This window comes from Psittacula echo, assembly GCF_963264785.1.
Source record: "Psittacula echo genome assembly, chromosome: 4".
Taxonomy (NCBI): domain Eukaryota; kingdom Metazoa; phylum Chordata; class Aves; order Psittaciformes; family Psittacidae; genus Psittacula; species Psittacula echo.
In genome coordinates this window covers 92,957,848-93,101,330 of record NC_137738.1, presented here as the reverse complement: position 1 = coordinate 93,101,330, position 143,483 = coordinate 92,957,848, and the positions used below count along the sequence as shown (strand labels likewise).

Here is a 143,483-nt window from a genome sequence, read left to right as displayed (position 1 = left end):
AACAAGTTACAGCAGCGTGCAAAAGGTAAGACTAACAAAGAGGAAACCGTTGCTCTTCTACATCGTGACACACATCCATGACACACTGGTTTAAATTCCATATTCTCCAGCCCATCATCTGGATGCTACAAGCTAACATTACTGAATTACGACACAAGCTTCCAAACTGTTTTGCTCAGGGGAACACCTTAAGTGGTTAGCCTGTAAAAGGAAATTAAGTACATTGGCCACTGGATTGAGACAGGACACTCTTCCCTTGGTTACGAGCATGCTAAAATAGCATCCAAAAGTCAGACTTCTTGTTTTCAGGGTCTTCTGAAGGAAAAAGAGCAGCAATGCCTCTTTCTTCACCACATGAATTTGGAAAACTGGGACTCAACAGAGAGCAGCAACACTACAAGCACCCAGGTTACCAGCAGAGAAGTTTCAGCCACAGCATGCTCACACTCACCAGCATGCACCCTGCTGTGAGTGGGAGTACAGCACATGTTGAGTGAACAGGTGTGGGCATTTTAAAGGTCAGACAAAAATCTTTCAGCATGTTTAGCACAATACTCCAATATGGTGCAGTGCAAACACTTACTACTGTTATCATTCTTCACTATGAGGGTGGTGAGGCACTGGCACAGGTTGCTCCGAGAAGTGGCTGCCCCATCCCTGGCAGTGTTCAAGGCCAGGTGGACGGGGATTGGAGCAACCTGATCTAGTGGAAGGTGTCCCTGCCCATGGCAGGGGGGTTGGAACTGTGTGAGCTTTAATATTCCTTCCAACCTAAGCCAGCCTGTGATCCTATAAACTACAGCTATAACTGTAAAAAATAATGACATATTCTGCTTTCAACTGAAACAGGTCTCTACCCATTTCAGGGGAGTGCTAGCTGAGATCAGCAAGTCTGCACTTACACAGATGACAACTGTGCTTTGCCCACATTGGGAAGTAACACTGTTGTTCTGAAATCCCAAAGCAGAGCAAGAGATAGTGCACTCCTAGTTATCCACATCTTACACATCCAGGAAAAAGGCCCTCAGAACTCAACTGAGCTTCAGTGCAGGAGTGACTGGAAGGAGAAAGTCCAGAAGGCACTACAGAAATATTTCATTCAGTGGGTGAGGCATCTCCCAGCAAACCACCACCTGGTGCTTCAGAGCACAACAGCTCTACCATCAGCTCTGCTACAACACTACACTTGCACGTCCTTCCACACCATGGAAACCCAGCAGTCCAGTTGTGCTACGGGCATTTTGTTTTATTACTCATACCATGCCACTAAAACACAGCATTCCTGCAGCCAGCAATTCCACTTCTTAGCCATATTTACACTGGGTGTAAAGAAAATGCATTCAACAGGGAAAATATCTCATTTAATAGAAAAGGGTGACTTCATACAAAGTACTGTGGAGAAGTAGAAGGCCACATGCAAAGTGTCATCAAGTTGACATGGGGGCTGTTTCTTAAGACATGGTTAGTACTTCCTCTGGTGCTTTGATACAGATAAATGAAAGCCTTGAACAATTTCCTATAAGGTGCACAAAAGCATCCACAATACATAAAAATTATTAATTTTCTATTTCTCTTGTATGCAAAAAAAAATATATATATAAACAGAGACCCAGCCAATTATCCCCGTGTTATCTTGCCATTTTTGCACTTTCCAGTAGACTTTGATATGCTGGTTTAGTAGGACTGAAAGTAAAGCATAATTCTTAGTGTCAAAGTTTCTAAACAGTGTTTGTGCTTCTAGCTCCATCAGAGCAGCATGGCTCCTCCAAACTTTGCTCCGCTGGAGTGTGGACTCAGGAATGCCCAGTATGTCAAACTTCTACCAAACATCACAACAGCATCCACTTGCAAAGGGTATGAATTTATAAAATGTTGAGGATTTCATCACTTGTCCTCTGGAAGTCTTTCTGGTTTGGCTTGTTTTAAAATGATGACACACTTCAATCTCAAACCTCCAATATGACCTGTGACAGGAGGGTGTAACAGCACCAGCCCATCACAGGATAAGGATCTGCAAGTGTGAAAATCCCAATCACTGTGAGTTATCAAATATTCTGTTTACAAAATGCTCTGAATGCAATTGTTTTGGTTTACTGAAAAAGAGTTTCCAAAACTCTGGGTCTCATCCTGCACACCCCTACTAATGCAGGTCAAGAAATTTGCCTGTATATCAAGATCAAAATGAATAAATACAAAATATATTTGGTATAGAAAATACTAGTATAAAAATTAAAAATCACCCTGTTTTACTGTCCATCAAAATTCTAACAGCAAGCATTACAAGTGACTTCTTTAACCTATTGCCAAAATAATTTCCAAAGAGTTCTGCTTTTCTGAAGTGCTGGTGATTGCATTTGCCCAAGTATTGGAAAAAAAACAAACAAAAAAACAAATAGGGAAGGAACGAGAAAATACATGATAGATTTCTCACATAGCATTATTAACAGAGGACCTAAACTGAAGGAAACTAAAGTATGCACAAACACAGCGGAAAAAAAGCTATTGTCAGTTCTGCTCTATCCATCAGAGCTCTTCCTGATTTTCAGACAGTTTGTAGAGAAGGTGCTCCCTTCACACTAGCCCTGACAGACAGATGATGGCATGGGGATGAGCATACTCAGAGCACTGCTGCTTTTTGGTTTCTCTGCCGTGGCAATCCTGCTGAGTTTGCCAACCTCTGTCTGCCAGCTGGGGATCTTCTTCGTGGTCACATGGCGGCGGGTATGCTTCGTCAAGTGATCGCTGCGCATGAAGCGACGCTCACACACAGGACAAGCAAACTTCTTTTCTCCTGTGTGAGTTCTGCGGTGGCGTGACAGTTCATCTGAGCGGGCAAACTTCTTGTCACAGCCTTCCCAGCTGCAGTTGAAAGGCTTTTCTCCTGCAGAGCATAAAAGAAACAATTTAGTTTTGAAAAGTTGTGTTACAATTTTATCAAAGAACTAAATTAAATCCTGCCTTGAAAAAACCAATGAATTTCACAGAGCTGTTCATGTGTGTAGTCAATATTAGCTTAAGCTCAAGTTATGTTCTGGACAAAAATTGTAGGTATCACTTCTATGTATTCCCTCACATCACTGTAAATGTTCTTTAATCAAGCCTACTTTTTTTTTTCAGTTGTCCCAGTTTAAAGAGGATTCTTCATAAAGGTACCTTACCCGATGACTGAAATAGAAGCAAGCCTCTATCCCATTCCTATGTGACCACAGCTCTACAGCTGGTGCATGTCACCCTCAAATACTGCAAGCAAATGGGAAGCCTGGAATCAAGCCTCCCAAGTTCTGCTGCTCCAGTGATCCAGTCCTACACACAAATATACTGCCCCAGCGAGTACTACTGAGGAAAAGCCTGTCCTGCAATTCCCAACAGACAGCTAGGGGAATTCTGCACACCCAGGAATGACAGCAAGCAGAAAAGCTGTTCACATCAGCTTCTGCTCATCCTGGGCAACTGTTTAACATCAGACCTACCCTAAACAACATGATCCACTGACTACAACCCTTGTAAGGCTCAAGATAAGCATCTACCACATGACGCAAATTTATTGATAACACTTTGGAGCAGGACACAAGTGTCTAGCAGAAAGTAAGCCCCACAGAAGTGTTGCTCTTATTTCAGATATTGAGAGTAAGTGCTGTGTTTGTTGTATTTGGTATCACCTAGCTTCTCAGTGCACAAAGAAAAGAAAGATGAACTACTCTGCCTCCCGTTCCTGTAACATGTACTAGCTAGCAAGGGCTCAGCATGCTTCACTTCCCACAGATGTCCTAGTCTTAATCACAATACAAGGATACACACACCTTCCCCATGGATCATCAGCAGCATGTGAGACGCTTGTTGCTAGTCTATGTTTACCGTGTAGTGCCAGGTTAATTCAGCAGCCTGCAGCACTTACTTTCAAGCTCAGAAGCAGAAACATCATTCCATCTCTGAGCTCTGGTTTACACGGATTATCAGCTTCATACAAGGCTTAAGCACTTTCCCCAAAGGAACTGTAAAGACAAGCTGCCAAACTAATGCAATCCTGCCACAGAAGCTGACATCCCATAAACCACAGTGTCTAGGGGGCAAGGGAGGGTAGTGGAAAAAAAACCAAGGAAAACCAAAATTAAACAGACTTTTGAATGAGCTATTCTGTACCAATTTCTCACTATGCCTATCCCTCAACATCAAAAATAGTCCCTGAGAACTCAAAGTTAGTTTGAACTTAACAGGATCTTGAGGCCAGAAAAATGGTAAGTAAATCACATGTATACTGTCTCCACGCTGATCAGATTTTACGGAGCAAATCAGCTCATATTAATTACAACTAATTTTCATTTACCTTTAAAATTCCCTTTCTGTAACTGAATAAACTGCTACATTCCTGGAGCAGCTCTACTTACTAACACAGTAGCCCAAAATCTCAGTGTTTTCCCATTTAGCCTAAACAAAGCTCTGGAAAAATGAGTAGTTTCCAAATTTCTCTTATTCTCCTCATGCAAGAATTAAGACCAAGCACCTGTACTATGGGTTGCTTACACCAGACCTCTCCATGCACCGTCTGTCCCCCCCCCCCCCAAAAAAAAAAAAAAAAGGACTGCACAATTAATTTCCATCTAGGCGAGATGACAGGATGCCACTCTAAACACACACACAGACTGCAAAGCTTTGCTCCAACTGAAGCATGTGAAATTCAACTAGAAGTATGGGGTCAGCTGAGGTCTCAGCACAAAGTCTGTCTTGTTTTGCTTGCCCATGAAGAATGAACATTCCTCCCGTCTCTGAGATGAACAGAAGTTTCCCTGTCACCTGCTTCACCCCTTTCCCAACCCCTCCCCTAAAAACCCATGCATTTCAGCACCCCAGTGCAAACCAGTGCCAGAGTGACAAAGGCCTCACCCTGTTGTACGTACCAGTGTGGGTGCGAAGGTGGGCTTTGAGGTGGGAACTTTTGAAATAGGTTTTCTTGCACCCAGGGAAGTTGCAAACATAATTCCTCCGCCTAGAAAAGTCCACCTGGGGAGCACAGCTTTGACCAGAAGCAATGAATACAGGAGCAGGTGCAAGGGGCAGTAACTTGGTGTTCCCAACAGTCATTACTGTTTGCGGGCACTGCGGTGTCGGTGTGACAGCAGTCTGCGGGAGAACCAACATGACGGTCCCCTGGGGCACAGAAGGTCCCATGAGTACAGGCTGAGAGAGCGGGGCTGTCTGCGGTAAAATAGGTTTCATGGGAGTTGAGACTGTTGGAGTTGAAGGTTTGACATAGGCATTGATCATACTGCTTTGTGCATTTAAAGGAATCATTTGACAGAGAACCTGGGGGCTTGAAACAGGGGCAGGTGTCACTGGGGTAGCTCTTTTTTGCAAGTCGTTCTCACAATTCTTTGGCAAGTGGGTCTGTGGTGAAAGAGGCCGGACTGGTAGTTGTCCTTTATTGGTCACAATATCACTGGAGTCCTGTGCATAAGGCTGATGTACCGGAGAGGTTTTGTTAACTAAATCATCGGCAGCACATAGGTCCTGTGGCAGTCTGGAATGTTTTCGGTCATCCACTCCACACCAGTCTCTGGAAGTACTGTAGCCTGAAGTTACCTTTGTTTTTTCTTGCACAGCAGGAATGTGATGGTAAGCAGAGCTATCTCCTGTGTGACGTATGACACTTGTTGCCATGGCCCTGCAGGGCTGAGGGGCAAAGGATTCAGCTATCACTGGCTTCTGGCTGCATGGAGACACATTGGTAACAGATGGCTTGGTTATGGGAGAGGCACCGGTCACTGATGTTACTGAGCAGGCAGCTGTATTTGCCATGACAGTCCTTGGTTTGGAGTAAGTGACTTGTGAGGAGAGGACTGTAGCAGCCGATATCTCAACAAAGTCAGGGCTGTGTGGAGGGGTCATGCACTGCAAGAAAGAAAACACCATTATACATTAAATTACATCCCATCTCCAGGACAAACTGCTTAAAGCATACTGTCATGCTTTAACCTAGCCAGCAACTGAGTACCACACACTGCTTGGTCACTCTCACTTCCCCTTACCTCCCCGGTGGGATGGGGAGGAGAACTGGAAGAAGGTAAAACCCACGGGTTGAAATAAGAAGAGTTTAATAATTGAATTAAAAAAACAAATAATAATAATAAAAAGAATATAATGGAAATAACAAAAAGAAAGAAAGTAATAAAAATCCACAAACAACAAGTGATGCACAATACAATTGCTCACCACTGACTGATGCTCAGCCTGACCTAAGCAGTGATCAGCCTCTTCCAGGTAACTCCCCCAGCTTATATACTGGACACAGGCATTACATACTCTGGTATGGAATACCCGTTTGGCTAGTTTGGGTAAGGTGTCCTTGCTGTGCTCCCTCCTGGCTACTTCTCCTCACTGGCAGAGCATGGGAAACTGAAAAGTCCTTGAATTAGGGTAAACACTACTGAGCAACAGCTAAACCATGTGTGTTATCAGCATTGTTCTCAGACTAAATCCAAAACACAGCACTGCACCAGCTACTAGGAAGAAAATTAACTCTATCCTGGCCAAAGACAGGATAATATCCACCCCTTATTCCATACCATTTAAGTCACTCCAGGTCCCACACTTCAATTCATCCTATCTTTTGATATAGACACACAGACATCATTCCCTTAGTCTATGGACCATCCCTCCAAAATATCTGCTGAGTTCATTTAGCCCATAACTTCGGGCTCCATCTGTCACAACAGCCCTTCAGGGCAGGACAGATGCTGTGTGGTGTTGCACTGCTGCATGCTGAAGCCAGTTCTGATTCCACAACCACTGCACTTGTCCAGTTTCATCAAATCATTCATTAATCTAGGTGATTTTTACGGCAATAGCCTTGATATGGCACACAGCCATCACAGAAGTGATAACATACAGTATTATGTAGCAATTAACATCATACAGTTTAGTTCATTGGCTATTTTCACCAGATCAAATCCCCTCGAGATACATGCCAGAATTCCCCATCCTTCCACATTACCTGTCAAGTACACTCAGGTCCATAAACGGGTTTGCCTCTGTCTGAAGCGGGAATAACCCAGACTGTCTTCCCCAGCTATTTCTTGTTATGTGCACCACAAGTACTTCATCCCTCTCTACAGTACGTAAAAGTTCTGACTGCGCTGGGCCAGCCCTGTTGGCAGATCCCCTCATGTTGAACAACCAGGTGGCTTTTGCTAAATGCGTATCCCAACATTTGAAAGTCCCACCATCCACTGCTCTCAGTGTAGTTTTTAAACAGTCCATTGTACTTTCCCAGCACTGGCAACCGGGGTGCCAGGAGGAGCTGTGCTTCAGTGCCAATCACTTCCGAAGCAGCTCGAACCCCTTCACAGGCTGCCAGTATCTCTTTCTCAGTTGGGGTATAGCTGCCCTCAGATCCTTTGTATCCCCGACTCCAAAAGCCGAGGGGTCGACCTCGAGTCTCCCCTGGAGCTTTCTGCCAGAGGCTCCAGGTAGGACCATTCTCCCCGGCTGCGGTGTACAGTACATTTTTTACATCTGGCCCAGTCTGAACTGGTCCAAGGGCCACTGCATGAACTATCTCTCATTTCATTTGCTCAAAGGCTTGTTGTTGCTCAGGGCCCCATTTTAAATCATTCTTCTTCCAGGTTCCATGATAGAGAGGGCTTACAATCGAACTGTAATTTGGGATGTGCATTCTCCAGAACCCCACAGCACCCAAGAAAGCTTGTGTTTCTTTCTTATTAGCTGGTGGAGACATTGCTGTTATTTTGTTGATCACATCTGTGGGAATCTGGCGATGTCCATCTTGCCATTTTATTCCCAAAAATTGAATCTCCTGTGCAGGTCCCTTGACCTTACTCCGTTTTATGGCAAAACCAGCTTTCAGCAGGATTTCGATTATTTGCCTCCCTTTCTCAAAAACTTCTTTCGTTGTATCACCCCACAAGATGCTCACTCCCCCCCTCTTCCTTTCCCTGCTCCCGCAGGGATGGGGAGGAGAATCGAAGGAATGTTAACTCCCACAGGTTGAGATAAGAACAGTCCAGTAACTCAGGTATAACACAAATCACTGCTGCTACCAATAATAATAATGATAAGGGAAATAACAAGAGAAGAGAATACGACTGCTCGCCACCCGCCGACCGATACCCAGCCTGACCTGAGCAGTGATCTAGCCCTTCCAGGTAACTGCTCCCAGTTTATATACTGGGCATGTCGTGCTGTGGTATGGAATACCTCTTTGGGTAGTTTGGGTCAGGTGTCCTGTCTCTGTTTCCTCCTGGCTTCCCCTCCTCCCTGGCAGAGCATGAGACTCAGAAAGTCCTTGGTCAGACTAAACATTACTTAGCAACAACTAAAAACATCGGTGTTATCAGCGTTGTTCTCAGGCTGAAAGTCAAAAACACAGCACTGTACCAGCTACCAAGAAGGAGAAAAATGACTGCTACTGCTGAACCCAGGACAGTACTGTTGGATTCTCCCAGAGGCTGGTACATGCTAGGGGATGTGATATACCCACTCAGTGCCATGCTCTTTGGCCCAAATGTCTATAAGGTTACTCTGAAAATGAGTCCCATTGTCTGACTCAAATTCTCTCTGGGGTGCCATGTCGCCACAAAATCTGTTTCTCAAGGCCCAGGATAGTGTTCCGGGCAGTGGCATGGGGCACAGCGTATGTTTCCAGCCATCTGGTGGTTGCTTCCACCACGGTAAGCACATGGCGCTTGCCTTGGAGGGTTGGTGGGGGTGAGATATAGTCTATCTGCCAGGCCTCCCCATGTTTGTACTTCAGCCATGGTCCTTCATACCAGAGAGGCTTTAACCGCTTGGCTTGCTTGATTGCAGCACAGGTTTCACATCTGTGAATAACCTCAGCGATCGTGTCCATTGTTATGTCCACCTGTCGATCATGAGCCTATCTGTATGTTGCACCTCTGCCCTGATGGCCTGAAGTGTCATGGGTCCATTGGGCTAAAAATAACTCACCCTTATGTTGCCAATCTAAATCCATCTGAGCCACTTCAATTGTAGCAGCCTGATCCGCTTGTTGGTTGTTCTGGTGTCCCTCAGTGGCCATACTCTTGGGTACATGGGCGTCTACATGGCGTACCTTCACCACCAAGTTCTGCACCCGGGCAGCGGTATCTTGTCAAAGTGCAGCAGCCCAGATGGGTTTACCTCTATGTTGCCAGCTGCTCTGCTTCCATTGCTGCAACCACCCCCACAGGGCATTTGACACAATCTATGAGAAAGTATAAAGTATTGGCCATTTTTCTTCTTCAGCAACGTCCAAGACCAGCTGGATGGCTTTCACCTCTACAAATTGACTCGATTCGCCTTCTCCATCAGCAGTTCCTGCAACTTGTTGTAGGAAACTCCATACAACCGCCTTAAGTCCCCCACAATAGGGCATTGTACTGACAAACTACTTCATCCACCATCCTCTTCACTTCTCCAGCTCATTACTGCCTATGAGTTAGCATACAATGATGGTGCATTCCATACAAATTTCCACCACACAAATCGTGTGCACTGGACTTTGCCTGGACCTGTGGGTGACTGTGCATTGTTCAAGTCATAATAAATCACCTCCAGTACAGCTAATTCCCTCAGGTACTGGACACCTCTCTCTTCACAGTAGCTCACTTGCTTGGGTGACATATAACATCTTCCTTGAAAGGACATCTTTCCTGCAGTGCTGACAGGAGTCACCTCCAGAGGCTGATGGCTTGAGCCCATTTCCCAATCACTTTGTTAATGCTCCCTTCCCTAGAGGGATCCCAACTGTTTGGCTTCCCTACCCTCTAATTTTGAGGCTACTGGCCCCATCATCCCAGCCTCACAGCAGCCAGGTGACATTACCTGAGTGATGGCTGAAATCTTTTGTATATCCCACAGCTCACTCAGGGATGGTGAACAAGTGGATACCTCTGGTTCTGCCTCTTGCTCCTATTCCTGTGATGTCCCTGTTTTGTCCTTCTTTACCAAACAAGCTGACTTTCATATCCATTTCTTCTTGTGTACAGGGTCAGGGTAACTGATACCAGCATGGGCTGGTCCTCTGCTTCAGCTGTACCACCCTTCACTGATGCCTGGGAAGCTGCACTGCCTGTCACTGGTGCCCGAGTAGCTGCAAGTATTTGCTTAACCCTAAACAACATGTGAACCACATTCATGGTTCCCAGCAATAGGACCATGGTTTCAGCATCCCAAGGATATTCAAATTTTCAAAGTTCTCAAATGCTAATTAGGAAGAGAAGGGAAAGATGTGGGAAGGTGACTCCTCCATAGGTTGGCTCTCCAAGGAGAAGAGGTAAAAGGTGTAATTATTAATAGCTTCCAACAGATAGTTCCCAAAGTACAGAGGTGATGGCAGTGCTGAGTACAAATACTAGATTAGTTTCATGGTCAGCAAAGCTATAATATCATAAGTGAGAGTTACAAAGTACAGTGAAATGATAACCTCAGCCCAGCCCCTAAAGGAGATGAACATCACCACAGGGAACACATACAGCAGGTGAGGAGTTACATGATGCAATGCTGAGAACAAGCGCAACAACCCTGAGAGCAAATACTGAAAAATGAGAGCAAACTGTGACCAGCGACTATTAAACCAAAACAATGAATGCTTCTAACAAACTTATATAACCCACAATGGGATGGAGAGAAGAATCTGAAAAAGGTAAAGCCCATGGGTTAAGATAACAACAGTTTAATAATTGAAATGAATTATAATATTTGTAAAGAAAGGGGGAAAAAACAAAAACAGAAAGAGGAATAACCCTCAAGACAGGCAAGTGATGCACAGTACAACTGTTCACCACCCGCTGACCGATGCTCAGCCCACCCCGAAGCAGTGATTGTCTGCTCCTAGCCAAGTTTATATACTGGGTATGACATGCTGTGGTATGGAACACCCCTTTGGCTAGTTTGGGTCAGCTGTTCTGTCTCTGCTCTCCTCCAGCTTCCTGTGCCTCTCCTCACTTGCAGACTGAAATGAGAGACTGAAAAGTCCTTGACTTAGGGTAAATGCTACTAAGCGACAACTAAAACATTGGTGTTATCAACATTATTCTCAGACTAAATCCAAAACACTGCACTACACCAGCCAGTAGGAAGAAAACACACTGTACTACAAAAAAAACCTCATTATTTTCTCCTCCGCCAGTGGGTGCAGCTGTAAGAGGCTATGAGCACTCTGCTGTTCACAGAAAACAGACTAGCAACAGAGAGCAATACCATACCCTTTCAATTTCAAGCTTCCAGCAAGCCTTTGATCTTTTCTCAATGATTACCCCATTAGATGGTGGCTACTTCTGAGATAAAGACAAATGGAACTGCTCTTACCCTTCTTATTCACCCATTTCTCTCTTGCTGCCACCTCCTCTCCTTCTTTTACCACTGAAAACTCATGCCTATCTCCAAGTGCTGCTCAACAGACAGTGCCAACACTGAACAGCAGTAGCATGAGACAAGTCTGTCAAGCAGACTGCCATACTCTCTCAATCTCTTTCCACTGTTATTCCCTCTTTTTCCTGATGTAACTGCATACTAGAAGCCTACTGGCTGAAATGAGCCTTAATCATCTGGAACCTGAACACCACCAATCCTTTTTTTAATACATACTTTTGTTGCAACATAAATGGCAACCAAAAAATAAATAAAAATTGTGATTCAACCAACATTAGTCAGCTGGAGCAGACCAATGTTCTGGAGAAATAACAGACTACATGTACAAACACATAGCATAGAAACTAATTAAACTGTCTATTTCATAATGGTAGCTGTACTTTCCTTTGTAACTACCAGAGTGAAGCCAAATGTTGTCAAGAACCTTTTTCATACAGTGCTTGCAGATAAGCTGGTGCTGAACCACTGAGGCTCACTCTGCCACTCTTACTGAAAATGCTCCAAGAAACCTACAACAACCAGCATGCAGCATCCTCAGCATGCCTGACAATTTAAATCACCGGTCAGCAAGGGTTTTCACATCCAGCTTTAACAAGGGATCAAACCCTACATTTGCCATTCCAGAGACAGCAGAAAAGCCCTACCTCAGCATGGCCACCTCACCATTCTGGCACACACACAGAGCCCTGGCTGCTCTGTAGCTATTCTACAAGGACACATGGGCCAGCCAAGTTAAGACATTGCAGAGGTGTAACACCCAGATGTCAGCCATAGTTATTTCACATCCATGTTTTTCTTACCAGTGTAGATAAATAGTCCTTTGGCAATTCAGATGTCGCCTCGGTGTGCATTGTGAAATCACCAGAATCTGAGAAGGGCGTAAGTGGCCTTATCTTTAATATGTCACCTTTCTGCGATCTTTGACCCCAGGAGCTCATACAAACAAGCGCTTCAACAGCTTCAATGTCGTTCTGCTCCAAGGTGCTGCAGGTAGACCTTTCGCTATCATGACGCTGCCTTTCACGGATAGACTCATAGATGTCCACGATGTCAGCCTAAAGGTAATTAGATTAGTGGCTGTTAGGACAAGTCAGAATACAAAGCTGACACCACCCACATTCTGTCTGCTCACGATGAAGGTCATCTGAAACAGATCCCATGCCTGCAGCCAGACTTCTACCAACCAGCTCAACTCCTGCCCTCCCCCACCAGCTCATCTCCCTATGCCTGGTACTCTAAAAAAAATAATAAAAAGTAAGTGTGATTTGCAGCAAAGGAACAGATATGTGTGTAGCTCACATTTCTAGAGTTACTTTCCTGGATTACACTGCTCTGAATAAATACATCCCATGTTTGTAAACAAGCAAAAAGAGGGAAAGAAAAAAAAATCCTGGCTTCCAACCTTGTTTAGGCAAGGCTGTTTGAGTCCTGGACCCACACTACAACTGCTATTCAGGACTGATCTCATTCTGGTAACATTTAGACAATAAATTTCTGCTGATAGCAAGGTGCTGTAAGGTATGATCACAGATTTAGAGTTCCACACCTTATGAAAACAATTTTACTCTTATTACCAGTAGGGAAGCCAGGATGGGCAAAAGTGGTCAAAAACCATGTAGAGACACCCTTAGTGACAGGATTTAGTGGCGGACTTGGCAGCTCTGGGGTAACACTTGGACTTCATGATCTTAAAGGTCTTTTTCAACCTAGCTTATTCTATATAGCCAAACAGCCTTCAAAGTGCAGTGGGAATTGTCTGCATTGTCTTTTAAAAGGCATGACACTACATGGATGTTAGGTATCTCAAAACACACTACAAGTAACATGAAGACAAATGACATCGTATTGATTTGTTTCCAATTGCAAGTATCACAGAAAATGTGCATATGTGTGTGTGTGTGTATACATGCAAGCAAAACACTTGACTTCCTGTGCAAGGATTCACAAACTTTACAAAGCTCTCACAGTGGTGCTTGGCAGTGACTCCAAAACCTACGCTGTGCTGCTGGTTTACTGCTCATGTGCCTGCTCAGTCTCAACTAGGCATCCAAACTCTTCCAGTTTTCAGCCACAGCAACTTAACTGTGAAGGCTGGGATTCAGCAGCATACACCAAGATTCTTAAACCTACTGCTCTTATATAGTATGCCTATATACCACAGCAAAAAGGCTTTAAATAGAAAGGCACCACCACAACGTCAGCACAGCCTAAAGCCCTACAGGGAACTAGGCTGTGGTGACATCACTTATACACCTACGTCAAGGAGTTTTGTTACTGACTTAAGCAATGTAGAACGATCCTGGCTCAGTGCTATCACAAAGATGCAAAGCCCTGTAGTGAAAACACAGGGATACACACGGCAATAACATTAAAACATAATGAATCAAAAATGTCAGTACTGCACTCAGAGGACTTTTGCCTAAAACATAAGATACCAGACATAGAGATGTCAAGACTGTGAGGCAGGAAGCGGTTAAAAGGACTCGAGAGATTAACTGCTCTGAGGGAGACTTCTAAGAACTTCCACTGAGAGCAATGAGAATGGGAAGGAGGGCAAAACTCCATGTGCCTGCAAGCCTAGACCTAGACTGCCTGTCCCACAGGAGCCACACCAGGCAAGGCTCCGCACCAAGTAGCCAGGAAACCTGCGAGTCCTCCTCAAAGTATGACTGCAGGCAATCAAGCAGCAGACTGATTTTTTTTCCAACCCTGCGTTTCAGAAGAGCAGTGTTCCCTAAAGAAACATGAAAAAACACACCCCGCTTCAAAAATACAACAAATCTAAAAAAGCCCTTTCTGAAGGCGAGCGCTACAGCCCAGGCTCTGCGGCTGCCAGGGGAATGGCTAACCGCGCCTGCCCGCCTGTCCTCACCTCACCCCGCCGGCTGCCGGGGCCAGAGGTGCGCGGGCAGCAGGGGAGCGCCTCCTCCTGCCCGCAGGGGCCGCGCCCACACTGCCCGCTCCCCGCATCACGGCGGGTGCCCCGGGCCGGGCGGCGCCGCCGAAGGGCGGATGGCGGGAAGGGAAAGGAAGGGAAGCAGCTCCCGCCCTGCCGCCGCCGCCCCCACATGGCCCCTGAGAGCAGGCAGTACCCCCCCAGGTGACTGGGCAACACCCGCCCCGAGAGCTCTGCCCCGGCACAACCGGTGGCAACAGCACCGACCGACTTCCCCCTCGCGGCGCGTAACAGTCCCGACCCACCAGCACCCCCCCGCCCCCAGGGGCGAGCAACGGTCCCAACCGACCACTCCCAGCGTGAGCAACGGTCCCGAGGGTCCGCCACTGAGTCAGCCTGTAACGGTCCCTGCCCGCCACCACGTGCCCGAGCCTAACCGGCACCGACTGTGCCCGGCTCAGAGTCATCCACTACTACCGCCGTCCCTTCCTCCCTCCGCCCGCTGCTTACCGCGGACGCATCTCCCATCTCCGAGCAGGGCGAGCCGTGCATGGCGCGGCGGCGGCGGTGTGACCAGGCAGCAGGAGGAGGAACAGCAGCAGCAAGAGGAGGAGGAGGAGGAGGAGGAACAACACACACAGCAGCAGCCGGCACCGCCTCCTCCCCTTCACCCGCCCACTGGGAACCCGCGGCCCGCGCGCCGACGAAAGCGCCCCAGAGCGCTCCCTTGCAGCAGCCAGCGCAGGCGGGGCGAGGGGGGGAGCAAAGAGGGGAGGCCGGCTCCTCCGCCAATCACCGCCCGCCGCGGCCCCGTTCCCAGCCAATGACAGGCGGCGGCCGGCGTGATCGCAGCGTGCCGGCGGGAAGGGCGGCGCGTGGGCACGCTGGGCGGGAAGGGAAGGCGGGGAGCAGGCGGGGGAGCGCGCGCTGGAAACTAGGGGAAAGGTCGGGCGGGAATGCCCGTGCGCGCGGGGGTGTGGCGGGGCGCGGCGCGGGGGCGCGGCTCACCCCCCTCTGCCCCCCCCCTGCGCGGTGCGTGCGGCGCGGCACGCAGCAGGCGCTGCCCCCCCCCCCCCCCCCCCGGCCCCCGCCCCGCTCCTCGCGCTCCCTCAGGGCAGCGGCGGGAGGCTGTGGGAACGTCCCTTCTCGTGGTGGATTTGCCGGGCAACGCCGAGTCCCGGTGGTGGCGGCGGCGGCGATGCCCGCTGCCCCGGGCGCCTGGGAAGGGGCAGCTCCTGTCCCTCCCCGCCTCAGATGGCCCCTGGCTGCGCCAGCGCTTTCTCAGCCCGGTTTCACTGGGGGCCTTCCTGCCGCTGGAACAAAACGCAGACAGTAATAAGCATTTTTCCCCCGCTTGATTATCTCTATTTGTTCCTTCCTCCGTTTCTCAAGACGTGACATCCTCCCTGTTCATGCGGAGGGCAGGGGAGGGATCAGCTTCAATGTTTCATCTCCTTTTGCTGTTAGCACTGGGGCTCATGTTTTGCGTTAACAGCTCTTCCAAACCCTGGTCCTTCCCTGCCGTCCGTGTAGTTTCTGAAGCTTCACTGTACTGTGCTCACCTCCGGTCTCCATTACCACACATTTCATGTGCTCCAGCTTCCCCAGCGCTACTTCCAGCCCATGAAACACCAAATTCATAGAATTGTAGAATCACGGGATGGCTTAGGTTGGAAGGGACATTAAAGCTCACACGGTTCCAACCCCCTGCCACGGGCAGGGACACCCTCCACTAGAGCAGGGTGCTCCAAGCCCTGTCCAACCTGTCCTTGAACACTGCCAGGGATGGGGCAGCCACAGCTTCTCCGGGCAACCTGTGCCAGTGTCTCACCACCCTCACAGGGAAGAACTTCTGCCTAAGCTCTCATCTCAATCTCCCCTGTATCACTTTAAATTCATTCCCCCTGTCCTGTCGCTAAAGGCCATTGTAAAAAGCCCCTCTCCGGATTTCTTGCAGATCCTCTTTAGGCACTGGAAGCTGCTGTAAAATCTCCCCAGAGCCTTCTCTCCTCCAGGCTGAACAACCCCAGCTCTTCTCAGCCTGTCTCCATAGGAGAGGTGCTCCAGCCCTGATCGTCTTCATGGCTTCATCTGGGCTCACTCAGGCAGATCCATGTCCTTCTTATGCTGGGGGTAGGAAACCAGTTGTGTGACAGAGAATGAAACAGTGACTAAAAAGCATGATGAGGGGTGGCACAGTGGGGGCACAGAGTATGTGCCTCTCCATTGATCACTGGCTGTCTCCTTTAAGACCAGAACCACTTGCACAGTCTTGTTTTGAGGGAAATCCTTAGGGAATTGTAAAACTAGGAAAACACTGTGTTGTTCTATTTTGCATTTTCTCCAGTTCTTGCAGTTGAGAAATGATTGTATTTGTCTCTTTGCTGCTTGTTGGAACACATGCAGTTTCTGCTGAAAGCGCTTACACACACAGCCTTAGTCATTTACAGCGCACATTTTTAATTGAATAATAGCATTTGAAGGCAGCACAGCAGCCTCGACAGTGAAGAAGCAGTCACAGAGAAGCAGAGTGGATCACTTCTCCTCCCAACTCCAGCGGGATGTTTCCCCATGTCACGTACCACAGACTTTGCCTACATGTTCTGAGTCCCCAGGTGGAAGTCACTGGTCCGGGGGTCCTCGCTACACTGCATGGATACGATACCAAGTAGAAGTGATGTTACATGTCTGTACTCCAGCTTGCACCATAGGGGAAATGTGATTGTGTTCCCTTTGCTGAGCTAAAAATGGCAACTAAGCTTTTTAATATAAATCCTCAGAGCTCTTACGAAGATCACCTGGTCTGCCTTGTTCTGCTGCTGCCAGCTGAGGCAGTGTTAGATGAGGAAGAGCATCTTTCTCCTCTCATCAGATGTCCATGGCAGAGCACGTCTGGACCCCTGGAGCTTGAGCCCACAGCCCCAGCAGCCTAGAGCTTCTCTTTCTCTCCCCCCTCTTGCTTCCCCCCTTTCCCTTTCCCAAGGCTGCACAAAACGGAATATTAATGTAGCTAATATTATCTTGCTTCTTTGTACTTCTGCCTACACCCACCAACTTCCCTGTGGGTTTCAACCAGCAGCACAGCTTCCCGATGAGCATGCTCATCAGGACAACCCATGCTGGCTGTGGTTCCCTCCTGAAGCTACCAACCTGGAACAGGGCCTAAGTATCTCCAATACTCCTTTCCAAAGGGCTTGGAGGAGCCTGCCCGTGTCGGCAGCTACAGGATACTGGTGCCCTGCACTGCCTGGCCATGGCGGTGCTCTGCAGAGTCATCCTCCACCACCCTGCCCCTGCAGTGCCGCTGCTGCTTAACTATCCTCGGATCTGCCTTTCCGAGCACCGTTTGGTTTTATAGAGGCCTATTTGACTCAGACTGCTGGCAAACACTTCAGAGAAAAGCTTTCTTTGTCAAAGAAATATTGTCAAATGAAAAAATGTCAAAAGATAGACAATGTCTTTGTTCCAATGTAGGAAGGAGCAGATGTAAGTTGCTTCAGCAGAGGGTTGGAAAGGCTCCGCTTGGGATATCTTATCCTTTTGGCTGGGAAGAGAAGAAAAGAATCAAACATTGCGTGTGAGCAGGAGGGAAAATATTTAATGTTGTAGACTGAAAACAACAAAAGGGCACACAGGAAACTCTCCCTCATTCCTTTTTTGCAGATAATTATGCAATAAATGATTCAAATAAGACCAGAGAAAGAATATTATGGGCTCAGACAGTTTTCCTAATGTTTACCAGCAGTTAAAAATAGACCAAAGCAGTTGTCTGGGGTGCAGCTTTAGAGTTAGTGCAATTTGGCAGCGGCGTCTGGTCTGGCTGAGTACAGCAGCAGGCTACTGTAGCAAACATAGAGCCTAGCAAACGGAGTAGGATTAAATAAATACAGAGAATTACATTCACAGCTCCCATGCAGGAGACATGAGAAGATACTTCCAAAAAAATGAGAGACTGATGTTCATGTAGGATGCGTCTCTCTGTTCCCTTTTGCCCTCTCTGTCGCGCATTTGAAGGATGGGGCAGTTGGAGCTGCCACAGCCACATGTTGCCCAAAAACGGGCTTGCTAGGCTAACAGCAGCAGCCAGAGGAGAAACTCCCCACCATGCAGCAAATGCAGCGGTTCAGATGGAAAGAGCTGCAGCAGCCCTGGCCAAGGGCAGGACCAGGACTGGGGAAATTTACCCATGGGGTGAACACACCATCCTCAGTGGGAATAGCAGAGTTGTACAAAGGATTTATAATCAGAGAGTTATGTACAGGATATCTGTGAAAAACAAGGGGAAAGGGATAACCACGAAGAATAGAGGGGGGAAAAGGAAGAAAAAGAAAAGAAAAAAAAGCAGACAGAACAGCAAGGAATATTTCTTGCTGGAATAATTTCTAAGTGCAAAAGCCATGATAAATCCAGGGGCTCTTACGCAGACTTTGACTGATAGTGCAGGTCTGTGTGAGTGATGTTTGAATGGATTGCCTCTTTCCTAGTAAAACTCCTAATTTTCCTAATTCCTTTTCGTTTCTATCCTAGTTAGTGGGTGCCACCACACAGACCATTCAGTCTCTGGCTGTCCCTGCTTGCGTGCCTGTCGCTGTGCCCAGCTGAAAGGACATGCTCCCAGTGTGACAACAGAGGCGAGTGCACTGCTAGGGAAGGGAGAGCAAACGTGCAGTCCTTCCATGCTGTCATGCCGCATGTGGGCCAGCTGCTGAAGGGGAGATCTCATTTATTGCTGTGGGCTATCAAATAGCACAGCAAATCCCCTCGCTGCTGGGCAAGGAGCCCTAGCCCTCCCCAGCAAACTGCCTACGTGTCTGCCTGCAGGGACGGGCTGTGACACAGCAGGCTTTGCCCAAAGGGAGGACATAAACACACAGTCCTGGCATGCCATCCTCAAGTGGGGTGAGTTAAAAGGCAACTTCTGCCTCGCCTGCATCTTTCATATTCACTTTCTGAAATAGATTGAGCTTTCAGTAGGTGGATAAGCATCCAAGGAGCAGGTAAGCAGCTAGCACAGCAGAAGGAAACATAGCCAGGTTACAGCAAAAGGCGTGGGTTTAAGGGAAGAGCCATAGAGATTGTTTCCCACTTTATTTTAGACCTGGGGTGCTTATAGAATAAACACTCTACCAGCTATTATTTTTTTTCTCCACTCCTAAATACATGTTTCTACCTGAAAAAATACCAACTGCATCAATCACTTGCTGCGACCTGGAAGTACTACAGAGAGAAAATCAGTGCTCAACCAGATTTCTTCTGAGTATGTGAAACACGATGTTTGCTGAATTAAGAAAATCCAATCCACAAGTATTGATTACAGGTAAGGACCATCCAGAGACCCACCGCAATAGAAATAATAAAGTAAGTGACAGTAATAAGCATGACACACTAATGCACCATCTGCTTACTTGAGTGAACCATCTGGTTTTTCTGCTGCTGCTATTCATGCCCTGATCTTATTTTGGTGGCACCAGCAGATGGATTCAAATGCCAGCAAAAATAAAAATGGCATGTTATTTATTTATTGTTCTGCTTAACTGGATGTCTTCATCGTTTCCACCATTCTCTTGACCTCAATATTACTGTTAGCTAAACCCACGCGTGCTTTCTGATACACAGTATATTAAAGCATTAGCAATGTTGACAGATGTTCCTCTGTTTTGATCATTTCACAACTTGCTTGGGCAGGTATCAAGCCTATGTGCAAACTTGTGTTTCATCCTGAATCATCTTTGACATTTTATTAATGCCAAAGTGTTTTCATGCAGCACTCGGATGCTGGGAAGATGTCCTGTGTGACCAGAGACTAACTGCCAGACCAGCAGCATCATCCACGCTCAGAGCTATGTGTGACTGGTACCACAGACCTCCACCAGGCAGGGGTGGTCTTGCACACAGAGTTAGCAGTGGTGTCCTCACAGCTGGAGAGAAGATCCTCCAGTACCAACACTGACATCTTCTCTAGGTTTCTAGGTTGCTGTCCATACACACCTGAGTACTTGTGCAGCACCCAGCACAGTGCAGTACCAAGCCCAAGGGAAGTCTGCAGGAAGGAGAATTTGCCTGGTTTAGGTGTCCAGCTGTCTCATCATATATGTTTAGTTATCTCTTCCCTGGTTCCTGGCCACATGTGGTCAGAAGAGACAGTTGATGCAGTCTTCCTATGTGGCCACTGTGGCAGCTCTCTAAGAGTCATCTGTTTTGACCTCTCCCCCTACCTTGTTGGCCATCTCCTGGAGAAATATCAAGAATAAGGAATATCCACGTAAGAAAAAAAATCTTGGGTTGCTGTTAATGACCATCACTGAAAATGAGACAGATGAGGGCGCTGAGGAAAGGCAGGAGGAGGGGCTGAAGAGTGTGGTTGTGGGGCCACCAGCATGGCAGGAGCATGGTCCTCCCCACCTCACTGCTCGTGGATGGATGGGATCTGCAGGAGCAGATGAGCAAGAAACAAAAGCTGAGTTACCCTGCTCTGCATGCTCAGCTTTGCTTGCTGCTTCCTATAACAACATAAATGCCTGAAATAATGTCTGAATGAGTGCCACCCTGGACTTTTTGCTGGATAAAATCCTCCCCGTGACAGCTAGCTGTCACACTGCACTGACATCCACACTGAAACGCGATCACTAACCCATTATATTTATAAACTCCTCACCAACCAGTGCTACTCAATCCCACTGTCCATGTCACTGACAGAGATGTTGAACAAGACTGGTCCCAACACCGATCCCTGAGGGACACCACTTGTTACTGGTCTCCAGCTGGACATTGAGACAATAACAAACATTGAGACAAATAATATTTGTCATTTTGTAACACAAACCAATCAATTACGGTACTTGACCTCATTTGTGTCTTAATTTCACTCTTGGGATCACGAATGAAATGGGTCCAGCACTGGGGTTTTCTCCAGTCAGACACATCTTCTTCTCCCAGTTTCCTTGGACTGTGCTGTGCTCACTCCTGTCTTTGCTCCTTGTCACGGGTTCTCCATCTGAACTTGTCTGACACCTCCATTCACCTCCCCAAAGGCTATCTGGCAGACAAGCCAAGTGCCGCTTGACACATTTAAACCCCTGTTGTCTCCAGCTGAGTCAGCCCGTGCTCCCTCATGATGAGGGGGTTTCTGTGTCCCTCTTCAGTGCCACTCTCCTGCTGGGGAGCTGAGCACAGATGCATGCAGCAGGATGGGTAGCAAGCACAGGGCCAAGGATGCATCCCTACCTAACAGCAGCCAAAGCAAAAGAAGGCACGAGCTGAGGATGAGCTTGCTTGTAAAGGTAATATCCCTCCCAATACTTGCACTTGTACAACTAATGGTTATATGCCCTGAGTGCCTTCATATAATGCTTAATTAACACTGTGCTTTACAACTAGCTGTATATATTAAACGGGTACAATCAAGTATATTCAAGGCCAGGCTGGACACAGCTTTGAGCAACCTGGTCAGTCTAGTGGAAGGTGTCCCTGCCCCTGACAGGGGGTTGGAACTGAATGATCTATAAGGTCCCTTCTAATCCAAACCATTCTGTGATTCTATGATTCTAAGTATATGAATTTTTACTACTGACATACATTTTCCAGTAAGAACTGAATAAATAAAAGCTACCTATGTTCTTCTGAGGCTCTGGGGTTTTGGGGGGAAAGACAGGAGCAGCTGAGCCTCTTTAAATCCCTGTTCTAACATCTAAGGGGGGTGTCTCCCCCCAGCATTATCTGCATCCCATCCCTTCCCTGGCTAAGGAGCTGGAAAACTGAAATTCCTGCTCTTGTGCTACTTTCCCAGCAGTTTTGCTGGTCACAGATGACTCAGCCTCCTCTACCCGCTTGCTCAGAAGCAGAACATACCTTGCTTGCTGCTTGGTTAAAGTATCCCACCTGCTGGGCTGCTGAGTATGACCTCATGCTTTTTCTCATAACTGGTGCTTACTTGGATTTCTTTGATGTTAATTCCCTTTGCACAGCGGAGATCCTAATGCCCCCCTTTCCACTTAGTTTTATGCTGTTTACATAAAAGGGAGAAGGAATCCCCATTTTTGTCACAGCATGGGTAAATCCTTATGTCAGCCTTGGATGTGCACTTTCCTTCACTACTCCAGTGCTTCAGGATGTTAAGAAGGTGCAACAAGACAACTAATGTGAAATAAACCCGGGCTCTAATTCTAGGCTGTGGCTCTTCTGGTTCGAGGCTGTGCTGTTTCCCCTTCCTGAGTACAGACCACACTGTTTATATTGGATTTCTTTCCCCTTGGCCCTCCTCCCATGGTGCCAGCAGAGCAGAGCAATGAGCTAGTGCCGCGCATTGCAGAGTTTTGCCAGGCTGTGGGTGTTGTCCAGGGATGCCCCCTCTGCACGCCCTGATCGGGCTGCTGTGGGGAGCGAAGGGCAGCAGCCAGGCACATGCTGCAGGTATCAGGCTTCTTCCCTGATGAGCAGGTGAAACACTTGGTGCTTTCGCACTCTGCTGGACTACTGCAGGGTTTTGGCAGTCAGCATTTTCCCAGGGCTTTCAAGCTTGAGGAGCTCAGCCACCCTCTTCTCATGACAGATTTTCACATAGTATCTGTCCTTGCCTGTAAAACCTGATTGCACTTTCCAGTAGAAATAACCTACTGCTCCTGGGCACATCAAGACCCCCTCTCTGCTCATGAGCATCCCGTGCTGATGGGGCACTGCCCAGAGGGAACCACACTGGCTTTGATTGAGTTCCTTGCAATGAAACAAGCTGTTTAACATCTGATGTTGAACACTCAGAACATTTGCTTTGGCTGTTTCAACTACAGGATAGTCTCTTTCCCGCACAGTGTTTTAGCCTAGGAAACAGAAAGCTGGAGAGAGGAAAGTAGCATAGAAGACATGCCCACAGCAAAACCTCAAGATTCAGGATCTTCTCACCTCCAGGAGAGCTTGATCTTGTGATCTGTGATGCCTGTGACATGGATCTCATTTCTAGTTAAGCTCCAGGCTGTCAGCAAGGGAATGCCTGGCACGCAGCTACACCTTGGTAAAGATGTACAGATGGGCTGCACAGGACTTAAGGACATCAATAACTAGCATCACCATCAGGCTGTTTATCCTCTCCTTGCATCCCACATTCAAGCCTCCCCTATAAGCCATGAGGAATGGTGCACCCCTTCATCATCTCACCTGCTGTGGCTCAATCCTCAGTCTTAGCTGCTCTCACCATCCCATTCTCTGAGTCTCCACCGTCCTCACTGAGACACCCAGTACCACTAGGTACCATTTTATTTTCGTATTTATAACACAATCACCACTTCGTCTCTCTGATCTCTTGGTACTGTTTCCTCCAGGACACCCACCACAGACTTTCACAGACCAAAATACAGGGGGAGTTTCTGAACATCAGGAAACACTTTTTCACTGTGAGAGTGACCCAGCACTGGCACAGGCTGCCCAGGGAGGCTGTGGTCTCCACCTTGGACATACACAAAAGCCATCTGGACACAGTTCTGGGCAACCTGCTCTTGGTGACCCTGCTTGAGCAGAGGGGTTGGACCAGATGATGTCTAGAGGTCCCTTCCAACCTCAGCCATGCAGTGACCCTGTGAAGAGCTGCCTGAGGATGAACATTCACAGTTCTCCTGGATATGAAAGGCCACAGGCTGGGGAGAAACCTTCCCATCCACCTGGGGTGTAATTCCCAACCTCATGGTCAAACTGAGCCCTGGCCACAACTCTTCCTCCTCCACAAACACTACCCCTCCTTTTCTCCCATGCAAAGTGACCAAAAGCTGAGCTGTGAACACCTTGTCTGAACAACTTCACCTGAAGGTTTGTGCTTCCATTGCAGTGCCAAAGACAGACTTGCCCACATTATTATTTTCCTCAGCTCTGGCAGTCTCAGGCCAGGTCCTTTTTTCCCCTTTATTTGGGTATGAAATCTCCTTGCCACTGCAACCAGCCACGTCCTCTCTTACTGGGCAGATCTCCACCTGCTATCTCTGCACTTTGTGGCATTCACACAGGCTGTCACTCTGAATTACATCCACCTGAGTACTGTCATCAGGGAGCTCAAATATGCTTCGTAGAAGCCTCAAGATGTGCCTTTGGAGCTAAATAACAGCAGGGTAATGGATAGATGTAATGCAGTTGTGAAGAAACCTTGGGGAGCAGAGAGAGGGTTTTCAAAGCAGTGCAACAGGCTGAAATTCTGCCAAGAAAGTAAATATTGCAAAATTTGATGCTGTTGAAGAGCATCATTCACCCCAAGCACTTAGGAACTGGAAGATGGACATGAAGTAAAAAGAAAAGTATGGTCACAATCATCTTCAGTTATTTTCCTCTTGAGGCGCTTCCAAACACCCTCTGCAGTCCTGGAGGAGGGCTCAGAATTTTCCTTTGAGAAATTAATGAAAGTCAGCATGAGGTCCTGGGGCCCGCACCACATACAGATGATCTGGGACAAGCTGTTCCACCGCAGAGATGCAGCAGATGTGGGCCTCTACCACTGAAACCATCACCCCTGCTGAGCTTGGGAAGCCCAGAGGCATGCAGCATCCCCTCCGGCATGGCTCAGCCCCCTTCCCAGGCCAGGCAGGGTGTCACTCACAGGTGAAGCTGTGAGGTGCCAGCTCATCTGGGGACAGCCATGTGGCACAGCAAGGGGTGATTTAAGCAGCAACAGATGCTTTTTGCCACTGCTGACTTTATAACTGTCTCCTTCTGTCTCACCCATTATCCTGACCTCGGGCTTTGCAAAGAGCAGGTCTTGACCTGCAGCCTGGGCTCTTTCTTAAGCACGTAGAGCAGAAACAAGCAGGAGAACAAGAGCAGGTTTAGGGCCCAACACCCATAGGGTGGGTGACCTGAGAGTGCTACCTCTGAGAGCCCTTGGCCAGTGCTGACAGGCTCAAAGCAAAGTATTTCAAGAGAGAAGTCAAGGAGCAGACTGTGGAGAGGCAACCTGCAGAGCTGACCACTGAGCTATCCTTTCCACTTAATGACTTATTGATGTTTGCAGACCTCAGGTAATTATTTACTTTAAAAACACTCAAACAAACAAACCCAAGCAATCCTTATCGTGCCAGAGTTAAAAGCAGTATCAAGCCAACTGCTGGCAACAGCCCCAGTGCCACTGGTACAGCTGCCAGCAGAGCTGGTGGTGATCCCTGTGCTCCTGAGCCCTTGTCTTCACACACACATCACCCCTCTGAGCAGGACTGAGCACCCCTGTGGATGCAGCCGCTCCAGTCAATGTGCCTCTCCTGGCAGGGGACCAGGCTCTGCCCAAGCACGTGCTGATGGCTGGGACAGGCGCTTGTTCAAGCCACACTGCCAGGCAGTGGCAGCAGTACTGTGCCCAAGACATCGAGCCCAGAAACTGACAGGGCAAATGCTGCCTGGTCAGAGCTCCATCCAGCTCCTCGTGCCTGCTGGGCAGTGAGGAACCATGGAATTTGATTTCCATGGTGCCAGGGAAACACAAGACTTGGTTCACCTGCCTTTTCCATCGTCACTTCTCCTACCTGTGGTGGGCTGACCCTGGCTGGATGCCATGTGCCCACCAAGCTGCTCTATCACACTCCTACTCAGCAGGATCAGGGCAGAAAATAAAATACAAAAACTTCATGGATCAAGATAAAGGCAGTTCAATAAAGCAAAAGCAAAGGTCACTCACAGAAGCAGAGGAAAACAAAAGATTTCATTCTGTACTTCCCATCAGCAGGAGATCCCCAGCCACTTCCCAAGAAGCAGGGCTTCACTATGCATACTGGTTGCTCCCGAAGACAAATGTTGTAAGTAAAGAATGCACCTTTCCTCTGCCCAGGGTGTGCTTCCCACCCGTCACACTTCAGCAGAGGTGACCCACCTGCACTCCAGCACCAGGCCTGGGGTGCCATCCAAGACAACCAGCGCTGCAGTGGGAGCACCTCAGTTCAACAGTGTTGACACTGGTCACCAGCTGGTATTTGCTCATGCATCTACAGCCTGCAGGGTGGCCGTGCTGGAGAGACGGCAAACAGTGCTTCAGGCAGCAGGCATCCCCATCCACAGGCTGCGTGTGCAGGCAAAATCAGTGATGGGTAATGGAGCATTGCCCTGTGCAAACACAAAACTGCAAGATGCACTGAAAACCCCACAATCACCCCAGCCATGGCAGCTACTGAAAGCAGCCAAGAAGAGGAGAAAAGCCAAAATATCCCTTCTATGGTATTGGGAGCTATGCAGAGGTATCTGCATATATATCCACCAAAGAGCAGTGTGGCATTATAGTCCAAGGACAAACAGCAAAACAAGTTGTAAGAGCTCCTATTTTTTTCATTAGACCAATTCATCTAGTTGAGGTGTCATCTCAGTATTATGTAATTATTTAATTAATAAATGAGGGAACTGGGTTTGTTTAGTCTGGAGAAGAGAAGGCTCAGGGGAGACACCCTATTGCTCTCTGCAACCACTTGAAAGGAGGGTGTTGGTCTCTCCTCCCAAGTAACAAGTGACAGGACAAGAGGTAACAGCCTCAAGCTGCACCAGGAGAGGTTTAGATTGAATATTAGGAACAATTTTTTCACAGGGAGGATGGTCAGGCACTGGAACAGGCTGCCTAAGGCAGTGGTGGAATCACCATTCCTGCATGGAACTGTTCAAGGACCTCATCAGGCCCTCAGTGACATGGTTTAGTGGTGGCTTTGGTAGTCCTGGGTTAATGGTTGGACTTCATGATCTTAAAGGTCTTCTCCAACCTAGTTGATTCTGTGATTCTATGAAATCAAATGATCTAAGTATCAGACAAACCAAACAGAGTAGCAGGTAAGCTCCATGCTCTTGCAAAACCTCAAGAAAATGCTCATGCAATTAATAGACGAGTAATAGTGCTCCAGACACTACAGCAACAGCAGCATTAGGATTTCTCTGGAGAATCAGAACAGTTTTGGTTGGAAGGGACCTTAAAGCTCATCCAGTTCCATTCCCTTGCATGGAGGGAGATGGTTCTACCCCTAGACCAGGTTGCTCAAAGCTCTGTCCAACCTGGTCTTGGTAATAATCCAGCCACAAAGATTCCCATGGAATTAGCATGGGGTTTAACTGAGTGTTTTTATCTCAGGGACATCAATGCCTGCAGCTTTACCACTGATCCCCCAAGCTGCCTGGCAACTGCCAGTTACCAGCAGTGGTGGGGAAGACCCAATGCTCCCCACAGCCATTGTGGGCTGAAAATTACATGAAGCACCTTGAAACTGGCACCTGGGGCAGCCACTGGCACCACCACAACCCCACAACTCCCCCTCCTTGCCCACAGTGATGGGGATCCCATCCCTGCTGCATTGGCAGTGGAGGCAGCAATGCCCTTATACTGGTGACCCTCCAGCTGAGAGCATCAGGCATCACCATCAGCCCACTATACATTTGAGCTCATGCACGGCTGTTCTCTTCTGTTTTACTGCCAAAGGAAAGGGTCCTACAGAAACAAAATGCTTCAGAGCTTCCCTGCACTTAGAAGTGAATGAGGTCAGTTGAAAACAAGCAGGGAACGAGAACGGGACTAACCATCCTTACATGGGAATTACAGCAGGTCTGGCATTAGGATTATTTTCTGCTCTAAAGAAAAGAGCAATTAGAAAATGATCACTGACTGGGGTTTTGTTTTATAGATCCCAAGTCAAAGGAAAAATAAAGGGGTAAGAGCAGATGGGTTTAATACATAAGCAAATTCTCATTAGAAATGAACATATAAAATTTAATAGCTTGGTTTAAAATACAATTTCAATTAAAAAACAGCAGGCAAAACAACAAAAAAAAATCAGTTTCATAACACATACATAACATTGCTGCTACTGTTACAAGACCCGTGTCCCAGAGTATCTTAGAGTGGAAAACAATCGTCAGATTTAGTTCACATACTTCATAAAGCAGTAAGAAGAAATAACATTCATATCAATCTTACCTCTATAGACTCTAAATCTACTTCCCTGACCCTAGACTGAGTTTCTGTAATAAAACTTCCATTTTCAATAAAAATGTGTAAATACATATATATGTATTCTATATATCAGGTTTAAAAAAATTCCCTTGCCATAGTAACAGTGTTCCCGTGGCTGATGAAGGGGAGCCCAGGCGGTGGAGTTGGTGTTGGCGGGGTGCGAGTCCCGTGGCTGCTCTGCTTGGCTGGTGATGGATTCCTGTATGGGGTGGCATCTGTTGGCCAGTCAGTCTCTTCAGTGCCAGCTTCTCTGCTTCAGCTTCAAGCCCACAGTCATGGATGCATCCATGTGGAGCCTGCTCAACTCCAGCCACAGAGCAAAGAATGGAGCACACGGTGCCCAGAGTGTTGGCAAGCCTCCGTGGGGCCCCTCAGCAGAGGAGGAGGGGGAATGGAGTGGTCTGAACGCAAATCCCAAAATACTGTATTTCATAGAAAGCATTAAAAAAACATGCTGGGGAGGAACTTCAATGGTCACCTGGTCTCAGCACCAAGGGAGGATCAAATATACTGTGACAGTGCAGAGAGCTTTGCCCAGCCTGGCTGTGAAGACCTCTGATGCCTCCCTGGGCACCCCGCACTGCTCACCAGAGAAAACTGCTGTGACACCTACCCTGAACCTCTGCAGTTTACACCCAATACTTCTCATTGTGCTTGCGATGGAACCAGGAAAATGCTTCCACGTGTTGGGAGGCCACTCCTCTCACCTGCATCCTTGCTCACAGAGATGACCCCTCTCCAGGTGACTCACCCAGCCTGTCCTCCTTGGAACGATGTGCTCTGGCTTCCCTAAGACACCTGATAGGAAGCTGCCCTGCTGGAAGGGAACAGCGCTCCAGTGGAGGCCTCGGCAATGCCAAGTAGAGCAAAAGGCGGGTCTCCAATTTCCTGCAGGCCATGCTCCCATTTATCAGCTCAACCTGGCATTTGCCTCCCTCTTCCAAATAGCAACACGATGCAGCTGAACAACATTCAGTCACAATATACATTAAGTAGAATCGTTAACCATTAAGTAGAATCATATCCCACTTTTCAGGACTATTTCTCCAGCCTATCTAGGTTGACCTTCAGGTGAGGCACATGCAGCTTTTTGCTGCCTGAAGATGTTATAAACCCTTCTTTTATTATCTGGATCCCTAACAAAAGCACTGACACTGAACCTGGTACTCATGGCTCATCTGCTTGCCCTGTAATGCAGGTTCTTCCTTACAGCCAAGTACTGCTGTTTAAATTGAGCTAACTTTAAGTTGCTGCTAACCAGAGGGTGCCTTTCTTCATAAGCACACGCACATTATGAGTAAATACTGTATACTCTAATGCTGAGCAGTATCTGGGGCTATGCTCAGATTGCCTGCTACTAGCTGCCTTTTTGATCTCTCCACCTCAGCAGTGGGTCAATGCATCAGGAAGCAGTTACAAGCCCCTATTCCTTGCTAAAGCTTGGCCTGATGAGCTGGGATGCCACCCTCCTCTCTCAAAAGCCTTGCCTGAGAACTTCCAGCTGTTGACATCCTAGGCCTTGCAAGTTGGCTCCAACCCATGAGTTCATCCAGCCCAAGCTGCTGCGGACAGTACACTGCTGCTGAAAAAAGCATCCACCCTCCAGGAGACCTTCTTCCTGCCCCCAAGATTTGGAGATTTCCAGGAAACTGCATCTGCTCAGCTCTTCTTGGAACCCAGCTCTCAAGACTCAGCCCAAATGACCTCCCAGGGCAGCAGTACGCAGCAGTTCCAGGGCTAAAGGTCCCACGAGGAGGACTGCCATCGCCTGGCTGTGCAGAAGCACTTGGGAGAGAACCAGTACCTTTTCCTTCCACACAGGGAGATCTATGTTGAACAAGCAGGTCTCTTGTGCCTTCTATGAACATACAAACATGTGCTCACCTTTGGTGCACTTTAAGGGTTTGTCCATTTTTAAATAGCTACGTTAAATATCTGTTTTCTCTGTATATGGCATCCTTTTAGATGGGCTTCATTGCATATATTCACGGTATATACAGAACACCATATTTTATATATATTATATATCAGTTGTATGTACACATTTACAGACCTTCAAAAATATATTGCACTTATATACAATATAGCTTCATCTGATGAGAGTTCACACAGTTACTAAGGTGAGTTCTTCATAAGCAAGGCAGTTTTACATTCCCCCCCCAGTGACACAAGTGATTTCAACAGCCTGCCCTGTTCACAAGTAAACATTAGAAAGACTTTTCTCCAACCTGCACACAACTCCTACTACTATCAGTGAGTAGTTTTGCAGTTCTACCTAGCAGAAAACAGTCCAATAAAATGGTATTAGCTGATAACGGGCTCAAACATGGCTACCAAATAGATAAATAAGATATCACCACTCTAAAAGGCCACCTTCCAGGAGTTTTCCCCTCCTGTATTTACTAGTGTTTTATACATGCTTTCTTATTTAATTGCTGATTAAGGTCATGATAAGGTCATGAGCACTACAATGTTCTTTGGAAAGAACAAAAACACACTATATTAAGCAAAACCACTGCTCTGCTCCCCAGAACAAGTCAATACCTGGCTTTCTTCTGGAGAAGGTGATTAGTGTTTTGCTCAACATACTGAATTATGGGAAAATGTTCACTTGAGACCTTTGTTTAAAATCCACAGAGGATCTGTGATCTTAGATCTCAGTCAGAGTGAGCTTGTAAGATCCTCCAACTTCTTCAATCTGCAACTGGAAGGTATCTTCATTAGAATAGTGTTTCACAATGTTATCGTCCATATTGACCAGAATCCTGGAAAAACAAAATAGGTCAGGGATATATTATAGATCTAAATGTGAAAGACAGCAAAGGTGCCCTGAAACCTCACAAAGCCCGGACTGTCCTGGGGTAACACAAGATCCCTGCTAACCTCTCTCTGCCTCATTGCTTCCTACAGTAGATCTAGCTGACTTTTCCCAAACCTGCCATCAATGCTTACAGCCCCTCTTCTAGGATTCAAACAAAAGGGTTAAATCTGGCTCCCGGACGAGGGAGAGACATCATGGAGCTGGCAGAAACCCTTCTGAACTGCAGACTTGGGCACAAAACACTACAGAGCTTGCTGGGAAGAAACCTCTGATGTTTGACCACCTTATTCATGTGCCAGAAGGACAAATACCTGTGTGTTTGTGTGCACGCACACATGTGAGTGTGCATGCACACACAAAGCTGTCCTTTGCAGTGGTTTACCCACCATCAATTCAAAACGTTTGCAGTTATTCTGCTATGAAAACACAACCCTTGAAACTACATTCCTAGGGTGATTAAAGGCCGTAATTTTCTGGCCAGAGAGGCACTGGGGAAGGGGTGAGACACACAACTGACTTTAGAGAAAAAGAAAACCAAGAAAATTACTGAAAGATTAAAAGGAAAACCAAAAGTGGACAATGTTCAGGAAATCAACTATTCACACTAAAAAATACAGACGGTGGAGTGTGGCCTCTGTGGGGAATGGGCACTTCACAATAAAGTTCTCATCAATTTAGCCCACAAAAAGACAACCAGGCTTAGCAATTGTAGCCAAATGCAGACATAGCAAGTCCAGTTAACCACTGGAACACATTAGCATCGGTTGAAGTAGGTTCTTCACCACTGGGAGTCTTCAAACAAATGGAACTCTTCTTCCTCTGACATGATCACTCTGGTTCAAATAGCAATAAACTCAGAGAGATTCTATGACTTGTATTTACCCAGGAAGTCAAACTGCTTGTTGCTATGGGACCCTTCCGGTGTTCAGCTCTATGAATGAGGTTGGAATGTGGGTACATGGCACGCACACACACATACCACAACCAGCATTTGCATACGTGCAGTGCATGGAGGAGTTTTGAAGCAGCTTTGCCTACAGGTTTGAAAGAGAGGAGTTCATGTTCTCAGACAGCTGCTGTGTAGGAACATACTCACCCTTTTTTACATTTTTTGAAGATCTTCCCTATTTTATCAAAGGGCACGTCATACTTGTCAGAGATCTGGAACAAAAGAAAGCGAGCACTGGTGAAGCAAGCAGGCTGCTGGCATTGTCTTCCACTTCCTATTTTACAGAAAGGAACAAAAAAAACCCCACAGGTCTGCAGATGAAAGCAACTGCTCTGCCCTATAAAGGCAATACTAAATGCTGAACTATAGGATAAGCCTATAGATGAGAACCCCTCCCCTGCAGTTTGCCAAATTCTGTGCAAAAAAATTAACCATGTTCTAAACCTGGCCACTGACCCCTCATCCAGCAACCTGCCCCACACCAAAAAGCCCACACACTAAACACCCCACATGCTGGTTCTCCTTCTCTCTTGGTTCTGTTCTCTTAGCACACCAAAACCCATTTGTAATTCAGTGCCAGAGGGATCAAATGAAAACTAGTCATCACAGCGGCTGGCGCAGGAAGAAAACAGCACCAGAGTGAAGACCTGTGCAGCTAAGGACACAAGCTGGTCAGAAACTCCTCCTTACCCAACAGGATAATCTTTGAATGAGAAACCACAGCCACTCACCATGGCACTTCACCATACAAACCTCCAGAACTCAGGAGGTCAGTATTACTTTGCCAAATGGCTCTGTCGAACCAACACAGCAAGAACCAAACCAAAACACTTTCAGGATGTAAAAGCACAGGGGGTTTCCTCCAAGCTACAGTTGTGAGCTCTTGGTTCCCTGCTTTAAGAAGTCCCAAGTGAAACAATTCACCCTTCAGGACCACGAGGTAAAGGAGGACTTCATAGCCTTTAATCCCCCTACCTCCAGCCTGCCTGCGCTCCCACAGCCAGGAAAGAGACAGCCTCAGGTTACAGACACATCTCTGGGTCCCAAAGCTACTGGCAAAACCTGGCCGTACAGCTTCAAAGCCTCCATCCTCTGAGCATCAACAAGGCATTAGTCACAGAAAGAGACAGCCAGACACGTCAGCCTTGAGCTCGCGCCAAACATTACAGCATTCCTCGGCATTAAGCTCTCTGTTTCCTCTGCAGCACTGCAGCAGCAGGGACAGTGGAAGGCTATTTTGGAAGCCAAGTAACAGACAGTGATTTCACACACATGTGCACTGATATATAAAAGTCTTCAGGCGCTCTCAGAAGCTGGGACAGCACCTTTTCATAAGCAGGTTATGAAAGGGGAGGGGAGCCCCCCGAGACAACCCACACCACTGAACACATTCTGGATATCACTCTGTCTTCTTATGAAAATACCCTCTGACATGAGGGACATCCACAGTGGGAATCTGTTGACAGTTTTTAGATGCAGCTAGGAAAAGACCTACACAGCTGCTTCTGCAGCTTGACCAAAGCAGAGCCTGCATAAGAAGCAAGCCTGGAAGACTCTCTCTCCAGCAGCTCCTGTCATTTTGGGACTATCTCATGTACCAAGTCAACAAGCTTGACACACTTGGATTTTCAGGAAGGCTGAGAAACACCTTCTTACACCCAGATCCCACAGATGTAGGATAAAGTACTTAAAAGGGAAGCTTCCTCAAGTCCTTTAATAATGAAGTAAAGTATTATTTACATTAACGTTCATGTTATTGAAAGGAAATCAGCCTTATGCTTCTTAACCAGAAGAGCAGGAATACATGGACAGAAGCTGCAACTGAAAGTCTACCTCCTATGACTGCCCAGTATATGAGGACTAGATAGCAAGGGATTATACTTGCTTTTTCTCAAACTGAAGGCAAAGGCCGTAAACCAGCTTTGTTACTTACCGCTTCCATTAGACCTTTCAGAGAAGGTGTCTTTAACATCAGTGCATCGAAGACTTCCTCTGACTCTTTTCGCACATAAAGCAACACTGAAAAGCAAATTGGAGAGAGGAGTTAACGGCATAACTGCTCCTCAGAAAAGATGTGTATATGATAGTGGCTAAGCACACATGAACATACACTGAGGATCTTATGAAGAGATACACATAAGTACATTCAGCATACATTGAAGATCATATCACAAACATGCATAGCTAGGTTAGCTCAAAACATGCTTTTGCACACAGAAATACTGCATGCTCAAGCATCTTTATTGTCAAAACAACTTTAAATCTCTATTTGATATTTTCTCTATTATTTGGGAAAAAAAGGTGTTATTTGAAATACAGAAAGGAGAAATACAAAACACAGCTTTGAGAGTCTCCTGTCACTCCTTATCTTACAGGTCACTTGCCATAAGGCTTTTTATATCCTAATGTGTGGGTTGTATTTTTAAAGGGCAAGCATTCAGAACCCTTGTTATGTTTTCCAAACTAGTATTTGTCTTAACATTTTTCTGCACTTTGAAGCAAGAAAATATGATTATAGCATATAAGCATTATAAGCAAAATGATTTGACAGATGCTGCCACAGCAGGTGAAGCCATCCTGGCCACCTCCTCATTTTTAAATAACTTATTTGTACAATCCTCTGCTGCTCCTGTGCTGTCTCATCTCCCTTCCTCCCCCTTGCCATGTTTCAGCAATACTCATACCGCCACTGCTGACATGCAGTGCAGACTTAGCCTCCTGCTAGGAGGGGAATGACAGTGTAAAGAGCCCAATGAGGTAAGCATCCCTAGCGTTCTCAAGCTAGCAGAGTCATTGTATGTAACATCTGTCTCATTAAAAACTGCATTAAGGCTGAGGAATAAGCCATGAGAGCAAGAAAGCTTCGACTTAAACAGCTTTGCTGTCTTTAATCCATCTTCTAATGACTAGGTATTACAGCCTGGATTGTTTACAAGGTTCACCAGCCACAGCTTTGACACACCTGCAACATGGAACAATTGCTGGCATTTCTAATTGACCAAAGTGAACTCAGGGCAGCACAGCACCTCGATGGATTTCCTCTGCTACAGGAAGGTTTAAAAAAAGGACTGTAGGTGTAAAAAAGGCAGGCAGCACACACACAGCACACACACTCAGATACAGCACAGGTCAGACGACACACCAGCCAAAGGTGACAGAATCCCATAGGTCTCATTTTGTGGCATACAGCAACAAGAAAAATGAGGAAGTAATTTCCTTTTATAAAACAGAATTTCCTTTTATAAAATCAATCCTTCCTTACTAGTTTATCCAGACTACAGAACTGCAGCCCCATTAAGATCACTCATAAGATTTAACCTTTTCCACATCACAAGTTTAATCCTCCTGGTTCTTTGTACTGGTCCTTCTACACATAATCATCATCAGGCAAGTAATCCTCTGTACCAACTCCAAAGGGACCTCTCACCTCCTTCCACACCACCACAGCAACATCCAATCCCACAACAAATTGCAAAGATCAACAACAGGTTAAAAATAAGCAGAATGTTCTCTCAGTTGGGCTCTCAGCAGCCAGCAGCCCATTTCCCAGTACTGGTTTTGCAGGTTTTATACCCAGAACAATTCTTGGCGTTCATTGCTGGAAGTCCTAGAGAAGGTTTCCAAAGAATTTTGTAGAGGATTATGCGATGAATTCTCTCACCCAATCCACCAAGGAGATTGGTAAACTGCTCACTCTCCTCCAAGCCTCTCTGTTACAGGTTCAGAGCCAATTAGTGTCTGAATTGGCAGAAAACCCCAGAAATTCTGACACTGTAGAAGATTTGTGGAGCTGAGCTACATCCTGATGTACAAACCCTATCACTAGTCAAAGCCAGAATAATCAGGCTGAAATAGACTCCAAAATAAACTAAAAAAATTCTTCAACCTCAGATGCATCTCTATCATGATGGACAAATATTCCAATAATTCAGTCTCTGAAAGAAGAAAATAATACCTCTTTTTGGTTCTTCTATTCTGGCCATCTTATTTGGAGTAGCGATAAAGTCCTCTTCACCAATATAGGCTCCTCTCTTCAGGTTGGAGCTGTCATTGACAGGGAAAAAAAGTTACTGGTACAATTACAGGGACTTATCCCACTGTCTGAGAGCAAGACATCAGTAGGCTGAAGTAGCAAAGCTCTTACCTTTCACCCTCCAGTTCTTCTGAAGCAACAGGTAGGACCTTTTAAAACAAAGGGGAGATGTTTATTGACATATGCAGAGAAACACATGGTGAAATTGCTAGCGAGTACCTGATGTGGTACCCAGTCCTCAGAAAACACAATAGGCTTTGAATGCTACAGAACAAAGTTGCCTAAGGACAGACCCATTAGCTGGTGTAACACGGTCTTGTCAGCAATGCTCTCCCCATCCCTGTAAGTGCTACCTGTTAATATAGCAACATAGCATTAGCTTTGTTTGCACTGAAAAGTCATTGGCATAAAACCACCATGCTGCATCCAGCATGAGAAGAGGTTTAACAGCACTGAGTTAAAGGACAGGGAATCCCTGATCCCACAGCAGGGACAGGCAGATGGCTCAGTCACCCAACCCTCTTGTAAGCACATCAGTACAGGACTTAGGGGAAACCAAGGGTGTCAAGTAGGGAACCAGTCACAACCACACTACTAGAAGTAAGAAGCTCTGGTCCAAGCAATAAACATTGGCCTTCATTGTAATACACAAATAATACTTGCAGTTAGGGTAGTAAAAATTTTATCCAGAACTAGATTTCATTTCTTACTATCTTTCAACCCTGTAAAAAATGACACTTTGGCTCAATCTTTCAAAAGCCAGTAAGCATCTTCTTTATCTTTTTTGATAAAGGCACATTAAAGGATCTCAAATGAGAGACACAGGAACACACAAGAGCTAACCAGCTTTCTATCTGGACTGGCGCAGTCTTCTGACAGACCTCAGTGCTAGAGCCTTTGTAGGACACATGCAGGAAAGTCAGCCTCATGGGCACAAGTTTATTCTCCATTCCTGCTAAGACTTTAGGCAATACTCTTAAAAGGTGAGGGCTGGATTATGTTAGAGGGTGCCAGAACTCCCAGCACAGCAAAGTCCAAGATTTTGAAACTTGGTTGCAGTCTCATTTTTTCCCTTCCAGTTTCCTGTCAGCTGGGACTTTCCAGGAATGCTGAGGCAGGGCACTCTGGCAGCGGATCACAGAGCCACACACACCCTTGCCAGTTTCGCAGAAGGGATTTTCACCCTGCAGCAGGAGGCTGGAGGAGCCCACTGTCTGCAGCAGCGCACCAGGAACCAAATGGCCTCCACAACAGGAAACCGGCCTGCAGCTCATTCAATGAACTCTCAGTTGGAGATGCTGTGATAAAACCCTTTCAGGTTCATGGAAACAGGAGTTCATAGAAAGATGATTTAATCAGGAAACATCCCCAGTTAACCCCAGCTAACATGTCTAGGAGCAACATCTCTTGCTCACATGAGACTCACCCTGTGTTTACAGCATCGATGCAAACAGTCTGGCATTTCACACGTGTGTATGTACACACAGCATCCCAGGCTTTTTCCAAATATATCCCATACCCTCCTTATCCCCGCACTCATGAGCCTTACTTACATGAGCCCCACGCTGAAGATTTGCAAAGTGAACGTCAGGAATGAAAAGGACAGGCTGAGTGTCTAGATCCATGAAGGGCTTGAAGATAGTGATGTCCGTGCGTTTGTGTGAGGGAAGCATGGGCACTTTGACATCAGAAACTGCAGAGACCAAAGATTGAAACAGAGGATAGTAAAGGCACTGACAGGGCTGTGGCTTTCCTACATCATTTAAAAGTCACATACACTCTTGGACAAGGGTACTCTGTAGTCAGGGTCAAAGGGAGAAGCTCCTGTGATAGAGGAGTCTGAATCTCGGTTGTCTACCTCTCCGATGAGGGCCTGGATCCTGAGGAAACAGCTTGTTTCACAGAGTAGGACAAGTTTTCTCCAGTGAGCTGCTTTGCTTCGTTCTGATATCAAACTGTGCTGGAGAAAGGTCTGACCACTCACCCCAAGAGAGGAACCTAGGGTTTCCAGGTACTAAGTAAACCACCCAAACAGAGGGCAAAAGCTAGTCCAAGCCCCTGCTTCTCCCTCATCCTTATCGATTCCCTCAAAATGTTTGCTGGATTTCCTCTAATGGGAAGGCAGAAAGACAACAGAGATAACTTGCAACCCATGTGGTTCCAGCGGGAAGCCTCTCAAAAAGTCAGCACCACAGAAGCACTGTCATACCAGAGTTAGCACAAGTATTGTTTCTTGCAAGACGATACATTTAGAGTTACATTTTGATTCCACATTTCCAAGTTTACATTGTTGTTCATCGCATTGTTCATCCTCATAAGCTGCCAGACCCTAGTTCATCCTCCCTTAGACTCTAGTTCCGTCTCTCACAGAGCACTTGGGCTCTCACAATGGACCAACTGATGTAAACAAGTCACCAAGTGGACAGGCTTCACCCAGAAAGGATGGGTGAGAGTGAGGCAGGAGGTGCCTTAAACTGCACTTCAGATGCACTGATGTCAAACTGACCCCGAAGTGAAGACTTGGTTTTACCAAGTGGAAACATCTCAATTTTGGATCAAGCTACCTGTAAACACGCCACTTCTTATGTCCCCAGTGCAAAATACACTTCTTTTTTTCCCTAAAAAACTTAACTCTAACTCAATCCCTGTAAAAATAACTTTGACCAAAAGCCACAAACTATTTCCGCTGTTGACGAGTCCATGTGCACGTGGCATTTGTGATCCTGGAGCTGGGTACAACAGCTTATGGCTTAAAGCAACCAAAAACTTCCCACACAAGAACTGAACAGCAACGGATTGTACTTTCCAGGAAAATAAAGGTCATATCAGGCTAAGCCCAAGCCCAGGGAATTCAGTTTGGAAAGCAGCTTTTGTAAAATCAGACAGTCCTGGAAGTCTGCATTGAAGCTGTTTGCAATTTTCCTGCCATGACGCAAGGGCTGCATGCTGTAATCTGCTGAGAGCCGCTGGGGCTGCTCCACGTGTGACATACTAACAGTGTGCTAAACCTACCTTTCTTTGAGGAAAAACAAACTGAAAACCCAGCCCTTGCTGCAACTGCCCTTAAGCAAATGGGTTCTCTTACAGCATTTATCTTCTTCTGAAGCTGCTCCAGCAGCCTGTACCTGCTGCGTCAGGAAAATCCTGCCCAGCAAGCTGTGAGGTGCATGCTTGTTGAACCAGTTGGACTGTTAATAGCACAGCTCTGACCAGAACACTGAGCAGAGCAAGTGAGAGCATGCATCTGCCCGGTGCACAGCAGGAACAGGGAGATGCATTAGCCTCTATGCAGCTCTGCTGGTGAATAACTAAGTGATCCAAACACAGGATCTGTTGCAGTCACCTTCAGCAGTTAAAGGAAGGATGCTCAGCAGGAAGAGCCTCCACAGCCTTTACATACTATGCTGCTGAGGCTTTCACATGTGCAGAAACAACTTCTGCTGGAATTACTTACTAAGGACCACTCTGCTCTCTACAAGTGTGTGTGTGCAGGGCTGGGAGGCTGAAAGCTCAGTCCCAAGGCTGCCACTGCCTGGGCAGAGAGTTGTAAACACATCTTTAACTTCAGTTAAACCTAAGTTTAGGATCAAGCTGGAAACATTCGTAACAGCTCCAGTTCTCTCTGCCACTTGGAGCTGCAGGGGGTTCTCAAGTGCCCAAAAATCCCACTCTCACCCTGTCACTTCCACTGCTAAAACACATTCCTGATTGAATATGCAGAAGGACCTTGTCTTAGACAGGAAGGCTATGTAGAAGTGAAGTCCTAACTGACTCAGTATGTTGCAAAACACAATTAATGACTCCATAAGACACTGCTTAAAACAAGCCCTGTTCCATAGGCAATACAAATTCACTTAAGACGAGTTCTACTGCAGAAGTTATTTGTAGCCAAAATGACATCTAATATTCAAAACACTAATGGAACAATTTCTACTTACAGGCATTCAACTGAGAGCTGGGGTCAGTGCACTTGCCTTTTCTTTTGCTTTGCTTTCGCTCTTCATCCCTGATCTTCCTCTCTGCTCCCTGCCAAATGAGATTAAAGGAAGGAGAAAGAAGGTCTTTTTAGGCTTTTTTGTCTTTTTCAGCTGCGGAGGCAGGAGCACCGATTCTTCAGAGCTGCGTTTGCGGAGGTCAGCTCCACGGTACCCAAGCTGCAGGTTTGCCAGAGAGTGCCAACTCTGGGGATGTTTTTACTTTTGAGTCCTGTCATCTAATGAAATCTCCCACCATATCCAAGACGCAAACGCTTTTCTTTCACGTCAGATAAGGATAGGATGACAAAAGATACCTACAGCTATAACAACTTTATAAAGTGTTACATAGATATATATATTTGAAGTATTTAAAACAAAAAATTACAAGTCCCCTCAGTTTAAGAGTTCACTAGATCATCATTAAATCACGATCCCTAAAAGTCACGCCACACCTGGATCACCAAGTGCAAGATACCTTCCTGCACGCCACACATGGAGCTGGTAGCAGTTGTACCACCCTTCACTGCTCCGAAGCTGCAGGCATGCATCATTTTAAGAAGCAGGCATTATTTCTTCTCTTTGTATCGGAGACAGACTATGGTGGAACCCACAGATACCTAACTGGGTTCATGCCTGCATGGTTCCCGGCTCTTCAAACCAAGCAGCAGTGGGGAGAGAGACATATTTTCTGCAAGGCACAGACAGCTGTGACAGAGAAGGGACATGGTTTGTATTGGAATCGTGTTCACTCCTCCAGCTCTGCCCAGACCTCACACATGACTGTGGGTCAAGTCAGGTATGTCATGTTGTTGGTTGCACGAGGCAATAAGCCCAAGTAGATCCCCAAGCATTCAATCCTGGTGCCACCACCAGATCACTGCCCAAACTGATATACACAAGTTCTACCTGTCTCCCAACACCCTCCTGCATAGCAGAGTAAAAGGTAACAGTTATCTGGCCACAGGAAGCCATTATTTCTCATTCCCACCCCTGCAAAGCTGCCAAAACACACCCGCATCCTTGCATGGTGCTTGGGAAGACAAGGTTAGCTATGGCAAAGAAGATGTTAAAGAAGCATGTAGCGATGGGGTGGGAAACAGTGTCTAATGCTGTGCAGCACTGGAGAAGGGCAACAGCCCTCCTAAACTCCCAGTAAATCAACACCCTGTAGGTGACAGGATGTCTATGCCTAGTAGGTAGCAGAGGGCACATCTGCACCAGCATCAAAAAGGAAAATTAGCCTAGATATTTGATATGCATTAACATATATCACCTTTTCTCCCTCACAGCAGAAGGGACACAAGCAGCTTCAGGCAGCTGCTGTGGAAAAGAGAAAAAAATCAGTAATGAAGACAGGCATCGCTAGCTTTGATTGACCCCATAGAGCCGATACAGCCCACTACAGTGACGACATCCCACTTGAACCTCAGCACAGCTGGACCCACACCCCGCTGCAACTTCCCTTACCAGAAGAGTCACAACATCTCAGCTTGACAGCTTTTCTTTTACTATGAGAGTAGGGAGACACTGGCACAGGTTGCCCAGAGAAGCTGGACACTGCCAGGGATGGGCAGCCACAAGGCCAGGCTGGATGGGGCTTTGAGCAATTTGGTCTATTGAACATGTCCCTGCCCATGGCAGGGGGTTGGAAGTGGATGATCTTTCAGGTCCTTTGCAACCCAAACCAGTCTATGATCATGCAACAGAAGGAACACTCTTAGTGTTGCTGTCCATCCACATCAATGCTGCCTCCACCTGCCTTGCACCCTCTGTCCTTCCAACAGCATCTCGCTTGTAACTACCATCTCACAAAAACCTTCTCACAGCACTGCCCATCACTACATGAGAAACAGCAGGTCCCAGAGGACAACACTAACTCTGGTGGGCACCTGGTGTCCAGCCATGGTCAATCCAGCACCATGAGTCAGTACCTGCAGCTGTAAGGACCCAGGTCTGCTCACAGAAGCAAACAAGTGCCTCAAACAAGCATCAGAGTACAGAGTTTGATTCAGTGTGGTGACAAATAGTACTCTGCTTGTTGACCTCTGTCCCCAGCTCCCACTGCCAGACCTGAACAGGATCTGAAAGGCAGCAAACTCCAACACCATTTCTATAAATGCAAATTGCAGAATCTTCAGGCACCAACCTCACACTGGTTGCATGCTCACAGAACAAACAACGGTCAGATTAAGTACAGAAAAATAATCTTTTCTCCTTCCCTCCCTCTTTCAATTCAACTTGCAAAGTATCTGGAGGAATAAAGAGAAAGGGTCAAAATCTCAAATAAAAATCAAAGACAAACTGACATTACTGTATTAATAATACTGTATTATAGTATTACTGTACACAGTATTTCTGTATTACTAGATTTGCTGAAATTTACGGTAGACTGAAATGGTTTCCTTTAAGCTATGTCCTGACTACACATCTGCTCTTTCATTAACCGATTTCTCTTACTAGCAGTGGCACAAGCTTGTCAGTAATTTTAGCACAGCATCAGTAACTGATCAGACAACTTATGGTTAAAAGATCCTCCCCTTCCCTGCACCAAGCCTATACTCACTGGCATTGTACAGAACCCAGGCTGATAACACACCAGACTCCCAGATAATGAAAGAGCTTCAGATAGCACTCTTGTCTCAGTTTCATTTTAGAGGAGAAAAAGAAAAGAAAAATAGAAGAGGCAGGTGGAAAGGCCTGAAAAAGCCCATAAGACCCAAGCTGACCAGGCTCACTGGCAAGTCTTTAAGATAGCTCTGGAGAGCATTCATTAACTCCCTAGAAAATTCTTTGCAGAGATCATCACAACAGAAGCCATCTCAGGAGGCGCTTGAAGGAAGACACGCAAATAGCAGAGTTTGATTCAATGAGGTGGCTACAGGCAGCTTCTCCCAACCATGCAGAAAAGCAGAGGGACCTTGTTGTGGTTTGAGCCCAGCCAGCAACCCAGAACCACACAGCCGCTCACTCACTCCCCTCTCCTTCCTTCCCCTGCTCCCGCAGGGATGGGGAGGAGAATCAAAGGAATGTTAACTCCCACGGGTTGAGATAAGAACAGTCCAGTAACTAAGGTATAACACAAACCACTGCTGCTACCACCAATAATAATAATGATAAGGGAAATAACAAGGGAAGAGAATGCAACTGCTCACCACCCGCTGACCGATACCCAGCCTGACCTGAGCAGTGATCTAGCCCTTCCAGGTAACTGCCCCCAGTTTTTATACTGGGCATGACGTGCTGTGGTATGGAATACCTTTTTGGTTAGTTTGGGTCAGGTGTCCTGTCTCTGCTTCCTCCCAGCTTCCCCTCCTCCCTGGCAGAGCATGAGACTCACAAAGTCCTTGGTCAGACTAAACACTACTTAGCAGCAACTAAAAACATCGGTGTTATCAGCGTTGCTCTCAGGCTAAGAGTCAAAAACACAGCACTGTACCAGCTACTAAGAAGGAAAAAAATGACTGCTACTGCTGAACCCAGGACAGACCTATTTAAAAGCATATAGATGGACAATAAAACATGGGAGAATGAGTCAATAGGATGCTACAGTAGAGGTAGATGATAGAGACTCCCATCTATTTTGGGAGGGAAGTGGTAACAGCATGTGAGACAAGTCTTCGCGGCAGTGTCCTGGGGGATGACAAGGCGAGACCGCACAGTATGGGACCTGAGCAAAGGTAGCACAGGACTCAAGAGTAGGGGTTATGAGCCCATCTCAGACCTGCAGCTGCACAGAGATAGATCTGAGATGTCACTCACAAGGAGTCTGTACTCTGAAAACAATCTGGATGTAAAGAACCAGAGGCCCTAATCAAGTAGGATGCCAGCAAAATAGGAAACTGGTGTGATTCTCAGCAACCAGAAGGACTAGGGAAGTCCAGGCAGCATTTATCCCAGCCTAGAAAGATCTTGGTCACTCTGGAAATACATTGCACATTACTTGCTCTGATCCTTCAAAAGACTCTTCAGGTAGGAACAGGTTACAAAGATTGGGAAATATCCTTTCTTTTGCAAACTCACTTAAGCTTTTACAACTGCTTTCAGCTCAGCTCCTGCTATGTCTCTTTCACAGCTTCTGGTGAACAGGGGCTTTGGGAAAGGTTATTAATTCTCTGTGTGCTAAATCCATTTGACAGAGCAATCAAACTACAGCACCCACCCAACTTGTAAATGGGCTTCATTATACTGCTGTATCCCAGAGACATATGTACAAATTAGTGGGCTTTTCTTACAACAAGTGCACTAAGAATGCACAAAGACATGTAAAAGGAAAAACACTACACAGCTTCAGCAAAAAGACAAGCCTCCACTTGCCCTAATCAATTGCAATGACTTCTCCTACTTGAGAACACTCTGCAGAACTTCCCAGGACTATCGACAGTCTTCTGCCACTGACTGGCCTTTCTCCAAAGTCAATGCTCAAGGACACTTCTCAGCACTCCAGCATATTGAAAACAGCAAATTCATCTGAGGTTACCAAAACACCATGGCATAACCTGAGTCAAGTAGAAGAGGTTGAGCTTTTTTCCTTGCCAAGGCTGAACACAGATGAGAGTTTTCAGGAAGCCAAAACAGCAAGCGGCAGAATTAGGGGAAGAAAAGTAAAATCAAGGAAAAAACGCTGCTAAGCTGTTGACCAACCTCTCCCAAAGGGTCATTGGCACACTGACCCAATCTTACCTTGTCACAGAAGACTTTAATCTGGCAGTAGGCTCTATGGACAGGTTTGTTACTCCTGTTATTGTAGCTATAGGTGTCAATCTGAAGATTCAGAGGCAGGCCTTTAACTCCCTTCTGAGAGGAGAAATCCGTGCTGAGGCAGTTCACAGAAATGAAAACCTGCAGAAGAGGAGAGCAGCACCCATCAGTAGTGACACACAGAGTCCTGGCTGGCTGCTGAGCAAGAGACTACTCAGGGAGTGCTGAGATCTAACTATTCGTCCTTGCACTGCAAGCAGGACCTTCTTTAGAATCACAGAATAGTTAGGGTTGGAAAGGACCTTAAGATTATCTAGTTTCAACCCCTCTGCCATGGGCAGGGACACCTCACGCTAAACCATGTCACCCAAGGCTCTGTCCAACCTGGCCTTGAACACCGCCAGGGATGGAGCATCTTTCTTCTGAGAGATCAAGTAAAATCCCTGAGCAGCAGTACAACATCCTTAATTCTTTATATAAAGCCACTGCAGGGGATAAAGCCACTTTTTCCGGAAGGAATTTCAATGAACTCTTCAAACTTCGTGCAGAGTCCTCCCATCTTTCCCAGAATATTCTGCCCATGAACTCTCCAATTAAACTTTTAGCAACAGGAATCCTCTTACACCCAATTCCCACTGCCCAGTGTCTTACCATAAGAACACAACCATGCTTCAAAAGAATTATGTTACTTTGGGCAAGTTATAGCAAAGCTTTCCACAAGTTTTACATAAGCTGCTGTGAGCACAGCTTATGCGTGAAACTACTTGGGTGGTTTTTGTTGGGTGTTGCTTGTAAGTAATATTAAAACCTTTAAAAAATGTATTAGGCAACACGTTACCTTTAAACACAAGAATAACACCATTATCGCAGTAAGAGTGTTTCAGGGCTTTACGCCTAGAAAGATGAACACTATTTCAAATATTCCTCAATAAGACCTACAATATCCTGTTAATGTTCATATCAAAAGGGAAAGAGAAAAATTTTCATTATTCTTATAAAAATTGAATTGTGGGGAAAATTGAGTGATTTTGAATATAACTAATTTCATTTCATAACTGCTTAAAAAAAAAACCCCAAACACAACCACAGAACAAGGCCAATGCTGCTTAAAAGAACGAAAAAATATCCCTGTGCAGATATGGACAGACCAGTGTACTTTGCATCCACATGAGCTTGCTGAGTGCCAGGCTTTTCTCCCCAGACAGAGTCCTCATTACTGGCACACCTCAGAGGCAGCTACAATGATTAATTACCAGGAATTTATGACCTACCAAGACCTGCAACGGCTCCTCTCCGCCTCATGAATAAAGGCTGGGAACCCAGCCTTCAAAGAATAATCAAAAGCCTTGGGAGCCAGAAGCACCTTGCCAGAGATTTCGCAGGATCACTGCCTGATCACTTACTGTGCTGCTACCACTAAGCACCCATTTGAGTCTCCACAGTGAGTTAGTGCCACCTCCCGGCGCAATCCCGGTGTTGCAAAGACTCAACGTAGGTTTTGAAAAGCTTCTGGGTTTGTGGTTTTGCAAAGTGCTTATCATGGGCTTCTTCACACAGGTTCTGCAACATCCTTTATTAGTTTTAACAAAAGAGGGGAAATGGAAGTGTAATAACTTCCCCCATAGACAGTAGTATGAAAAGCTTGGTGGGGATGGTGAAGAACAGTAGAGGTGCCTTCTCTTGTAATAACATGTCTGAACATCCAAGATTCACATGCAATTTCTGGCAGGCCCTGAGAGCACCGGCTCCTCTCACACCAGCTCAGCAAACAGTCTCACAGCACTGGCAATGCCCCTGCCAAGTCCTGCTTGTGCAAAGGGACAGGGAGATGTGTGAAGAAACAGCTAACTCATGCCCACATGGCATCTGGGCAGAACCCCATCCCCAGCCATCCTGACCTGTGCTACTTATCCTGCAGCGGCCCAAGCCAAGGACACCTTGCAGGGACACCTTGCTGGGTCGGAGGAATCCCAGGCACAGCTACAGGTTGGGCAGAGAAGAGATTCAGAGCAGCCCTGCAGAGAAGGACTTGGGGGTGTTGCTCAATTTGAAAATGAACATGAGCTGGCTTCAGTGTGCGCTCGCAGCCCAGAAAGCCAACCGTATCCTGGGCTGCATCAAAAGGAAGCGTGACCAGCAGGTCGAAGGAGGTGATCCTGCCCCTCGACTCGTGAGACCTCACTCGGAGTATTGTGTGCAGTTCTGGTGTCCTCAACATAAAAAGGACATGGAACTGTTGGAACAAGTCCAGAGGAGGGCCACGAGGACGATCAGGGGACTGGAGCACCTCCCGTATGGAGACAGGCTGAGAAAGTTGGGGCTGTTCAGCCTGGAGAAGAGAAGGCTGTGTGGAGACCTCATAGCAGCCTTCCAGTATCTGAAGGGGGCCTACAAGGATGCTGGGGAGGGACCCTTCTTTAAGGACCGTAGTGGTAGGACAAGGGGTAACAGGTTAAAACTTAAACAGGGGAAGTTTAGATTGGATATAAGGAAGAAATTCTTTACTGAGAGGGTGGTGAGGCACTGGAATGGGTTGCCCAAGGAAGTTGTGAATGCTCCACCCTGGCAGTGTTCAAGGCCAGGCTGGATGAGGCCTTGGGTAGCATGGTTTAGGGAGAGGTGTCCCTGCCCATGGCAGGGGGGTTGGAACTAGATGATCTTAAGGTCCTTTCCAACCCTAACTATTCTATGATCCTATGACATCAGTGCCAAAGGTGAGCCCTTGCTCAATGCCTGTATCCCAGCATCCCAAACCCATGCTGTGCCAAGATGGCATTTCTGAAAACATTAAGTACATCACAAATCATAACCAGGAAAATGATTTTCAAATAAGCTCTTCTCAACCTTGCCCAGACTAACCCCAACAATGGCTTTGCTAGCTTTTATCCACCCCCTTCACTTTCTGCTGCCTTCAGCTTTACAAGGGCATTTTGCTTGCAGCGCTGGAACACACCAGGTGGAAAGCTTCATGGAGTTTGAGGAGCTGCTTCCAGGTGCTTAGAAGCTAGGTAATCAGATGTATGCACAGCCTGAAGAACTGTGTTCCCTAAGCAGGGGGTTTGTTTCTTAAAAGAGCATCAACTCTGGTGTTTGCATATTTTTACATATTACATTTTAAATTTATTTGCCCATCCTGAATATTCACACCCAGCCCTCACTTCTGCATGAAGAAATTACCTTGTTCTTTGAGAAAACCTGCCTGAGCAGCCATGCCAGCAGGTCCACCACACCCTCCCAACTTCTGTGAAATCCCCCATCTGCGTTTCACACCACTGGACACCAGCGGACTCAATGTGCAGCATCAACTACCTCGCAGTTCCCTTGCAAGCAGTGCCACTTTTCTTCTGGGAATGCAGGTTTTCAGTTTTCATGGCTTAGGAGCCTTGCAAAGCCCATGCAGCACACTGGGCTGAAGGTAGAATGGTTGGTCTCAGCATGACAAGACACATGCTGCTACAGTGGAGCTGCACGGGCATCCCATGGGAATTTGGGATTGCCTGTCAGATAACATAGATTAATTATCCTCCTACTTTAGAGTCTCCTCATTTGATTAGCTTTGGCTTTACACAGCTGACTTCATTTTCATGCCATTTAAGTCTTCAGGACTCCAGGCAGGAGATGACAACTAAAACCTAATCACCTCTCTGAAGCAACAGAGAGCCAGCTTGTCTTCTCCTGTCCGTAACAAAGCCATTTCAGTTCAAAAGGATCACCTACTTCTCCCCACCCATCCTGTAACTCCTACTTTTAAGCAGCTTCAGGTTGCCTCAAGTGCCACAAAAACAGAGTTTAAGTGAACAGCTTCTCCAGCCGGGGCTACAACAGTTTCAGCCAGGTGTGGTTTTTGTTCAGGAAGATTTGACTTGTGCTCAAAAAGAAGTGTAAGGCCTAGTGACTGCGGCAGCTACATCCCCACCCCAAAATTGCCAGAAGAAAGAAAAACGTAACCGCAGAAGTTGCTCTGCGTCTTCAGCCTGCTGAGCAAGATTCCTTTTCATGTGTCCAACCTATTTTTCTGAGGGCAGTTCCGCATTCTCAGCTATATTAAGATTTGTTGTTACTTTTAAAAAAAATTTCATCTCACCTCCCAAGATTCGACATGAAGACAGCACTTAAAATAGAGCCTGTCAAACCCTCAAAAGTTACACAGATTTTCTTTAAAACTGAGATCTCTAAAAGGATTAGAAACCTGTTCTCAAGTTACTTTGCTTGTTTGGCACTTAAGCCTTTAGTCTGTATTTGAATCCTATTTCCAGGCTTTTCTCTCCAACCAAAGCCAAGCTTTATTTTCCTTTTCTTTTTTGTTGATTTTTTTCATGCCGTTTTAATTGTTATTATTATTATTATTATTGAAAGCTGAGATTCTCATTGAGACAAATGGCTCCACAGTGGCGAGGTTTCACATAAAACACCAAACAGCATGAAACCTGTGAGCTGGTACCAGCTGCTAACGTCGTCCCCCCCCCCGATATGACATTCACCCCAACAGGCTAGAGAGCCTCCTCCACCCCACGCCAGGTTGGGTTTCCTGCAGCCTTTGGGGCAGACAAGCAACAGCCCAGCAGCACACACCAAAAGACCAAAGGCAGAAGGATTAAAGCACCTCCTTTGGGATCACACTGGATGTCAGTGTGAGAAGAAGCCAGACCTCATGATTTTTTGGTCTGCTTTAACCACCAGACCACTTGTGCCTCTCCTTGCCTGACTGGGGAAGAACACACCACGCTATGTCCACACTACGAGAAACAACCTTTCATTTTAATAATGCAGGAAAAAAGAATTAATCCAGCAGCTCTCCTGCGTGCCCTCAAGGAAGGGCAGCAGAGACAGCCAAGTTCTTTCCACACAGCACCTTTTTCTAACAAGATCTGCCTTTCAAACAAACCAGGAAAAACAGACATAATTAAAGGACAATCAAAGTGCTGCAGGAACCTCGCTGTCAGCGAGATGAAAGATGCCTTTTCTAAATGAAGGCTTGCATACCCAGATCTCTTCTTAGTTTATCTTGGACACTGTGCTCTGTCACACAAAAAGCACCAGCAATTTTGATTATGCCAAAGGCTACATATGCAGCAGCATATGAAATGTCACCTTGTACAGCCCCTTCAGACTCACTGCGAAGCGAAGTTGAAGAGGAACGATAGCTAGGTACACATCAGCAATGTCTGGAGTTCCCACAGCTAATGGCAAGCAACTCAGGTAGCTATTAGCACACCATAAGCCAGTCCTCAGCAAATACAGGTATGGGTAAGACCACAATGGCCATGTAACAGATCTCCCTATCATGCAGTCTTGTACATCCTCCTGGATAAGACCCTGTATGGATGGACTTGGAACTATTGCAGTCTGATCACCTTGCTCCACGTAGTTTTCATTTCAACAGAAGACAGTTAAATTGAATTCACTTCCTATTTATGCTCCATTATATTTTCGTACCCAGAGGATGAAGACATCACTCAATAATCCAAGTCTACTGGGTATTTCTTTCTCTATTGAGCATTCAGATAAAGAACTTTAGCTTTTTTCTAGCACTAGTAGGCAAAATTCTCTTATTTTAATGTTACATTAAACTTAAAACTATCTTTTAAGTTCAATATAGGATGCTTTTGATTTTGGATTACCGTGTTTGTATAGAATACAGAGTTTGGAGCCTACAATACAGCAACCAGGGAAAAGGGAATGCAGCTGGATGCAGTTTTCCCCAGTTGGATATGTTTTCTTCCTGACCTTGGTCAAATAATTTCAATATTCTACCCAGGACACAGTAGGCAAAGGGATTCCAGTGGGTCCTGGGACCATTTTCCCCACACAAAAGATGGATCATCAGACATCCTACGCAATGATCAGCCTGAGGTTATGTGCAGCCCTTGCACAACTGGACTCACTGGACCTATACTGCCTTTTATATTTTGCTTTTCTTTGGAGCAACAAGGAAACCATTTCTGTGGTCTCTGGCCAGGAGGGCAGAAGTCACTGCACAGCTGACTTGATCTACAAGTTATCTTCACTTTTTGCAAGACAAGGGATCATAGAAACCCTCAACCAACCTGATGTGAAGAGGAGCCTCTGAGGCTACAAGCGCAGATTAAAAACCAGAGGAACGAGTAAAGGACCCATCAGGCCTAAATAAAAGGACTTGGGTATAGACCTGAAGACACAAACCAACTCCCTCCTCCTCTTGCCTGCACAGAGTTCCTCAGAGAACTAAGGCATGCACCAACACTAGGGAGCAGCCCAACCTGGCTACCAGCAGGAATTCTGTGAATGTCAATGCAAAGCCCAGCAGCCACCAGGTTGCTTGGTCTCCTGCAGATGCCTGTGCAGTTCAGGGGTATGTAGCCATGTGGTCATAGCACTCTTTGCTGGCTAGCTGAAGGAACGGCCCTAGGACCATATTCCACAAACAATTCATCTATCAGCCCTCAGCTAAAGAAAAAATACCCAGAAGTTCAAAGGCTGTTATTTCAATGCCAATGGCTGAAAGCATAGTTTCTCTAAAGACTTGAGCAAATACAGCCATAAAAGCGAAAAACTAAGGGTCTTTATTCGTGTCCACGTGTGCTTCATCCATGCTGTGAGCTGCCTGGATACAAACCACCTCCAGCCCAAAAGCCTTATAAATCACACCAGCACAGCTCTAGGCCCTTCTGAGAGGCAGAGCTGTCAGCCTGGGCACTGTGCTGTGCTAATGCAGCTACATGGCTTCCAGGATCTGCCCTGGGTCAGGGCCAGGCAGCTTGGAGTGTAGGCAGGGCAAGCACAGGTCTGCCTGCACACATCCGCAAAGGTATGTCCTAAGAAAGCAGTGCTGGGAAGACAGCTCTGTCTTGAAAAGGAGGAGGAAGAAAAACCCCACACTTCGGTGCAGATCACCTGAGAGGTGGCTGATCTTACTGCTCTCACATTCATTTCTTCACCTCCCACATGCACCACAGGTTTTGCATCAGCAGGAGGCGAGCCAGGAAACAGATGATAAAAATTGGGCAACTCATGCACCTGTGGGCTCCCGAGCCTCCTCCTGCCTTTGGGATCGGACGCTCCAAATAAGGCTCGTCTGGCAGATGTGTGATAGGGCCGCATCCGTTCCAGCCCCAGAGTCGTCCTGCTCCAGCCCAGGGGAGTCAATTTGCATTCAAACCAAACCAAATTTGGGTGACTGATACAAAGCACATCATGGGCCCCAAGCCACGCCAAGGAATGTCGGGTGGGAAACAGGACCCAGCCCCGGATAAGAGAACATCCTCTTAGCAAGTTCCCTCCATCAACAAAACAAAAATGAATGGTAATGAAAGGAAAATGCATATTCCTGCTCAAAGAGCAACACTCCTTGTTATTCCAACCTGTTCTGAGGCAAGGAAACACAGGAATGTCTCCACTTACAACACGTGGGAAACCTGGGGATAGAAGTTCCCAGTCCTACTGATGCTTCCTTCCTCCAGCCCCACACACTGATAAGATAAACATGCAGGGCCAGGTGTCAGCTTTTGTTACACTGATTGGAGAGAAAGTAAAAGCAGCAGTTTGGCAAAAAGAGGCAACATGTATAAAAACAAACAAACAAGAAAAAAACACCCACCTAAAAACCCAACATCCCCCCCCCCCAAACAAATAAACCAACCCCCTCAAACAAACCAACAACCCCCCCCCCCCAAACCTGAAAGAATTAAGTCTACAAAGGCACAAAAGTAGCTGAAAAGGAAACATTGCCATTGGGTTTAAAGGCAATGGAGAAAAGGGGGGGGGGGGGAAATCATCTCTCAGTTTTCTCTATAGAAAAATTAACATCAAGAAGACTTTTCTTTTAGCTTCTTTAAGAACTAGACTGTGATCGCCATAGATGGTTGGGGGACCAAACGGGAATGTGGCATTTAGGACACCAAGTTCTGAAGAAAAACTGAGTTGAAAACTTGCTTCTAATTTGCAATGTTTAATATCAAGGGCAGCACATGCTTGTTTTTAAGAAAACCCAGGACAGAGTAGGGAGAGGTCTACATTAAGAGGCAGGTAAGCAATACTTGCTATGACTTTCCTATGTCACTGCTCCAAAGGCTGCATGTACTTGTGCCTCAAAGTTCTTGTGGTCTGCAGCCTTGGCTTCAAACCAATCTCTTTCCTTTAAGTATGTTTGACTCATCACATTTCATAGTTTCATTTCCAACTAGCCAAACCTGTACCTAGTCAATGCTGCTGAAGGTGGCAACACCTTCTTTAATGAGGCATATGACTGCTGCTTCATTACAATGGCATCCATATAAATGCATGCAATATTCATCAATCAAAAAAGATGAAATTCTTTCTACAGTGTACACCAAGTGAGGATTATGCTAGAATAAACTCCTAAAACAAATCAGTGGTGTACACCCAGCCTTACTTCAAGTTGTAGCGAGGGATCCACCCTCTCCAAAAATTGAGCTCATCTGAACAAAACATGAACAAAAAAATCCTGCCCCAGAAGTTCAGTCAACACACAGGGATCTGCCAAACGACCACCCTTGTTGCCCAATCTGCTATTTCAAAAGGCAGCCCAAATCAGCTGCAAGTTTTCTTAACACAGGATTGTTGCACCTTTCTTGGACAAAAGAGACCAAGACAAAAGAAAAAAAACAAAAGGAAGAAAAAAAAAAGAGGCACTCTAATTGCTGTCATTCAGGTTGTCACTTAAAGAGATACCACAGCACCTTCCCTTTGGTGGAAAGGCAGCAAAAAGCTCTACCATGACATTCTCCAGCTTGAAGCACCTCTTACACCCTCATCACACATCCTTTTTTAGCAGAAAGGGTTTTTCACACAGAGCATCTGGCTTACAATGGAGTTTTTTGGAGGGAGGGAGTGGGAGGACAATAGAGCCCTTAATGTGCAGTGACATCACTTTTGGCCACAGTCCCACCATGCAGCCTAAAGCAAGCCAGGCAAAAGACCTCCACGGGGGCCCCTCTCTGGCTGCTGCTGGAAGCAACACTATGTTTCAGGGGGGACACGCTGGCAAACGTGGAGGGGGTGCCCCAGCACAACAGCAGGGTCCTGCAACTGTAGGGACTACAAAATCAGGGCAAGGAGGCTCTTGCAATCACCATGCAGACAATAACTTCCCCTGTTTAGACATAAGGCCCCAACCCTCCTGCTCCACAGGGCAGGAGCTCAAGACAGGATTTGAGCAAAGCGAGATCCAGCAAAGCCAGTTAACCCTGGGGAAACCAATCTGTCCAGATTGTTCAACTGCCACTGACCTGAGAGCAGGCCATGTCCTCAGGCCAGAGTTAAGGGATAGAGAATTTGCTTCACAGCCTAACGGGTAATGCAACGGAGGTAACAGGACAACAGCCAACACCATGAAGAACAGCAGGAAACACTCAGAAGAAATGTACATTTAACTATGCATATACTGTCAACTTTCATTAGAAGACCTCTAATGGATACCAGCCAAAAGAAGGAAAAACTGGGCATGCTGTACAAACCTGGGAAAATACAGTTCCCAGTCTCAAAAACTCATGACCTGAACCTACAAATGCTTCTCCTGATTGACATATGGAGGTCCAAGACACAAGAAGGGCTGCAAGGACAGGACTCCTCTTCCCTAGCTTTAAAACCCCCTGATTTTAAAGATGGCCAAGCCTGCTCAGTCAACAAGGAGGAGCAGGCACCTCCAGAGAAAGCCCCATCTCAGCTCTAGACACCCCATCCCTAATGAAGTCATAGAAGCAAAAGATGACGAGCTTGTGTTCAGACATCTAAAAGCTTCTTTGCAGAGGAACCCCACCTCAACTGTCTGCCCAACACAGCAGACACCCAGGACGGGGTGGGAAAGTGTTTGAAGTCTCCACAAGCCTCAGGGTAACTCCAGCATTACCTGTTGCATGCAAGTGAGTATCAGTTACACATCTTTGTCACACTCATCAGACCATGCTTCCACCCAACTAGAATGGCTCCTGACTGAGTAGCTGTGTTGGCTTTCCTAAATATCCCATTCACAACTCACCAGTTCATCAACTAATTTCCCAGTTCACCATCTCCCCTTTTCTTCTGCAAAGTATGGTGGTCTCCTCATTCAACTGTTCCACTCCCCTGGTCTGTCAGGTGATGGGGTCAGACCTCATCTGTAACACAGGCACCTGGAAGCCCATCTGAATCACTGCTTCCTCACTGTGCAGTGTCTCCTGTCAATCTTTCCAACCCTGACCTCACTTCTCCTTCCAATCTCAGAAGAACCACTCCATCCTTCCCTCTCGAATCCTGGCCTTCCTCCCCATCCTCAGCTTCCTTCACTGTCTCAGGGCAGAAATGCTTTGAATCGTAGGCTCTTTTCTAGCTTGAACACACTCTTGCAAAGGTCACAGACTACTTAACCCACCACTCCTCTACAAAGCAGCTGCTTCTAGAAGCTCCTGTGATGTCTCAAAGCAACAGAAGAGGGCAGAGAGGAGCTGCCAGAAAGAAGCACGCAGCATTTGCTCTGAAACCCACGGACACTGCTTGATCCCAGAGTGGGAAGTGTCTGTCATGCATGAAATACTCTGGTTTCTTCACGCACGTGCTCACAAACAGCACAGCAGCACAAACAGCCAACTCCACCCATGCAGAGCCAGGCCTGCCTAATTCCTCCAGAGCCCAAAGCCCCAGCGCTGCCTTCAGCTCTCCCAGCACAACACAACCGGGACATACCAGTTTGCTGAGGACACCTGGACATCCTTTCCATCCCCCAACTCTGCAGCTACAAAATTCCCTTGCACATTTCCCTTGCTACAGAGGGAGCACATGACTTGTACTGCCTGAAAACCGTGTTTCTTCACCTAAGACATGTATTTTACAAAATCCCCAAATGCCTCAAGGGGACTGGCAAAGCACCCTCTCAGGCAGGTGACACCACCCTGCACAGACAAAGCAGCAGATGTATGATATTCCTGCACACCCCCACAACGAGGGCTGGCACAAACAGGGCAAGTACCCGGTCCCCAGAGCTGCTAGGGGCAGCTTCTTCTGCTAACATGCTATTTCTATGTTAAATACAACACACAAAACCCTGGGTGCCTAAAAGAATTAATTACATCAAAACCCCCAGACACAGAGCCCCATTCACCTTCCATGTTACACTGCTGCACAGGATCAAATCATTCCCACAGCAAACTGGAAGCAAGAGGGAAATGGGAGAAGCAGCAACCCCAGAAGAATCACCTGGCTCTGGACCAGGTAACTCCAGGGCTCAGGAAGCAAACTCCTAATAATCAAGGCTTGTTGGCTGGCTAAATACACCATGTATGTAGCACTGCTGCTGTTATTAAATGTAACACACTATTTATTACTGTGAAGGACTTTCTGTGCATCAGAAACTCAGCTGTCTTTATTCCCTTCTCTCCTCATATACTTCAAGACTATTGGGTTTGGGTTTTTTCGGTTGGGGGAGGGGGAAACATCACAAAGGAAAAAAAAGAAAAGGAAAAGAGAGAGAGCATGCAAGGTAAATGAACCATGCAATAAAAATTGTTGAAATTGGCTCAGACATCTCCTGATAAGATCACAGGAGTTGAGAAAGAACTGCAGCTCTGCTGGTGAGAAATCCAACCATTGACAAAACACATCCACTCAGGGGAAAAAAAAAAAAAAGAAGTTAAACAGACACTTAAACACACAGGGCACTTACTAAAAATGCCAGTTATCTGAACACTGAAGTCTAGAGTATTTTTGTCTTAACATGATTCTGATTGAAGGAGCCAAGGCTTGCATTCTTGGCATCAACAGTCCACTCTGCAGGTCCATACAAACCAGTACTCAAAGTATACGTATCTCACATACTAACACTGAGAATCTGGAAGCAAATTTGTCTCTGCAGTTACAAAACCAGTCTGGCTCACACCTCCGACACCACTTCATCCCACCAAGTTCAGTCCTGAGCTGAAATATCATCATGAAGGTCCTCAGACCTTTTCAAGTTGCAGTTTCACTACAGACTGAAACTACCCACTCAGGGGTCTGTAGAGTATCTGGGCAATAACCACCTCACAGGCGTGGGGTCTGTTACCTGGGGGGGAAGGGATGGTTTTCCTTCGAACAGCCACAGGGTTCTCACACCAGCTCTAAGCCCTGCTCCCGGGTTACCACCTCCTTTTGAGAGCCCTTCCCAAGCTCCATCTATTTGTTCACATAGCGAAGTGCTTTATGTTTCAAAGATCTTGAGCCTTTTAGCATCCTCTAGCAGGTAGGGCCTTCCTGCCATCCCTCTCAACAAGACTGAACCCAAATCTGGTGAACAGAGAAGCCTGGCACCCAACAGCAGCTTCACAAGTAGCGTCACACATACTGCAAGGCGGCACTTTCATCAGCAGCACACACAGCTCCTCGCTGCTACCTGCCAAGCATCCTGAACTTCTCCCACAGAGCTGAAACCTGGCAGCAGTCCCCATACAACTTCTCCCTGTCTGTTTTCTCCATAGCCCCCCTGTGCAGCACAGGGCAAAGCTGACAGTGAGCTCTGTGCAGTGACATGATCCCTTGTGCCTCCTGCAGCATACAGTAGCACACACAGCTCCAGAGGACATTTGTTTTCTGCTCAGAGCTCCAAAGTCCCCCAGGGTAGGCAGTCATTGGTAGTTTTTCCCCATGGTGCTAGCAACTAGTAAGGCCAGTCTCCAAAACTTGAAGGAAACCATTCCCAACTTCTAACAAAAATCCAGGCAGTAATGAAACTTTCTGAAGACAACTGCACTCCAGCAACAAACTGGTGGGGAATGCTTTGGAACTGAGGTGACTGCACTCTGACCTGCTGTCCTTGTACTCAGAAGATGCAGGGGCCTTTTTCAAAAGCTGGAGCAGCTTTAAACAGCTGCAGTTAGCTGCTAGTTAGGGAAGCTGTCCATACTTACACACCTACCACAGTGCCCACAGTTCTGAAAAACACAGAGTTCACCAGGAGGCTGCGCCAGCTTGAAATAGGTCACTGGGTGTTGGGATCCGCAGTTTCAGCAACACATGCTTTGGAAGCTCAACAGCAGCAGCTACTCCCTCTTCTGCTAAAGGTGAGCTCATTGCCACAGCCTTAACTCTCTCAGAAGCTGCCCCCAGTCTCCCACAGGGATCCTCCAGCAGACTATGCTAACTGCCAAGCCTAGCTCCGCTCCATCACACCTCCCGCACCGCTTCACCTGCTCTGGAAACACTCTGCGCTTCCTTTTGTCAGTACTTGTCTGTCAGGCAGGCAACTCTGCCAAGAACCTTACAGCAGTTGCTGAGCTCTCCGCGGTTGCACATGCAAACCCTCTTAAGAAATAGCCAGAAGGTTTTGCCTAATGTCAGAGCATAAACAAACTTGTTACATGCTAATCACCAGGTAGGCCACACACCCTTCCCCTCCCCCAGCCCCTGAATCTGCTAAAAGGACAGGAAATAGAATCATGGTCACATACCTTGGCTTCCTCATTGATGTCCCAAGTGAAGGATATGGCGTTGTACGCGATCTCCTCAATGTTACTGATGGTGTTGAAGCTCTCCTTGTAGTCAGCTGATAGAAAGAAGTATGCATAAGGGAGAGACGATACCATCTGGTATCCTTACATCACACAAGGCAACCAGAAACTGCAACTCTTCAGCAACCCCCTGGGGGCAAAGGAAGCTGAACTATACTTAAAAAAAGGATCATTAAGAAGGCTGGAAATTATTCTTGTACAAAAACAAAAAACACACGAACAAACAGGAGGAAGGACAAAAATGGGACTTGGCAGAAATTCCAAACTAGAGACTTCAGTGAGAAAAGCCGATATACCAAAGATTCCATGTCCTGTGCCATAACCCAGCTATGTTGGGGAAACTCTACCCTGTATGGCAGAGGCATAGGCTCTCAATAAAACTCCTTCAATAACAAAGATTTGCATGCGCGTCTGCTTTAAGTGCCAAGTGATTAATTCCTGCTGTTATTCACAGAAGGAAGGGACAAGGAGTACAACCCAGCCTTCAGCCCCGGAAGGCTGGAAGCTAGCCAGCCCCAGCCTTGTCTGGAGGCAAGTGGAGATGCAGTGTTTCGTTTTTTTACGTGTACCAAATGCCAGTTGTGAGTGAAGCTGTGGTGAGGAGGATCACTACTGTCCAGGTATTTCTACAAGGATCGTGTCCTTTGAATAAATGCAGTATTCAGGACAGCCACAGAGTCTATAAGCTGTGATTTCGCAACAAGCACCAGGATATGCCAAAGCAATGTTGTCTGGAGGGGAGTGTTAGATCTCCCAGTGCAAAACCCTAAACTCAGAGTGCTCACCAACCAAAATCCTCCCAAAATCGGCCTCTCTAAGGAGTTCTGAAAACTACAGCATTAGTTCTAAGCAATCAAAAGCTCTCTCTGGGCTTTCATCAAAGCTATGGACAGCAGAGAGTGTTATCCAGAGATTCCTTAAAATAACAAAGAATTAGCCAAAAATCAAACCTTGCCAAAGAATTAGGTTTGAAGTTTGACATCACCAGTGACAGTGTTCCTTACCTATGTCAATGCATCTTTGTTTGGCTGTGTGCTGTCTTGAGTGCCAGTACTTCCAGTGGCGGAGCTGATCTTCCCTTGTTTTGTCTTCAGCAAACACAACCATGATGACACTCTGAAAGGGGGAAAGGGTAAGACAAAAAAAAAAAGCAACCAACCAAACTAAAAACACCAATCAAACAAGAAACCCAAACCAAACATGCAAACGTGAAACAAAAGGCCAGAGAGTACATTTGTGTTGGAAGTTCTTGGTGGTGTCATTTTCCGCTTTAGGCAGATTCAAATTGATGCACCACAGTATATCTGGCACACTCCTGCCAAACAGGAAGGCAGACAGCAGAGCTTTGTGGGTCATAAACAGAGATGAGCAGAACTGCTCTCCTAACTGCAGTTCAAGGATCTCATTCCAGGTGTTGCATCACCTTTACACAAGTGCTGACTCCACTTCTTAACAGACTGAGCGAGGATGGGTTGGTCTGGAAGTAGGTGGACAGCAAAGGAATGAACACTGACGTAAGAGAGTGGGTAAGCTAGCCTTAGTGCTGATGCTCTGGTTTAGATTACTGCACTTTGGGAGAGTTTAAGGCTACCCTTGTACACGCCCTCTTTCCTAAGAAACCACAAGAGCTGCCACTCACTCGGACTTTACTGATGGGATGATGGATTCCTTCACTGCTGCTGACTTCTTTCAGTGTAATGGGATAAAATTGACCTTTATTCAGGTAAGTCATCGTGCTGTCCCCAGGCTTCTGTCGGAGGGACTTGGAGGCTTCCAGAGTGTATTCAAAGTTATTCCTACAAAGCACAGAGGGCAACGATTTCTAAGGCATTTTCCTGGAAAGCTGATTAAATGTTCCACATTTAATTTGGAGAAATTCCAAAGTCGTTAGTTGACTCACTAAGCCATTAACAGGCAAGGAAGCTGGAAAACAGGATGAGCCCCTTTTTCAACCATTTCCTTCATGAATGAACATTTAAGAGAAGTTCTTGGCAAGCTAAATCCTGAGATGTATCAGGAGGCAAGACTGTAAGCTCCCTATTCAGGCTTAGAGCAGCAAGCTGCTCTCATGGAAAAGTATCTATTAGCAATTAAATTAAATTAAATTCACAAGCTAATAAGCCATTCAGTAGCCAAGGTCTTTTCTTCCCTCTTGGTCAGTTGCAACTAACCAAACGACTAGTTTATTCCTCTCTCTTAGGAGTTCAGATGAGTTTCATGCTTCCTATTTCTGCTGTGGATTTCCAGCAGGAAGAAAGCAAGACAAGCAAGCAGGCCAGGGAGAGGGACACAGCTAGAAGCCAGCTCCAAGACCACTGCAGAGCTGATGGACAGCACTGCATCTTCTATTGGGACAGGGAGTTGGTACAGCACAACAACCGAAACTGGGTGGCATTTCCAACCCTGCAGGTAGATTTCCTGAAAGTAGTTTTTAGACATACAGGTAGGATTTTCAACTGTAAAATTCAAATAAGCAAACACTGTCGTGGTTTTGAAATCCACAGCCCCTCCAGTGCCTGATACAGACTTAGCACAGAAAGGCACGATCTGTACTGCTTGCTCAAGGACAACTATAAAAGAACAGGAGGGTATGGGTGAACAGGGGCTTTAAAGCATTACCCAGAAATGCTGTCAAAAACATAATCTTCTGAATTCATGTTGGCCATCCGGAGATTCAGTTCAGTAGGAAAGAACACCTGGTGCAGACACAAAACAAAGCAATGCATCAATTAACGCAGCAGCAACAACAGAAATCAAGATTAAACAGATATTCGCTACCACAGAACTTCTGGCAGGCAAATTGATCATCCAATAACAACTGATATTTTGGCCTGTACAAACAGGACACTTGAGCAGGGTTTTATTCCAAAACTTCTGGGTGTCAACTAAGCACAACATCTCAAAAACCTTCTGAGTCAGCTTGGGGCAACATTTTAAAGTTCTCCAGAATCTCAAAGAAAATACATAGCAACACAGCTCCTCGACGTCTGGCTTAAAAATCAAAACATTCTCACATTGTTGTTTCCAGCTGGCACCATAACACAAAACCTACAGATTTTCATCCAGGTTTAACTCTCACTCAAAGCCCCTAAATAAACCAACTACTGACACACACCACACCTAGAAACTGGCAGTAAGGAAGCTTACAGACATAGCCACTTTATTTCAGTACCCGCAAAGGCACCATGGAGTGCCGAACTCTTGCAAAACCTAGCACAGCACTGTGGATCAAGATAACTATTTCCACACTCTGCAGACCAAAGGCTCTGTCACTAGTGAGATTAGTCATTTGCTTTTGATAACTATTTCATATTGTGAAGGTTTTATTTACTCAGTCATGCATCTTTTTGAGAAAGTCCTCTATTCCTCAATCACTGGACACATTTCTGGCTCACATAGCAAGAAAAATTAAAGATGAAACTGGATCTCTTCATCCAGATCAAGACGCATACACACAGAGTGACTGCCACTCTTGGTACCTCTTGCACGCCCTCCTTGAAAGTCTCTGAGAAGGTGGAATCTGGTGTTCGCCTCTGGGAGTTTTGAGGCTGGGTGTTGGAACTGAACTGGTCGGGGTTGAGGTTCCTGTCAAAGACCACCACCCGCTCAGGGGGCTCGGGATGGTAGACACTTGGTGGGATGCCCACTGCAAAGCCATGGGGCTGTGTCTCCGTCTTGATGGAATGGGTGGGCATGGTGGCAATTGAAACGGTGACTGTCGTATCCGGCGTTGTAAGGTGGCCTCTCTTATCCATGCCCATCTGGGGCGTGTGTGGAAGGACAATATTGAAAGGCACATTTTTCAGAACCTGGACTCTGTTTTCTCCAGCAGAAATGAGTGACTGTTCTGTCACATTTGGGATGCTGTTCCTTTAAAGAGCAAAGAAAAAACAACAGTGCATAAATTATACAGCTCACTTTCTCATTAAATAAGACCTAGAAATACTTCTCAGCCTTCTGGACAAGGACAGCCAGCACCAACTCTCCTGCTTTTGCAGAGCAGCTCAATCCTAACCTGAAAAGCTGAGAAACTCTTTAAAAAACCCACTCACCTCACCTACTGCTAACAACCCCACCTTGGAGACGAATTACCCTAGAGCAAAGGGTGAGGGATCATAGCCCAGATCCTCACTGCTTGGAAAACAGTAGTCCACAGCTACACGCTTCAAGGTCCTTCCTACCATGTACTGACACACACCAGCTCCATGAAACTGCTCTTTGGTGGATGGAGAAGGACTGAGAGCAAGGCTGCTGCTGCTGCTCTGCCCTGGGACTGCGTGCCACCCAGGAACCACTAATAGGGAAATTACACCCCTCTTTCATGCACAAGTCCCCAAGAAAATCCACACCGAGACTCCTGGGAGTGCTTTGCATAACTTGCCACTTGCCAGCCCACTAACTCATTTCTGCCAGGACAACACTGAGATCTGTGGCTAAGCTGACCTCACAGCCAGTAGCCACTAAGCCCGCCCTCCCTTTCTCTCTCCCCACAACGTGGTCCTGCCCTCTCCTTTGCACCAATTCTGACGCTCCCCCAGTCTCCTTGGTGAGCCAGTTTGGCTTGTTCCACTGGCAGAAAACTAGCCACTTTTTTTTTTTACCTGCTAGGTGATGGGTCAGTGCAACACCACAGCTGGTACAAGGGGAGCAGTGGGAACACATGACTGAGAACCAGACTGCTCTTCAAAACAGGCTGTTTAATCGGCTCAACCAGACCACAAAACCTCACTTTGAGTCCTTAAAGCATCTAGTCTATCCAAAGGAAGAGGATAGTAGGACTGGAAGCCTGGCTTGAATGAACCTCACATTTGTAATATTTACCTAAGCAGTATCATCTTCTGCTGAGGAGGCACAAAAGAGGGAACGCAAGAAGAGGAAGAAAGAAAGGAGTTCTAGAGGATCTGAAAGAAGTCCTCAAACAATACAAAACCAAAACTAAATCATAAGCACTTTGAACTCCTTCCTTATCTGTCCATGCATGAAGAAGCAATGCTGCTGGTACCCAAGTACAAAAGCAGCAGTGAGCAGCTGAGGCAATCATATGCAAAAAGGGTTGCTAGTCACCTCTGCAACCTTCAGAAGGGGTGCCTGTGCTACCAGGCCGAGCCTGTTGTTAAAGAGAGTAGATTTTGCTACACTGGCTGTACAACACCTGTACATAGAAAGCAGGCAGATGGCAATGAGAAGCAGTTTTGGCCTCATCTCTTCACATTATGGTCCAATCCCCATCCTGTTCCTGGGGCAGCACAAGAGTAAAAGCAAAGGGCACAGTAAAAGGGGCACAGAGTAAAAGCAAACAATTTCTCTCTTCCATCACAACACCGCAGTGCAGCAAGTTACTTTCTTTCAGCAGCTTCGGTGGTTTACGATGGAAAGGAGATAAGCAGACACACAATAATGAAAACTAATACCTTTTGCTATGGTCTTGGTCAGGATGTTCTACCTCTGGTTTAGCTGTCGAAGACCTCCTCTCCCTTGGGACCTGGGAAATACAAGACATACTATAATTACATTCCTCTTCCCATACAAAAAAACCCAAACAAACAACAAAACTACCTCCTCAAAACAGAGCCATTTGGTCAAATTAAACATTGCTGCCTGATACCCATCATTATTTGCATTACAGATGCTCACACAGCTTTGGGATGCCAGGCAATACTCCGTGAATTCCTGCATAGCTCAAGGCTGCTCCATGGCTCATTCCCCAGGAACATGCGCTCTCTAGGCCACTTCCTCAAAGACCACTCAAGGCTCTTCTTTCTCCTTGGAGATCAGGTTCATTAAGCGTATTGAGATGCTACAGCTCATTTTTGTGCATGGCTACATACAATACACTGGCCTAAGCTGTATTAGAACTTTTATGAATGAAAAGCAACTACCAGTGCTCTGGATTTCAGATAGCTCAGTACTGCTCCTTGAACTTTACACCATGAATAGGATTTGCCCTGAAACCACCATATACCACAACACCGATAACACAAGCCACCTCATACACACACAGACACTGCACACTATTCAGAAGCCATACAGAAGATGGTGAGCTCTTTGACCTGTGGCAGCTTGCTTCACTGGAGCACTCAGCCAGCACTCCAGCAACCCAAACAGCTCTTGCCAGCACTGGCACAAGCCCATGGTGCTCAGGTCCACCTCAACTCTACAGCAAGTCCATGCAAGCTCCTCTGCAAACCCACGCATAGTGGCCAAAACACATCTCCTGAATGAGCAAAGCAAACACCTTCTGGTGTAAGGAGGAGTAAGCTCCAACCACCTTCCTTCGCTGAAGCCTGCTTAGATACTGCCTGTGCTAGGTAACCTGGGTGCAATGCAGGGAGCCACCACTTTACTATTAACTCAAATGCTGATGGCATACCTGCATGAACAGCATATTTCTCTAAAGACTCCTCAAATAAAACCCAAGTCCTGGCTCTTCCACATAACGTGGAATCTCCAATAACATCAGAATTGTTGGGTTTTCCACAGTAAGCAGCAAAATTTAGCTGCTTACCATAGCTGGAGACTGTTAGGAGGCCACCACTAACCAGTCACTGAAAAATAAAGGTCTTCCCAGCTGCATTTGGCCAACGCTGCTAAAATCCAGAATTTGATCGAAAATAGGTTTCTGCAAAGCCTGGTTAATCACAGCTGAGCTGTGACTGATGATGAGCTGAGCAGTCCATTAGACATACAGAAAAAAAATTCGAGTTGTTTGGTTTTGGGTTGGTTGGTTGTTTTTTTTGTTGTCTGTTTTATTTAATACAAAGGTGATTTCATCAGGTGCCTTTAGTATTGCAGAGGGGGTGTATTAGAAATGCCTAGACACCATCCCTGTAAGCATTACTTCATAACAGCCCTCAATAAATCTTTCAAGCTCAAACCATTCTGCTTCACCAAAGCATGCAGCATACCTGTTCTTACGCCAATTTTTCAGTACACCCACTGACACCCAAACACAAGAGGAAACCCCAAATTTGACAATAATATACAGAAAGTCCCTTCTGCTTTGCTAAGCATGAAGGATCAACATGAACGCTCTCTTTGTAATCTACATGCTTAGAAATCAAAACTGATTTTGTGGATTAAAATCATCTGGTGAAAGTGTTTGGGGCTTGTTGCTGGTTCCCCCATTCCTCAGCCCCCCCCCCCCCCCCCCCCCCCAGCAAGCACAGGCACAAAGCAGAAAGCCAGTTTTCTCACAAAATTAGCTGAATAATATCCACGTCAGTGAGTCTGTGGCATTCTGTCGTGTGTGCGGAGTGCTAATCTCCATATTAAGCATTACAGGAATATTTCAATACTTAAGACACGTCCAGCTCCTAAAAGGGCAAGGCAAGGACTTTAGATGCACAAGGAAACCTCTCCTAGCGCATAAAGAACATACTGCGGTTGGCAACTGCACTCACTACTGTTAGAAGACACCAACTAAAGTGTCAGGCACACAAGCCAAGTCATCCTGGTGGCCTCCCTGCTCACTCAGCAAAGGAAAAACAGGTATCTCCACCCAGTGAGCCAGGCCACCGTTAACACAGGCATCTAACATGAGCAGGATGCCTGCCTGTCTGCCTAGAAATGGCCGCTGGTCTCCACTGACTTGAACTGGACATAACTACCCTGGCTTAGACTCCTGACATTTGGGAAAGAAAGCTCAGCAAAATGTATTCCAGGCAAGCCTGAAAGTTATCTGTTTGACTGTGTTCAATTCATCACTGAGCATCTACTAAGGCACATGTCTCTGAGAAGATAGTTGTGGTTGTCTTCCCCAGCATTCACAGTCAAAGGATTAACAGATTACAGCAGCTGAAGGTTAGAAGAATGCAGACAGCAACTCCTTCAGGCAGACACTTCTGCCCCACACTCCACCAAAGCTCTGCAGTTATAGCTTAGTATCAGCTGAGACTAAGCTAGTACATCAAAGCTCCAGGAAAAGCAAACAGTCCCACCAGAACAGAGGTCACACGAGAAAAAGGAGAACAGTTTTCTTCTCAATGTGTATTTACATTCAGACAGACAGGCTCCCCAAGTTTCATTCTTCATCACTATTTCTATTAATACACTGCCACCTGCAGAACCTGGACTTGAGAGGCAAAGTTCTACCAAAGCTTTTGACACACTCCATTAAGATCCAGAAGATCTTACTTTCCTGAGCTAAAAATAAACTAATTTTCAGAAAAAGAGATGTGGATTTTTTTTCCCCTTTTAAAGCCCACATAATTTAAAATCCTCATGATCTATCCATAGCTTCTGTAAAATCCTCTAGCAAATGAGAGGCGGAACAAGAGCTCCTCTGGCTGCCGGAGCGTACCCACGCCAATCTACCTTGTAGTAATCATAGAGCAGTCCCAGGGCAGCTGCGCTGTCTTCATCACCATTGATGCTCATCATAGCTTTGGTAGCTGCTGTAAGGGGATTTTCAAGAAAGGTTTTCCAGGCCTCATCTTCACTGGTGTAAGGACGTCTCTGAGAGTAGAGAGAGTCATTCTGAAGAACCAACACGGGTCTTTTACTTGAATCATAACGAAAAAAAAAAAAAAGGAAAAAAAGCCACCTGTTAGAACACATGAAAACCATTCCTAAAGTTCTTCAAAATTAGCTGCTCCAATTTCACAGGGTTCATATTCTGATTCAGTGCACTGCAAGGATTAGCCCAATACAAAAAGCCCAGAAACCTAATTCTGATCTCATTCACGCTCAGTGTACATCAGGATTAACTTGACCAAACTCAGCTGGATTACACTAGCCTCTATAAAAAGGCAAAGGCATTTAAGAGCACAACTGACCTGCTCATGCTCTGAATCCAACCCAGAAAGAGTTACATGCGCTTGCTAGGCTGCCACCTACAAAACCTCTAGTACATCCTATGTAATACTACCAAGCCGCAACCTGCTCCAGTTGCTGTTCCGAGTAGTTGTTTCTAGTTCCAGTCCCCACGTGGAACTAGAAAATGTGAATTAAGGAAACACCTCTTTCACACAGAGCTTTCAGAAGGTGTCTTTGTTCTCGGAGTATACCTGAAAACACCACCTAAAAGCTGCTGGCTCGTTATAGACTACACAGGGAAAATGGTCAAAGGGTCCTTCAATCAGTTTGGCAGTGAATTTTTTTCTGAGAAGGGAAGCCCAAAGCCCGATTACTTCTGAAAGAGCCTGTGACACTAGTTTGAAACACACTCAGCAGATGACTGAAGAGAAAAAAAAAAGGAGGGATGGGGGGAAATCAGTTTTCCCTTTATGTTGTAGTGTACAAAAAAAAAAAAAAGAGTTAATATTTACTCTGAGCATTTTGAGATTGCTGGGAACAAGAAAGCTCCAAGACAACCTGGACTTCTGCCCACAGGCAAAAGTGGGACACCTGTAGAAAATGCTGTCCTCTCAGCTGAAGACAACTTAATAAGTTTCGGTTGTACTGGTAAAATATACACTTCATCTTTCAAGTCAGTTCAAGCTAACGTTGTTTAAATCTGCTTTGTAAAGCAGCTCAAACAGTTTTCTTTCCAGTGCTAGCCCAACACTCATTTACTGCAAACTGGTGGAGAGAGAAGGGAGGCTTTTGTTTTCTTAAGTAATTCCAGATTCATTTTGTAATGAATTGGCAATAATTTAAAATAAATAAAAAAATTCTATTTTCAAGAAAAGGCCCACAAAATGCAGTTCCCCACCATCATACACCTTCCCCAGTACATAAGTACTCTTTTAATTTCTTTATCCACATGCATTCAGACTGAAATGTACTACAAATACAAAAAGTTATGAAATATAGAAGTTATGAAATACCCTAATCACTATAATCAGCTTAACAGTATCCTACATTTATCACCACCTTCTACCAAAAAGATTGCAAAGTACTTCGCAAATCACGCATTCGATCCCTTATTAGTTACAGAAGTAGCTTCAACAGGACAGCTTGGCTGAGTTGAAGATACTTAAAACATGGGAGTTTCCAGGACTTGTAAGAGTACTTTGTGGCTATCAATCAGAATTATATAGTTGGGAAAAAAAAGCAAACAAGGACAACAAAAAGACAACAAGCCCTTTGGTTAGGTCTTCACAGGTACACATTGACACAGATACCAGAATGAAGCATACCAAATTACAGACAACTGTGGTATTGAGGACATCCACCCTCTATCAAAGCAGAATTTTCTTTAGGGACATGGAAAAAGCTCCTGTTCTTATACAATGTGATAAGAGAAACCTCAAGCATCTAGCAAACGGGTAAATCATTCAGCTAAAGTCACTCATAAAGAAAACGGCAAAGTAACGTGGGTGCAGCTCACTTGATCCATCCCTCCCAAGTTGAAGGGCTAAGTCTGCCTTGCTGGAACTCCCAAGAGCACTAAACTGATTCCTTCCAGCCAGTGCAAGGCTTCCAAGGAAAGAGACACCAAAACCACCAACAAATAAAGCAGCCACTAACCACAAATGTAGAAAATACAAAACCTATATATATATATTTTCTGTGTGATTTCTTTGCCATTGCAACACATAAATATAACACGTATCATCCTACAGGTAACCTTACCCCCTTAAAAGCAGCATAGAAAGAATTATCTGCAGAATTATCAGAAGCGTAGGGTTTGGCAGCAACTCAATCCCTTAACAGAACCACAGCTTCTTTCAGGAAAATTAGAACATTATTAATAAGAGGAAAACAAGCATCCTAAGTTTTATGTTTCGAGATTATTGGTACATGGATCTGCTCGCAAACAGACAAGTTTAGCAAAGGCTGGAAATGCATTTCCTACTGCAGCTTTAGTAACTTCTGAATTTTATTTTCTATGTGATCAAAGTGGAAGCAGAACAATATTACATAAAGCACACTCTCTCCTTGTCTGCAAGGATCCTGCAGCCCACAAGTGTTCTGTGTTCAGATCACAGGAAAAACTCCTACTTACTTCACCGACCCAAACCCCACTGTTTCTCTCCCTTCACCGTGCAGTTTAACTCCAGTCAGCAAGAGATCATCAGCCGCACAGTGCTTTTATACCTGGTGTTGCACAGAGCACACCTTTAATGCTGAGGCAGCAGACAGGATTTCTTCCGCCGGCTCCTACGTGCCAGGAAAGTGAAGCGCACGCACCTAAATTGCTATGGCCTCATCTATTAAGTGTCATCAGAGGTAGAAGTATATATGAAAAATCCTAATCACAGGGCGCAATTACTGAGCTGCTGCATTAAGAGTCCTCCTTCCAGACAGCAGTGTAATAAAACCAAACAGAAACCTTTGGTAAAAAATACTATGCTGTCTCTAAAAAAAAAAAAAAAAAAAAAAAAATTCATTTGAATCACCGATCGTCCAAAACACAGTAGTTTTAGAATCAGTTCTTCAAGTCACTTCAGAGTTTTCCCATTTTCCATTCACTTACAGCGTCCACGGCCACCGTCGCCAGAGGGGCACGGTGACAAGTGCAGTAACAAACCCTAGTCGTTAAACACGGCAAAGGATCCGTTTGAAGAAGTCAGAAGACGTCTCAGCATTCAACACCGTGAAGTTACAGAAAGCACACCCTGAGCTCAGTTTTAACTCTTCTAACCCCTGGTTTCGCGCAGTACGAGACGGCTGCAACCGACCTTACCGACAGCCCCCCTCGGGGCTCGGTTGCGGGCCGGCGGCCGACCCCTTACCTGCCGAAATCCACCTTGCCGGACGGGTGCGCCTCGTAGAAGTCCATGGGTGCAGCTGCGCGGCGCTCTGGCGCGGCGGGGGACACAGCCCGCCGCTCCGGCTCCCTCCGCCCGCCACCCTCAGCCCCGGGAGAGGGGCACCCCGGCGCTTCGGCGGCGCCCGCTCCTCCTGACGGCGCAGCCCGCTCGCCGCCGCCGCCTGCTTTTAAGGCGCGGCGGGGGGCGGACGGCGGCGGCACTGACCCACGCCTCGTTGCCGGTGTCAGGTTTCAAAGCCGGCCCTACCTCACCGCTCGCTGCGCTGCGCAGGGTGGGGAGGGGAGGCCGCCGGGGTCGTCCCGCTGCGCCGCCAGACCCCCTCGGGGCTCATCCCCCGTCACCCCCCCTCAACTCCCCCTCCTGCTCCCCCCCGCCATTTCGCACCGCCCCGCCGCAGCCTTCGGTCACTCCCCCGAGAAGACGGAGGGGGGCGGGCCCCCAGGGAGAGTGGCTCCCCCCGGCCCGGCCCCCGGGCGGCGAGCCCCTCTCGCCGCAGCCCCCCTAAGGGGCGACAGTACCGGTCTGACCGGACCCGGCTGTCCCCTTCCCCGCCCGCCTCACTCACTTGTCGTAGTCTTGTGTCATGTCTGGCGGAGGCAGCGGGCGGCAGAACTGGCCCAGCTGGTCGGGAGGGCAAAGCGGGGGGAGCAGAGAGAGCAGCGCGCAGCCCGCCGCACCGACGGGTTTTGTCGGCTTTTCTCGCCCGCTCAGGTGGCTCCCGCAGCCGCAGGTGGACGGGCGCCGCGCTACGCCTCCCATTGGCTCCCGCGGACCGCGGGGCGGGCCCGCCGCGCCCCCATTGGGCAGCCGGGCGGGGCGGGGCCGGCGCTCCGTGAGGGACGCGGGCCAGCTGAGGCGCCCCGCAGGGACCAGGCTGAACAGAGCCGAGCCGAGGCCGGCCCGGGCAGTGCTGCGGGGTACTGGCCGCAGCGCAAGTTACGGACGAGTAAAACTTGACGGAGAAAGCGCTTCTCCGAGGTTGGGGGCTCTCTGGGGCGGCAGCGCGCTCCACTGTCAAAGGCCGCTTTCCTGAGGTAAAAAACAACACAAAAACTAACACAAAACCCCTTTTCTGGCCTGTTTCACCATCCCCCAGCACACGTTCACGGGGCTAAGGCTAGCGCCCGAGGCGGGATACACGGGAAGCACCCGGGCAGCTTTTTCGCACTATAAAAGTGTTTCCCTTCTTCCTCTCCCGTCCCGTACACCCTCATCGCGCCCGCACTAACCTTGTTTTTAGGAAAACGAAACAAGGCACGTGAATTTACTGCATTGACTGCAGTAGATACCAGCATCGTTACGTGCCTCACAGGTGAGCCCAGGTTTGCAAAGAAAAGTTTACAATGGAGCTACTGCTGGAAATGCATCTAAATCCTCTGGTTTAACAGCAGCAACATTACAAATACATCAGATAGATCCAAAGTGGCATGGGTGAATTTGAATGAGAAAGCTCCTAAGTTTCTCCTTGAGAAATAAGGGTGGGAGGTTGGTTGTTTAAGTAACAAGTTGAATCCAACCCATATAGCAACAATGCTATCTATCATATGTCAAGATGCTTCAGATAGCTCCTGTAATTTAGAAGTATGCACACTAATAAGAGGTCTCTTCTTCTAGGTCAAAATCTCTTCCCTATTTATACGGGATATACTCCAATGCAAAATTATAGAAGGACAATTCAAGCAGCCAACTGAAGGAAATACGAAACTGAATGGAACAAACTTTCACTAAGGGTCTAATCCTGAAAGTTGCTTAATATCCTCTGACTGGATTACAACTAGCATTCTAGAAACAAAATGTTTGTTGCGATCTGCAGACATTGCCACTAGGATGGCAAAAGATAAATATCATTACTGAAGTAGGATCCCGCTCTTATGATGTGAAACGAACTGATGTAAACTGTTCTTTATGACATGCAATAAAAGGTATTCTATATTTTTAACCCTCGTTAAAAATCCAATTTGTTATTACATAGAAGATTTCTTATCTGCTCTCACATATGAGAAAATACTGTCATCTGATTAAGATGTCATTTTTCCAAACAAGTATAACTTGCTTTGTTTCCGATACAAATTATAAAACCAGCTCAAAATCCCAAGTACTGGGAAGCACTGGTAACATTCTTGGGTGTTGTTTACTGTGCTTCACACTCCCTGCTGCTGCTTGTAGAATCCTGGGATGTACAGACACGATAGCTGCTTTTTGGCATATGTGCATACTTTCCACTAACAATAAAATATAATACTCCCCTGTAAGTGACCCAGATGCAGCAGCTCAGTCACATGTTTACATTGCACCCAAACTGCTATAATCTTAATGATGTGCCACACTTGGTACTTGCACTTAACTAGAATTTGCCATGATTTTATTCCAAGTAAATCAAGGCTGTTGTCTCTGCAAAAGGAATGCCTTTTCCTAACAGCCCGATCCACTGACGAAAACTTAGTTATCGACATAGGAATCGCTTCCACATTCAGGAGACAATGATATAAACACTGGATTGTGACACCACTGACTAATCTGCCGGTCACAATCTAGACTCTGTAACACCACTGGTAGGTGTATTTCTGTGATGTCACCAACTGGGTTGCATCATTGCTGAATAAAATCAGGGAAGAAGCACAAAAGGATTTAGCAGAGCTTTGGCTTGGGCATAAAGCCATGCCAACCTGGTGTGGCAGCGCCCTGGCAGTACTCCCCTTGCCCTGCGCTGTTCCCTCCAACTTCTTGCCTTGCTCGACCATTTCACCTCAATCTTGTTGCTCTCCTCCACCTCTCACACCCGTCCCTTTACTTTTGCCTCTGCCTTGGTCCTGCTGTCAGCGTTCTTACCTTCTTCACTTGTCTCCCTCTCAAAACACATTAGGAGCCACACAGAAGTTACATGCCACTTGCAACCACGTGGCCAAGTGCTGTCTCAACTTGCTTGCATCTCTTCCTAGTCTTATCTTTTGTCATCGCTATCTAGAGAAACTGGGATTTATTCTGGACAAGGATTAGCTACTGTGATGACTTACCTAACAAATAAGGCTTTAAAATCTCATCCCTGTTAACATCTACACTCACTGGCCATTCACGCCTGTGCAATAAACAAGTTGCATCAAGTTTGTAGCAGTACTTTTGATTTCACAAAACGCAGCAGGGAGTCAAAACAAGACTACCTAATCTGAGCCGCTAAGATGTGAGGGCTCTGCTGCAGAGCTTGCTGTAAGGAGCAGTAAATCTTCTGTACTCTCCACTACACAGCACACCAGGCAAGCTTTGCTTTTCTCCAACAGGCCTGTGGTTACTAACGACAGAGCTGGAAGAGCAAGCATGAAGCTGATCACTGATCCTCAGAGAATAAGCCTGAAGGCATCAAAGGGGTAGAAAACCAGAGAAAAACCCATGAAGATGTTCATGAACTCACTAGAGGAAGTGAGGTGAAGACAGGTACAGTGGAAAGACAGACAAGTGACAGTAGGAAAGGAAGCTGGAAAGAGAAGCTGGAAAAAGCTGGGGAGGGGAGGCGAGGAAGGGTAAAGAAATAAATGAAAGCACAACGTGTGAAATACGGAACAGAAAAATTAAAGAAACAGTTTGCTTTTCACTTCAGTCATATGTAATCTTGCACGCATTCTTTAAAATTCCCTTTTGATTCTGTATTGAGCCCTAAAGATAATGTAGACATTGTTGAGAGTATACAGACTATTCAGGGGCAGGAGATGCAGCTCCATCAGCCTGAGTACCCTCCGAAATCCCTACAATGTAAATCAATCAATTTTGCAGCAGCCTATATATCAAAGCAAAGTTATCCTGAAGCCTAGAATTTTATCGACAAGATCTTCAGCAGGTTATCCAGTCTCACTGAGCATTTAGTGTCTCTACTTAATATTATGTTTCCCCTGGTTTGACTTGCGTGCACACAGGTCCTGCCACACAGGCTGACAGTGGTGTAGCAAGAGGACAGTGTGTGCAGCTTTTTCGCTGCATGCTATTCTCTGCCTAATCCGCTCTACTCCACAGCACAGAAATCACCCCATTGCCCAGTTAGGAGTTAGCAGCACCGCAGAGCTCAGTTCAAGTACACAAAAACTTTCTGCCACAATTTCTATCGACGCAGCATGACTTACGGTGCAGATGAGATCCAGATGGATGGCTTTACATCCTTAGCATCAGAGCAAACTGAAAGTGGTGGTCACAAGGCCACAGTCAAGGTCCTGCTCAGCAGCAGAGGAACCAGCCTGCCTGCAGAACTGAAGCCTGCCTAGCTGGTGAGGAGCTGATGGCTCACCAGGAACTCACTAGCTCTGCAGTCCAATGTCTTCACCTTGAGAGCTGGGGCACTTGGATATCGTTTTAGGATGCCCTTTTCTTCCCTTGGCCTGTCAAGTGGCAGCATCTTCACCCTTGCACTCTATGCCACACCACTAGAGCAGCCCTGTCAGAGGTATGCAATGCTCCATCAGCCAGCTATTGCAGGTGTCCTCCATGGAAAGGTGGCACAGAAGCATCCCAGGATCCAGAGCAAGATATCAGATCACAACACAGACACTAACCACACACATGGTGGCATTCTCAGGAGGCTATGGTGGGGTCTGCAACCAATGAACAAAGCCACTGCTAGGACAACAGGGTGGTCTATGAGCACAGAATACTTTACAATACAGAGCAGCCATGTGAGATTATCAAGAGGAATGTGCTTATATTTTCTTTTAGAACTCCCTGATGTACTGCCAGAGGCAGAGTGTAGGTGCTGAGGATTGGCAAGGAGTGTTCTGGCTCTGGAAATGCTGCCATTAGCAGTTGTACAAGGGCAGCTATAACCTCACATGAGGACACAAGCATTCATCATCTCCTGTTCTGCCAATCCTTACTCACCCTCTTGTTCACTGTTTCTAGCACAAGCAGCACTGAGGAAAGCTCTTTTATGCACCTGTTTCGACATCTTGGCATCCCCTTTATGCTCTCTCTCCCTCATCTAATTGACCCAGGAACAAAGGAGCTTCACAGGTGAGGAGCAACAAGATCAGTAACTGCAGAAGAAATACCGGAAAGCAAGCAAGCATTCTGCCTTGAGTGCAAGGGCAAATGCAGCGATGTGGGGAAGGGACATGGGAAAAGGGCAAATGAACCAGGGAGCACACATCTTCCTCGAGGATGTAACATTTTCAGACCTCACCTCTCCCAAAAGCCCCGTGGGTTGTGGTTCTTTTGCTCCTGGCCCTGCAAAAGCATCCTCTTCAAAAATAACCATAAATACCCCAAAATAATTTTTCAGGACCATCAGCAAAAGGCTTGTTTGTCCATAAAGGGAGAAAAGCAACTTTGAGGAAGGGTTTTTGAGCTTTCCAAGAAGTTGTTAGAAAGTGAGTTACTCATTGTATTGCCTGTAACATTGCACGGAGCTTTCTCAAATCTTCCAAACACGATAGTTTCAGGGGTCATGCTAAAAATGAGTTAGGGAATATGTAATTGCAGTGAAGCCCATGCAACACAGTATGCCCAATAAATTAAACTGGCATTGCTTGCAGGCATTGGGCTTTGCTGATTCTCATTCTCTGGTTAAATCAGGTTCAGGGCCTTCACTCTGTGTAAGAGGTTAAGGAGAAAATCAAACACCCCTCCTTCATGTCTGGAAAATCGTAAAAGCTTTAAGAAGAAAAATATGTTACTGAGACTAAGTTGCTATTGAGAATGCAGACACACTGAGGTAGTGAAGAACTAGTAAGGTAAAATATCTATTCTGCTGAAGGCTGTACCTTTCAAAAGAAAAGGAGATATCTGTCATTTTAATATATATATTTTCATAAATATATATTCATGGCCAGGTTGAATGGGGCTTTGAGCAACCTAGTTTAGTGGAAGGTTCCTTGCCCATGGCAGGGGGTTGGAACTAGATGAGCTTTAAGGTCCCTTCCAACCCAAACTATTTCTGGGATTCTGTATCTCCACTGAAACAACAGAAAGGTTGCACTATTTGGAAGAATTCATGAAGCAAGGCTACTTTTGCACTCTTAAAGATAGAAAAAAGCAGTGTGTTAAAATGTAACACACAAACTAGAAAAAAGCCTAAATTCCCTTCAGAAGGCACATCTAGGTCTCAGAATAACTGATTTGCTATTGTCCAAGTTAATAATTATTTAACTATTCTAAGTCTTCTCAACATACATTGCTTTAAAAATTTAATCTAAAATAACCCACTTGCCTTTATCTATACACTTAAGAACTCATTCAACTTTTAGAGTAGGAAACAAACCAGAGTCTCTTTACTTAAAATTTCCACGGGAAGAAGTACAAAAAAGTAGCTATGAGAAAGCTGAGCTTTACCTGGACATTTTCAGCAAATAGTTACAGAAAGGAGCTGTAACTTAGAAGAAGATAGAGGAGGTGGTTAGAAGGGCTGGGCTGTGGCAGACACCCTACCCTTCAGCTATCCACCGGTAGCTGTCTGTTCAACCAGCACAGCTCCACCTCAGGGTTATATTAACTGGACTCAAAGTAGTTGTCCCAAGAATGCTCAACTACACTTCACTGAAGATAAGGCACTCTTGTGGCTCATCAGCTTCTTCAACATCATTACTCCAACATAAGTGTTGATTGATTAAACTGGATAGAACTAACATTAAGTATTTTCGGGGCACACCCTTTACTTTTAAATCTGACTCTTAACCTATGTGTCCAGAAGGCACACAGCTCTTGATGATTAACTGCAAGCTTTATTCCAGTTTATTAAAGTACAGCCTTAATTTATTCTAACATCTAAGGCAGCTTTTTTACTTTTGTAACAATGTAACAATGAGCACAGTATTTTTAATTTATGAAGCTCAGATTTTACTACTACAGTAGTTTTAAAAGAAAGGTATACCTATAATTAAGTGCATAAGTCTTTCAAATTAAGACTTCTGAATTAAATGAATCCTTTAAGTATAACAAGGTGTCTTTTAGATAGTTAATTCAAACCTTTAACAGATATTACAGTAAAAAGAATGAGACACTTTCAGTCCCTTGAGCAAGCACTGTGACAATGTGTATTACCCTTCTGTTTATTTTTAAGTCAAACACCCATCTAGAACAAGAACAGTGAGTAATTTTGCCAAATATTTACAAAGCTTAGCAATTCACTCAGGTGAGGTCAAATGTAATAGATAATGGCTAATTTTAAAACACAAACACCAGACAAAACATGAGCTTCAAACTGGTATATTCTGAGTCTATTAATGTAAACATCAGTTCAAGACACATCTCATCAGAAGTCTGAGGTATGTATGCACAACGTGGCAATAGATTTTATGAAACTGTACCCACTTATGAAATCCCTAACAACAAGCAGCAACCCAGTCTGCTCTTTCTTTTTACACCAACAAGTACAGTTTAGCTCTGTATGGTTGAAACTTTAACTTCTCATCTGCACGTTACAATCACTTTTTGGGACTGTTGCTCTAAATCCCTATTCTACAATAACTATATTAAATATCCGAAAAAGTAAACACTTTCACCCAAACTGTCTTTTCTATCACCTTAAATCAGGACATCACACTTACTTACCTCCTGCCTCCACTGAGCAGGCAAAGCCTTCTGGTTTGCCAGCATTTTGAAGTAACTATGACAACTTATCTTTAATAGTCTTGTCTGCTCTGCCTGTGCTTGGCATACTACTTTATTACTTTGCTCCAGACAGGTAGAGCAGCACGTCTATCATTCACTTGTTCCAGATTTTTAGACAATGGCTTCATGGATTGAACTGCAATAGATTTTAAACACTTCCATTATACTCAGAGTCTACTCACTGAACTGTTTACCTTCCCACATCGCATCTCACTGAAGCCCTTGCTCAGGAAGGAAGACATTACTCTTTGTAAAGTCTGCAGGCACCATTTTTCTTGTCTATAATAATACTTAGACAGCTATTGATTTTGGTTTTGATCCAATGGATTTGGCAACTTCTGTACTCTGCCCATACTGATGGCTGGAGTTGCTGAATTTTATTTAATTCAACTGAAAGCAGCATTATTCATCTGAGTATCTACTCAACATCTCTGTTCAACATATACATATGTTATGGTGTCTTTAATTTAGTGGCAGCACCCAACTTCATTTACACATTGTCTGGGACAGTTTAAAACCACAGTGCATAAATAATACTGAGCACGAGAAACTGGTAGGATGTCTGAGGTGCAAGCTGCTGAAGATGCTGAATTACAAAGCGGTCAGAAGAAATTTAAATGACAATAGCTTTGCAAAAGAAGAATGACAGGAGGACCTGGCAGATACCGCTGCACAAGAAACAGGATGGACAGTATATATAGGTACAAAAGATATGAAAGCAGCTGCAAAATCTGTGAAGCCTGGAGTGAAACATGAACCTGAATGAGAGGCTCAGGCATATCAAGAGACTGGGAGACATACAGGATGCAAGGAAACGTAGAAAGCAGTGGCAGAGTTGCTCCGGAACAGCATGTTTAGAAACAATGACTAAAAAACTCACTGCAGTGAAAACATCAACCAACTGCTCCTTTTATTTGTTAACACACTATTTCAAAACAAAACAAAGTAAACATTACTTTCTAGAAATATATTTGCTGTCATATAACAGTAGGTAAAAAAATAGATATCTTAATTGAAAAGTCTCACAGTGTAATTAGATGCCAATGTACTGTCCAGTACGCTCGAAGCATGTATAACTATGCCAAAAAACATGGTAATTTCACAGCTTCCTGTCGGCTCTGATGCAAAGTGAGGAAATAAATAGCAATAAACAGTTTCCTTGGTAACTTTCGCAGCTGGAAACCAGTGACTTCAGTTACAGATAAAATGACACTACAACTGAAGTACAGTAATAGGTCTCAGCAGTACAATCTTAACAAAAAATCTGCAGGCAGGCAAAAGGATCAGTTCCACCTTAGGTGTAATGGTTTGGGATCGAACCAACTAATTTACATGGTTTTAATGATGTTATTTTTAGGCCTTTTTACTTCCTTCGGCCTGTGCTGTATTTTGGCTTTTTATAGAGTTTTCTATTAAAAAGTTTGTGTTCTATCACACAGACCTCATCATGGATATAAGAGGGCTGTATCCTCAGAAGAAAGGAGAATAACCTTAGTACAAAATGGTAACTCTGGGGAAAGTCCTCTTCTCTGGAGTAATGAGCCAGATGACCACATGATCTGAAAAGAAAAGGAAAAAAAATGAAGCTCCTTAAATTACAAGTATATTTAGTTAGCATTTAGCTAGCATTTACATATTCCATTTTAATTAAGAGGAAAACTCTACATTTTACCAACAGCATAAATCACAGTTCTGGTTTTCAACATCAATTCTGTGGTGGGACCCACTCCTGCAAAACTCTGAAGAATAGGACCAGATCAAGACATGTTCAGATATGGTGCACAGTAAGACGGAAAAGCCTGTATAGCTTCTTGCACTGTGAATCACTATCATAACCAATACATTCTTTGTCTTTCAGGACTAAATTGAACCACTGTTCATCCTACCAGCTTTTAGCAAATGTAGCGAAGTGTGAAAAATGGTTACATTACCCTATTTTTAAAATCCCTAAGACTATCCAATGCAGGCACCCCAGGCTCTGTTCTCTAGTCCTTGCCCACACCCTCTGTAGGGTCGTCTCTCCTCCTGCTGACACTATGCCATGGGTTTATAACCCATCATTTCTTGTCCATTTCCTTTGTGTCCTAAATGTAAATTACCTGTCTAGAACAAGAAAGAGAAACTACATTCAAGTCAATGGAGTAACATAGGAAACACTGGAGCAAACATTGACCAGGTCAACAGAAAGTAGGAAGTGCTATAGCAGCCTTCTGCTTAATTATTTTGTAGCTTTCATGGTGAAAATGTTAATGAAAATGATGAGGTGATTTTATTGATGAAGTACATAATGGTAATAGCAGACTGAACTTGCTGGTAAGAAGTGTCAGACTGAATAGACGATGACACAGAAGACAAGACTGCAGGGAGAGTTCTGTGTTAAGTTCAGCAACTTAGGTTGGAAAAATATCCTGTTCTGAGTTAGCCTCAAATATGTTTTTAGTAAAAGTGGTAAGTTTAAAACAGTATAAAATCCAGTTGTTTCCATTTTTTAAACAGTCTTTTACAATGATATGGGAATTCAGTTGTTATTCCCTGTAAGTCCTATGCATCTTCTAGCTTACTACGTACTGTATTGCCCTGGGATGTGGAGAAGCAGGGTTTAAAATTTCCCCTCTGTCTGATTCAGAGCAGCGGTCTTAAATATTCACCAGAACAAGGACTGGAATCTGTCTGTCCCAATTTACAAGCAAGTGTGCTAATTACCAGACTATAGAGTCATTTGCTCGCTCCCTCTGGCCCAACACGCATTTACATTTTACCTCAAACTGGAGGAACAGACAGACCCATCCCGCAGTGCCATGCAAGCTGCACTTTGGGGAATGGAGTCTTTGTTTGAAGCCTCCTGAAGTCTGGCAGATTGGAAATGTGAAACTAGGTCTCTCACGCTGTACATCCCATCCTCTGCCCTACCTCACAATCCCTGAAAGCTGCCAGTGACTTCTTACAGAAACAAAATTAAATGAGACATTTCAGCAGCATCAGAACAAACCAGCTGTCCCCACAACTCAGAGCGTTGTATAAATTCAAACTTCATTGAGAAATGTTGGGTTGAACCAAATCTGCTTTTTTTGGCTAATATGAATTAAGATATTTTGCTATGCCCCTTAGATTCAGAAATTACAGCTCTTATGGGAATTTAGGTATCAAATCTCAGTTTTCATTGGTGGGCAGATTAGTGATACTGTGTATTCTGAGGCAAATGTATAATTACATTGATATGGTAAAGCACTTATAAACTGGAGTTATACTTTTCACTAGAGTACCTAAACATTTCTGCCCCATTTTGTGCTATTTACACTAAGAGCATCCCTGAAGAGCTAAAAAAAAAAAACCAAACCACCAGGTGATTTTAAATTTAGATGTAATAAGGGAAATCCATTTTTCTCAACATTTTTACACATTGTAATACCTAATCATATGTAGGCTGACTGAATTTTTTAGGTTGGAAGAGACCTTTAAGATTGAGTCCAACCATAAAGCCTTGTATCACCTAAAGGCTTCTATACCAGATCAATTTAGAATCCAGTTTAAAGCCAAAAGTTTTAAAATACAAACAAATGTAAAAGCATTTCACCAACCATTTGACTTATCTCAGGTTTGCCCACACTGAAATCATGCTTTAGCCCTAGGATTAAAGCATTTCAGTAGTTCCAGTTACACCATGCTGATTTTTAGAGAATTTGTAAGTTTGTTTTTAGTTCTATTATACATACACACACTTGCATAGGATAAACTCTCATATTTAAGGGAGTAGATGTTGTTTTCCAGAGTTAAGTAAGTGTCAGATGTATAATTAACTACTTGCATTGCAAATGATATAATGGGAAATTTAACTGGTAAGAATTTTAATTCAAATCTTGTTTCATGAAGGCTATGACAGTTTGCCATTAACATTTTAATATATTACATATGAAAATGTAGGCTTAAAAACAGACTTTGCATGAAAGATTATTCACACAAACATACACTGAAATATCCACTCATTCACTGTGTGCATAAGATTTACGCAAATTTGTGGTAAAAGGATTATTACCTCTCCTCCCTTAAAAAAAAAAAAAAAAGTTCTTATTCATACAAAAGAATGAATCCGTACAACCAAAGCTCTTGTAATATAACACTGTGCTTACATTATTCCAACCCATTTCTGTCACTCTGTGGATATGTGAAAGGTAATATGAAAAGGAAAATAAAGATAAGCAAATAAATCCACTGACAGACAGAAAAGACTGCATAAATGTAAACCCAGTTATTTTCAAGGGGAATGTTCAATGTTTTAAAAATCAGGAACGCACTGCTAAGACTGGAGGGGCTATTGCTCTCCTGAGCATGCCATTTAGAAGTATAAACAGATAAAGATTTAAGATGTTATTCAATGCACTAATGAAATCTCATTTCACATTAATGTAACTTGACCTCCTTTCCAGAAAACACCTTCCAACTGCATATATGAGAAATTCAGGAGAATTCAAGCCAAGTTCATCTCTCACCGATACTCACCGGTACATTCCTCGTCTGGATTAGAGTTTCATGATACAACAAATGGCAAACCGAACTCCGGTGCATGATCCAGAAGCCATATCTACATTACCCAGGGAGTTCAGATAATTCCTATTCTCTGGAGTAAATGCTGCTGAACTCCTACACTCACTCAGCAGGGCTTTTGCCCTCTGTCTCTGGCCATGGTCATAGAATCACAGAATGGTTTGGGTTGGAAGGGACCTTAAAGATCATCCAGTTCCAACCCCTCTGCCATAGGCAAGGACACCTATCACTAGATGAGGCTGCTCAAACACCCATCCAACCGGGCCTTGAACACTGCCAGGGATGGTTCTTCGCAAGCACTCACCAAGTAGGAAAATCACCAGCTTTTGGAGAATTTATCACAAGATGAGAAGGTATTAAAGGAAGAGAAGTTCAACACAAACCAGACAGATACTTAAATATCTGTACAAGGCTGGATTAGCAGGGATATCATTCTCCTTTAAAGACAACAATTATAGTAACAAATAGAATGACCTTTTTATATAACCTAATAGAAAAAAAAAGATCCCTGTCACTCAAAAAGGCAAGATTTGGGAACAGTTCTCTACTGAAGACAAACACTAAACTTCCTTAATAGCACAAAATGGTTTATTTTCCCATGTTTCTTCTTTTACTTTTCTAGTGAAAGAAATTTCATCTTTTACTTTTGTGCTTCCAAAAAATACAACTGTTGATTGCTGCTATGCTTAGATGAAATGGTGGCAAAGTCCTTTTCACTCGCAATTACTTTTTAAAAATATATTCTGAAAGCATTAATTGCTTATTTGAACTTTCATTTTTATTAAGGCCACCACAACAGTAGCATAGTGATTTAGAAAATTAATTTCCTATGCCTTTTGGGGGACCAGGGAGGAGAGGAATGGAGCCATTTTCCCATCCTCTGGAGGGCTGTGGCACAAGTTTTGTCTAAAATACTATGAAGAAAGAAGCAAAGTGAGTATTTGTATCTATCTGCCACTCTTGACATGTGACTCTTGTTGCTGGTTTTGTCTCATCTCTCTTATCAAAAGCTCACTTCGATCACTCTTCGTATTACAATTTGTCTACTCCCAATCCAAGACTAACCATTTCACACACAACCCTTTTACAAGTGATTTTAACTAGATGTGAATACATACATAGCTGTGTACACACCGCGTATTTGTCATTTGTAAAAACTACATACATGCCACTTTATTTTCAGTAGAACTTTCCAAAGTGTATTTAACAAAAATCTGAATACTTACTTCTCAGTGCATAGTTTAACTGTACATAGCCAATAGTCAGGGTTCATGGGTTTAAGTAAACCACATTTTTCTTGCAAAATTCCCTTCAGGCTATGCCCGTGAAAACAACTCCCATCTGTGTTTTCTTCTGACCAACTTAACTGAAAACTTGAAGGATTTGGCTTTTCAGGAGGTCGCACGGAACCAGACAGCTTGCCAAACTGATTTTGTAAGTTCACAACCATTTCTGTACAAATAGAAACAAAACAAAAAAAAAGCACGAACATCAAGGCAAAAGTAGTAAGTATTAGCATACTGTTTAGAGGTGATTAATACATGAAGAAAATAGGGTATTTGTGCTTCTTTTTTTTTCTTTTGATTTATTTTTTTCTTTAAACCTTGAAAAACCTGTATGTTCTCTCCCCATTCCGTTTAAAATTCAACTCTGTCACATGTTTTAGCTAAAGATTTTGAAAGATGATTCAAAATGCCATGTCTTTCACACATAATAATATTAAGACTGGGGCACTCTAAAAGCATTCCCCCAATTAAAACCTGTAAAATCTAATTGATATTGTTGGTATTTTTATGCTGATAGGCATCAGGATGCCTTTTGCTTTATTTAGTTGGTTGTATGCTATCTCTCAGACTGGCTAAGGTTGTTTGAGTAGTTTTCTGTGTATCAGAATTAAGGAAGCCTGGTTTCATATACATACAGATTTAAGGTTAAGCTTTTCATAGTGCAATTTTTAACTGTGAAACCCCCCCCCAAACAAACAAAACACAAAAAATCCAACCAAACAAAAAACAAAACAAAAAAACCCCAACCAAACAAAAAACCAACACACCCCACTCCACCTTTCGCTGCTGCTCATGAAAGAGTGACAAACTTTCCTAAGTCACTGAGGCTAAGAAGGGAAAGAAGTTATGATGATAGATCAGCACACACAGTATGTCTACCTAAGCCTTGTTTCCCTAGGATAAAAAGCAGGTTAAAAGCCACTGTTATTGGAACTTCAACTTCTTTTTATGACTTGTATCTGAATAAACTCATTGATAAACTGGAAAAATAAAATGGCAGAAAAGACATCCTAAAGTAATCGAAGACTGATAAGCTTACCTTTCAAGAGGATACTAAAATCTACCATCAAAAACAAAGGCTGAGGAATGCTTCTGAAAACCTGTATCTGGCACATAAGTGTTCTTTCTAGAGCACTCTTTGTTTCTATTATCTAAAATTTGTTTTAAGATGAATCTTGCCCATTTACAATGGCATTATGTGATAGTCCTGCTCGCAACAGCCAGTGGTAAAACTCCATAATCTAAGTGGCTCTCTTTTAGCTTGAAGAGAAGCAGAGCCAGAAGAGGAATCTGGAGTGCCACAGAAATGATGAACAATGAATCATTCACTTTTTCTTATAAATGCAGGAATTAAAGGGCATCTGGGCAGATGATCAGCTTGAAATAAACAAACCTAAACATGTTTTTCCATGGAACATGACTTGAAGTTGACATTCACTGAATTTTGAAGAGCAAGAACATTCAAAAAAAACCCCAACTGTATTCTTGAAAGAAAAATCCAACATAAGTTATTCAAACCAAACAGGATTACACAACTTATTTAGAAGTCACTTAACAAGTCACTTCCAGAAAATGGAAGCTTATAGAGGGATAAAGGGAAAAATACCATTTGCCACACTTAACATATCTCTCCCTAGATAGCTGCTGCTTACTAGACACTGCTAAATATAGAATGAAGAATTTCGGAACTGATTTGGTTGAGTAAAATTCTGGTCTTCTGTATTTCCACAGGTATGCAGTCATTTTGTCATTTTTTTATGCTTGCTTTTATGCCAGTGTAAACTCCAGTAATTTCCTATAAGTACTTCTACAGCTACTAAAATAAAGTAGGTGTACTTGCATCCTCACCACATATCGCTAGCTATTCAAGTAAAGTCATGTTCAGACAAGTCCTCCTCACTTCCTATAGAAGACTGCAAGAAGGAGAAGGAGAGAAGAGGGACATGCAAGATCTACCAAAGGACATCCTGGGATATCCATACTAAAGGATATGAGAAAGTAAAGAAGAAAAGGGACAAGAAAGTTACAGAATAGCAATAACAATTCACAAAGCTCACAGCTATAAAACGGCAGCTGACAAACCAGTGAAAATGGGGACAGGCTATTCATTTTGAGATGTGGTTCAGTAGGTCATTAGGAAGACTGGCAAAGGCAGTTTCAGTTAAGCATGAGGAAAAAGTCTGTTTGAAGAATTCCAGCCACAGGTTGTAAAACAGAAGTACAGTAATTGTACCCAGAGATGAAAGAGAGAAGAGAAAGTATTTTAAGATGTAAATGTTATCAGTCAGGGCTGCACGTTTTCTATGGTGGGAAAAGTTAGAGCAGATTTCTGCATTGCTGGGAAGAAGCAAAATTTACTCACGTCTTCTCTTCAGAACTTTAGATTTCATCTTGGCTGAATAAAACAGTGGCTTTTCACATCTCCACAAATACCTACCAGTAAGAGACACAAGAACTGTTAAGAAAACAAGTGGAGCAAATAAGTAAAAGAATAGCAATTTCTTACAAATACTGCTAGAGCAATTAAAATTAAATCAAAATAATCTAATGGTTAGTGCTATTAAAAGCTGCTGCCCCCCAGCACATCTAGAAAGTCTTTTCTTCAGAGTAGACAAACTGAGGTATGTTGATTGTTGAGCTGTATAAGCTACTTGTCACAGAAAGTGAGCATTTAATTAATATGCTGGATAAATACTATGAGTGTAAATAGAAATTTAAGGTAGGGATTTAATCACCCTATTCACCCAAGCTTGGCAGATGGGAATGTGGAGCAAATTCCTAACCTTTTTAATGTCTGTGGGGGTCAGGATTTAATGTAGAACTCTACTTAAAAAAGAAAAAGTACTTTAAAATCCTCTTACTTGGCTCTTTCTTCATCTAATTTCCTTTGCTTCTCATCCAAGGAACATTTTATCACCTTGTACCACTTTTTGAACTCAAAATACGGGCCACCTGAATAAAATACACACATTTTATGTTGGGAAGAAGTGAAAGAAATGTGTAGTTCGCAGATGGTGGTCTCCATGCAGTTAGACTGTGGGTTTTCCACCTGTTAACAAACCTGCCCTGAATTCTATGTGCTTAAAGAAAACATTCTTGATCTAACAATTCTGTAAGAAACAGAAATGTAGTGAAAGAACAACCTGTCATAAGAAGTGCAAAGAAGCCCCTTAGCTTAGAATAGATATCATGGATTTAGTATAATTCAAGCCTTTTCCCTCCTTTCTGAAAATTAAGCCTAGAAACTCATTTCTACCAAATGAACATTTCTACCAAATGAACTAAACCTCCAGAGTGTGAAGCTGCCTTCACCTATTTGAAGGCTGACTTCAAGGGATTAATGAAACCATACATCAAGCTTAGGTTTAAAGAAATAACATCTAAACAAGCTCAGATGTAAAATTTCCGATATCATCTCTGTACTCTCTTCTACTATCCATGACACTGTACAGGGCTGGAAAGATAAACTGGACAACTGTATTCACTTTGTGCCAGCTTCCCATGTTTTTGAGTACAGGAAAGTCACCCATTGATAGGTGAACAAACATTCACCAGCACATGAAAAACCATTAAGGCATATGGCATTCTAGCAGCGCATTTATCATTGGTGCTCCAAAGAGACACATGGCTGAAGTAGACCAACTGGGTACAGTAAAAGAATTCCAAATAGAACTATGGTGTAGATTTATATATTTAAAATATAATCAACTCTTATTACCTGTGGGTGGATTATCTGCATTGTGAATTAACCAGGTTTTGCATTTCTCCATCACCCCAGCTGCACCGCATGTGATGCTTGCATCATGCTTAGCTTTGCCACCGAGCTGTTTAAACTGTTTTAAAGGTGAATATACTGTTCTTATAATCAAGCTTATAAATGTTTTGTATTATCTGCATTTTTGCTATTTGGGTTATACTGCCAAAGGATGTCAAAGATGCTAGAAGTATAGATGGACTCAAAAAACAACAGACAAATGAAGGGAGGAAAGACCCTTCAGTAGTTGTTAAAATTCAGAGGTGTGGATACAACTTCTTTTATGAACTCCTTAAACCCAGAGGTTACAATAAGTACTCTTAAAGCGCTGCGAGTGCAGTTTAGGGGTGGTGGAAAGTTTTATTAAACTTCATATGAATTATTAAGCATCTGTCTCAAACAAAACTATTATCAGAGACATGATGCTACACTATAACAACTGTTTGCCTGGCCAGTACTGCTAGTCTGATGCTCGTAGAGCTGAGCGGAAATTGCACAGCTCTGTGATACGCACATACTTATATAGATCTCAATCACATGTTTTATTTGAACATAAACTGTACTGTGTATGCATGGAGTGCATAGGACATACACAAACACACTAGGGAACTACAACTATCTACTGCACAGCTTCCAGTCTGTCTTGGAAAACTATAGGAGCTGAAATACAGTTTTTTTAAATATAAAAAAAACCAAAACAAAAGACTAGAGAAAGGACAGTTAAATTGAGAATGGAGCCAACATAAATTAGATCTTTAAAACTCAGTATTAACCATTACTCGTTTCGGCACGCTAACTTTAGGAAAATGCCAGAGGCAGTTTTGAGCTCTGGCACTAACCACAGCTCTTAACAGAAATTCTCACCTCAGCTCCTCTGCGCAGCTGCTCACTATCACCCCAACATTTTAAGGATAGGGACAACATAACACAGCATATGGATCACTCTGCACCAGCAGACTTTAAAGTAAAAAACTGGGCAAAGAATGAGCTGTTAATTCCCAAGGGCAACGAGACTTGTTATTAAAGGAGAAACCCCATTAAGACATTAATGGCTCTGAGCCTCAGCTTGCAAGCAGTTGCACAACTTTTACTCGTGTCACTATTACATACTTCAAGTTTTCAAGGGAAATGAAGGGGGGGGGGCAGGGAACAAAACCAAAATAAGTTTGTGTATCCACTAGAAAATGAGAATTACCAGTTTTAGTTAACAGTGATGCGTATCTCCAGATACAGCAGGAACTGCAATCACGCATGGCTAACACCGCTTTTATTATTGACTTAAATTTTTAAAAGTGACAAAGGGTCAAAATGGACCCAAACCTAGACAGAAGGCTTAAAAGATAAACCACTGTAACACATCTCTGACCTTATCTTCAACTGTGATCTGGATCAGGCCACAGAACATCTGCCCGAGGATTTCTAATCTTTGATTTGGTCTTTCTGCCCTCCAAGAACTATGTTCACACCATTATCTTCTTTATCTTAATTGCTGCTAGCTTTTCCACACTCTCTCAGGATTATTTGGACTAAGAAAATAGATTACATCTGAAATATGTTACACACTAAGATATTTTATTTAACAAGACTAAACAAGTTTGGATTTTATCATAAACATGGTTTGATGCCCCTAATAAGTATCTGCTATTTACGATCAAAGTGTGCTCCCTCTTTACTGCATATCCATTCATCTTCACCTAGCATGCATAAAATTCTAAAACAAGAGGCAAATATGCACAAGGAGCAGAAAGGTACCAAGCAAAGTGTGTACCAAAGGCCCCTATCAGTACAACAAGAATTATGCAGGTAAACTGAGGTGATTTTACATAAATAGGATCTAGTGTTTTCTTTGAATAAAGATTTGCCCTAAAAGAATAAATGACAAAAAACAATTTTAATGATCAATAAGATAAGTCTTTCTAAGCCTGATTACAAATTTATTTCATTTACAAAATCATAAGACTGATTCTACTAGAATATTTATGTACCTTCTTTGCTATTTTTATTTCTCTCTCCAGCAAAGTCTGAAAGTAACCTGAAAAAAAAAAAATCAGATCCAAATACTGCACTTTTCACATGAAGTTCAAATACAACCAACAAAATCACATCCCAATTTTATGCCAAGTTGCAGATTCAAACTGATGATTTTTAAAAATAAGGAATATTTAATGTCTAAAATGCCTTCAGGTGTATATTTTATGCTACTGAACTTAATGAAAATTCAAATATTATAAACTTAATATTACTAAATAAATTAATATTACTAAGTAATATTACTAAAGAATGATCCGAGACAATCTTCTGCACTATCTGAAATCTGGGCTTTGCTATGGATTTGCCTGCATACTTACCATTCATACTTATCATCTAATAAAAACAATAATTTGAGCACAACTACAATAACTGCTGCAGCAAGAACATCGTATTTCACTTTTCTTGTTGACTTATTTCCAGGCACAAGAGTCAGGAAATCCACATCTCCAATACCAATCTTTTTCGCCACTCGACAAGTCCAATTATGCAATTCATCTGATTCAAGTAAATAAAATCATAAAATTAGTAAGTTGAGACAAGCTAGAAATACTTTTACAGTCCAAATATTTTGGTCATGTGAGGAAGGAATGTCTTTTTTAATGGTTTTTTAGGACCATTAGACAACGTATTTTTAGGCTGAAAAGCATTTAGGGTATTTTTAAAAATACTGGGCAACCTTCACTGTGTTACATGGAAAACAGTTGTAATTTATTATACAGTCACATGGAAGGGGGGAGAAAATATCAAATTTTTAAAAGCGTTTTGATGTTACTCAAATGATGTTGTTCGACCATCATGAACAGTCTTGGGGGGAAGCATATCTTAACTCTGCATAGATATAGTTTCAAAAAACCACAAAAGCCAAAACCTGCACGTTGGCTAAACTCTCAGGTAAAGACGATTCAGTACTGCAAAGAGGAACAGGGGCTAGTTGGAAGGAAGCTAGTTGAGTATGAACAGCAGCCTCATCATGGCAGGGTAGTACTTGCTGTTACCCCAGCAATACCTGGCTGAGTTACAAACAGTCCCAAACCTAGGTTAAAGCTGGCTTTACACTGTAGAACCTAATCACACCCGCTAGTGTGGGTTATGCTAAGAAGATACAAATACAGCTCCAAAAGCAGCAGTAAGGTGTCTATATAGTCTCTTATTACTCTATGCTTATTTTTCACAGATACAAATCCCCCAAATTTCTCACCTTTCCTGTTCAGCAAGAAATACAAGAGTTGATTACATCACCATCAGATTCCACAAAGGTTAGCAATGTATGACTAAGTACAACCTTAATCCAGCTATACTTTATACTCTCTTGCTGCTTACAGAGAGTTCAGTAGGCACTCATTTTTAATCCTTTTGTACATAACAGTAAAAGTTAAACAAAATCTGGAAACCAATTTTTCTTATAAACACTGTCAGTACATTTTCTTTCATTTCAGACACTTAAAATGGCCTTTTCATTAGTATTTATTGTCCTAAGAAACACTGCCAATTTATGGCTTGCTTTATTTTTTTAGGAGTTGCTAGACACCAACAACAGCCCTTTTTCAATTTGTAAAAAAAATGCTTCTGTATGATAAAAAGCTTAGGTGCAAAGAAAAAGTAAAGGACAACATATTCTTCTACAGTAATTTTCCAATAGTACTAAGCTTTGGATTTTTCCGTAATAAATCTGAAAATGCAAATTTTCTAACTTCTTCTTTGATTCAACTGATACTTCAAAATCTGGAAAAAAAATGTGATCTTCTGTGTGATCAGATCACTGGTGTAAAACTTCAGAATTTCTACTATGGACTTTTAGCCCTAAATCTGTTGGTTATCTTCTCTTCATTCAACTGTAAGTAAACAGAAAAGCCAAGTAATTTTACTCAACATAACTAACTGCAAAATAAGACAGTACCTCCCGCCCAACTATTAATTTTTGGAATTCTTTGAGGGGGAAAAAGAGTAATGTCAATTTACAAGCTATTTTGCTGTATAACTCATCTTCAGTGACAGTGGTATTTGAAGTATGGTAGCTCAACAGACAGTTCACGTACTAGGACTGACTGGTCTTCCTTTGGCAATTCAACATTCAGGACAATTTCAGGATAAACAAAACAATTCAGTATTTCTTCAGTATATGATTTCTAAACTAAATCAGAAATCAAGTGAGAGCACAGTTGATCTGTCACATAGCATGGCTTGTTAATGTTTAAATGAAAGCTAATATGCAATATTATAGAATATACAGTCAATATTATATATCAGACAATTCCAGTACTAAGCAATCAGGTCCCAACTTTATGAATCATTTAGCTACAGTTAATAAATCACGTGAATTCAATCAGTGCCTCTTAGTTCAAATGGATACTAGAAGATTTGAAATGAAGTATCCACTCCACAGCCTTGGAGAGCCAGGACCAGAGTGCCCCTGCATATCTGGGTCTATAATACATACTCTAAATGTTTGAGGAAGGTGTTTTCTATAGAAATTATCTTTCAGCTCAAGCTTAAATGGGTATAAATTAGAAGCAAAAGAGCAGGCACTTTTAAAGTAGTAATTCATGTCTTTTTGCTAGAGTTTAATAAACCAAAGAAAAATTTTATCAGTTCAGGTTTGGGAAAATATTTACCAGGTAAATTAGCTTCCATCAAGTACTTCATGCACAACATATCTGGATGAAGAAAGCAGCTGTCTGTTATATCTGGAAAACGAGGCAGTTCTAAAAACACTGCAAGCTCAAGCATTTTGTTGTATACTTCTTCATATGCAGGCCATGACTGAAAGAAAGGGTTAGAGGGTGTTATATATTTGCTCTATTACCGTATTTGTTAATGGTTTTAAATTATTATTAAGTCATTGATGATAAATTCTGTATTATTTAATACAGAATTATTTATACAGACTCTTTTAGCACTCTCTGTGACTAAGCACTCATGCAGGAACAGAGTGAAACTGCAGTACTGCAAAAGCAAAACGTGTGCTAGCTTTAAAGCCCAGGAAATAATAAGGAACAAACAGGAAGCTGCCTCAGACCAGCAATCAATCAATTTTTTTTTTGTGAAGAGATGAGTATCTCTCCAGATGCTCCAAAATTGAAAAGCATTGGAAAAACAAAAAACAAAGGCAAAACCCAAGTGCAATTAGGGGTGAAATCTCTAAAGAGCTCAGAGATCACAGAACTGCAAAAGGGTGGAAGTTGGCAGAGACTGCTTGAGATCATCGAATCCAAGCCCCTGCTTGGGTCAGCCAGAGCAGGTTGCCCAGGACCATGTCCAGTTGGATTCTGTATATCTCCGTGGATGGCAGCTCCACAAGGTCTACGGAAAATCTGCTCCAGTGTTTCACCACTCTCACTGTACAAAAGAAAAAAGGTTTTGTCTTTCTTTATGTTTAAATGGATTCTTGTATTTCAGTTTGTGCCCACTTCCTCTCATCCTGTCACTGGATACCACTAAGGGGGATCTGGTTTTCCTCCTTTGCATTCTCCTGTACATATCACATAGTACCCCACGTGAATCTTCTCCATCTTCAGGCTGAACAGTCCCAGCTCTCTCAGCCTCCCCTCATTTGTCAGATGCTCTACTCCCTTAATCATCTTTATGGCCTTTTACTGGACTCACTCCACTATATCCATATCTCCATTGTACTGGGGAGCCCAGAAAGGGGTCCAGCACTCCAGATGTGCCTCATCAGAGCTGTGTAGAGAGGATCAGCTCCCTTGGGCCACCAATCATCTGCATAATGCAGACCAGGATAATGCTGGTGGTCTTCGTCACAAGAGCACACTGCTGGCCCACAATTCATCTTCACAGCATCTTGTCCACCAGAACTCCCGGGGCCTTCTCTGAAAAGCTGCTTTTCAGCCAGTCAGACCGCCAGCATGTGCTGGTGTCTGTGGTTATTCTGCAATGCATCTTTATGTATTCATTTATCATATTTATCAACAAGGATGTGATCAATATGAGGCTGATGGGCCTGTAGTGCCCCAGATCCTCCTTCTTGCCCTTCTTGAAGACAGGGGTGATGTTTGCTTTCTTCCAGTCCTCAAGACACTCCCCCAGTCATCATGACTTCTCAAAAATTATTGACAGCAGCCTTGTGATGACACCAGCCAGCTCCCTCAGCACTTGTGGCAGCATCCCACCATGGCCCATGAACCTCCAAATGTCCAGTTAGTTGATATACTCCCTAACCTGCTCCTTCTCCACCAAGGGTAACTCTGCTCGCCCCTAGACTTTCCCATCAGTTTCAAGAAGCTGGGATTGCTGAAGGCTGCTCTTATGAAAGACTAAGACAAAAACCCATTCATCACCTTAGCCTTCTCCTTGGTCATTGTGACCATGTCGCCATTCCCATTCAGCAGCAGGCCCACATTCTCTAGAACCTTTCATGTTTGAACATTTATTCATGACAATAAATCCGTGATTTTCTTTTCAAAACTACTGACTGCATGAAGAAAGTTCTCCCGATTTCTACTGAGGTTTTCCTGCTAGAGGAGAATATAATTTACAGATAGATTTTGACATGATTATTCACAATGAACTCAGCAAGACCTGCAGTTTGCATAAGTATGGGCTGTAAGATTTGACCCTCATTTCTTAATACCTAAACTGTTTTATTAAACATTCTTAATTCTCAATATTTTAAATTATTACTTAATTCACCTCTTATAGCACTAACTTTCAGTTGTTCGGGCTACTTCACCATTTTCAATGTATAAGAAGTAATACTTTTTCTGCTCTAGTTGGCGGTTCTAATTCAGCAGAGCACATTATCATGTATTTATGTTTTATCAAGTCAGTTTGTGCATAAGGCATTTTGCTTTCATAGAATTTTAGCAGGGGTTTACACTTTGTACACAGGTTCAAAACTTTCCTGGGCAAGAGTGAATTTAGGCTTCTGTTTGGTTGCTTTTTTTTTTTTTCTAGACCTGATTAAAACCAGAACAATCATGTTTACAACAACAAGAGGACTGAAATAATTTGTTTTTATTCATGCATTTGGTTTCATCTATTTTAATATAAGCTGTGTAGCCAGTGCTCAAGTTTTATTGTTTTGAATGATTCCCAGCATTTCCTTTTCTTTTTTCAAATGATCTTCCCTCAGACTGCAGTTCAGACTTGCTTAACTGTGTGAACACATGCTTAAGCAAATGAATAATTCTGCTGCCACTTACTTACTATTACACATGCAACTGCTTGTAACAGTTAGGAAGTTGTATCATGTTCATTATATGTTGTTCTAAACAGTGTTTAAAATTGGCTCAGACTGCTGCAGGACTATCTTGAGAAACAAGAAAAACACGCATTACCAGACTTCCACAGAAGATGAGGCTCACAGGACTTTCCATTCCTCTTAAAAAGCAGTGCTAAATTGAATAACAAAACAATCCTGGAACAAAAACTGAATCATACGTAACTTCTCTTGAGCATATTTGGAGAAAAATTAAAGTCCCAGATGATTCAAACAAAACCATTACTTAAATACTATTCCTAATTAGATATAAAGGAAATACGTTTTTCCCTTTAATGAAAAGCAGTTGAATTAGTAGCTTCTTAATAATATATTACAGACGAAAATAAATTAAGACACTGGGAATTCAGTCATTTGAAGCATTCCCATTCTCAAATGTTAAACTATCACCAGTGAAGTTATCTGAACATTCTAATTTAGCACAAAGTTACTTCAAGGAATATAGCTCTTAATTGGGGAACTCAAGGTAGACACCTACATCACCTTCTACCTGAGCTTCTCTCACCGTGGCAGGGTAAGTAGACATCATAGGCACTAGTGAATCATCCTTTCCTCCTCATGCACAGCACTGACTCTTGTTTCGAAGCTTTGGTTTGGAATTTAGATAAGGCAAATACAGTTCTTTTTCAAAATGGCTAGAAAATCCTTCTGCTTTAAAATGACAACTGATGTATTTTTTTTTTAATATAGAATCATAGAATGGTTTGGGCTGGAAGGGACCCTAAAGCCAGTAGCGACCCCCCTGCCATAGGCAGGCATACCTGCCACTAGACCAGGTTGCTCAAAGCCCTGTCCAACCTGGCCTTGAACACTGCCAGGGATGGGGCTACCACAACCTCTCTTTTTGAACAGCAAACACACGTGGTGTAAAAACTACAAATAACATACCAAGAGCTTGGCTAAATAAGCCAAGAACTTGGCTTATTTAAAAAAAAGTGTTAACAGACAAAATCTGTTCTTCACTGATGTGTGTTTACACAAAGATGTAAACACAATTGGGATGTGCAGATCTAGGCAGCAGATACTAATCCACTATAAAGATCCACCAAATCAATTGCTACTTTCCAGGACTTACCTCCCTAAACACAAAAACACTCTCTATAGTACTCATGTTTCTACAACACAGCGCTGAGTCATGACAATTCAAGTTGAACTGAACACCACGCTTCCAGGAGTATGCAGTAATCTCTTGAACTATAAACTGCAAGCATAAGCTGGATCCAGCACAAGATCACATCTCGATACACCGTAGTGAAGAGCTGAAGGCTGAAAGGTTGAGGATTGAGGAGACTTACTTCAGTAATCAAGGACTGGTAATTTTCCCCAGTCACTACATAGCCTGCTCATACTCCTTTAATTATGAGAGAACTGTGAGTTCACAGAGCAGATCTCTTATTCTACAAAGTGTCACAGATACTAGGAGGGTTAAAACAGAAGAACACCCATATTTCACACAACCAGCATAGCACATGTTAGCACAATATTAAGAAAAAGCAAGATACAGCAAACAAGCAACCTCAAAATTAATAAAAATTATCACCTTCCACCCAGCTCTGTCTCTCTGCCAAAAGAAAAGAACCTGATAAAACAAGTTGCATTGAAAGTCAACCAGCAAATCAACTAGGAAAGCAAGATCCACAGCTGGGGCCTCCCTCCTTCAGGTGAAAAACTCTGCCTCCAGCACCCCATGATTAAACCCCAGGGGAGGAGTACTTGGACAAGAGAGGACAGTGTTAGATCATACGCCACTTGCTCTCCAAGTATAACTTTCACTTATTCAATCATAAATTAAAAAATTCAAGTTGCATTTCTGTGCTAAATATTAGGACAACTCCCCTGTCTATCAGCACACAGTGTTACTGAGCTCTCACCTTGTTTCGAGAACCTGGGAAACACTCCGCATATAAAACTCAGTTACAAACCCTTGAGGGCACTTAATAATTTCAGGAAGACTGACAGAAAATCCTTTTAAAGTTATGCCACCTGCTAGTCTTTTCAGATGTTTCGCAAGCTGGGATTTCTTCAAGCCTGATCAACAGCGCTGACAGAGTCTATAACTCCTCTAGATTAGGTAGAGGTTACTGAGAACTTTTCTTAACAGCTTTGTCTTTAAAATCTTTGTATCTTATTCCCACATAGGACAAATAAGGTCGCTGCAGGTCTTCTCCAGAAAGCTATACAGAAGGTTTGTACTACGTGAGAATACATTTTTCTTTCCCTCCCCTCCTCACCCCTGCCAACTGCAGCTGAACATAGACCGAAATACACACTGTTGAGTTGGTGAAGAAGTGTCTAGAACAAGATTTTCATTATGATAAATATTCATTAGACTATTTAAATTGGTTACCTTTATCTTTCAAAGTTACACGGCATGTTTCACCTGTATTAGAAAAGAACAAGCTGGTTTGCAGAAGCAGATGAGCCAGACTATTAGCATGATAATCAGATCACAGTAACAGGTAATTGTTCTAGGTAAGCCACGACTGCAGCCTCTCCTACTTGTTTGGACAATATCAGAATGTTGCTGGTCAACAAGTAGAAAACACTATGCATTGGCTGGCTGGCTAAATTAATTTGGAGGCTTCATAGCTTCTTGTTTTACACGTGGTCTGACTGAATCTCTTCTTAGATGACTGCATAGGCCATTTCCTTCTCCTGTATCAAGATAATATCTCAGCAAGCATTACTTAAATATTCACAGTTCAGTTGATTTTATGATGATACTGTTCTATCCTTTCTGGAAATAATTAATTACAGAGTCATTTTAAATTCTCCCTTTCATATTTCCCCTACCTCCATCCTCCTCTCCTGTTCAGTACTCTTTGCAGCATAGTTCCCTTCCTCTCAATCCTTCTCCCTGTAAACCCTTTCTTCCCACATCTGCTCATTCTCTAAGGCTCTACCTTCACCTGTGCTGCTCATGTTCAGCAGTGTACAGAAATCTTTTCCAAGAGATTCTCCTAATGGCCATTTAATACTGGAATCTAATAGGGTCCAACTTATTTTTTTTCATTTTTGGCTTTTCATAGGTCTCTGGGAATCTTTGACTTTTAGAGTTTGTATATGCTTGCAAGTATCCAAAATCTAAGTAAGGTTTCACCATTTTTAAGATAACAAATTCAATCTAGGCTAAGTTTGAAAAAGAGTCTACCAAACTTCTCAGGAAATGGACTTAAAAAGCAATTTAACTTGAAGGTTTGGAAAACATCAAGTTATGAGGGTTGGAGAGGGTTTTTTTGCATCATAATCCAGAATTTTGGTTCAATCCTTCTGTACAGCAAGGCATATCCATAAACCAAATTATATTTATTGTAAAAGTAATGAACCAAATGGCTGCCGTAATGTGTGTAAACATCTGTGAATGCAGCTTGCATTGGAACACACATTCCCAGGAATCCAAGCTAGCTTTAAATTCACTTAAGGTAAAATTAAGTACCAACAATGAGCACAGCAGTCAAGTGCTCTGTTGAGCCTGGTTCACCTCACTTTGCTTCTGCTGCTCAACTGGTTCAGATGTATCTGGTTGTCTGCAGCGTAACAGTGGCTGGGATGATGCCAGCCATAGTTCATGCAGGTTACACCAAAGAATTGACAGTAAAGACAATAACTGTATCAGTTGTGAAATTTACACCCAAATTAGTATTTAAACCTTAATGAAATGACCTTGTGAACTGATTGTTATGAACTAGAGCCTTAATGTGGTCAGCAAGCCTAAGCACCTACATTACTAAAGATATCGGGGTTTTTTTCATGCTTTCTATGTAGTCTCATGGTACTCCCAATCTTGGTACCTCCCACACAAACACACACCAATAAACCCTGCTGATGGGTATTTTTTTAAACATTTTTTCCCTTCCTTTGCTTAACCACCATCTACCTCTCAGGGACCATCATCTGCTGGAATAGCAGCAAATTAATGCCAACAGCCATCACACACAAATTAACTGTGCTTTAACACTGTATATTACTATGAACACAAACTTTAAAAGATAAGCAACACTCACTAAACCTAGCTGGAAAAAAAACCAGTGTAGTCAACTCTGTTTCACAGTTTGGTTCTGTGTAGTCTCTTCATGAATGCCTTCTTTGCCAGAGCATAGGTTACACAGAAAAGACATACGAATGTTCAAAGGAAATCTTTAGAATCTTCAGGAGTCACTTCCAACCCAAACCATTCTATGATTCTATGATATCATAAGCACTGTTACCACTGCTTTACCAGACCTGTGGATTGCTGATGAGTGTGAAAGTATACTGGGGAGAACCACGGCACCCTGCTCCTCATCCTATCCTAGGTCACTATCAGAAACAGAAGACCAGATTCAACGAGCCTCAAGTCTGACTCGGTGCAGCCATTTTTATGTGGACTAAATGAGTGGACACATTTCTTCAAACTCTGATATCCATGAATCACATGCAGATGCTGATGTAACTGTGAGAGGGTGTGCCTGGAATTATTAAAAGGTAACCAAATAACAAAAAGAACAAAGACAGGTGAAACTGCTTCAACTCCATGTAGATAACTGCTAAGAAATACGGAGCTTGTGAGACTTCTTCCACTAGAAAAGACATAAAGGAGCCAAGCACACAATTAAAGTTGCTGCTTTACAGGCTTGCCATCAAGCGGAAAGGATAACTGAAAGGTTAAGACAGGAGAATGACATCAATTTGTCCACCTTGGAGACAGGCAAAGAGGTTATCCAAGTTATCTGCCTGCAGCAAATGGGCAGAGGAAAATGAGGGAAAAAAGAAGTCAAGATACAATTAGAAAATCAGAAGAATTTACACTGGCAGCCTCTCTTCCTCTCTCCTTTGATAACTGTTTCAGTTGAAACAGCTACTACATCTTCAATGCCCAAATTATTCCTGATCATTGTTGCAAGGGAGTAAAAAGGATCTTTGTATAGAAAAAAAGATTAATTTTAGAAGATGACTCAATAAACAACGTATATGCATTTTTGAGAGAAAAAAATCCAGGTGTGCTGGGATATTAGACTGCATTAAATTGTCACAGGCAGGTCTTACTGAAGAATTCAAGATAGCATGTGGATGAGCCAGCAACCTAAACACAAGAGAAAACCCTAACTGAACATCCAGTCCAGATGTGCTTATTTACTAGAAAGGAAAAGAAAAAAAGACAAAAGAAACTAAAGGTATGACATTTTCATTAGATGCCCAGCAGACCTTTTAGGAGGCTACTTTCAGAGGAAGACATCTTTTTCATTACATGATTCCTGGCTAAAGTGGTTTCTGAATAAATGAGTTTCATTATTAAACCAAGAGACATGTGCTTGAGCATTAAGACTGCTTATGCTCTCTGAGAAATATCACTTTTCTGAAAAATGTAGTCTTTCCAAAACCAGCATGGAGCTGAACTGTCAGGATGTACTAACAGTTAAGAGTTTGGGAACAAATTTCATTGAATTTCATAAATATTCTGGTAGGTTTATTTTCTTTCTTCATTAAGTAATGCTTAGAGGCAGGTATGGACAAGCTAGAGTTTCTGTTACACAACAGCAAGCTCCCATGATAAACTTGATTACAATAACCCTTTCAGCAGTGAACTTCCTCCTCGGCTACTTTTTTTTTTTTCTTTCAAATAAAAGCCTCACCCATGCTTCTTTTCATTCTGCACTACTTTCTATCCTCAACAAGTACTGTGTGCACCTGTTAAAATGCACTAAAAATTAGAGAGTTAGACAGGAAAAAAGGTCCCACAGATAGAAAGGCAGCCACCCCACAAAACTAAGATTACAAGGGATCTCAAAACACCAGCACCCAGATCAAGGATCACTGCTTGTTTTGGAAAGTAAAAACAGCATAGCTGATTAGCAGAATTTGTATGGCTAGAATTTTATACCTTTTAGGAGACTTTTTTTCCTCAAATGAAACAAGAATGACCAGCTTCTGTCTTAATTTGAATTCTTGAAATAGTTACCACTAAAAACCAAATAAATCACATGGCAATTAAGCTCATCCAAATTTTCATCAGGAAAAGAGGCTCTTACACATGAGACCTTGAATGTTTTGAGAAAAGGATCTCCGCAAACAGAGGAACACGTGTAAAAGCCAGTCTGGTGGATACACTTTCCAGGGAAGCAGGAAGCCATTGTTGTTCCAGTCTGAACACTCTGGGAGAAAACAAAGCAAACATACTGACCTGCATTCATGAGTTTATGAATAGATTTAGTCAGGAATTACTTCCTTTGGATCAAACCCAGACTAAAATATAAATGTGCAATCCACCAAACCTAGAGTGTGAGACAATCCAAACGGCAAGTTTCCTATGAGCTGCATGATGACTTGAAGACATGCGTATTAGCCAGTAGAAAATTATAAAGTGATAGGAAAGTCTTTTGAAAAGACAGCATGAAAAAAAAATACAGGGACAACTTGACAGGATTTAGGAAATCTTCAGGTTTCCTCATGATGGTGCCACAAACCCACCCCTTGCCTCAGGCAGGTCTCTTTGTCCCAGTTTTCCACCTTGTGATAGAGCAGCACACCACTGCCTCCGAGAGCCCAGCCCTGGAGAAGCGGCCACCAGGTACCATCAGTTGCATGACGATGGGAAATGACCAGCATCGAAAGAAAGAACCAATATCTTGCAACTGTACTGGCTTCATGTGGAGTGCACTAATGCAGGCTTAAACTCCCACATGAAATGAAGGGAAGGAAAAGATACACAGAGCAGCTCATTACTTTCAGCATGCTAACTTAAACGCTCTCCTGGTTTAGAAACAACATGAGATGAAATAATTAATGATTACATGCTAGCACTTTATACACCAGTCTCAGCTAAAAGCAAATTTATTCCAGTAATTCTGAAATTCCAAATGCTTAACTTTAAAACCTTAATCGCTATTCAAAGACAAGAAAAGAAGATAGCATTAGCTTAATCTGTTCACAAATCCAAGACCTTGCTTTTAGGGCCAAAAGAGAACTGCACAGAACTGAAGGCTGTCTAGAAATATTATGGGTAAAGTGCAAAACCCCTTAAACTGCCATCTCTGCCATTCCAGGATGGCTCCTCCCTGACCTAGAAGTTATTTACTCTTACATGGCTTTTCACATTTCTCCTCTTGCCACATTTCTAGGCCAGACTTCTCACAAATGCTCCTTCTTCCTCCTGGTGTTGGGATCATCACTACTATCCAACAGTGAGAAATTTTGCACTGTGAGTTTTTAAACAAGCAATTAGTTTAGTTCCTCCACCAAAAAAACTAAAGGATCACTAGAAAAATTACAGTTGTGGAAAAGTCTCTTTTCAAAAGCACAGTTTTTGCTTAAGAAAACTGGGTGGGTTTCATTGCTTAGGATTCTTTGCCATAGGCTAGAGATATCCTTTTTAATCAGCAATTCTGTATACTTTTACCATTTAATCATTCCTCAGCATTTTTCAAGTTCAATGAGAAATATCCCCACATCTCTAAATCTGAAACTTTAAAGAACGTAATTTAGTTCACCTAACTTAAAAGCTTGAAGAAGGACTTTAAAAAAAGGAGTTGTTGTGAGATAACGCGTTAATGAAAAATCAAGTTTTACGACCTTCAAAAAAAAAAAAGTATCCCCAGAACACAAACCCCACAAACTGAAACCCTAACTGAAATTCCAGAGCAAAAAAAAAAAAGGGTTGTACCACATCAATCCCAAAAGATCTCTTTAGCCTTGCATCCAGCAGTGAGAAGGAGAGATGCGTAGGGAGGAATTTATTACGAACCAAATAAGCCACAATGACACTACCAAACATCTGTCCAGCTTCACTCCATTTATGGCTAAGTCAGCAGTGAGATCTCTGCATTTTTCAGTTCCATACCCCTTTTCCTTTATGTCATTTGTCCAGTCATTATCCGGCCCTTTTAACATCCAGGACGTTCTAACACAAGGAGTTTCACCAGTCACCCACAAAACATACAAAGTCACACTTCCTGCTGCTTGACTCTGAATCTGCGGACCAGTTCTGACCTTTTCTGACACCTCCCAGTCGTTCTATTGGAAGAGACATTGAATAGTTGCCACCTAAACACATTCTACAAACTATCGCCACATCTTCCTCTTAGTCACATCTTCTTCAGAGGTTGAAAGGTAAGTAGATAATATTAATTGTTCCTTGTAGGAAAATTGTCCCTACATCTGATGATCCTTCTTGTGACTCTGAGCCTCTTAATTCTTCTGCAACTTTGAGAAGAGGGAAAGTAAGAAAAGCAAAAAACTCAACTAGAATTCCATATAGCATTTAAGATATGGATGCATGATAGATTTATATATAACACAAAGTAGGTTTGATCTCCATTCCTTTGTTAGAAGTCAGGAGTTATTAGAAAATAATTCCAGTGTAGCTGGGCTACAACAACTGCATATTTGAAAACAGCATCATGAAGGGATTGCAGAAACCTGTATAATTAAGATCATACAGATATTTAAATGAAGGCTGGTACATGAACATAATAACATTGATAATACCAGCTTTCAGAGAATGATACAAATGGTATTCTTTAAAAAATAAATTCACTTCCTATTTCACATGGACAAATCTGTTGATTGACACATACTTCATGGGTGTGCTTGGGCACAAAACAGACATGAGTGGGGAAAAAAAAGTCTATCTCTATGCTTTCATAGCAGCTCATGGGTCAATGAATTATAATCTTTAAAGAAAGAAAACCAAAAATGAACATGTAATGCTACTCACTGTAACAATGCCATGCAAAAAAACCCCAAACTTGCATTGTATCTGTCTTTTAAGGTTGTCTTCTTTCCATTCAATTTTTCTTTAATTACTATTATTTTCTCCAAATAGACTTAAGATATTTTTCTTTTACATCAACTGTTGGACAGGGAGAAAATTTGATTTATTTCAAACTGTATTTGCTCCATCTGTATTCTTGTAAAGCAGTAAAGCTCAGAGAAGCTCAGAGATTATGTATTTCAGTAGATGCAGAAAGGGGAAAGTGTGCCCTTTTTTTTTTGTTCTTCCTCCCCAGTAAAGCATTTTTTCAAGATTTGTTCCACACTGCTCATAACACAGGATTAAGAATTTTATCAGGAAAGACAGGAATAAAAGTGAAAAAAACCCAAGACTATGTAGAATGAAGATACCAAAGCAACTTGTGGTATACTTTTGTTTGCACTGGGATTTTTTATTTAATTTATCATTCTTCTTTAAAAGGCACTTCTGCAAGCATAGGTAGTTTTATCTTACATCGATGATATGCACCTAACCTTTTCTTACAAGGTCTACTCATCAAAAATGGTCAGCAGACCATTTTATTTTAAAAAACATTTTCAGACTAGAAAATGATTTAACATACCAGCAGTCAAAACAATGGTGTTACTTTAGAAAATGCATCGTTGTCGTCTATCAAACTAGCAATACCAAAGAGTCACCAAATGGTATAAATCATTTCCACCGTAAGAATGTCAGTACAGTGACCTCCTTCATGCAATATTCAGAATATAAAGGTGTACAGAGGAATTTCACTCCTCCTCAGACAGTGGGACAAAAAACATAAAGCCCTAGAAGAGTGATTCACTTCATCTGCCCCTCCTAGAAGAGTACTATAATTAGGAGACTAAATCCACACCCTCAACTAAAGAAATACCAGCACTTAAGAAATACTGTCAAGTTTATAAACTTCTATTCACATACTCAAACTTGTAATGAAACAAATGCTAATCCTTCTGCTTTTAAGTTGATGAAATTATAGTACCATAAATAGCATATCTGATATACAACAATCACAAAGAATGGAACACCATTTCCTGTATAAAAGCGCTCAGCCACATTGCATCCGATTTAGGGTACAAGTCAAGGAATGATACTAGCAAGCCTAAGGGAGGAATTAGCCTGAAGAGCAGGACAAATACCTATACTTTTAGTGATGCTAAAAACAGTCATCATGAGATTTCTAAGGATTTTCAGTGATCAATATTAGAGCTTCATACAAACTTATGCTATGTAAACTTAAGAGTTTACCCAGAATATCTAGCCCCTGGCTCTACCATTTGGAGAAAGGCAGGCATGAGCAGTGTGCTCTATTGCCATTCCAAAGTTCTTCCCTGGTTTGAGTATAGACCTTACTCTTTCCCGTGCTGCAATAAAGTTCACCGCTCATCTATTTTACTGTGTGAGAAGCTACTCATGTTTTCTGTATTTGAAAGAATGATGAAGAAGTACTTAGGCTTTGTTGTTGGTGCAAGGTGGGAAGAATTACCACTGTGAGTGAAAGCAACATGTAAACTCTACAAGCTTGCCCAGCCCTACAGGAAAAGGACTGAGTGTAGGCAAGAAGAGAGAAGCATCAATACTCTAATAACAGTTTGTCTGCTAATCTCCATCTATCCTTCTTACTATCTACATGTAAGTTAATGAAAATGTGATCAGTGTGAGAAAGAGCTACTCTTCAAAGCCTCCCAAGGAAGCCTTGGAAGCTACTTTTCAAAGCTTCCTATCTAAGTTTAGGCACTTCAAACACAGTGAAATGTTTTAATGAATTTGTGATATATCCTGACTGCAGGAAACCAAACAGAAGCAGCTTAAAGTATCTAACTAGAAAATGAAAACAGGTATTTCCAACATGAATAAGCTGAGCAATACACCTAGACAGAGACGTGATAGACAGTTTCCATGTGTTATTCAGTACTGTAAATTCAAAGAACTAGTTTTCAAGAAACCTATAATACTGATGCTACTTTTGGTCAGAACATAGCCAAACTATTCAACCAATCCTAGCAGCATAAATTACATGAACCCTCTCACACTTTACAACCAACTGGCAAAAATTATTAGAAATTAATGAGAATTGAATGCCAAATTACTTCTAACATAGAGCCATTAGCCTCAAAAGCTGAAGACTACAACCAAATCCTAGTCGTGGTTGTATACAGCAGGTAATCATCAAAATACTGACAAATCATCTTTTCTTAGTCCATGAGAAACCCTCCAGTTTGATGTTTTCCTCCAGGCTACCTGACAGTTCTTCTGCCCCCAACATTCACAGGGAAATCAAATCAGGAGGTGTCTTAAACTACTTAAACTTGACAGCTAAATTTACAAAACAAAATGGCTTTTACTATGCTTGAACAATGCTGAATTGATTCAAGTACATTTTTGTGGCACATCCCCAATTAATTCAAACCAGTTTTTACAGAGGAACTGAGTTGTTAGATGGTCACAAGGCACAAAATGTTTATACAGCTCAAGTATTAACAACCATATTCCAATTGTAATGTTGCCTGTAACGAAGAGAATCCGACACCTAAATCTGAGGTTTGGTATATTTAACCCTTCTGCCATAGTACTAACTCAGCAACATGCAGCCAGATTGTAACATAAATGATTAACACTACATCAACATTTTGAGCCTGGAAGATAAGTCTCGCATTCAGTAACCCTGCACAAGGACACAAGTTCTGAGTTTAAACCTTGTTCTCAAGTAAGATAGTAAATGATATAAAAATGTGTTGCTCCTAGATATGAAAGCACACACTTTAGACCTCTCCAAAAACAGTTCTGGTATGTCACTACACTTTTTTATTGTGGGATAATGGACTAAAGGAAAAACCACAAATAAAAGAACCCTCTTTTGAAGAAGACTGGGGGGGAAGGGGGTGGTATGACTGCACAGTGCTCCTGGATAAAAAACAGCCAAGAAAGAACACTACAGATATTTTGAAATTTTGAAATGAAACAAGACTGAGCAGCAGGGAAACTAAAAAACAAAAATCACCCAAACCCTTGAATTTCAATGTCACAGGTAAATGGGTAAGTCATGAAATAAATGTGAAGTAAAGGCAAGATTGCTCTGTAACTAGAAAATGCATGTGAACCCATCTCATTAAACTTATATGCAAGGAAAAGAAAAATTAATGTCTGAAAAAAAGCAAAGCAGTATCTGATAAAACTGAGTGCTTTACAAAGGAGAGGCCCAGATAATTTACACACAAGAAGCTTCAAGGAAGTAACTGAGGAGCTCTCAGAAACACAAATGTTGGTTTTTAAATAATCGTAAGAAATTATAAGCATCAAAGGACAATCCAAATTAATATGCAGTATTTTAAAAAATGTAAAAAGGGGAGATTGAGGAACTCTAGAATTATTAGCTTGGCATGGATCCTGAACAAAATAATACAATGGTAATGGGAAAAAAGGGAAGCTAAAAATATCCTGTCAGTCAAGCAAAGGTCAGGAGAGGAGAGAGCTGACTGAAGCTCCAGCTCCCAAAAGGAGCTGCTCTGAAAAACCTTTTTCCTTCTTTATGGGATAGCTAAAGGGAACCCAAATCAAATTAACACAAAGTCGCAGTAGAGAGAGAAGAGTGTAACTCATAATTGTACTCAAAACTCAAGAGCTGCTCTGCTGGAAAGCAAAGCATGCAGAACAAAGGAGCAAAAACAGAAGCATCCTTCATAGCAGAGGAGTACCTTGGCAAATTCACCTCAGAAATCGGATCTCTCAAATCCTCAGCAGAAGTGAGATTTGATTGAAGCTGACATAGAGAGATGGGTGGCAGAAGGATTAGTGGCAGGGAAATACAGACACAAAAGAACTGCCAGGAATAAAACCAAGCAAAATTTAAAAAAAAAAAAAAAAAAATTGTAAAGAAAAAAACGGAAGACAAGAACAAAAGAAAATACAAGCTATGGAATACTGTAAAAGAAGAAACCAAAGAATTGGCAAGTTTCCAGACAGCATAGAGATGATCATCGCTCAATGTTTAAAGCAAGCCTTTCATTCCCAAATAAAAGAGGAAAGAAATTTAATAATCCAGGCTAGGGAGGGGGTGTGTGTGAATGCATGACTGCAAAGTATATATTCCTCCAGCTCAAATAAAATAAAATAAATCCAAAGCATCAAATAGAATAAAAGACTCTGCACTGAAGTAGCACATTCTCAAAAGTGCTAAAGTTTTCCAGTCTACTTTATAAAAACATTATACTGACTTCAACACTTATCCCAGCTTATTTTAAGGAAAAGGAAGTCTACTTCATCCAGAGCCCTTTTCTTAGGGCAGCAAATATTTCTTTCCAAATTCCTCCCATCATCAATTCATACTGGACTACGAATTAAAATTCTTATTAAACTGAAAACAATGCAGAGCTGGCCAGAGCTACTGCCCTAATCCAACACAGACAAAAATAGACATAATTTTAATGTAGAATAATAGGCTATTAAGCCTGAAAACATCAGGGAGAAGAAAGAAACAAGAAGCCTTTCAGTTAGGTGAAAGGAAAAGAGGTGGGAGAAAATCCTGACATGTGCTTTTTAGTTTTATGACAACAGTGAATTCTGACAAGCACTGCATATTACTCACTTTACCAGAAAGCATTCAAGAATTTTCCACATGCAAAGGTAAGGAGGATGCTAACATCCCTCTCAGCTGGAAGTTTAGAAAGCATTTCTGTATCATAGAAAAATCTTTACAGTAACACTAGGAGTTATTTAAGAATCAAGATGTCTAGGAATGAAATAGGTGAATTATATAGAGCAGCATTCAAACTAAACAGAGCTTCTGTTAACATGGCTAAGTTGGAGGCAGGATATGTAAACAGGAAACAAAAACATTACAATGTATACTTAGACAAACAAAAAGTAACCTGGGTATTAATATTCTCACATTGCAAGGTTAAAGCTGTCTAAAGTACCTTTCTTGTTACAGGAAGCACTACTCAATGCATTATTAAAAATACCAAACAAAAAACAAAACTAAAATGAAAGACCCACAGAGGAAGACAGAGAAGAGTGGAATTAAATTGTAAAAAAAAAGGAAGCATTTTTAAGATATAGGTTCCTAGAGAGCAAGGTCTATCAACAACATTGTCAACACTGAAGCATTCAGTGGCCTTGCAGAAGACAGAAGGTTTCAGACAGAACTGTGCAGTTACTTCTGTCTAAGATTAAAAAAATCCAAGAAAAAAAAGAAAGGACTATATGGAGAAGCCTTTCCATGACCACACTCCAGAGCAGACAAAATAGCAATGATAATTTGGTAAATAACTGTTTCTTTTGTCTCTGAGGGCAGATTGGTGGACAATTCTGAACAGAACTGATCTAACACCTAACCAAGATTAACTTTCCTTTAGCCCCCTATTCCTGAGGACAAAAAAAAGAAATAGAGATTCTTAACAACTTTATGAAAAAGGAGTTATTTTAAAGTTGGAGGAGAGATGGAGAGAAGCGAACATCACTGAGGTCACACATGGGGCTCCTTGCCAAGTCCAGATACTTGTGCACCAAAAAAGACGACCATTCCCAAAGCTCTTCAGAACAACAGGATCTGAAGGATATTTATGAGACTACACCTATCCTGTTGCACACAGCACATACTCCAAAGTGACGTGTTTGTTATCTTCGATACTTTGGTAAATCATGTTGCCCAACAGCCATGGGAGTGACCTGCTTACCTATATATACACATAAATTCAAGTTCACGTGTGCATGTTCAAAATGTAAGAATAAAAAACAAAAAGTATTTTTGGACATGAAAAAAACAAAATCAGTCTGCAATGCATCAAGGGTAAAATACGCCAAAAAGTAATGAGTTTTATAACAAGTAATGAAAGCTAAAGGTAAACTTGAGATAGCAAAGCAGAACCAACTTTAAACAAACAAAGTAATTACATAAAAGATAATTGGGTATACAGTCCTGAGACAAAAATGTAAGGAAAAACAGATCTATGGCAAGGACAAGATGTTGCTAGCCCGAGAGAAAAGGGATCATAGAATCATAGAATAGTTAGGGTTGGAAAGGACCTTAAGATCATCTAGTTCCAACCCCCCTGCCATGGGCAGGGACACCCCACACTAAACCATGCCACCCAAGGCCTCATCCAACCTGGCCTTGAACACCGCCAAGGATGGAGCATTCACAACCTCCCTGGGCAACCCATTCCAGTGCCTCACCACCCTCTCAGTAAAGAATTTCTTCCTTATATCCAATCTAAACTTCCCCTGCTTAAGTTTGAACCCGTTACCCCTTGTCCTGTCACTACAGTCCCTGATGAATAGTCCCTCCCCAGCATCCTTGTAGGCCACCTTCAGATACTGGAAGGCTGCTATGAGGTCTCCACGCAGCCTTCTTTTCTCCAGGCTGAACAGCCCCAACTTTCTCAGCCTGTCTTCACACGGGAGGTGCTCCAGTCCCCTGATCGTCCTCGTGGCCCTCCTCTGCACTTGTTCCAACAGTTCCATGTCCTTTTTATGTTGAGGACACCAGAACTGCACACAATACTCCAAGTGAGGTCTCACGAGAGCAGAGTAGAGGGGCAGGATCACCTCCTTCGACCTGCTGGTCACGCTCCTTTTGATGCAGCCCAGGATACGGTTGGCTTTCTGAGCTGCGAGCACACACTGCCGGCTCATGTTCATTTTTTCATCGACCAACACCCCCAAGTCCTTCTCTGCAGGGCTGCTCTGAATCTCTTGCTTGAATTAATTTTGTATGAGGATAAAGATAAATCCCTAAAAGCAAACTAGAGGATGCGTATCTTAAGGATGTAACCCTACTTCAAGAACAAATGGAAGACGGAATTTGTGTGTAGCTCCACTGGATGACAGATACTATCAATAAAACAAGCTGAAAGCAAATTAGCCATGAAACTTATGTACATCACTACTAATTTACAAATTCATTTTAACTCCTACACCAGCAGGCTCTTAAAGAAACAGGTATCCTGTGCAACAAAAAGGAAACAAAGATGGCTTCCACCCAAAGAGAAAAGATGACTGTGCTCGTCAAAGACAACTGGCTACTGTCACAAACCTCAAGGTCAGCAGGGATTTACTGTAGATAAACAAATTGCAAATAGCAAAAAAACCCACCACAAAACCAAACAAACCTCAATATCCTGCATAGAACAAACCCCAAAACTTAATTATTTTAGTCGTTCTTGAGGTATAAAAAAAGGTTTTAATGAAATGGAATAAGAATACTTGCTTTAGGAAAACGGAATTTTGCAGAGTAAGGTGAAAACTTGCTTTTCTTCTGTATTGGGAACTTAGAACTTCTGAACTAAGAACTAAGCAGAAGCATCCTGCTACTGATGCTATTTGTGCTTGTGAACCTTCTGATGGTGCATTTAGGTAAAACCCATTTACCAAAGGCTAGCTTTTAACATACATATGATTTTAATAGAGGAAGGGATAAATAGGATGACAAATCAAGTGAAGGCTTAGAAAAGAGGCTTGGAGCAATGGAATGATAAAACACATATGGAAGACAAACTATTCACTTTACACAAAGATCTTCTTTGCAAAGTACTTTTATCTGTCTTAAGACACTTGTGAGGTATAACGTATCTGCAGCTAGGACCTAAAACATGTCTAACAGTTATGCATCATGATAAAGGTGATATGGAAAGGTGGAGGCTCCTTTTTATTTATGAGGCATTCACACCCAGAGCTCCCAGGCTGCTGGACAGAGGTGTCCAGACACCATAATACTTGTGGCAAGTATTCTGAATTCAGTTTGGCAGAGTGAAGAATTATGCCCTTCTTATTAGCTGTCCAATTACTAAAATATGAAGTGCTAATCTTGCCACCTACACTGAAAATGTTAAATAGAATACAAGGCATACTATACCATTTGACTCATAGCATACTTGAGGTTGGAAGGGACCTCTGGAGCGTCCAACGCCTCTGCTCAAACCAGGGTCAACTACAGCAAGTTGCTCAGGATTGTGTCCAGTCAGGTTTTGTGCATCTCCAAAGATATGGAGATGCACAGTGGCTCAGGGCTGCCTGTTCCAGCATTCAATCACCCTTACAGTAAAAAAGTGTTATGTTTAAATGGAATTGCCCATTGACTCCTGCCCTTCCATTGTGCACCACTGAGAAGAGCCTGACTCCATCCCCACTCCTTTCTGCCCAGATATTTATACTCATTACTGAAATCCCCCCCAGCCTTCTCAGTGACAAAAGTCCCAGCTCTCCCAGCCTCTTCTTTTATGACTGATGCTGCAATGACCTCTAACTGCCAAACTGCACACAGGACAGGGAAAAATTGTCAGTGATACGGACTCTGTTCTTGCATTACACAGCACAGAAGTTCATCAGCTGGAAAGACTAGTCACATACGGATGACGAGGCATAAAAAAACCCTTGTGTGTGTACACATACACATGTCACTACACAGAAAGATAGAAAGTAGATGTGACTCACCTTGTAATAATTATTGCACTTATTTTTTTAAAGCTATAACACAATCTTGTGCAAATTCAGTATATTTTTGCTATCTGGGAAATTGTCACTTAAAAGAAAAAAATCAACTTTAAGCCATTGAGATTGTTTTTATACAAGCTGAGCCTCATCAAGTTAAGCTTCACCTGTACTTAATGGATACTTAGAATGATACTTAGTATGACTTTAAATCCTTCAAGCTACTAGGAAATAACTAGTTCTCAACACAAATTTGGGCTGCAGGGAATTAGCACAGGACACAGCTAAATGCACTAAAAATATGTTCAAAATAAAAATAAAATAAGAGACATGTTGAATAGTCCTGTCAATTATCAAGATTTTTGAACATTTTTGTAGCTCATATTCACCAGACTTGAAGCACAACATGGCATTAGGGCATCTTACCTGCCTGGTTCTTAACAGTCATAATCCCATAAAGGTTTTGAAGATAATTGTCTAGAGAATATTATATACAGAACACCAAGGAGAAAAGAATGCAGGCTGCATTTTCAGGATGAAGTATTACACAATCTGACTTCCTGCTCCAGGACAATAACCTCATCTCTTGAATTTCTCAAAACTCAGATGTCAAAACTAGATACAGTGAACTACTGGTAATCTCAGAGCCACAATGAGCAGCAAGATCAGTCCTGAAATATAAGCTGTAGGAAACAGCTAGTAAGGTTTTTGCAATTTTCAAAAATCCGATGATGTAGTAACAAATCTTAAAATGAAATAAACCTGAGGATGCATTACTAAAGGAATATTGAAGGTAAAGCAGGGAGCAGATATTCCTAGAAAGAGGAAGCCACAATAATACTGGAGCGGCTGGAAAACTATACAATCTCAATGAAAACAAAGTTAAGAGCTGACTTGATTAGTATGTGTATCTACTTTATACTTTGGAAGTGAAGGGTGCAGGTGTCAGAATCACAAACAAGATGGAGGTCAAAAGTTACACATTCAGTTTTTAGATCAGCAACAGACCACACTAGATACAGATTCATCATAAGCAATATGATTTTGCGGGTTTTATGCCAGTTTGTGAAAAAAGGAAAGTGTATATATGCTATGTAAGTGTTTTAGATAGAGAGTGAAGTGGAAAAACTTCCTCTTTTATAAAAAGGTGGAAAAAGATTGAATTGACCAGCTTCCGGCTTTCAAATTGTGAAGTCCTGCTTCCACATCAGGACATGCTACAATCTACAGTGGAAATGTGCTTGTGGAGGGACAGTAGAATAATCTGAACTGACAGCTCTGGAAGAAAGTAAGCTCACAAGGACTGATGACAGAAGGATGCCAGAGGGACTCTTCATCAGGGACTGCAGTGATAGGACAAGGTGTAATGGGTTTAAACTTAAACTGGGGAAGTTCAGGTTAGATATAAAGAAGGAGTTCTTTACTGTTAGGGTGGTGAGAAACTGGAATGGGTTGCCAAGGAAGCTGTGAATGCTCCATCCCTGGCGGTGTTCAAGGCCAGGCTGGACAAAGCCTTGGGCGACACAGCTTTGCATGAGGTCTCCCTGCCCATGGACAGAGGAGTTGGATCTAGATGATCTTAAGGTCATTTCCAACTCTAAACATTCTATGATTCTATGATGATTCTATGACATCACCTTCAGTATTGGCATCAGATCATCCTGCATGCTAGAAAAAACTCTATCCTAAAAGAAAACACAAGGATTCTCCAATTGTCATCTCCTCTCTGCAAACCAGATCTCCCACTCTGAGGTGTGGTGCAACTTTTACAGCTGCAATTCATGTGAATTGTGTGATTTGTAGGATGCGGGGGTGGGGTGGGGTATATTATTTGATCTGGCCAGAATACAAGTTCTACATAGCCATTTTTGAGAGACAAAAACTCCTCCACAGGATGGAGATAAAGAAGGACAGAGATATTGCAAATTAACAGTTAAGTTTTGTTTTTAAAGTTTACACCTACATTTCAACAGATCTCTCCTTAACAGAAAAAACACAAGACAGAAAAAGAAATCAAGAGGTTTTATATTAAAATTATGCCCTTATTTTTAACAGTTGAGGTCATAATTATTATTTATCCAGACAGGAAAGCAGTGGTATCACTTATTGGAGAATGGCAACATTACTTGCAACATCATCATAGAGGGCTTAGGCTACAAACACCTTATAGCAGATTAAAACCTAGCTTTTCCTGTTAGCAAATTTGCTGCTTTCTTCTCTTAAAAGCTAAGATTTTATTTGAACACTTCAAAAATCCGTAACAAACTTCTTTGCAACACAAGCACCAGTGGGCAATCATTACCACAATAAACAATAGCCTTAAATAAGGAAAATTTACATTTTACTCAAGACTGTCCATCACTATTCAGCTTCTAGAAGGGCCATAACCCCTTAAGTAGATTTTAGGTTTGATATTTCAACCAGTACAGGAAGAAACAAAACAATTTAGATAGCATCTAAACCGTATTTTATGAAAAGAATATGGAATTACAAATAAATTCAAGAGATATTTTAAAGAAGCACCAAAAAGGATAATATATTGCCCCTACATGAGAAGCCAACTCTTATTTCTGAGTGTTCCAAGAGAAGTTCTGAATACCTTTTCCTCCAAAAGTATTTATTGATTTTATTTTGACTTAGGTAATCAGCTTAATAAGACTGGTTAAAGATTAAAGCATTCCAAGTCACAGAGGGCACTGGCTTCTGCAGGCTCCAATAATGTGAAATATCAACTGTACCACAGAAGAACAGATTTAATCAATTTATTAGTACAGCAACCAAAAAGACCTAAAATGCCATAAGATAACTAAGTTTTAGTTTTGTTTTTTTTTTTTTTAATCATTCCCTTAAAGAAGAAAAAATTACCTCTACACAGAAGATCTTAAGATCAAGTCCACATAATTTCATCTTCTCCGGAAAATGCTGGAAAACATTCAAATATGGAATATGACCTTCAACAACAAACCTGCATTAAAAAAAAAAAAAAGACCAAAACAAAACAGTATTTAGTGTGATAAATGAGTACATTTATTCTAAAATTAATATAGAAATCAACTTCTGATTTGAAGTAACATGGGTATTATACTGCCTAAGCAATTCGATCTGAAGCAACACACCCCTAAATGTTCTGTCAGACAAAAACCAGCTCAATCATTTAACAGGCCTTTAAGTTCAAGCTTGGATATGATTGATAATTGGTAACGTTATGGCAGAAAGCTTACAATCAACACACTTACATGGAGTTTGTTCTGCACATTCTTCAGCTACTGCATTTCTGAAACTGCCTTAAGCCTCCTTTGAATGGCATGGATTTTATTTTTTTTTTTTTTCAAAATTCTAAAGCTCTAAGTAAATTTCACTTTTCAGACACACACTTTCTGCTGGAGCAGCTCCAGTCAGGCAATGCTGTAGCAAGGAAAGTCACAGAATGATGAGCAGAAATGCAGAAATGAAACCCCATTAATTACATCTGTATTCTAATTTTTTAAAGTATTATTTTGTATACTAATAAATACAAAATAATTATATTTTATTTGCATCTATATAATGCAATTTTCTGTTAAAAACAGGCTTTGGCAAAGTGGTTGACAGTAGTATTTGGGATTTTTCTTGACTGTTTCATATATATATATATATATATATATGAAGATTTAACAATAGGCACCAGTAAAAAGCCACCACCACACCAAACCCCTGATCTTAGCTGACATTATCTAGTATCTTAGCCGACATTCACACCAGGCAAAGCAAACACTGAACATCCATGAATTCTCACAAGGGAATCAATGCTACCCTCATTCCAGATTAAGGCAGACTAAGGGTCTCCCATAGAACTAAACTAGAACTGCCTCCTGTCTCTTCTCCAAGTCAATTTTGTTAAAAGAGGATATTAAACTTCAGTAAGTTAACATTTCAAACAGAGAAGACCCTGTTCTTTAAATGGTATTAGAGATCTGAAAACTATTTTCTCTCCTGCTAGCTGTGTTATCTGTGCATTATCTCTCTGATCTTGCTACAGAGATTATTAACTTCTTGGGTCTATAAAATCTGCAAGTCCCTTCTGGGTCCCTACAGTAGTTGTAAGGCTAGGTTCTGCAGCTGCTCCTAATGCAGGGCAGTACCTAGCCACTTCAATTGCTAGCTAGATCCAATCCCACACACTGGAACTCCAAGTTTCATAAAGCACAGCAATCTGCCACTTCCATTCAAAATTAATCTGGAGGGGAAAAAAAACAACCAATCAAACGAACAAAAAAACCCCCACAAACGAACAAAAGAACATAAGCAAGGCAGAACAATATCTTCACAGAGACAGCAGCCACTCTTGAGGAGGATTCACCTCCCTCCCAAGCCAACAGCAATTCACAAGCTCACCTTCACTCTTCCAATGTAGTGCCCTCACCATCACTTGTTGCATGTTATGTTGTGTATGTCTACTGAAGTTGACTAAAATTCTATTAAAAGGCTGAAAAGTTTACAATTACATCCTATTTTTCAAACATTTTTCAGTTCAATTAGAAAATTGAATTCAAACCAGATTAAAATGAAAAGTGCATTTCTTAACCAAAACTCTCTTAGTTACAATTAACCCATCATTTATAATGATTTCTGAAAAACAACAGCAGTCTGAAAAATCACATTGCCCAATAAATTTATTCTGAAGCTCTACGTATTGGTTTCTTAAATGAAGTGATAAAAGTCATTGCACAATCCTTTCTAATCATGTGGTGTAACAAAATTTCAGTAGCTTTCCTCAACCAGGGTAAATAGCATTTCCCGACCCCAAGTGGAGATGTTATGAGGTTATCATGCAAATCCAGCACTGGTTGCTTGTCCTTGCCATCCCACCTGATCTGCCAAGCAGCTTGCATGTCAGTTTCTTAACTTGTGTTAGTTAAGGTCATCTGCACTAAATTGAAAAACTTCAACTTGAGGTATGGTTTCACAAAATGCCCTGAGCCATCCTAAAAGCTCAACATAACTAGTACTACTTCCCTCCTTCTCATCTGGCTGTGTCCTCCTGTTGCTCATCATCCCCTTCCATAAATGTAACTCGTAACAGTAGCAAAAGACTACCTAGTACCTATTGCCAGTTTCTTTCACATCACCTGACCAACTGAGAAGGCTCACAGATGGCTCCAACAAGTGCAAGAGTTGGCAGAGGGAAGGGGATGTATCACACAGGAGAAGGAAAGGTAAATGAAACCTTCCTCTGTCAGCAGCAGTGACCCATTACAGGCTCAGCTGATGATAAGCTTTGGCTGACACGTGTTAAGGTGCAATCACACAATTAGCCGTCAGATCTGAAGAGCTGGTGCGAAGACACAGCAAGCTGCAACCTCCTGAGCCAGCACAGTAGCAGCTGGAAGAGGATGAACAATTAAGACCTTCCTTCGGGTGTGGTGTAGTGGTGATTGCAGCGAACCACCCTAACAGCTTGCTGCCTCTGAGATGGGAAATCCCACCCTCCAGTCCCCTGCCTCACACTCCTTCCTGCTGACAAAAGCACTTGTATGACTTCTCAGACAGAGGATTAGATTGAGAACTAGTATTTTGTTTTCCAAGGTTTGATTCCAACCAAACAGATTTCCAGACTTGGCTGACTGCAGGAGCATTGTTGCCAGCAAAAAGCAGAAAGGGACTGCAATGAAGCAAATTAACCTGCATGAAAGTGCCTAGTGAAACTTTATTTTGCACAATAAATTTTCTGCAGATCTACTTCTTTCAATTAATATTCCATAAACAGGATGAATGCTGGTACCCATGGCAAGAGAAAGAGCAGGGATGTTTATGTAGGACCACAGCAACAGAAACTTCCATCATCTTAAACTGATCCTGGAACCACATCCTTACACTGAAAGAGACAAGCAGTGTCCATCTAAACGGTGTGGGCTGTTTTGGTTTTTAAAAACAGGTTTTCACTAACTTGGCTGTACTAATTCAAAGCACTGCAGCTGTTTAAAAAATAATGACATCTTTCCCAGCATGAAATTACTGTCTCCATACAAAAGAATGCTCTTCTTTTGCAGGTTAAGAGTTGTTTTTACATTCTAAAAATACATGAAACAGTGTAAATACCCTGTTATGAATACACTGTGCTGATGAATCAGGTTTTTAACACTTACTCCAAAAGCCCAGATTTGGAATAGCACTTCAGAACATCTTCTTCTGTCTGCTGTTCTTCCAAACCTTTCATTTAACAGACAGACAATCAAAACATTTGCAAGACTATGCTCTATCAGTGAACTGCTTGGAAACCTGACTGGTGGATACAATACACAGTCCATGTTCCTCTAATTACAGCAGCAGTATGCATTAGTAAGGGCCAAGTATGAAAAAAGCCCAGGTCCTCTGCATGCTACAGGGAAATGATGCATCTGTTAAAGCCACAGAATAATGCCACAAACCGATTACAAGTTTAGTCTTGCCAGCACAGCTAGGTATAACCTCATTTGAAAAGCATTAGTTCTCAGAATCTCATAGTCTAGCATCTTGAAACTTCTTCTACAAGCCAACAATTCTATTAATTAGATAAATAATGTACACTGTACAGAGTATTGTGAGACTAATCACAATGGAAAAGGATTTAATGTGTTGCATAGACTTGAGAAGCAGGTTGTTAAAAATGTTATTTTTAAACCAAAATGTCCCTGTCAGAGGAGGTAATTGTAGTGTTTTTCTGCTAAGTGTGTCAAGTAGCAAGGAGGAGTATATTTTTGGTGTTGTAAATCCTTTAAAAGCTGGCAGATTGCCCTACCATAATGCCTAAGCATGTATCACAAGGGAGGAGCAGTAGTCAGCTGACTTCAGGGTAGAGAGAAAACCAAACTGAGGAAAAAACAAGGCAGAACTTTAAGCGCAACTATAATTCAGCTGGTTTAATAAATAAATAAATAAATTTGCTGTTATAGATTTAAAAGGTAATGCTGAATATTTAATGTTTTCTCTGCATAGTTTTCATCTTTGGTCTGTAACTATTTTCATCTGTGTATCTTAATGCATGAAAAAAATGGGAACATTGTCTGATTTTTTTAAACTTCAATATTCGTAAGTTAGCAAACAAGTATTTTAACATAGTTCATGCAATATAAAATTCTTTTTCCTTCTTCATGAGGCTTGTGAAAGGCAGAGACCTTAAGGGTAGGGAGGGAAGCATGATAATGTAATTACGGTCTTATATAACTATTGTATCATGGTAAAACTTTGCAATACAAATTACATGACTTTAAACATCACTTTCTGCATTTAATCCCGTTCCTATGTTCAGTGCATTTAAAGTCACCAAATAATTTTGATTTACCCACTTTTAAAAGTATTACACCCATAAATTTTATCTAACGAAATGATACCTGTTCATTCAAATAATCTTATTTCAATTTCCAATTACTAGCTTCTGATTATGCCTTTCTGTGCTATTTTTGGTACTTGAATATTTTTTCTCTCTTTTTCCAGCTTTTTTTACTGTTTCCATTTTTCCCCTAAATCCTTTCAAGCAACTGTGCTCATCTCCTAAGGATCTCAGTACAAAGGATGTTCTCCAGGTTCTGAATTACTTCCCTAGATCTTTTCTGCAGTTTCTAATTTTTTGAAGTGCCAAATGCCACAATATACCATTAATATACAAACAACACAACCTACCTTTCCTCTAAATAGTTGACTTTGTTAGTTGATTTTTGTATTTAGTTGTTTTTTTCTCAAACCAGACAAGAAGACAAGAAACCTGTGAGGATGTATTTGCCTTGTATGACTCCACATGCTTTAGAGAGACAGTTTCCAAGATACCGCAACCAAAGAACAGATATATAATTATCCATTTTTCTCCCCAAATGGGGTAAGCTAAGCAATAATTCTTTACTATGAACCATTTTATCTATCCCATTAATTGTAATTTACTACTTGGATTTTTTGCCATATTACAAAGATTATATCAGACAGGATATTTAACTTTTCAATCACTGACAAAAATACAGAGTACGCTATGGCTGTTCTGACTCCTACAGAATTTCCCTAAGAAGACAGCAGTCGGTAATACATCTTGTTATTGAAAACTACTTCTGAGTTCTACTAGTTTTTAATCTACTCAATAAATATTTCTGTATGGCAGGGTGCTAGTTTGAATTCCGAATACTGTGGCATTTTGCTGAAAATCTAACAAGTCTCTTTTATGCAACAGCATATCAAGTTATGCAGATATGGTTTTGTGCAATTCTGATAAATGAAGGCAACAGCCAGCCCCTAAAGTTAAGTACAAGGGTTAAACATTGTTTTGCACAGAAATAAAGTAGCTAGTATTAACTACTGTATTTGAGCACATACAACCTCCCCTTTTAAAACTACTTGCAGAATAGCATTCTTCAATACCCATCCTTGCTGGAAAGCTTGTACAAAGCTAGGAAAGTGCTGGTGGAAGTTGGCACTCCAAGGAGAGAGAAGCCATAGTGGAGTACCAGGCTCCGGTGTATACCTTCCTTGTATTCATCACACTTTCAGCAGCAATAGGAGTTATATGCACCAGAGGTGAGGGATGATGTACTCATTACCTTGCCTTTTAGCTCACAGGTTATATATTTCAAAAATAAAAAGAAAAGAACTGAAATGTACCCCATCAACTGAATTTGTAATCAGTTTTTCCTTTATTTTGTCTGAGTTTTCAATTTGATTTGCCAACATAGTCACTTAAGTCTTTCTGTTCCTTGAATTTTTTTCACCATCTTTTTAGAAATGCACACTATTTCAGCACTTGTTAAAAAGGAGTATCAGTATACAAAAGATCTTGCAAGGAAAATCTAAGAATTCCTGAATTGAACCTATTTGGGCTTAATTTAAAATATTTATGGCTAACAAGAAAAGTTGATGAGTAATTTTTCATTCTTTAAGTAAATATATTTTTCTTAGAATATGTGAACCAAGTATGTTCACAGCCTTGTTGTAGGGGGGAGAAGGGAACTGCATTGTCAGCAACAGTTCGGCGGTCTCCATTTAGCATCAAACCCTATTATTAGAATATTTTATTTCTATTACATTAAAAGGTGTGTTATTCTGAACTCTAATAATTACAGATTAAAAGATATGAAGGCAAAAAAGGACTTCCTGTATTAATTTCTGTGCCCAACTCCATTGCATGAAGTTACTTAGCTACCTTTCAGATCACTATATACTAGTGGTATTGTTTGTATGATGCCACTGATGTAAGCCCTGGAGAATGTTTACTCATTTAATTCTGGCATGCTGAAAACAGCAAATACAGCTCTGATGAATCGTAAGAAATTTTGAAGGAGGAGAAAAACTTTAGCTCCAAAACCTTCTCCCTTACAGGTCTTTGAGATTCACTGCAGTCAACAGAACATTCTCCAAAAGCAGCTGTGTGAATTGCTATGTTAATGAAAAGACACCTAAACATAGAAAACTTCTCACTATTACTGAGCAAATTAGCAAAAGGGAGATAGTACAGATTTAATGTAAAAAATCCACATTTATAAAAAACATATATGTATTTAGAAAAGCAACAAATACTTCACTAGAGACTCTTCATACCTTAAAAGATCAGATAATGTTATTGGTTCTCTCAGCCAGAGTAATGCCATGTAACAGAATGAAAGGGTCATTGGCATTGTCATCCTCAGTTTCTCCTTTTGGTTCTTCTTTAAATAGAAGCTACCATCTACCGATCCAGAGCACACAGAGATGCTTTCTTGGGTTTATGTTAAAAAGAAATGGAAAAAAAAAACCGTGACTGATATGATGTAAACGTGATTCATGGTATACAGAAACCAAGATACTAGGCACATACAAGTACCCTTGTTCAGCAATTATTAACATTTTGAAATCATTACTTTGAGTAGTTAGGTAGTTTGTGTACTTTTCTACTAAACAGCTTAACTCTATTTGCCTACCACAATATGAGATGACAACCTGTTTCATAAACTGCTATTCACCTCACGAAGACACTGGACAAAACTCCCCCTGGTACCCATCAAAACAGACCTTTTGTTAGGAGCCACACTTGAACCTGGAGTACTAGAAAGACATTAACTCCTCCACAACATATAACTAACACTACTTATGAGCTGGAAATACTATTTTCTATTTGAGTGATAAGAGAACAGTGGGGAAACAAGGGAAAATTTTATGTACTTAATACCTCAGAGGTAGGGATTAAAGCACAGAATTTTAAACTTCAGCACAGTCAGGACTTTAACAAGAGAATTATTTACACTGCAGGAATTTTACTGAGGTTAAGGTATGTATTCATCTGCCATATAATCTCTAACTCTGGAAATGTAGATACTATTTAAAAAAAAATAAATCTCTAAATTCAGTGAAAAAGAAACACCATCACAACAAAAACGTAGCAAGTGGTGAAGAGGGTGGAAAAAAACCCCACCCAACCAACAACCAACAAAACCTCCCTGTTTCATTACTGATGTGAATCACTAAAAATTAAGAGAAGCAGCAATAAGAATTTTAATTTAATAGAGTGATTTATGAGTTGGAAACCTTTTCAGCAGTGAAACTTGGGAATTCAGGGAAGGAGGAAGAATAAAAAAGAAAAGCCTCTCTTTCCTAAAGCATTACCCAGCCAGGATGAAGGAAAATGAATTTAAAGCACACCAGCACAAAACATCACCATTAATTCTGTAGAGATTTCCTCACTGTGTTTCCCCACAGATCATTCACCTGTTCAGACAGGAACACCAAGGGCTGGATCTACAGCTCCCCGGCTGGGAGCTGCAGGGCCATGGCAAGCAGCCTGCAAAAAAACAGCTTAAGACTTCGGAGAGGTTGGCAGCTCCGTGGTCACGCTGGCAGGTGACAGCCAAGCCTGTAAGGTGCCAGTGGTCAGTGGTAGAGGTCCAGCGCCCACCGACATGCAGCATGAAGTCACGGCAAACACTGCGATCCTTAGCCAGAAATGGTCTTTGATGCCACCTACCGGCTTCTAAAACAGCAGCCAGTAGCACTATGGACACAGCAACAGGTCAAAAGAACCAGTGCAAACGCACAACTTGTACAGACTAGGACAAGGTCTAGATGAGAGCATCCTATGAGGTCTATCACGTAGATGCGTCAGAGAACAAAAGCAAGAACATCAGTTAATCCTTTTAGTCAACAGTTTCACCTTTTACATGGATACTTTGTGCTTAAAGGCAGCTTCACAGCTGAAGCTTCATTATTAATTTCACATTCTACTCAATTTAAAATAATCCTCATTATATTTGTGGCCTTAATGATGGAACACAATTTCCTTTTATTTCTTTCAGCTTATGCAAGGCATGACAACACACAGTTACACATCTAATAATTTAAGAGTTTAATAGGCTTCTCTAGCAACATCTCAGTGCTACAATTTGCTATTATCCCTACACAAAAATAACAAAAAGCTTGCTAGTTGGACAAGCCTCTTAAGGACAAAAAGAGTGTTGAGGTTTCCAGTCTGTAGCAATAACAGCTCAGTAGAAACAGCACAGAAAAGGAAACTTATGAATCTTCACAAGAATTTATAATTAACTAGAACACATTTAGCATTACTTCTGTTAAATTTGAATACACAAAACAACTTCTATGTTTGTTTGATTTACCAAAATATACTTTTAGTATCACTAAATGTGCTGAACTCTTAATTCATTTCAAGGGCTTTTATTGGTATGACTACTTAACAGCTGAATCCAATCTCTGAAACAACAGACCAAGAACACATTAAATTATGGCCTTTCTTAACACTGTCCAGCAATTCTGAAAAGCTAAACAGTGCAACTATAAAAGGCTCAAGCACCAAGGAAGAAAGGAGTCCCTCCAGGCATCTAAAAGGTAAGAAAACTCAATGGAATATTTTCAGTAGAAATATTTCCACTCAATTCTTTCCTCTTTATGTAATTTTCCTGTAAAACTCAAGATCTGCTACATGTGCAAACAGTGACTATCTGAAAATTGTGTTGTTTTAATACATAAGGCTGAGAGGTGCTTGCATTATATTCACAAAAATTTGTGTCACCATTTTCCCACTTTCCCTCCCCCCACTTGGATTTTTAAAAGTTTATTAATTTTATTTGCTGCAGATCAAGTTTCTTATTCTATTACCATTTCTGGCCTTTACAAATGAAGAGAACATGAAACAAAAAGGTTGTAGTCTTCTGAGGGTAGACAGGCAGTATCACAGAAGAACAGAAATGGGACATAAAGAGGATAGATAGTACATAACAGGAGAAAAACAAACACTGAAACAAAGAAGGAAAAGGCAAGCAAAGAATAAAGCAAAAAAAAAGAAAAACCATCAGAAGCTTAAAAAGCAAACAAAAGCTTTTAAATGTGCCTTGAAATGCACTTCCAATATCAGACATTGCAGCTTTGTCTGGCATTACACTTGCCCAGTAGTACCAAAACACCCCAATTTTCTAGAACACTTTTTAATTAAAATGTTTAGCATTCTATAAATATTTTCATGTTGATATTGTGAACAGAAAGGAGAAACTGATGAAATAGAAGGGGTTATAAGGAAACCAGTAAAAAGAAAGTAGTAAAAAATGAAGGTCTGATCCACAGAGACCTTGACACACTTGTGAGGTGGGCCAATGCCAACCTCATGAAGTTCAACAATGCGAAGTGCAAGGTCCTGCGCCTGGTCGGGGCAATTCCAGGCACAGCTACAGGTTGGGCAGAGAAGTGATTCAGAGCAGCCCTGTGGAGAAGGACTTGGGGGTGTTGGTCAATGAGAAACTTAACATGAGCCGGCAGTGTGCACTCACAGCCCAGAAGAAGGAGGTGATCCTGCTCCCCTGCTCTTGTGAGACCCCCCTTGGAGTACTTTGTGCAGTTCTCATGTCCTCAACATAAGAAGGATATGGAACTGTTGGAGCAAGTCCAGAGGAGGGACACAAGGATGATCATGGGGCTGGAGCACCTCCTGGATGAAGACAGGATGAGAAAATTGGGGCTGTCCAGCCTGGAGAAGAAAAGGCTCCATGGAGACCTCTTAGCAGCCTTTCAGTATCTGAAGGTGGCCTACAAGGATGCTGGGGAGAGACTCTTCATCTCAGTAACTGTAGCTATAGGAGACAAGGGATAATGGGTTCAAACTAAACCAGGGGAAGTTCAGGTTAGATATAATGAAGCTCTTTACTGTGAGGGTGGTGAGGCACTGGAACAGGTTGCCCAAAGAAGTGGTAAATGCTCCATCCCTGGCAGTGTTCAAAGCCAGACTGGACAGAGCCTTGGGTGACAGGGTCTAGTGGAAGGTGTCCCTGCTCATGGCATGGGGGTTGGAACTAGATCATCTTCAGGTCCTTTCCAACCCTAACTATTCTACGATTCTATGAATGCAGAGACATAAGATACAGAAGTACCAAAATATACTGGCATAAAATTAGAAAGCTAGTTGTATCTATGGGATAGAAAAAAGAACCCCAACCAAACAACAAATAAACTAAAAACCCCAAACAACAACCCTGCCCCCCCCCCGAACCAAATCATGGTTTTTTTAACATCGAAGTCATGACTGACAGCTCTGCTATTAAACAACCGCTTGTTCTTTAACGCTGCTGTTTGTGAACATATAGCTTTGCAAATACAGTAGCATTTTTTTTTCCCATTGCAAACAGGAGGTATGGCACAAACTTGTTATAAAATAAAACTTCCTCCTGCATTTCCCATTGTATTTCTAGGTCATGTTCAACTTTCATCTCTTTGGGTGGGCTTTGGGAGGAGGCAAAGTCTTCTTTTATATAGAATATGTATATATTTTTATAATATATATTTATATAATTCTATTTTATATTTTTATATAGAATATACTATTCTTCTATAGTAGAATATAAAGTACTCTAGTGGAAAACAGTACTGAAAACTCCACAATTTCCAACCAGTTCCCCCAATTCATTCTACATGAATATACTTTATATATATTTATTTCTATTAAAAAACTATACAAAAATTGTTTCCAGATAGCCAAGTTCCTTGCTCCTACCTGAGACCTTGCTAGTTGATGAGGCAAAGCTGTTATCAGTTTGTAGATCCCCCTCACTTTCAGAGAGGGACAGCAAGTGAAGAAGGCTAGATCTTTCTGGGTCACTGTCCACATCAGTACTGCTATCACATACCTGGGATTTGTAAATAAGTCATTGTATTATTGTCAGTTACTGTTTCAATCTGAAGAAATCAAATAAAACATGACAGATGCAAGTTCAACAGTAAATGAAGTTTAAACTCCAACAGCTTACATTTTTTCTTTTTCTGTGAATCAGCAGTGTATAAAGAAACCCTGTAAAACCCCTTATTTTTAAAGGACTTCTCAAGATAAAAAAAGATTTTCAGTGATAACATTACATTTCCATCTGTTACAATGACCAAAAAGCTGGCAGTACATAGAATCAAAGCTTCATGAAACAAGTGATATCAAGAGAGGAGGCAGGTAAGGATGGTAGCTGATGATACATTTTGTATTATAATTTCTGCTGTACCTACTGACTCTCTATGCCAAGACGAAGCAGTATTTTTAAATGAGCAGTTTTCCACATTCAGATAAGTATCTGTCTCTCAAAATAGGAAAAAAAACCAAACCAAACCTAACAACAAAATGGACAGGTGGAACCCTGTTTAGAAGACATTCTTCATAATGAAGTGACATGAATGCCAGCTAGATATGTAGCTTGAACAAACAAGGATTCTGCTGTTGCTTTTCAAAAAGATACCAAATATCTCATGGGATTGGAGCTTTTCACTTACTGATAATGCTTTGACAGGTTCCCCAGCGGGTCGGATACAATATGCCTGTTTGCTCTTCTGAAGGTAACACCTCCAAAAATTACATAGAACTTCATCCTGACAAATACAAAAGGATAGTGATTAGTACAGTGTTTACAAGGTCCTAGATTGCTGAGAGAACAGAGCATAATTTCTAACTCAGGGATCTGGATAATGTTCCAGCTTTAATTTTATTAACTGTGATTTATAAACTATGTTTTAAAATTACCAGAGAAGCAAAGTTTGTTCTCATATGCTCAATGTTTTTAAACAGGGAGTCGTTCCATTTACTTTAAAAATTACAATCTTTTAAAATGACTCCTCCTGTAACACACACCCAGTGTGTACAACTCACACCAGCACCTTCATACCTTCATTTGTGGACATACTCCTAATGCTTCTAAAGCTTCAGCTTGTTTCTTGAGTATGAGCTGAAAGCCTTCACAAACATACCATTCACAGCCCCCATCTAAATTAAAAAAAAAAAAAAAAGTGTTTTATTTTTATTGTTTGTACTGTTTTGTGGGTTTTTTTTAACCTTATGCACACTTAATTCCAACTTAATATTCTGATCTCTTGGTATCAGGACAGCGTCTCTCTATTTAAATAGACAGTCTCTCTATTTAATAATTTATTTCAGATCCTAGAGCAGAGACCAGCCACACTGAATATGCTCCATTAACTCCCATTTATTCCCAGTCTTAATCAAGAAGAAAAGCTACTGAACAAGCACTGTTCTCCACACATTTCCCAAGAACAACATATTTCACTATAACTTCTAGTGTGGCATTTGTAATCAAGTGGAGAGTGGTTAAGTGACCAGTTTTAAAGTAACTGAGAACCTGTCATTAAAGTGAAACACAACTTCTTTCCCATCCCTGGGCACAGAAAACTGGAACACATTATGGTGGTGAGTCAGGCAAAAATACAACCAATATCGCCACAGTCTTCACCATTCTTTCCCACCCAATCATACACATTTAAATGAAAGAAACCTTTTCAGATATTCTGAGCTTCTAGCACAACATGAATTTCACAAGGGGCAGGCCTGCTCCAACGTATTCACTATTCTCTTGGACTGCGTTACATTTAGTTTTCACCCTTACCTCTCTCTATTTACAACTCCTTTTCTACAGGCTTTTGGTTTTAGACAATTTCTCTCCATTTCCCAACTTCCTTTTCATTCCCTCCATGCCTCTTTTTCATTATTTTTAATTCCAATCATGCCTTGCATCTCGCCATCTTAGAAGTTAACTACCCAAAGCTTCTACTCTGCTTTAATGATGTTGGCTTTAACTATTAACCACAGATACAGCTGACTCCTATAAATGCATGAAAATAAGGTGCCACAGCATAATTTAATTGCACCCACAGAAAGGACTGTGTGAAGCTAAGGATTTCTTTCTTAAGAAGCTTGGGGGATGGCTAAAGAAATGGTGCACAGCTCAGGCTTCAGGAGTAATACAGGATAAAGACAAGTGGAGGTGTTACAGTTTTTCTGCCTTTTACTCTTCACTTCCGCACAGTTGTTCTCTTTGAATGAATGTAGTAACCCACTGTCACCACAGCAGAGGGAAGATAGATCAGCATATAAGAGACAAAGACAACCCAGTGCTTCATTTAGCATTGCAATGCATTTCTGCTCTTTGGAAGTGGCCACAACAGTAAAACATCTACCCAGCCACCACAGGACACATACCTAGCTCCAGCAGCAGCCTTACCATAACTTACCCTTACGGCATATATCATCATACATAACAACTACTATTCTTCTGAATCATTAAAAGTGTAGAAATTACTCTGGATAAAAGATGTAAAATTGGTTTAGCTATTGTAACTGGATGAAATCTCTTCCATGTAGGTTTGTGTATAGGTTACAGGGCCAAGTACCTGTACCGCAAGCCAGACTGACAAGACATTCTCAGAGCTGGACCACTGTCACATCTCACTTATGATGACAGACAACTCTTCTGGTTTTGTGATTGCCATCACAAGGAAGGAACAAAGGGGTGACCACATCTGAATGCATACCACCATTATCTTTGCTGAGTATTGGCTTCCACACATCAAAGTGGCAACAAGAGACATAGAGCTCTGTTATATCAAATAAACAACCCCAAAATCCACCATCAGGCTCACAGAGGTCACCTGTGGCTCATGAAGTCACCAAAATGTGACTACTGAAAGTTGTGACAGCATCTGGGGTTTGCATTTTGTTTCTGTTCTTACAGTCTTTCCTAGCTATTTGCTTTCGGTCACCATCAAAGACATAGTGGGCTAGGTGAACCCTGGCTGAGCAGCGACTCTTACGTAAAATACAGAGATAAATTCATACATACCAGTTTTTTCCTGCTTTCTTGAACCTTTGGAGATTGTCTGGACTCTTGTGTTAGTAATAAAATCAGTGTTTACAACTTCTCTAGTTCTCTGCAAAACAGGCATATACCTTAGCAAGAAAAAAACCCCAGGCCTAATTTGCACAGAGTGCCCCTTCATAAGACATAATCAAGGAACTTGTTCAAATTTCCTAAAGTAAAGGGAGACAGAACATTCTGAACTTCTCATTCAGAAACTGCAAGAATAGAGAATTACTATCCTGGACATATAGGCAGTACCCATGCAATACTTCCAAGGCATCTAGACAGCACTCTGGTACTATGGCTATAGCAAAACAGCATTTGAAGATGGCTCATTTTAAATCTTGTGATTTTGAGGAACATTACTTTTAAACAGTGTCAAGTAAAGCATGAAAAGGAAGAACTGCAACACTGCCTTCAACTTCTAATGCCAAGGAGAAAAATCTTAAGATTTTCTTAACATAAAACCAAGAAGCAATCAAATGAACCTTTTTCAAGACCAGTAGTTTAGTTTTTTTACCTCAGTAACATTGTGGCAAGATCTGCAATAAAATCTGCCTCCATCAGTGAGACCCCAGTTCACTTCTGAACACTGGGCACAGCGTTCATGAAAATCTCTCTAAGACGGAAAAACACAAACAGTTTCACATGTGTTCAAGTAAAATAAATAGTGTTATTACTAGGCTTTCGAGATTATTCATACAGAATATTTATGCCCTTTATGTTAGCTGTGGTTGATAAAAAGTAATCATAGCATTTGCTATCAGTCAGTGATAACTGTGAATAAATAATTTCAGCTGGAAAGCATCAGCTCTTGTGTATGTGAGCATTAGAACAAGGGGCATAACATATGACGTGGGTTGATAAAAGCCACCCATCTGAAACGGAACCAGAAACAAAAAAGTAGGGTGCAGGACATGAAAGAGAGAATAACTAGAACTGCGGGGGAACATAAGCAGTGAAGAAAGCCTGCACAAGTGGGTGAGGAGATATCCCGGGAGAGACTTCAGAAGCATCCACATGAACGAGCGGAGCAGCTCTCTTCCGACCCCTCACCGACGGCCCCTTACCGAGCCCCAGCCACGCAAAGCACCTGCCACCGCCGGCTGTTAAGCACCGGCGCTGCAGCCGCCACTCCAAGGGTCCAGCTAGGGCCCTGACCGCAGCTCCACGCCCTGGCCGTGCCCGGCGGCGGGACGGGGCGGGGCAGGGCAGTGTCGGGCCAGGGCACCCAGCACCCAGCGGCGCCTCCGCTCTGCCGCCGGAGCCGCCAATCTCCTCCGGACCTGCCCCCCCCAGCCCACAGCCGCGGAGCGCCCGGCGGGGAAGCACCTCCCACGCGGCTGCAGCCGCCGCGCTCCGCCAACCCCCTCCGGCCCAGCGAAACCAACCGCCCCCACCGTTCCCTGCGCCGCGGAGCCGCCCGACCCCCACCGTGGCTTCCTCGTCCATGCCGGCAGCCGCCCCGGGGCCCACACCGTGGCAACCGCGGCGGCCCGGCCTGGAAACGGCAGCCCTGGCACTTGAGTTCCGCGCCCGCCGGTTAGGTTAGGTTCCGCCTCTCGGTTAGGCCTGTCGCCGGCTGGGGGACCGCCACCTCCCGCCCGCTCCAGGACCCCATCTCATCCCCTCTCCGCGTCCCCAGAGCTCTCGGCGGAGAGGCTGAAAGGCGCTGAGGGATCTCTGCTTGAGGTGGCGCGGCGGGGGGGCTGCGTGCCTGCGTCCGTCGCAGTGGCTCCGGGGCACATGGGTGCTTCTCTGAGAGTACATTGGAGTGCTTTGCCTCTGAGGCGAAGGACAGAAGCGCTTCATCTGTGAGGGAACATAGGTGCTTCACCTCAGAGGACACTGCAGACTTAACTGAGGGGATATGGGTGTGTCATAGGGATGAGAGGTACTTCACTGAGGAGACATGAGTGCTTCACCTAATAGGGAACACTGGGTCTCAGGGGACCCAGGAACTTCATCTGTGAGGCGACATGAGTGCTTCACCTCAGTGGAGACATTGCAGACGTCACTGGGGGGGCACGGGTGCTTCAAAGGTGCGTGGAGTGCTCACAGAGGAGACCTCTGTGGGAACATGGGACACTTCCCCACTGCAGTATCCTCGGGACCAGAAGGGACACATGCCCCTTCAGCCCCAGCCCACTGCTATGCCTCTGCACTGAGCACCTACATCCTCACCCTCGGTTGCCCTGGCCAGGTACACATAGCAGGCAACTGTTAAGTCTGTGCTGAAGCTGGTGGAAGGGGAACTTTAACTATGAAGAGTGCTTCGAGATCCTTAAATGAGAGAAGCTATCATCCGAAATTCACTTTCAATTAAAAAAACCAAACCTCCAGATCTTGATGTAGGTCTCTAATTTCTTGCATGCTAATAATAATGTTTAAAGATGTTTAAACACGGAGATCTGTTACTGCAGTGAATTTGCCCACAAAATGGGAGAACAGGTTTAGGCCCCTTAAAAAAAAAAAAAAAAAAGAAAAAAAAAAAAAAAAAAGAAAAAAAGTCCACTAAGTGAAAGCATGGGAAAAAATTAAAGCTAAAATATACATAGAAAGAGGTGAGGCTGCCTTGACAGCTGTGGTTACATTGATGTTGGAGGATATGTACAGAGCTAGAGGGGAACTGTTTATGTTCAAGAAAAAAGTTATTACTCATACCAACTGTGATCTTTTTTCAGTGTGGGATGAACATTTGTAACATCCATTAAAGAGTATTACGCATATAATTCCTGACATGTTAAAAAGGTGATTGTCAGCCTCACAGAAATGTAGCTGATACTTTGATAAAACAGATCCTACTTGTGATTCTAATTTCCATATTTTTTGTTTGTGGAAATATTGTTCTGGGAAAGCAAGGCCATTTCTTGTGACAGAAAGAGTTTGATCTTCTCCTAATGAACTTCTAAGATTAAATACTACCTTGAAGAAAATCAGGGTAGCTATATCTGTGATGAAACAGAAAGAGTTGAGTTCCAATTCAGAAGATAAGGCGTTGCTCCTACTGAGAGTAGGGTTTGTTGTGTGGCTCAATGTTTTGAGCAGGCAAGGGCTCTGCTCAGTGGGTTTAACTATATTGAATAACTTGTTTAAATTAAACATGGAAGAGACTGCTTTGATGAGGATGGACCTCAAAGTCAGATATTCTGTTTTCTAATTACAGCTGGTCAAAAAATATGAAAGAAAGTGTAATCACAAGATTCTACCAGTTTGTCAAAACCAGAACACATCATATTTGATGGCAGCAGTTGAAGATAAGCAAGAAAAGTGCAGGTGACTGCACACTATATTGGTGCGATTCTGGGCATACTGGTGTAACATGCCAGTGAGGTTTTAGAACAGGCAAGTACTTACTCTCTGGTTTTGGACAACCCATACTACTTCTCTGAGCTCTGTTTTCCGTGCAGGTGGAACAGAGATAGGAAAAATTACCGAACTTTGGAAGGGAAGTTGTACAAAGACCAATACGGACTTTACTAGTTACTTATTATTATCCAGGCTGTATATAAATGCAAAGCTTCCATCAGTATTTCTTAATACCATCGACTAATTAGTGCAGAGTAGTAATCTAGTAGCAAAAAATCAAAGCATAATAGAGGTAGTGAGTCTTATATCTATTTCTTAAATATTTTTTGAAATGACGTGTAAAACCGGTTTTTCAGCACATAAAATTATGGGTAACCTTTGTCCCTAATTACAAGTTACCCAAGCATACTGATAGGGGTATGATAATTTCAAAGCGAGGAGACAGACTGTCTTCCTGCTTGGGCTCCCTTTTCTAATTAAGATCATTATGCATAGTAGTCAGATTGATTTGAGGCTTAGAAAAATAATACGTCCTGTTGTTTCCATTGATTTGAATTTTTAATGAACTGAGTTCCATTGCTGATACCACATTTCTGGCTCTTGACTGAAGCCTTTCTACATGTGAAAATGTAAAAACTACATATTGGACAGAAAGACATGTCCCTTGGCTTATCCTTTGGGATATTGTTCATGAAATTTTGCTGGCTCCAGGATATGAACTTCCATAGCAGAAATTCTGTCCAGAGTCCTTACTCATTGTCAGACACCTACTACAAAGAGAGCAGAAAACCAGCTTCAGCTCCTCTAGAGATTGTGCAGATGAACAGAGGGCAGATCTACCAGATTTGAGTTGATAGAAACTATACACAGTTATTAGCACCCACAATTTCATGTTTGCACCATCTCTCCATGGAAGAAATCATGTGTAAAGACAGAAAACAAAGGGCACATTAGGAAACCAAGAAGTAGATGGCTATTTTAAAATTAGGATTTATTTCTGTTTGAATTTTGAAATCTCTCCTTAGCTTTGCTCTAACCGATCTTGAGAACAGACCACACTAAGAAAGGGTCACGGGGAAAACCTGTGCCAAGCAGACGTGCAGTGGAGGCAAAGGTGCAGAGAACTGTGTAAGGAGCCAGCAGGAGAAAGAACAGGAGGAGGTGGGAACAGCAGTGAAGCGTAGGGGTTGCAGCAAGATCAGCAGGGGAGGATAACCAGGGAGCGGCTGAGCTCAGTGGAGCTTTGAAGGAAGCGACAAGAAGAATGAATTTATCGTTACAGCTTCGACACACCCAGCATTGCCTTGTGATACTGTTTATTATACAGATTCAGTTCTCTAATTTTACTTTTTTTAAATCCATATCTACCCCTGCTGTGGAAAACCTGAAAATATTACCTCAAATATCCAAAACAACAGAAAGCAGAAAACTTCTTTTCCCAAAGTTTACTTGGGTTTTCTTAAGCTGTTCTTAGTTTTGACTACCAAAAGCAGCAATACTGCACCCAGGAACAGGGTGCAGGCTTATCCAGTCTTACACACTGAGGTGGGATTTACACCATGAGCTTTTGCTTTGCACAGGGGCTGCAGCCCAGCCTGTCTCACACAGGCACACTGCAGTGCCACAGTCTCATTCCAGTTTCACCTGTGATTCTCCATGCCACAGAGGTGGTAATCGTCTGTGATGATCACCCATCCAGGGGTGTTTGGAGACAACAGACCACAGGGGAGGACCTCACATTTAGATGAACTGCTCCAGGATGTAAAACTCTTTGGCTTCAACATCCTCATCTGATCTGAAGCTATGCTAACATGGTCAGTAATTAAGTGATTCGGGAGTTCTGCCTGAGGAAGCTGAAATCCTGTTTGGAATCAAGTGGAGACCTCATTGTGGGTCCTGGCCTTCAAAGGCAGGATCTCCTTCCTGAGGAGCACCAAGCTACTATCTCATTGTCCATACTAACAGAGGTTGCACCCTTCAGTACCTGGTGACTATGTTAATCTGATCATACAGAGATACAGAGTAGGTGAAGGAAAATTCTAGGAAAGAAGGTGATCTTTAGGCTGGGAAAGTTGGGGCTGTTCAGCCTGGAGAAGAGAAGGCTGCTTGGAGACCTCATAGCAGCCTTCCAGTGTCTGAAGTGGGGCTATAAGGATGCTGGGGAGGGACTATTCATTAGGGACTGTAGTGATAGGACAAGGGGTAATGGGTTCAAGCTTAAACAGGAGAAGTTTAGATTGGATATAAGGAAGAAATTCTTTACTGTGAGGGTGGTGAGGCACTGGAATGGGTTGCCCAGGGAAGTTGTGAATGCTCCATCACTGGCAGTGTTCAAGGCCAGGCTGGACAGAGCCTTGGGTGGCATGGTTTAGTGGGAGGTGTCCCTGCCCATGGCAGGGGGGTTGGAACTAGATGATCTTAAGGTCCTTTCCAACCCTAACTATTCTATGATTCTGTGATTCTATCTTAGCAGCCAAAAAGGAACAGAGCAGGAATTTTCTTCTTCGACTTCTTCTGTGTTTTAATGTGCCGCTTCACATTCCAGGCATGTATAATGCTTTTTTTTTTCTCCTTTTTGCTTTACTGAACAGCTAACATGAAACATTCCTTCAAATTATACTTTAATATTGTCAAACTTTGTCTAGTTTCCAGCTTTACTGAAAGAAAAATACAAATCGTAGTAAAGGGGGTCTTGGGTTCCACTATAGTGTTGTGCGTCTGTAGAGCCCTAAAGATTGTTCTTGAGATCATTCTTGGATGTGTTTAATCCAGAAGCGCAATGGTATTTTTAAAAGAATCGAGAGCCACCTTGTGGAGCTGGGATTTATGAAGGGGCTCCAAATAGTACTGATGGGAACAGCTACTCACTGCTAGGAATTCAGATCCAGTGGGATCCTGGAGGCTGTTAATCTCGTAAATATGTACGTCTGCACATATTCAGTGAGTGCACAGTGCATCACACAGTTCTCTGCTGACTAAAACTGAGCAGCAAAGAAATAAATACACTTGTGGGCAGTGGCAGGCAGGAATGTGAAACTGTCAGAAAAATGCAGAAAGCAGCAGAATCAGGGAAGCAAAGAAATGTACTCATTACTTCCTACACAGCCTTAGTGGAAAGGTGGTGGTGCTCATGGGGCATTTTTCACCATGTAATTAATTAAGTCCTCAAAAGTGCTGATAAGTTTTGGAATCTTTGTATGTAGATTTCTGTCACACATTTATTTTCTTCTGCAGCCATTCATTAACATCAAGAATAAGGATTGCCAGAGCCCAAATACAGGCCCATGCAGTGTAATCAGAGAAATACCAAAGATGGGATCAATGATAGACGTAATCCGTAACTGGAAATACTCACCCGTCAATGTTCCTGCGTAGAAGTAAAGAGTAGCCTGGGGGTTTGGGGTTGCAATAAGGGCTATGTAATGGTTCTTTTAGCATTTCTCTTCCATCATTTCCTGTTATGAACTCTGAGCTGCTTGTCAGTACCCATATGTGGATCCCAGCATAAGGTCTTAACAAGAAGGAGGTGTTTGATTGTTTAGTACCTATACGCAGCAGCAACTTTGTCTTCAGCATATACTTTCATTAGATGATATCTTTAAAATTTATTTTACATAAACACAATTTTTTTAAAGTGTCCTTAAGTGGTAGACATTAAATATCTACAGAAATTCACACAAAAAAGAAGGGACTGTGATTCTGGAGTAACTCTCCAGGTGCTCGAGAGCCTTTTCTGAGTAAATGGTTGGTAATCTGCTGGTAGTCAGTCTGGCTGAGTCATGACACGACCAAGTCCAGAGAAGGACTTGAACACTGAGCAGTTTTACTTCTTTTACCCATCTTCTAGTGAACTTTTGTAATAGGTTATACACTAGCAGAGCTCTAAGTTATATTAAATTTCAAAAAAGATATCACTTTTGAAATCCCTGTTAGCCAAATAGCCATTAATATCCCAAAGCATGCTACGAAGCAAGTAGCATGTGAAAGCCACCTGAGAAGTCATTCTTTTTAGGCCAAGTCTTAAAAGATAAGCCCAGCATATCCTTTATGCTTCACAGAGTTTTAGAGTTTGAGAGTTTAGTTTCGTTCAGACATTGTTTTGGTAAACAGGATATATCTGTTGGTATCCTTAATGGTTGCTTCAGACTAGTTTATTTTTTTCCCAGTAATTTAAATGTAACCATATCATAGAATCATAGAGTGGTTTGGGTTGGAAGGGACTTTCCACAAGACCAGGTTGCTCAAAGCCCCATCCAACCTGGCATTGAACACCTCCAGCAATGGGGCAGCCACAACTTCTCTGGGCAACCTGTGCCAGTGTCTCATCACCCTCATAGTGAAGATATATCTAATATAAATCTACCGTCTTTCAGCTTAAAGCCATTATATATATATGGTGACATGTGGTAGTAGGAGAAAATTCATAAAAAGACACAACAAGGCTATAGCAAAGAGTCATATTCTGGTTTCAAAAATACAGAAATCTCAGAAAAAACCCTGCATCTTTTTCTATCATACTTTATTTCATCATGCTTCCAAGAGGCCATGGTACATGGATCCATAGAGCACTGGGAGGGGGTTTCCGATGTTTGCTCCAAAAAAAACATGATAGATGATTCCACATTAGAATACCTAGAGGTGAAGGACAGATAGAAGAAATAGAAATTAACAGAATGCAAACCCCCATCTTCAGAATGTCTCCAAGCTTTGGACTCAAGTCTGCACTTCCAAGTTGTCTCTGTCAGAAGAGCACAGAAGCGTTCAGGAGAATCAGGAAGAACCAGTAGGATCACCCTAGCCAGGGTGCTGTGCTCTTTAAAACCGACATGTGTGTTCAGGGTTGAAAAACTTGGTTTAAAAATGCCATTCTAAAGTAGACACGGTCCTTGCAAATTGAATGTTCTGCAAAGAAAATTAAAGTGCAAATAGTATTTAATACACCATTAAAATAACGAAAAACATCTCTTTCTTAATTTCTATTCCCCACCCACAATACACAGCTTTTATGATATTTTATTGTAAATACTTAAGCAGGATTGCAGAGTTTAAAAGGAGAGTTTAGAAATATACATTTTCTAACGACAACATTTTAAAAAATTACAATTAAATTTCTAGGACCCCCTGCAGTTTATGAACTAGTTTTTAAAGGGGAAAGCTATAAAAAGTAGCTGTGATTGCTATTATAATAATAAAAATGAAAATGTAGTGCAGTAGAGACATAGGTTTGCTTTGACTTACAATCTCGTTTCCCCAGTGGCTTTCGCCCTCCTTTTCTCACCATCTCTTTTTCTGTCTTGTCTTTTTGAAGAAAGAAAAGGTCACTAACCCTATTCAAAACTTGATTAAGCCTGTAAGTTACAGCATGCTACGGGACCTAGACAGCTTCACACTAGCGTCAATATATTGTGCCTCAGCAAGGTCCAGTGCTGTTTTGAGCTCACGTGTGCACTGAGGTGTTTGTGGTGGTGGTGGTGCTACTAAACAGACCATAATAACAAGGGACAGAGCCATGAAGGTTCTTTTTTATCTCAGCCCTACATAACATCCTTAAAAGAACTTACTTCTGTGAATACACAGAAAGGTCACAGAGGAAAGCTTTTCTTCTGCAATCCTGAGGACGGCACAAGTCTTCATTCCAGATATTGATTTTATGATGGGGACACCAAAAGTGCATCTGACCAGGACTGAGATGCACCTGAGATTCTGTGAGGACCTTTTTGAGTATAGCAAATTGAATTGCAGCCCTGTTTTATCAGTGCAGTTTTACCAAATTTTTGGCTTGAGGATGCATTTATAGTGGTGATGAAGTATAATCTGGAGAAAAACACTGAAACCACTTTTTAAGAGCTTTTATGCAATGAGGATGAGAAGAGGAAAGCTAGGGATGGGTCACATTTTCTTCAGCTTATTGATACGTTTCATCTTAAGACTTCTTAGTTTTTAAACAATGGAGTTTTTACTTGAGGATGGTGATTATGATTGGAAATTGTCCATCTGGTGGCCTTTTAGTGCCGCTAAAAATACTTCTTGTTTTCATGATTTTAAATATAAATCTATTTGGATGTTTGTTAAGTTATAAGATTCAAGATCCCATCCAAAACCCATTAAAGACAGTGGAAAGTCTTCCACTCATTTCAGTGGATTTTGATCATGCCCTCTTGAACACTGACTCAGGCTCGGTGTATGTATTCACACTGTAGCAATTATCACAGAAGAATGTATTTAGCCTTAGCTCACCCTTGGGAAACAGAAGTTATCGCTGTCACCACTTGCAGATGGATCTGTAGATCTGCACAGAACAAGTTCTCTTAGATCAGCACACAATCCTGCAGCACGTAATTCTGGAGTGATAGTTTACTATTGCATCAGAGATTTCTTCCCCTCCTGTGGTGTTGTTTATTTATTTATTTATACCTTCTTTTCTCTTCCTGGCATGTGAAGAACTTATAAGTAATTTTCTTACAGACCGTACTTCTTGGGTCAGTCTGCCCACGGAAAATGTTTTACATTTGCCATAGAAGTTTAAAAAGATAGTAATTATTTTTCCGTATCCCTGCAGCCTACCTAGAGTACCTTGTCAAATGAGCTTTCCTCAGAAGCTTTGAAACTGGGAAGGTGGGATGCAAATCCCCGACACATGGAATGCTCTGGGAATCCCACCCTTGCCCTGAGAAAAATCCAGCACATATCTGTGAAATAAAGTCACCTTTGCTTAGTGGTCTGATCATGCTCTGAAGGTAGCGTGTGAAATCGTGTGGCCTCATGGAGCAGGGATTTGGGGCTTGATTTTACTTGGGGCTTGATTTTCTCAGGCCTTGATTTTACTGTTTTTGTTCGTAGCCAAATAGATATTTTCTTTCTCACATGACTATAATGTGTGGTGAAAAGGCCACGTGCGCATATTACTGCTGCCTTCACAATCCTTTTTTCTTTCTTCTTTAGCCATGTGCATAAGACACTATGCACTAATTCAAGAGTATACCCAAGATAGGGAGGGGGTAATTTACTGATTTAAAAATTCTAATGTACTCTAAGTATCCTTCACAATTGTTGGAAAGGAAGAAAAAGGAGATCTGAAAGTCAGGCCAGGAATCTTATTATCATTCTATCCCTGGCCATATGACAAGGGCAAGCAAACCCAAACAAAGGCATAAACAGCATACACCCATCCCCAGAATTGCTCACACCATTTAGGCAATTTAGAGCAGTAAACAAAGATAAGCGATCTGCATAGAAGCAGCTTTAGGTGACCACAAATGGATACCGCTGTTTAATTCAACCCGCTCTCACCTAAACAAGTTTGTTTTCTCAGCAGTGTTTATTTGTACTAGGGAGTGCTAGGGAAAAAATTCCGTCCTCCTCCAGATTATCTGCTACAATGTTGTGAAAATTCAGTATTTCCCCAGCCTGAGAATATATTCCTCCTACAGACACACTTTATTTTGCGGTCTTGCCAACATTTGTTCATTGGTTGGTTTTTTTTTCCTGTAGCTCATAGCATTTTGCTGGGACGTGAGCTGATCTCTGAAACGAGAGAAGCCCTACAAAGTTTCCTCTATCTGGAAGGGAAACCTCATCTGATCAGCATTTCTGTCTCAAGAGGCAGGGAATGAGGAAGGAGAGATAAGGCATAAGTAAGAAGTAAAAAGGTTTGAAAAAATAAATTTAGGGACAGTGGCAGGGAAATTTTTTTCCCCTTTTTATAAAATTGCTGCTGCTGAAAAATTGAAATGTTGAGGGAAAAATTAATAAAAGCTTTTGCGTGAAATAGTTTTTAAATCCACAATGAAATAATTGCTAGGCAAAAAGTTGGAAATTACAGACACTTCCAGTTGTCAGTGTTTTTCTGTAGCTCATACACCTTTCAGTCTTTTCCACTTTCCTGTGAAAACATGCAGTATGATTAGGCAATAGCACATCTGTTGTGATGCTGCTGGCTTGGATGTTGGAGGCCACACTTAACTGTCAGTCCTTACTTAGTCGTAACTTGGTTAACCTCTTGGGTATGGGAATTCAGTAGAAAAAGCCCATTCATTCCAGGTTGCTATCATCTGTCTTCCTTCTTGTCTTTCTGTGCAACACCAGACCTGGGAAGATGGAATAAAGGAGCCCTTGGTGTTTTCCCCTCTGTCTGAAGTTTCATGGCCTCCCTGAGTAGGCAGAGAAGCACACCAGGGGCTGGATGGATGTGCAGAGAAGGGCTGGTGTACAGGCTGGAAATGGAAAGGGGAAACAGAGGTAGGATGAGAATGCATCAGGGACTGCATTCCAGAAACATGCGGGGTATCACAGTTCTCCCCTATCTACATCCAAGGACAAGAAAGTCTTGGAAATATCACGAGACAGATCAAAATCCACAAGTTGTTCTCCAAAGAAATATGGACTAGTTGCCTGACACTTAGGACCTGGTGCATGAGCTTTGAACTTTTGGGGTGATGGACCTTGAGTTATCTCAGGCTTAGGCAAGGTAGTGAGAAATTGTCTATATTTGCCTTTCTGCTGTAAGCCAGTGCATTCTTTTACCTGGCAAACAAAAGGTTTGAGCATACAAGGGAAATACATGAAATTGGTGCAGAATTAGCATCTGACATGAAAATCTGTCCACCTTCCACCCTTACTCATTCACAAACTCATGAGAAAAAACAGCACATGGTTTATTAGCTAACTTTGTATTTATAAACTTGCAGGAAGGTTCTTTCAACAAGATGATATAATAAAGTATGTTAAAATAATCCATTCTCAAAGCAAGTCTGAAGTAACTTTGAAGCACAGGCTGACAGCAGAAAGTACTTGTATGTGACCCTTAGCTTCAAAAGAGTTAAGGTGTTGGCAAAGGCACAGAGATTATCTCCACCCACGCAGGAAAACATACATGGCTGAGTAGCTCTGTAGCAGCACACAGGCAAACAAAACAGTCTAGCCCAGAATTATCCCTGTGAAGGAAAAAGTACACTCGGGTGGGTGGCAGAGAGTTTCTGACCTGGCAAACAGATCAGAGACCTGCAGTCGGGTCTGAGTGCTCCATCCTTGCATCTCCATCACTCTTTGGGTAGGGTGTAACCATTGAGAGAAAGAATGGCTCGAACATACACACAGTCTGGCTATAAAAATGATGGAAAATATGATCCAGGTTTTTACAGCTTCCCTGATGTTGACAGTGTATATGTCCCATGCAGATGCTGATCAGCTGCTGCAGAGCACACACCAGCATCTGGGAAGATGCTGCTGGGGTGTGCTGAGCTGGCAGAGCTGCAATGTTCCTGCTCCCTGGCTTTGCCAGGCACTTCCCAGACAAATATGGTTGTGCACTCCTTGCTCCAAAGACTTCAGCATTAAGGAAGCTGAAGTAATACATGAGGAGACTGAGGAGAAGCAAAATTAACTATTTATATGTATATATGTATGTATATTTAATATGTAGCTGCAATTCTTATAGCTCTCTACTCAACCATCACTTTCTGGGAATGTTTTGTATTAAGAAGCAGGGCTTGAGGATGGATTAACACACAGTTTAAATATTCTCCAGGACTAACTCAGAAGAACATTCCCACTAGAACCAGAAAACACAGAATATTTTTAAAAGTCTTTGTCTGGGTCAGAAAGATAAAGAGAAATTCATGTTTGCTACTTATTTTTGCAACTGTCTATTCATGAATCATGAATTGATTGTCACTGAACCCCAGGGTCTGTCACGTTCTTTCTGGCTGATATGCTTATTATCAGGAGAGCATGAGGTTCCATTAGAGATGTGGTCACTGTGGTCAGTACACAGTAACTGGGCAGGAACCTGTCATCTGTGGCATGCGTATGCAAACTGGGTCCTCTTTACTGTTCACCTTCCCTGTTCTCAGAGAAGGGTGTTCACTTCTTTTCTCTCCTGGTCACTCTTATCAGTAGCCTTTCAACCCCAAAGGCAAAGCGAAGCACCTGAGGGAGGGAATTTCTCAACTCTCAGGATTTTCACTATAAAGACCCTTCGGGAACAGCTGACAACCCCTTGCAAAGTTTGCTATTTACTCCCATCTCTTGCCTTCTTTTTCTGGGTATTGTTGTATGGAAAAGCCATCTGTGGCTAAGAAGCAGTGGTGACAGCCACCTGCATCCCAGTGCTGGGGAAGACCTGGTGGAGTGCTTTGGTGTGGATGGAAGGAGGCTGCTGAGGCCCAAAACTGTCTGTCCACCTGCATTCAGGTGTCAGGTGTATTTAGGATCTCACTGATACGGCTCTATCCAAACTCACTCATATTTGGGTTTCTGCAGTGAGGGTTTTTGGTGTTGCCATCAGCACCCTCACTCAGAAAGTGCACCCAGTCCTCTCATTTCAGCTTATCAGAAACATCTATAATAAAGTCAAGCTCCTAATTTCAATCATTTGGATCATATTTGGGTTAGATGCCTGAAGCAGGCAGTGTGATAAACATGCCCTGCTCCTAAAGTGATAGGAACTGCTGGAACAGTATTCTCTTATTTCTGTAATTGCCTGCCTTCCTGCTTCTATGGAAAGGTGTATGATAGTTTTAAAAAATATATATTTCTCAGATGCCTGAGAAAGTATATTAAAAAAATCATATCTATTCCCATTTCCTTTTCTAAGCACCCTTAATGCCGGGGAGGAAACTTGGTTTTTGTGGAGGTTTCCTACAGCACATGGTGTTGCTCTTAAAGCTCCCTGCCTGCCTTGCTACAGTGACTGCTGTTAAACCTGCCCTGAGGAAACCTTGTTTCTCACTTCCCAACCCCTACACTGGTAGTTTTTCTTTGCATATTACAGTTTCTAAAGCATCAGTATGGATACACACTGTATACTTTTAAATCACTTTTCAATGCTTTCAAGGGAAAACAACTAGGAAGCTTTCTATGCCGTGACAGAAGTTTGGTTTGGCTGCTGTGTTGCACTGAGGCTGGTGTCATTATGTTGCCTTGTATAACAGATTGCTCTCCAATACATTTTATGCTTCTACGCATTTGTTTGCTTGATTGCCAAACTAGAAACAAGTAAATATGGTGAAACAAATACAAACAGCACAAAGGAGTTCTCAAGCTTTTAAATGTTGCCCTGGTTTGCACAAGTCATGCAGCTGCATGCAGCCCTGGAGCGGAGCTGCAAGGCTGGCTGTTGGCCATCAGCTGCTGCAGAGCCATCAATACAACCAGTGTTTTCTGCGTCCTTTATAAATAACAGCTATGGGGAGTTTGGTGACGACATTCTTGAAGCAAAAGCTTAACAGAGATCAGACGGCTTGCCTTAAAAAAAAAAAAAAAAAAAGAAAAAGAAAAAAAAAAAAAGAAAAAGAGAAAAATAAAAAAAATAAGTAGTTCAGAGAATGGGAAACAGTAAAGTGTCAATATGTGTGCACCTCCTGCTAGTTTCACTCCTGCGAGCAAAACAAAATGTATAAATCATTCTCTTCATTCTGGAAAAAAGGTGCAACCCCAGGACTAATAGCGATGGTAGAACCTGTGACTTCAGCATATTACCACTCTGTAGAAATGCATCCTGCTGAAATATTGATGGGAGTGACTAAGCCATGTGCATGCAACAGCTCCTACAGTTACTGTGCTCACAGAGCTGCGTCATCTCACAGCCTGTAGACAGGCACCTTTGTGTTGTGGTGAGACAGTAGGTTAGATAGAAAATTGTGCTGTCTTGTTAAGGCAAGACTCCAGCATTTCAGCTGGATACT

At 42.8% G+C, this 143,483-nt stretch overlaps 3 protein-coding genes across 3 annotated transcripts; all 3 read right to left on the bottom strand.

The window, feature by feature from the left end:
- Nucleotides 1–2,052: 2,052 nt before the first annotated feature.
- Nucleotides 2,053–14,881, bottom strand: KLF11 (KLF transcription factor 11). Its single transcript, XM_080616064.1, has 4 exons — nt 14,792–14,881; nt 12,186–12,440; nt 4,896–5,886; nt 2,053–2,881 (listed from the first exon to the last, which is right to left on the bottom strand). The coding sequence occupies exons 1-4, from the start codon at nt 14,831–14,833 to the stop codon at nt 2,577–2,579; spliced, it is 1,593 nt and encodes a 530-aa protein (XP_080472190.1). The 5' UTR covers nt 14,834–14,881; the 3' UTR covers nt 2,053–2,576.
- Nucleotides 14,882–30,870: 15,989 nt separating this feature from the next.
- Nucleotides 30,871–67,554, bottom strand: GRHL1 (grainyhead like transcription factor 1; the record flags this gene model as incomplete). Its single annotated transcript, XM_080615506.1, has 15 exons — nt 66,466–67,554; nt 63,564–63,634; nt 61,632–62,022; nt 60,772–60,848; nt 59,792–59,948; nt 59,157–59,268; nt 58,093–58,187; nt 44,681–44,839; nt 39,998–40,049; nt 37,577–37,716; nt 36,135–36,172; nt 35,946–36,034; nt 33,924–34,009; nt 32,138–32,202; nt 30,871–30,985 (listed from the first exon to the last, which is right to left on the bottom strand). Exons 1-15 carry the CDS (start codon nt 66,715–66,717, stop codon nt 30,871–30,873), a joined length of 1,899 nt encoding a protein of 632 aa, XP_080471632.1. The 5' UTR covers nt 66,718–67,554.
- An 11,202-nt stretch (nt 67,555–78,756) lies between these two features.
- On the bottom strand, nt 78,757–129,942 carry TAF1B (TATA-box binding protein associated factor, RNA polymerase I subunit B; the record flags this gene model as incomplete). The annotated part of the gene is made up of 15 exons (XM_080616903.1): nt 78,757–78,952; nt 83,162–83,387; nt 85,584–85,654; nt 86,083–86,173; nt 88,961–89,007; nt 89,324–89,501; nt 91,619–91,766; nt 114,263–114,362; nt 120,932–121,088; nt 125,358–125,490; nt 126,116–126,211; nt 126,505–126,602; nt 128,473–128,560; nt 129,011–129,109; nt 129,925–129,942. The coding sequence occupies 15 exons, from the start codon at nt 129,940–129,942 to the stop codon at nt 78,757–78,759; spliced, it is 1,746 nt and encodes a 581-aa protein (XP_080473029.1).
- Between the last annotated feature and the right edge of the window lie 13,541 nt (nt 129,943–143,483).

Excerpts from the sequence above, each read along its gene's own strand:
- KLF11 (XM_080616064.1), bottom strand. The coding sequence starts at position 14,833 with ATGCACGGCTCGCCCTGCTCGGAGATGGGAGATGCGTCCGCG. Across the intron at positions 12,441-14,791 it reads AGATGGGAGATGCGTCCGCG|GCTGACATCGTGGACATCTA; the intron begins GTAAGCAGCGGG and ends AATTACCTTTAG. Across the intron at positions 5,887-12,185 it reads AGGACTATTTATCTACACTG|TGCATGACCCCTCCACACAG; the intron begins GTAAGAAAAACA and ends TCTTTCTTGCAG.